General features: G+C 42.4%; 3 protein-coding genes across 4 annotated transcripts in view; all 3 read right to left on the reverse strand.

The window, feature by feature from the left end:
• Positions 1–6,785: 6,785 nt before the first annotated feature.
• Positions 6,786–115,170, reverse strand: IQGAP1 (IQ motif containing GTPase activating protein 1). The gene is made up of 38 exons (XM_052659380.1): positions 115,049–115,170; positions 112,947–113,046; positions 76,966–77,122; positions 75,138–75,215; positions 70,404–70,480; positions 60,986–61,053; positions 59,775–59,888; positions 58,810–58,988; positions 57,704–57,788; positions 52,551–52,714; positions 51,426–51,510; positions 50,483–50,646; positions 50,119–50,279; positions 48,640–48,764; positions 45,668–45,831; positions 36,665–36,755; positions 36,195–36,362; positions 35,359–35,501; positions 32,207–32,377; positions 31,088–31,171; positions 30,911–30,982; positions 30,746–30,815; positions 30,144–30,352; positions 28,927–29,082; positions 28,527–28,690; positions 27,188–27,412; positions 24,850–24,990; positions 24,674–24,758; positions 23,072–23,304; positions 22,130–22,262; positions 20,948–21,050; positions 20,153–20,288; positions 19,674–19,761; positions 17,463–17,675; positions 16,555–16,721; positions 14,473–14,595; positions 10,907–11,015; positions 6,786–9,118 (listed from the first exon to the last, which is right to left on the reverse strand). The coding sequence occupies exons 1-38, from the start codon at positions 115,101–115,103 to the stop codon at positions 9,005–9,007; spliced, it is 4,974 nt and encodes a 1,657-aa protein (XP_052515340.1). The 5' UTR covers positions 115,104–115,170; the 3' UTR covers positions 6,786–9,004.
• Positions 115,171–129,732: 14,562 nt separating this feature from the next.
• On the reverse strand, positions 129,733–130,212 carry LOC128066942 (protein FAM241B). The gene has a single exon (XM_052660068.1). The coding sequence runs from the start codon at positions 130,119–130,121 to the stop codon at positions 129,759–129,761; it is 363 nt and encodes a 120-aa protein (XP_052516028.1). The 5' UTR covers positions 130,122–130,212; the 3' UTR covers positions 129,733–129,758.
• A 4,739-nt stretch (positions 130,213–134,951) lies between these two features.
• ZNF774 (zinc finger protein 774) overlaps positions 134,952–144,179 on the reverse strand; it is a 10,111-nt gene continuing 883 nt past the window's right edge. The window contains exons 1-4 of one of the 2 annotated variants that reach the window (XM_052659797.1): positions 142,426–142,544; positions 141,130–141,385; positions 139,200–139,306; positions 134,952–138,119 (exon numbers count right to left, since the gene is read on the reverse strand). In XM_052659797.1, the coding sequence (XP_052515757.1) occupies positions 136,879–138,119; positions 139,200–139,306; positions 141,130–141,149 (1,368 nt within the window). In that variant the 5' untranslated portion in view covers positions 141,150–141,385; positions 142,426–142,544 and the 3' untranslated portion in view covers positions 134,952–136,878. Of the gene's footprint in view, positions 138,120–139,199; positions 139,307–141,129; positions 141,386–142,425; positions 142,549–144,179 lie in introns of those variants that run through there. The other variant, XM_052659796.1, reaches the window with a different exon arrangement.

The raw sequence follows: 144,179 nt of genomic DNA on the forward strand, positions 1-144,179 counted from the left end.
TTTTATTAGAAATCTAGCATTCTGTTCATACTAAGTCAAACAAGTAAAATCAAAATGTCATAAATGCTTTAGTTGGGCAAAAATTAATGTTTTCTAAAATCATCTCTCTTGATCTTAGAATACTTCCTGTAGAGCACCTGCTGACCCAGGTTCCACTCTTCCAACACCCAGTAAACCAACTCTGCTTCCTAAACATCTCTAGAATTTACCCACCCCTTTTCATCCTAACAACCACTATCCAGTTCAAGTAGCAAAGTCTCTCACTAACTGAGACCTTAATTGGTCCATTTGTGTATCAGTCAGGGTCCAGCAGGAAACAGATGGCTGCTGAAACTGGAGACTGGAAGAAAAGTTAATAAAGAAACAGGCAAGGCTTACAGATAATGGAGGACCCCCTGGGGCTAGTTACAGCAGGAATCATTAGCTCTCTGGGCCACAGGGGACCTGGGGAAGGATTGCTTACTGCAATAGGGAGAAGGTGGTTATCTGTAGAGAGGAACCTGAGAGGAACTCTGGCCTTTGGTAGGGAGAGAAGTTAATTCACAGTGACCTGGAAGAATAAGTCTTAACCTCTTCTTATTCTGGGCTCCCCTGGTGGCTTAGATGGTAAAGAGTCTGCCTGCACTGCAGGAGTCCTGGGTTTGATCCCTGGGTTGGGAAGATCCTCTGGAGAAGGGAATGGCATCCCACTCCAGTATTCTTGCCTGGAGAATTCCACAGACAGAGGAGCCTGGAGGGCTATAGTCCGTGGGGTCACAAAGCATCAGTCACGACTGAGCGACTAACACTTTCACTTCACTGTTTTTTCACCTTATTTTAGACCTCTGCTCTCCTGAGGTGCCTGTCATTGGCCAAACCCAAGCAGAAGCTGGAGGGAGACAGTGATGTAGTCTACACAGCCAGCTTCCTAGGGCCCAGAGCAGAGTAGAAGGTAGAGAGTGGATCTGAGGGACAAACAGGAAGTAGCGTAACCTGGAGTCTTGCCTCCGTATCCCCAACCATCCTCCACATTTCTAAGACCCAGATCTCATCATTTCTTGCTCTTTTTAAAACCCATCCATTGCTCCCTATTACTGTTGGAATAAAATCAGTAGTTTAGCACCAACTCACGAAAGCCAACTGTTAGCATCTTTTCCCAACTCTAGGGACTTCCCTGGAGGTCCAGTGGTTAAGACTCCATGCTTCTGCTGCACAGGGTGAGGGTTCAATGCCCGGTTGGGGAACTTAAGATTCCGCCTGCCATACGGTGTGGCCAAACAAGATGAAACAAAAACACTCCTACCCCTCAACTCTATGTTCAATGACCAATGGCATCAAGCCTGAAATCAGCTGTGGGAGGTGTTCACACTACGGAATTGGCAAATGCTACAACCATTATTTTTTTTCTTTCATAGAACTGCATATGTTAAGATAAAAGCATTTTATTAGAAGAAAAGAATGAACTCAGGAAATGTTCTTTAAAAAACTCTTTCTATTGAAAACAGAGACAATGACCAACCTAACAGTCATGAGTTCTCCTAGCACCCAGACTATATTCTCCAAGTACCCTTTCCCACTAAAAGTAAGCAGGGGTCCTTGGAGAAATAGCTGATTTGTTGAAGTCTGGGGGTGAGTAAAGTAGCAAGATGTGGCTGGAACATCTTAAGCCAGAAAGCAAGGAAGCTATCAAAGTCTACTGGGGTCATGATAAAAGGACAGTCACCACTGAAGGACTTCTACTGGTCCAAAAGAGGACAATTTGAGCATGTAAAAACATTAAAAAATTTTTAACATTTAAATTTAAAATTTACCATAAAATTCTTATATATTTCAAAAAATATGTATATCTACAGTGGACTGAAAGACATTGAATATTAATACATTAAAAAAACTAGGAGTCACAGGATTGAAAAAAACAAAACCTCACCGGTCACCTTTAGAAGATGTTAGGAGCCCGCCAGGCTCCTCTGTCCATGGGATTTCCCAGGCAAGAATACTGGAGTGGGTTGCCATTTCCTTCTCCAGGGGATCTTTCCCAACCCAGGGATAGAACCTGCATCCCCTGCGTGGCAGGTGGGATCATTGCCACTGAGCCTCCTGGGAAGATGAAGATGTTAGGGAACACGCTTTTTCTGAAAGCTGGCAAATAAAGGGAGAGAGACAGCATTCCATCTTTTCCTGTATCAATAGTCTTCAAGGTAACCAAATAGTTGGTGATAGGACATTCTTTTTAGAAAAATTCTGATAAATGAACAAGTAATGGCTGATTATCACCATTCTGCAACCCTCAATGAAGTAAGAAATCTAGTCAGTCATGTCAGTGGCTGCTGAACCCATGTGGTATGTGATGAAGAGGGGATAGGAAAATTTATAACAAATGAATCAAGCTGGAAATATTTGAACTTTGTGATCAGGCTTTACATCACAAAAAGATACATCCCTGAGATCACCCTGTAGATCAGGGTATAAGAAGAAACCTCAGAGAATAGAAATTCTATAGGATCAACACCAAATATTGTGTTGACCAAAAAGTTCATTTGCATTTTTCTGTAACATCTTGCAGAAAAACCTGATAGAAATTTTTGGCCAACCCAATATGTTGCAAGATTTGAAAAAACAGAGAGAGGTTTCCCTGGTGGCCCGTGGTTAAGAATCTGCCTTGCAATGCAAGGGACACTGGGTCAATCCTTGGTCCAGAAGATGCCACAGGGCAACTAAGCCTGTGCACAACTACTGAGCCTGCGTGCCCTAGGTCCTGTGCTCTGCTGTGAGAAGCCACCACGAGAAGGCTGCATGCCACACCTAGAGAGAAGCTCCTGCTCTCCGCATCTGGATACAGTCCCCACAGAGCAACAGAGAATCAGAGTACTCAAAAATATTAAAATTTTAAAAAGAGAGAGAATTCATAGATTAAGAGATTTAAGAAACCCATCAACTAAATGTAATGTGGGAATCTTGTTTGGCAGCTGATTCAAATACATGAAATGTTTAAGCCAATTATCAGATGTCTGGGGAAATGTAAACAGTGACCGCCTATTCAGTATTTCAAATTTTTTTTTTAGGTGTGATAATGGCTTGGAGTTTTTTTTTTTTTTTCCCCCAGTGTTAAGAGTGGGATTTCTCACCCTGGGTTCTACCGACATTTTGGACTAGCTCATTTTCTGTTGAGGGGTCTGTTCTCTGCATTAAGACGTGCATGAGCAGCAACCCTCACCTCCACCCACTAGATGCCAGCAGAGCTCTCTTAATAAAGACAGCAAAACCCATCTCCAGATATTGTCAAGTGTTTCATGGAGGGACAATTGCTCCCTGTTGAGAAACACTGTGGTGGAGATACATGCCCAAGGATTTGTGGTTGAAATGAAACTGTAGCTGGGATTTGTAAAAATAACCCAAGGGATGTGGGTGAAGGTAGAGATGAAAGTGTTGGTAACTGCTTAGGCTAGACAATGGACACATGGAAGTTCATTATACCATTCCTTCTGTTTAGATGTTAGACATTTTTTTCCATAAAATTTTGTTTAAAAAAATTGTCGTACCAAAGGAATATTAAAATATTTCTACTTTACCAAAGCATCACTAGCATATTAGTTTAAGTAAGTTATCTCTAAGTCAAAAGGAGAAGGGGGCAGAAGAGGATGAGATGGTTAGATAACATCAGTGACTCAATGGACATGAATCTGAGCAAACTCCAGGAGACGGTGAAGGAGAGGAGCCTGGCATGCTGCAGTCCATGGAGTCGCAATGAGTCAGACTCGACTTAGCAACTGAACAACCACAAGTCAAAGGTTATGAGTGTAACTCATAGTCATTCAATAAGTCTTAGTGAAGTCCCTCGCCTACTTCCCAAGCCTTGACACAGTGTATGATCTACAGACTGGATAATAAGCTCTTTTCCAAACTTTTTTTGCTTTCAGCAAAATTAGAGGGCCTAATCATATTTAATTTTTTAATTATAATTTCATTGAGATTTGGGAGATATGATTAGAGTCCTAAAAAATGGGTGACATCATTATCACAAAACACTTTCCATTCCATATATTAGTACTTACTACGGACTTCCTGGTGGCTCAGAGGGTAAAGCATCTGTCTATAATGCGTGAGACCCGGCTTCAATCCCTGGGTCAGGAAGGTCTCCTGGAGAAGGAAATAGCAACCCACTCCAGTATTCTTGCCTGGAAAATCCCATGGAAAGAAGAACCTGGTAGGCTACAGTCCATGGGGTCCCAACGAGTCAGACCCGACTGAGTGACTTATTTATGGTAGCAAAGGTTCTCAGAGCTCACATTTATAAAAGTGAAAATAGGAAGAGAATTGGTCAACAGCTCTCTTTTATTATGGCCAGCAGTAATATTTATCCACATATTTGGGAGGGGTGGTATTCCCAGGTGGCGCTAGTGGTGAAGAACCTGCCTGTCAATGCAGGACACAAAAGAGACAAGGGTTTGATCCCTGGGTGGGAAAAGATCCCCTGGAGGAGGGCATGGTGACCCACTTGAGTATTCTTGCCTGGAGAATCCCAAGGGCAGAAGAGCCTGGCAGGCTACAGTCCATAGGGCCGCAAAGTTATAGACACAACTGAAGTGACTTAACATGCACGCACTAAAGTTTTTTATTCTTTTTCATGTGGCTCATTTTAAAGTCTTTATTGAATTTGTTACAATATTACTTCTGTCTTGTGTTTTGTTTCTTTTGGCTGCTAGGTATGTGAGCTCCCCACCAGGGATTGAACCTGCGTCCCCTGCGCTAGGGAGAAGGCAATGGCACCCCACTCCAGTACTCTTGCCTGGAAAATCCCATGGACAGAGGAGCCAGGTAGGCTGCAGTCCCTGGGGTCGCAAAGAGTCGGACACGACTGAGCGACTTCCCTTTCACTTTTCACTTTCATGCACTGGGGAAGGAAATGGCAACCCACTCCAGTGTTTTTGCCTGGAGAATCCCAGGGACGGGGGAGCCTGGTGGGCTGCCGTCTATGGGGTCGCACAGAGTCGGACATGACTGAAGCGACTTAGTAGCAGCAGCAGCAGCCCCTGCAATAGAAGGCAAAGTCTTCGCCACTGACTGCCAGGGAGGTCCCTAGCCATAAGCTTTTAAACCTGCACTTTAAGAACTTTCATTTATTTCATTAAGAGATGCATTTCAAATATCTTTTAGAATTTTTTGTCAAGACAATACATTAGGGGATTTTGATTAAAGATGCACTAACAATACTTATGATGCAAAGTATTTTTCTGGATCATTAAGAGCCTTACGGTCACAGGCAGTAAAATATTTTAAATTTTTTCACAAATAACGATGACAGGATGGTCAAAAGTAAAGACTTATGCTTTAAAAGATTACATTACAATAAAATTCTAAGGGAATGGAATAGAAACACGAGTTTAAAGAGGAAAAAAAGATGTCAGCTTTCCAATCGACAAAGGGCTTTGTCCACATGCCTTTAATTTTTATTGGAGTGTAGTTGCTTTACAATGCTGTGTCAGTTTCTGCTGTACAGCAAAGTGAATCAGCCATACGTACACATATATCCCTCTTTTCTGGACTTCCTTCCCATTGAGGTCAGCACAGAGCACTCACGGAGTCGAGTTCCCAGTGCTATACAGTAGGTTCTCATTAGTTATCTACCTTATACATAGCAGTGTATATATGACAATCCCAGTCTCCCAATCCATCCTACCCCGCTTCATGTGCCTTTTAAAACAGTCAGTCCCATTGCAGTGCCCTACCAATGAGCTCTTCCTCTCATAAACAGCAGGGTGTTTCCTGCAATTAATAAAGCACAAGTATTAAAAAATAAAATTAGGGGTATCCATTGGGTTCCTTTAAGAGTGTGGTTATTTTTACCTGGAAATTCACAATATGTTGGCAAGTATACACTTCACAGTTTTTACAAGCGGGGCTCCTCTCTAGGCGTGGGCTTCTCACTGCGGTGCCTTCTCCAAGCTCCGGAGCATACACTCAGGAGTTGTGGCGCACGGGCTTAGATGCCCCACGGCAAGTGGGATCTTCCCAGACCAGGGGTTGAACCTTAGCCCCCTGCATTGGGACATGGATTCTTTACTACTGAGCCACCAGGGAAGACCCTTTATTTGTATTTTTAAGTACGGCTGCCCCTTGGGGTCTTATTAAAAAGGCAGCTATTTTCCCTCCCTTTTGCTGCTGTTTTCTTTTCCCATATCCAATGTCCCATAGTCTTTTCTGGTGATTTGTACGTAATGGATAAGTCCCCGGAGGGACATACTGTGACCTAGAGTGCTACTGCCATAAAACATTTAATGCTACGGTAATTTGAAATTTCCAGCCATTCGCTGATCAGAACTGACATTGAAATGTCCACCAATAATGATTAAAGAAAAACTGGATGATTTTTTAAAAAATATTTATTTAGGCTGTGTTGGGTCTTAGTTGCACTCACAGACCCTTAGTTGTGGCGCGTGGGATCTACCCAAGGATCTGAACCAGTGACCCCTGCATTGGGAGAGCAGAGTCTTCACCACTGGACCACCAGGAACTCCCTGGATGGTTTTTTCACTTTAGAAAAGAACTAAGTGACATTATGCTAGTTCTCCACCTTGCCACACCCCCCAATTCTTTTTATGCTGAGGCTACTTACAGCATTTTATATTTAAAAAGGCTCACGAGTTAAAAAAAATTGCTTTGAGATAGTTGATTTGTGTTTGTTCCTTCAAAAAGACTATGAAGGGGTTGTTTTCTGTTGTGGTTTTCAATTATTAAACTTCACTCTAGTTAGCACTGTTTTGCAGGAACTGCTAACAATGAGACTGAGGAAAATCAACACAAAAACAAACGAATGACCTTTTATTTCATACAGAGATACAGAAGCAATTGTGTGGGGCAACGATCTGATGGGCAGTCCAAATTCTTGAAGGAGGAAATTCATGGTAAATGTCATGATGGCTGGTTGAAGAGAAGGTCAAAGAAGGAGAGAATTGAGACAGAGACTGCGATGGCTAATAAATTAAAATTACAAAGAGCTACCAGGTTTTAATGCCATGACTTGACTTTGTCTGGGCATCCTCAATGCTGTGAACACCGTAATTTTGCAGTTACCATCAAAATTCTTGAGGGTAGTTTGTGCCATTTGTGGCAAGGGAACCATGCTCCTTACAGCCACTGACACATCATGCTTCATTAAAGAGTTGTGAACTTTGCTCACTGTCTGTCATCGACGTGGCCTTTGGGGCCCGACATGAATTTGGGTTGAATATCATCTTTTAAGCTAAAACAGTTGACAGTTTGGTTGGTCCCAGTTTTTGAGGCAATGCCACTTAGAGTGATTATCTTCTTTTAATCTGAGGAAAATATCTACTAAAAAAATTGTCTTGCTACTAAATTGTCTACTAAAAAATACAAGAAACGAGGTCAAGGTAGTGCAGACTCTTTCCGTGACACTCCACACCTCACCTCTTCACCTGTCTGTGGGCTGCATGGGGTGTGTAGACTCGTAATCTGCACCTGCGGACCTGACTCAGTAAACTGACTCAGTAAACAGTCTATCATGAAAAACACACTGCCAACACTTAACATCTGTAACTGGGACACGTCACATGATTTGTTATCAATGAAGACAGTTTATTGGCTTTAAATATACACCAGTAAACGTTTAACTGTTAGTTTATGTTTTACGATAAAAGAAGACTGAACCAAAACATCAGAGGAAATGAGGCTCAGTAGCATGATTTCAATATATTTTCCTGGATAAAAAGACTGTTTTAAAAAAAGTACATGACTTTTAATCTAAGAATGAAAGCTCCATGAGCTCAGTGTTTAGCACTGAATTGTTTGTGACTAAATTTAAAAAACAGAGTTCATAAAATAAAGGCATAGTGTGGGCAGCAAGAGAAAAGACAAAAAAAAGGGGGGGGGGCAGCTTTTAATATCACGTGTAACATCACTTGGCTGCTTTTGTCTGGTTTTGTTTCAGTCTGTTTAAGGCAGGATAATCTCTTTGCAACCCTGCAGATAAACCCTAGTGTTTTAGCTATAAGAAAGTTTTAAGAGTTCAGATATACAGATAAGCCAATTAAAAAAAAGAAAAACCCAAACCGTTTTCTTACAGTATTCTAAAGACTTTTGAAGCATTATATAAATCTTTAAAATCCCTATCACCCCCACTTTAAGAAATAAATCTATACTTTCATAAGGCACTCTTAAGACATAAAACAGCTTTGAAAATAGTTACATTCTACGCTAGGGATAACCCATTCCTTTGCCATAGGGATGGAGTGGATCGTTTGCCTCAAACTAGTCAATCTTTTGCACCAACAGAAACAAGCAGGTGTTCAGACCATTCTGAATTTACCTAAATAGCTTAATTTTAACAATGGGACTCTCCCATCCACTGATGAGAATTGCCCAAATTTAATGGTCAAATTTAAAAACAATATCCCTCTCTTTCTAGAAAATGCTTCCTTTGAACACAGAACAGTGACTTCTATTAGCTCCCACCATAAAGGAAGACAGAATGGAAGACAACCAAAGCCTCCCCATATCCTTCAATTTTACTGATGGAACAGTAATATAAAGGAACTTCACTTTTAAGTGACAACCTAATAACTATGGATAATCTAACATTTTAACTGTGTGTCTTCTAAGTATGCACGTTATTGGGCTAATGGCTTCCACTTCTAAACAGCAAGTATTAAAATCCCACTGTCCCTATTGCTAATAGAAACAAACACCAAAGCTTACAATATAGTAATGCAACCTCTAAGACTGTAACAACATGAGAGATTTTAGGACAGTTCCCACTCTTCCCTAATAGAAGAGAATGAAGGAACAAGATGGGTCAGACTGGGCCTGAAATACAATTTCACTATGAAGAAAGGACGACCAATGTCCCTGTTGAGCGGGAGGAGTTAAACTTGTGGAGCTGGGGGCGATATTAGACTGAGGCAATGGTGTGGGCTGGGTCTTTGTTTCCAAGAAGTACAGAAGGACCTTCAGAAAGGCTGCCACTGGGCACTTCTTTCTTCATCCTTCTGGGCTGGAAGCAAATGCTCTGTTACTTCTCGTAGAACTTCTTGTTGAGAAGGAAGATGAGGAGGTTGACGTTGACTTTAGCTCTGTCAAATAATTTCATGACAGCGACTCCTTCATACTGGAGCTGCAGCAGGTCCTGTTCAAAAAAACCATTCTGATGGTTAATCAAGTCAGTGGGACAAGAAAAGGAGGGATCCGGAAGGGACGAGGCCTGCCTTGTATGCCAGATGTGAGCTGGGGTGCGACACAAGTCCCCAGCTACGGAACTGCCTGCTGTGGCCCAGTCAGTCTAGGTGACATGTCGCCTGGAGAGGGTGACGGCGTTTCAATCCATGCTGAGACATAGTAACCCCTGAACACAAGATAAGGCCAGTAATGTCATCTCAACACTGTCTACTAGAGCCTCCATTCCCTTTTCAAATGACAGCTTTCCTATCCTTAACGCGACGGGGAAGAGAGGACTAAATGGTTTTCACATTCACTATATGCCCCTCAGTGTAGGAGCATGTTATACGACGTCTATTTAAGTCCTGTCAGAAATCCTACCAGGGGTGATTATCTCAGATTTGAAGATGAGAATACTGAGGCTGGAGGATGTTAAATGACCTGCCCAACAGAACAGAGCAGGACGTGGTAAATCTGGATCTGACAGCTAAGGCCTGTTTCTCTACTACCCTCCACCGTCCAGAACAAATCGAGGAAATCAGAGTGGTCTCACACCCAAACTCTGGAAGAGCGGTAGTGAAAAAGCAACCATCAAAGGGCCTGAAGGCAGGACTTCTCAGTGGTCCAGTGGCTAAAACTTCACCTTCCAAAGCAGGGGGTGTGGGTGCGATCCCTGGGTGGGGTGGGGGGACCAAGAGCCCACATGCCACAGGGCCAAAAATAAACAAAACGTAAAACAGAAACAATACTGTAACAAATTCAATAAAGACTGCAAAAAAAATCTTTAAAAAAGAGAGGGGCTGCAAGGGACCCCAAAAGTTCAACCAATTCATCTTTTGGAAAAATCTCAGGGGCTCCAGTTGGACAAGGACCCTAGTTCTGTGCTCACAGAACTAATGGAAGCTGGACGTTACCTAGGAGTCCTCTCACCGCCCTTACATTTTTTAATGCAAAAAAAAAGAGAGAGAGATGTTTTAAAATAAAAAGTAGGGATAGTTACGTTACAAAATGATTCACTGCAGAATTCTTAAATTTAGAAAGGGATTCAGAGGGGAATTCCCTGGTGGTCCAGTAGTTAGGACTTGGTGCTTTTATTGCTCAGGGCCTGGGTTCAATTCCTGGTGGGGGAACTAAGATCCCAAAGCAGTGTGGTGTGGTCAAAAAAGAGTCATATTGCATAACAGCTTCAGACTGGAAACCCAGGCCCATCATTTATTTTTTTCATTCTGATGTAATACACACTGTTTGTCTGCTATTTGTTCTGTGATCCCTATTTATTAACTTAGATTCAGTAAAAAAGTTGCTTTCTCTCCAAAAAAAAAAGAAAGTTCCCAAAATATAAATAAAGTGAGATTCAGTTCACAAAGATGCAATTTACACACATCTTGTCAGAAGTATACCTTTAAACCCCGTGTATCAAATCAAAATGAGAGGGGGGAAAAAAGATTTCAAGCTACTGAAAAAGTTCATGATTTTGTACTGTCGAGATCTGTACCTAAGCATTTTGTTCAAATCCAAGGTGTCGGTTAATTTAGTGGCAATCCTAAGTGGAAGCTTCAGGTATGCTCTCTGAAGATGTATACATCTGCAAAAGCTCACTAGCCCAAACAGACCAAATCAGACACACAGAAGTCCTCAGCTCACTGCCATGTGCGGGCAGCTCTCCTCACGTGGGTCTGCTTTTCTCCCCGTTCCTACCCTGACAAGAACACGACTATCTCACACGCAGAGCTGTCAGTTCCACCTGGTGCAGACCCACCTGATAATGTAACATAAACGTCTCCATTTGAACTCCCATGAACTTGGCCTTCACTTCGAAGTCTCCAACTTCTTCTGTTGGACTGATTTCAAAGATGACATTTTTAAACCTGTTTGAAACACAACATCATGAGGGTTTGATTTTTGTGTTCTCATATAAAAATATTCTGTGAAGTCTGGAAAGGAGATGAGCTCAGTGTTCAGCAGTGAAAAGGGGGACAAAATAAAGGTGCAAAGTGCTTTCACAGGGGGGGATGTGTGTGATATTGATGCTGTAATTACCATCTGCTTTGGGATCTGGAGAGAAGAGTGGCAACCTCTCCTGGGAGAACGTGCTTCCTACTGAGAGAGGCACCACTGAGGAAGGACACAGTGACCTCTGAAGGGATGACGTCAGGAGTCATCCTGGCCTTCCATGTGGCCACTCCTGAAACATGATAGTGAAAGGAGAATCAAGAGGAAATGGGGCCAGGAGGAGGAGGAAAAGACAGATGTCTGAAAACAAGCAAGTCTGAGGACTGGAAATGGTACATAAACAAAGCCGAGGTCAGAACCAAAAGAACCAAGACAGCGGGTGTTCTGGAAGGAGTAGGTGCTACAGATATAAATGGACTGAGTATTACCAAAGATAGACTGCTATTACTGAGAATACTTAAGGTGCCACTCACTCTCAACATGTTACATGCTCAGGAGCTTTATGGCACCAGACGTTGGGAGCAAGCTGTTCTCCAGGTGATCAAAGTGTGTCACCCCAGATTTCCAAAACTCAACTATGGAGCAAACTGCTCTATTATAAACAGAGCTGAGAATCATGGAGGATGCAAAAGAGGTCACTGAGAAGCTAGATGAGAGGTTACAGAGTCCACAGACTAAAACACACGCATTTTACTCAACAGGAGACTCTCATGGGTTTTATAAAGATATTATTTTACATAATAAGTAATTTTATTTTAACTGGTTTGGTTTGTCATCTGGTTTCTAATCTGTGGTAGCAAATTATTAAATAATGATAGGCACCTGAACAATAACAGGAAATAATGACAAAAAAGAAGGGAATAAATAACAAATTATGAAACAGGTCTGAAAAATGCATACAGTGCTAATCTAAAAAACAAATAAACCCAAAACACCAAGGTGCTCAATTGAAAAAATAATCAGAGAAAACATAGATAATAAGCCATGTTTAAATACACACACACACACACCCCCCCCCCAAAAACCTCAACTAGAATTCTAAAAAATGCAAAATTTAAAAGTGTTATCTTTTTTATCTATTAAGTCAAAAATATTAAAAATTGCTTTGCTATTCAATGATGGTAAAGAATTACTGAGGTAAGAGAGTGCTAGAAAAACATCTATTTCTGCTTTATTGACTATGCCAAAGCCTTTGACTGTGTGGACCACAATAAACTGTGGAAAATTCTGAAAGAGATGGGAATACCAGACTACCTGACCTGCCTCTTGAGAAACCTGTATGCAGGTCAGGAAGCAACAGTTAGAACTGGACATGGAACAACAGACTGGTTCCAAATAGGAAAAGGAGTACGGCAAGGCTGTATATTGTCACCCTGCTTATTTAACTTCTATGCAGAGTACATGATGAGAAACGCTGGGCTGGAAGAAGCACAAGCTGGAATCAAGATTGCCGGGAGAAATATCAATAACCTCACATATGCAGATGACACCACCCTTATGGCAGAAAGTGAAGAGGAGCTACAAAGCCTCTTGATGAAAATGAAAGAGGAGAGTGAAAAAGTTGGCTTAAAGCTCAACATTCAGAAAACTAAGATCCTGGCATCTGGTCCCATCAATTCATGGGAAATAGATGGGGAAACAGTAGAAACAGTGTCAGACTTTATTTTGGGGGGCTCCAAAATCACTGCAGATGGTGACTGCAGCCATGAAATTAAAAGACGCTTACTCCTTGGAAGGAAAGTTATGACCAACCTAGATAGTATATTCAAAAGCAGAGACATTACTTTGCCGACTAAGGTCCGTCTAGTTAAGGCTATGGTTTTTCCTGTGGTCATGGATGGATGTGAGAGTTGGACTGTGAAGAAGGCTGAGTGGGCTGGATGGCATCACCAACTCGATGGACATGAGTCTGAGTGAACTCTGGGAGTTGGTCATGGACAGGGAGGCCTGGCGTGCTGCAATTCATGGGGTCGCAAAGAATCGGACACTACTGAGCGACTGAAGTGAACTGAACTGAAGTACTTTCATACACATTTTGGACGCTGTTTGAAAATATTTTGTAATATTAATACATATGAGTTAAAAAATTTTTTTCAACTGCTATGGAAAATCGTATGGCAGTTCCTAAAAATATTAAAAATAGACTTTATCATATGATCCAGTAATTTCACTTCTAGGTATACATCAAAAAGAACTGAAAGCAGGGTCTCAAGAGATATTTGTACTTCCATGTTCAGTGTAACATTATTCACAACAGCAAAAAGATGGAAGCAACCCATTTTTCCATCAAGGGACAAATGGATGGCAAAATGTGGTTCACATATACAGTGAAAAGCGACTCAGGCTTAAAAAGGAAGAAAACCTGTCACAGGTTACAACCTGCATGAACCCTGAGGACATCATGCTAACTGAAGAAAGTCAGACACAAAAAACAAGTATATTACTCCCCTTGTATGAGGCAACTAGGAGTCAGACTCACAGAATCAGAGAGGAGAATGCTGGTTTTCCGGGGCTGGGGGAAACGGGAGCTGTAATTTAATGGGTGATTTCAGTTTTCTAAGATGAAAAGGTTCTGGAGATGGGCTGCACAACAACGTGAATGTACTTAACACTACTGAACTATACACCTAAAAGTAGTTAAAAAGGACTTTCCTGGCGGTCCAGTGGTTAAGACTCCAACTTCCAATGCACAGAGCATGAATTTGATTCCTGGTTGGGGAACTAAGATCGCACATGCCTCACAGTGTGGCCAAAAAACTAACTACTTAGAAAAAAATAGTTAAGATGGTAAATTCTATGTTTTGTGTTTTTCACAATAAAAAAAATTATACACTGACCAGAAATTGCATTTTTAGGCATCTATCATAAAATAAATAATCAGAGGTAGAACCAAAGATTACATTATAAAGGTGTTATTATATGTGTAATATTGTAAAAAGCAAAATCAACTTAAAATATTCTACAATAGGTAAATGGTTAAATTAAAACTACAGTATTAAAAATTACGTGGTCATTCAAACTATGTGAAAAATGCTCACAACATGTAATGAGGAAAAAAAACTGGATACGTGACTATAAACAGTATCATTCTAATTTATGTTAAAAAAAAAGTAGGAAAGTGAGTGAATAATCTTTATGTGAATAGAGGCCTATTAGGGAAAAGATACAAATACATTCCATTCTATGAAAGACAAATTAACTCTGGGTATTAGGCCAAATTCTGCATATAACTGATTAATTAGTCAATTACAAACACACATAAAATATAATAATGATTATCCAGATAAGAGAAAGTCAGTAAGATAAAGCTATGACAAACGCAGAAACAAAAATAATCAATATATAAAATAAAGTTAAAAAGTAAACACTCACTGATTCACTTGCAGGTCCTCAATTTCCAAAAGAACTCCTTTTTCATGTAGTCTAGCTGCCGTGTATTTTAGAGAGATCTTTTTGCTTTTCTTCCCTTTCATTTCCCTAGGCTTTTTGGAGACCCTGTAAAGACCACATTATGTTACTTTCTATAAGTTACTATCTACTGTGAATCTCTGTTGGTCACTCAAGCATATGAGGTTGGAAAACAAACTTCCCATACCCAGGCATAAGTACAAACCAATTCTAAAATGGCAAACGAATGCTAGGATTTCTACTTCAGGGAACTATACTGAAGGGAATCCCACAGGAGTCACTGTTAGCCCCCTTGGCTGTGAAGAGGAAAAAAAAAAAGACCTTAGAATGTGTCATTTTTAAAAGAGTTTAAGTCAGCATAGCAACACAGAGGAATGGGAACAAGGAAAAAGAAACAGATGTTAGCAGGCCACTGGGATAATCAAGGCAAGAAGCCGTAAGAAAAGTAAGCTAGGGAGGAACTGAGATGAATAAGAACAGGATCTGGGACTCTCAAGGGAGGGCTCTCAAGAAATGGGGCAGAAAAGCTGGTAGTTGTATAAAAGGTAACAATCCCTACAGCTGGCAACTGAAGTATCTATCAAAATCACAACTGCATAAAATTTTGAAGCTGGAAATTACATTTCTAGAAATTTATCTTAAAAAATATGCCTACATTTTCAAAATGACATATGTACAAGAGGCTATTTGTTACAGAATTTTTTATAATAAGTAACTGGAAACAATGTCAATGTCTATCAATGGAGAACTGACTCAGTGGTTAATTTACCTCAATAATGGAATACCATGCAGCCATTAAAAAGGAAATGAGAACCTAGCTGTGTCTGCTTAGAAGGCCTGAAACAATAATGGCTCTGGCAATAAGCATATCTAGTCCCTAGATTTCTGTTTCTAAATACCATTCTTCATTAAAAGGAACAAAGGATGTTTGGAATAGCTGATTCCAAGCCTGGGGAGGGGAGAATACAAACTGAACCAGAAACATCTTACGTCACAAAGTCAAGGGTTGCTCAGAGAATGATGGGGACATTTCAGAAGGATAGAGGCGCCAACTCCAGGGGCTCGGTTACGTGAATCTGATTCTTACCCCTTCACCGTCAGCCCTGCCTTACTTTGGGAAGTCTTCAGGGAGGGAGAGAAAAGGCACAGATGGGAAGAGTAAGCAGGCTAGGGAGAGGGGAAGCTGATGGGCTAAACACAGTCAATCTGTTGATAGCTGAAAGGTATATGGGTGCTTACTTTTCTGGGGTTTGAAAAGTCTCAAAATGAAAAGTTGGGAGTAAATAATAAACAGCCTTCTAGTAAGCAGAACCTGTGCTTAATCACTTCAACTCTCTGGATTTTCAATTTCCCTCCCTGCAAAATGGGCAGACTGATGGTTTGTAGCCAGCACCAAGGAGGCTGCATCAGTTCTTCCTTGGAAGCTGGGAAAAAATCATGGTCTGGGAGCCTGTGCTCAGGAAGTACAAGAATTTAACTGTTTATATTGTTTCTTAATTGAGTTTTGAGGCACATCCTGGTTTGGGGGCCACTAAATGACCCCTTTACAAGGTTCTTTAATTTCTAGGGCCGAGAAGATACTTTGGAACACAGGATGTTTAGAAATAAGCATCCCTGAAACCCTCCACACATTATTTATTTACACCATACCATAACAAATGGAGGGCTTCCCTGGTGGCTCAGCAGTAAAGAACCTGCGTGCCATGCAGGAGACCTAAGAGACTTGGGTTCGATCCCTGGGTCAGGAAAATCCCCTGGTGAAGGAAATGGCAACCCATTACGGTATTCTTGCCTGGGAAATCCCATGGAAAGAGGAACCTGGCAGGCTACAGTCCATGGGGTCACTAAAGTTGGACACAACTGAAGTGACTTAGCAAGCACGCACACATAACAAATGGAACTAGGAAATTACAAACAATTAGAAGCCAAACAAAGGACTAATGCAATAAACAGATCCAGTGTGTTGTCAGTAAAAAGCTCCAATGTCACTCACTTCAGTTGCCTCTGCTTCTTCCCCTGACATTGGTTCTCTATAAAAATACTCACTTGCCCTTGCTGGCTAAGTTATCCAGGCAGGTCTTGATGTAGCTTTTATAGTAGTCCACCTGCTCTCCATAAAAGGTGGCCTTAGAGTTCAGGGCAGCGTACGTCTGCTGCAGCTTCACCAGCTCAGCCTTCCTCCTCTGTCGGTATCTCCGCTGATTCCGAATATCCTGAGACATAATTATTAAAATCACAAAAATAATGATGTCATGTGCTTCTCGAACCATTAACACTAGAATCTGGCAATGTTTAACTCGGCCTTGCTTCACCACATGTTCGTCATAGGCAGCAGTTTTATGCTCAAAAATGAACAAGGAAATTCAGACCTCATCCATTTTTCCCCCCATTTCTATTTTCTAGAGGCAGGGGAAATGGATTCCTTTCACAGTCTCAGAATCAACTTGCAAAGCTTGTTTATACATCTTAAATATGTTATCAGGAGAGGGAGGAAAAAAATCATTTTACTATAACAAGTGCCAAGCTGCGAGGTGTGTGTGGTGTGCCCTTAGTGCAACGGCAGAGGACGCATAAATTCCTCGGCCTACACCAGAGCCTCTTACTTGAGAAGACTCACACAAACCTAGGATGTGATCATCGATCTGAAGCGAATTTCTATTGCACAGTTATCACTGAAAAGAGCCAGAGGGATTCTTTAAGGTCAAAAGACAAACTGAGACACAGGAAATTCTAATCAGGATGTTCTTCCTACTAATTTAAGCCAGGGAATACGCCATGGGAAGGCAGGCTAGGACCTCATGCTGGAAGGGTCAGAAGCGATTCCCGGGAGGAGAGGACCTGAATTGGCCTGTGAACTAAAGGTATGTTGTCACTGGAACAGCTACCATGCCCCCACAAGCCTCTGAGACAGCTTTCAGCACGGCCAGGCCACTGCTGTCCCCTAAATGCCATACCCTGGCGATGTCATTGATCAGTTCCTGGTATCTGTTCTTTGGGTCTACGGTGCCAAGCTCTGTGAGCTTCTTCAAGCCTGACTGGATCTTCTCCTTCTTCTCTTGAAGACTGAGGTTGCTGTCCTCCTTTATGGTTTTGGACTTCTTCATCTTGTCCGGGGTTTTGGCATCACGGATGGCGCGTCTCTGCATGGCCCTCTGATGCTCTGCTTCCTACAGCAAGAAAGAGGATTTCATGGGAGGCCTCCACCCTAACCCACACCGGAGCCTATCCAGCTCACACATTCTATTCTAGAAACAGAGGGTAACATATTTATATTCCCCCTGCCCCCCAGCCTAACACATGACAAACTGCATAAAGCAGAGGCCGCTCTCCTTTCATCTAGAAGAGAAACATCTATGAAGCTAGATCTTGGCATCTTTTTTTTTTTTAATGTTGACCATTTAAAAAATCTTTATTGAACCTGTCACAATATCGTTCCGGTTTCTGGCTGTGAGGCGTGCGGGATCTTAGCTCCCTGACCAGGGACTGAACCTGCACCCTCTGTATTGGAAGGCAAAGTCTTAACGACTGGGCTGTCAGGGAAGTCCTAAGATGCTGGCTTCTTTCCTGGACTCTGAGGTTTAATCAGGAGCTTGAACTCTACTGCATACAAAATCCCTCACTTTTTCCCTATCACATGTGGGATATGGAAACCATTTACTTTTGCTTGAAACCTGGCGTGACGAACGTTACAATCACACCAATGCAATGCCAGTGGCCGGTGGATGTTTTCTTCCCCCGACCTCGTCACAGCTGGATCACCTGCAAGCCTGCCCTCTGCTTTCAACGTGCTGCAAACGCCAGTGAAGAGACCCTTCTTGTATCTGGTATCTCTCTAGTCACCAACCAATGTCTGTCTGTTGTGTTCCCACCCAACAAACGAGCCTTCCCCTTCTTTCAGCACTTTCCTCAAAGTCTGGCTATCATCACCAGTTCTCATTACCATTCCTCTCACCCCAAATCCAGTGCCTTCTCTTAGCTGTTGCCTTGTTCATCTTCTCTGCACATCTTCCTTGTCCTAGCAAGGGCTGGTGCTGCCAAAGGACCCATGGTCCTTTCCTGATGACTGTTCTCTCTCAAACCATCAATGATCACCTCTATGCTGATAGATCCTAGCATGTGGCTAAGGTTCTGGGACCCTATTTTGAATTGTTTATACTATGGATGTTTATACTCAGAAAGGTTGTAATTTTTCCCAACCTGGAGCAATTCCTTTCCCAATATTCCTTTTTCTTCTAATATCAAAACTACTGCTTATCATGTGATATAAAGAGCATGAACTGGAAGTCAGACTGAACCAGACCCAAGTTTGGTTCTGCTACTGTAAGTGAATGATCGTGGGCAAGTTATTTAACCTCAAGGGGGTCTCAGTTTTATCATCTGTGAAATGAGGAACCTTGGTTCAAGCCCCATACCTTCCTGATGCTTTGCTCCTCACTGGCCCCTTTCTTAATTTTTATTATTTTTAGAGTCAAGACCACGGTGAATTTTCAGTGGTTTTCTAATTGTTTCAGTTTATATGTCACATATATCAAACTATATCATGAGTTCACAGAACTCAGGAGCCATATTCTACTCTTCTCTCCTACCTACCAAGGCATTTAACAGCATTCTAACTACAGGACTTCCCTGGCGGTCCAGTGGTTAAGAATCCACCTGCCAATGCAGCAGACATGAGTTCGATCCCTGGTCTGGGAAGACCCCACAGCCTCGGGACAGCTAAGCCCGTGCTCCAGAACTACTGAAGCCCTCAGGCCCTACCGCCTGTGCTCTGCAGCAAGAGAAGCCACTGCGATGTGAAGCCCATGCTCACCGCACACAGAGAAAGCCCTCATACAGCAACGAAGACCCAGCACAGCCAAAAAATAACGTCATGAAATTTTAAAAAACTTAGAAATACAATATTCAATAAATTGCTGGGCAGACTCACTGATTCTGTCTCAGGTTAAATTAAAGCGCACAGACAGACGGTATGCAAGTGCCAGTCTACCTCTGGATTTAGGGACCAACAGCTTTCTCCGGAAGCCCTGAACACTACCATCTGCCAGTCACATCCAGGCCCACCTCCCAGTGACCGCCTCTCACCATCTGTGTCAGCCCCGTCACATGCCCATCACAGGAGCACCTGTCCATCTAATTATGGTACACGCTAACCCCCAAAACTTTACCTGTTCACTGGTGGCTGGTGTCTCTAGGATTTCAGTCAAGGTCTCTCCCGGCTGGAACCGGATGACATCCACAATTAAGCGTTTTGTGCTGAAAGGAGATTCAGGAGGCATCCACACATTAGTACCTGTCCCGCTTCCTCTCGAAGGGACCTGGGCAGGAGCAGAACAAACAGCGCCTCCCAGAGTCCCACTGGGCAGCCCTAACACAGGTACCTGAAGCCCCAGGATCACTCATGCAGCTATGACAGAGTGGGCACTAAGGTCAGGATCTCAGAGATGCAAATTCGTTTCAGCATCTCATTAGCAAATAAGGCAGGTGAGTTCTGTGCCAACTATACTATGGGAGATGACCAAAACTGTATTGGGCTTAAATGGCCAAGGTCATTTTAGGTATGAACAAGTGGACTCGTTCAGCAAGACCAAGGGACAGGTGTGATCACTGGGTTAGTCACTCCACTCCTCCTCCTTTCAATCCTCACTTCAGTAAGATGGTCCGAGCATCCATTTCTGCATTCTCGTCTCCAGGCACATCGAACTTATTGGTCAGTGTGAGAGACACTTCCGTCTTAGCCAGTGCCTCCTTATTTGGGTCATTTAAATTGCCAGCACCTTCTCCTAAAGTTTTGGAAGGGTAGGAAAAAAAAAATCAATATTATAATAATACAGAGAAGAGACATTGGAGAGTAGATGATAATTCAAATAAAAGAGAATTCAAGTTTAAGAAGATAGCTGAATCAGCCAATAGGTACCGTGTGGCAAGGATACCCCTCAGTGAGAAAAAAAATTTTATGCCCAATGATTAAGACAAAGGACCCCTAATAAAATAATAAATGTTTGACAAATCAACACTGTAATATTTCTCTCTCAAAATACCCTGCTCATTTCCTTTATAGGACTCGTCATTTCTAGTCACACGAATATCCGTATTGCTCTTGCTGTTCAGTCGCTAAGTTGCGTCTGACTCGTGACTCCATGGACTGCAGCAGGCCAGGCCTCCCTGTCCTTCACCATCCCCCAGAGTTTGTCCAAGTCCATGTCCAATGAATTGGTGATGCCACCTAACCATCTCATCCTCAGATATGTGTTATATCTAAGCGTTTATAATATGCATTATTTGAGTCCACTTCAGTTCCTAACAGATGGGGATGGCACCTCATTTCTTCCCTGATGTGTATTTGGAGCGTGAACAGCGTGGAGACAGATGAGGAGACAATCACAGCACTCCTACCATGCTCCCTATCTCCAGCTTCCAGGCAGTTAAGTCGGAACCTTACCTATCAGGGACTCGATGGTGGGCACCTCGCCGAGGTCGTCCAGCAGCTCGTGGATCGGATCGTTGTGCTCCGGGGCAATGGCATCCTGGTGGTCTAACAGGAGCTGCACCCACACATCCAGGGGTCAATTCCATTCACACACTCAACCCACCATCCCCCAGCCCCACCCACAACATCTAACAGCACAAAAGATAGACAACAAAACTCCTGTTTTTAACAACTGACAAATTAATCCTCAACAGACTGACCCAAATAAACAACATGACACACAGAGCAGCATGCTGGCCTGTGATGCATGAAGAAAAAATACTGGTATTCTCCCAGTACCAGATAGAAAGGATTTAAATGCACCCTGCAGAAGAAAACTAGCTTCCCTGGCGGCTCAGACGGTCAAGCGTCTGCCTGCAATGCAGGAGACCCAGGTTTGATCCCTGGGTTGGGAAGATCCTCTGGAGAAGGAAATGGCAACCCACTCCAGGACTCTTGCTTGGAAAATCCCATGGACAAAGGAGCCTGGTAGGCTACAGTCCACGGGGTCGCAAAGAGTCAGACATGACTGAGCGACTTCAGTACAGAAGAAAGAACAAGGAAGCTCACAGACTTCAATACCCAAGTTATCAACGTACTCTACAACCAGTTCAAATGACTCACACTCATGCTTTTGCTAAAAGCTTCTGGTATATAATATCTTTTAATTTAGAGAAAAGTGCATCAGATCAACATTATTAATAATTCAGGTCCATTCACCAAATCCTGCATGGTGATATCCTCAAAAATGACAATCACTGAAATTTCATTTTACTTCCTCATTTCTTGTTCTATATGCCCTCAAAGGGGAAAAGGAATGAACTGTAAAAACAGTATTTTATCCAGTCATTATTATCAGAGGTCACAACAGAAATTCTGAAGCCCACGCACGGGGCTTCTGATTCAGCTGGCCTGAGGTGGGGTTCTTGGAAATTTTGTTCTTAATAGCCAGCCCAGATGATATTGACACAGGTGGCCTGGGGATCACTTCAAGAAAGTTAAGAAAAATAAGCAAAGGAAGATAAGAAACAAGGCAAATGTGACGTCAGTAAGATCAAAGGATGGGGAGGTATCTAGCATCCAGAGACAGTGGGCAGCGGCCAGAGAAGGCAATTAAGACAGAGCAATGGAATCACGTCATTGAAGAACACTCACCGTGTGGGTGTTGATGATCTCGCCGATGGAGATGTAGATCACTGGCTTGGTGAGGGTCACTAAATCGGAGTACTCGTCCACATTAAATTTATCCTGAAGCTCTGGGACATCACAAGCAGTTTGGAAAAACCGTCTGAAAATAAACACAGGAGCCGGGCCCCAACAAGTGCCACGCGTTTAAGAAGCTGATTAAGGAAGGACACCCCACAGACCCTTGGAATGGTGAGTTCAAACAGAAACCAGGCAAGACAGTTGACTTGAGAGAAACCGCGGCATATCCGTTGTGCTTCACAGCCCTGGGACGTTGGTGCTCTTTCCACTTTATTTTAGTTCTGCCCACAAGAACCGCTCAACCATAATTTAAGACGGTTCTCAAACACCAGTTGTCGTTAGTGGACCCAACTCTCGAAGACAACGCCCTGAACTCACGACTGAATGATTAACTTACAAATACTAAAACTGCTCTCCAATTCTTCTCTGATTGCAAAGTAACATGTGCCTGATGTAGACGTTATGTTTATGGTAAGCATTGTCTATTTCATAGGAACACATTTTACTTTTTAAAAATATTTTTAAGTATTATTTTTCATTTCTATTTTGCCTCTGTTGGGTCTTTGCTGCTGCTCACGGGCTTCCTCTCCCTGCAGGACAGGGGCTTAGTTGCTCCACGGCATGTGAAATCTTTCCGGACCAGGGATCCAACCCCTGTCCCCTGCATTGGCAGGCGGATTCTCAATCACTGGACCACCAGGGAAGTCCAGAACACATTTTAATAGCTCACACATGCTTCTCATCATCATCTGGAGCTCTGAGCACATCAGGCACGTATCCTACGATACTGTGGTCCAGGGAATTCTGGGTGTGGTATTTCATCTCGTCTTTACCCTTAAAAGTTAGAAGCACACCCACTGTCTTCTATGTACCTCATCCCTTTCCCCTTACCTGAATTTCTGGTAGGACTGGGAGAGGTATTCATTAATGATGCTCAAGTGAGCGTTATCTCCCAGGAACATCTTATTGGAAGCTGCGTGCTGGAGCATCTTGGCAATGGACCCAAGATTGCGGCGTTGGTCTGTGGTGAGCTGGCCTCCTGCCGACAGGTCAATGATGTCAAAGGCATCGGGAGCAACAATGGCTGGATTCATGTATCGGTAGTAAAGTAAGTTGCCAATAATCTGGGAACAGAGGAAAAAGAAATGGGTGTTAAAAGCCACTTCAACAAGAAAGCCACGAACGACTTTGCTAACAAAACCAGAAAATGTGGCCCTGTGAGGAAAAAAAAAAACCACTCTATACACACACATGCACACACATACACACACGCGCACACACACACACCTTTTCTCAAGGCCTGAAACTAAAATGACCAAACTTCCCTTGACTGGATGCAGAAAAAAAAAGAAAATGAGAACAGAATTGAAAATCACTACAATGAAAGAACAGATTCAAAAGGTAAAAATGGTAGACATAAAGTCTGTTATTGAGCACTTTAGGGCATTCTTTGTCCACATATCACGGCAGCAAATAAAGCCACGTCAGCCACATGTACTTTTCATTACCATGGAGGTGGGCACTCATTCTAAGAAGCTAAAACAAATCCTTGAACTTGACCTAGCGTCATCTGTCCAACCCCCACCATCCTCATGCTGCGGACGTCAAAGGCAGACAAGTCAATGCCTCTGAAATCAAAGCCACTCAACACATATCTCTTCTACAGAAGAATTCAAGGACAGTCAAAGCATTTCCCCTGGAGTTTCATTCAGAAAAAAAGAAAATGAATTCACCTGAACAGAAAGTCTAGAATCGAGGCCTCACTGTAGGAAAGCAGAGAGCTAGGAGAGAAGAAAAAAGCGTTCAGATTAAGGAAAAAAAAAAAGAGGGAGCATAGCTGAGTAAGAAAGAGTGATCAGCAACAGCCTTAGCACAAACAACTGTGCTTGCTAGCATTCACCTGGCCACCAGCAGGGGGAGCAAGTCTTCAGCAAAAAGACAGGACTCAAAGAAATGCTATCTCAAGACAGAAAAATCCATCTTCTCTACTTGGTTGATAGCTGTGTGCCATTCAAACAACATAGGAACCATACAGGAACTAAGAGAGGTATCATTTACTGTTTACCATCACTTTCAAAACCTCATGCTTAATGGCGAGCTACTGACAAAATCTATGCTAAGGTCCTTATTACTAAAGGTCTAAGGAAGGGAACAGCTACCCACTCCAGTATTCTGGCTTGGAGAATTCCATGGACTGTATAGTTCATGGGGTTGCAAAGAGTTGGACACGACTGAGAGACTTTCACCTTTACTTTTCATTTTCAAGGTCAGGCTTAGTCCTGGAGAAGGAAATGGCAACCCGCTCCAGTATTCTTGCCTGGAGAACCCCATGGACAGAGACCAGCAGGCCAGTCCATGGGTTCTCAAAGAGGCAGTCACAACCAAGCGACTGAAACAAACAAAACGAAGGTCTAAGGCCAGGTTTGGTCTAGGCACCTTTCCCTCCAAGGGCTACTATTGGAAGGGAAAGAACATGCCAGCTTTCGGTCTTACCTTCAGCAGCTCATCCTCACCAGCATCAGGGAACTTCTCGTGTAAGGAGTCCTTCAGCACTTTGGCAATGAAGCGCATCCCATAGCTGTGGGGTAGACAAAACTTGGTGAGAAGGACCGGGAGCTGGAGGCCACTAGTGCTGGGCTCTACCGGGGGCCACAGCGGGCGACACTCACGGGATTTTGTCCACGGAGCTGATGATGGCTGCCAGGAACTTGTCAGTCACAGCCCGCATGTTCCGGATGGAATTGTCTAGCCGAGTCCTGACTTCCTCGTGAGACAGGGCCTGTTCTGGGGTCACGTCGTAGGGCAGTTTGCTGGGAAAGCAAACATTACCCCCAAGTATGTTAGACCATCACTTCATGGCAAACGGAAGGGGAGAAAGTAGAAGCAGTGACAGATTTTCCTTTCTTGGACAAAGGTCCATCTAGTCAACACTATGGTTCTTCTAGTAGTCATGTATGGATGTGAGAGCTGGACCACAAAGAAGGCTGAGTGCCAAAAAACTGATGCTTTCTAACTGTGGTGTTGGAGAAGACTCTTGAGATTCCCTTGGACAGCAAGGAGATCCAACCAGATCCAACCTCCAGCAAGGAGATCCCAGATCCAACCTTGATGCTGGGAAAGATTGAGGGGAAGAGAAGAAGGGGGCAACAGAGGATGAGACAGTTGGATAGCATCACCAACTCAATGGACATGAGTTTGAGCACACTCAGGGAGTCAGTGGAGGACAGGAAAGGCTGGCGTGCTGCAGTCCATGGGGTCGCAAAGAGTTTTAGCAAATGAACACAACTTAGCAAATGAACAGCAACATGCTAGACCAGCAGCCTGAGGTGAGGCTGTGTCTTTCACAAGCAGAATGACACAGAGAGACCAGGTAATTCTGTTACACTCACAGAGCTGGTGAACGGTGGGGCTGGCGAACTGGGGCTCGGGTTTTCAGCTGTGAAGTTGGAGCCTAGATCTATGTGCCAGGCACTGTGATGGGCATTTGGGATCAAAGCGTTAAGAGACATGATAGCTCCCTGAGTTCCTCACGGTTTATATGTGTGGGAGAGACACACACGTAACGATCTGTAAACACATCGTGCAACAATAAGAAGCTGACCGGAAGTCTTACAATGCCACAGAGAAGAGGCTTCTACTCAGATTGGAGGAATTGAGAAGACATCCATAAGGAAGGAACGTATGAACTCAGAAATATGGGAGAAAAAAAAGTCTTCTAGGAAAGAAGATCAAACACAAGGAGGTAAGAGGAGGAGAGATGAGAACATTAAAATAAATAGAGGCCACGTCATGGAGGGCCCTGTGTGTATTGCTAAGTCTGGACTTTCCCAGAAGTCAGGGAGAGCCATTTAAGGGACAGGAGATCTGAATTTTGAAGATTACCCCCCGAGAACCTCACGTATGATCTAATCCTACTCTACACCAAATGAGAAACCCACTGCAGACCACATTGCTCACATCTCTAGCCCTCCCCCAAGCTAGATAAAATCAGAAACATTTTGGCTCTCTGAGCTATATTTCCCCAGCATTTCCCATATTGTGGTGACACATTCCTGCTCTGGATGTACTCATGTAGGTGGTAAACTATGGCCCAGGCACAGAAGTCTCCTGGATTATGGTAATTTAGTTGGCCTAACTTGCAGTGTTCCAGGGCAGCTCATCATTCGCCCACAGCATCTCCTGTTCCCTCTCACAGAACACAGAGATCTCACTCAGATCCAGGTGTCTCTTCACACCTAACCCCATTTCTGCGATGCCAGTGTCCTTCCAGTCTTAGGCTCTCTGAGCTCTTTTCACCTGCCAGCATTTGGACAGGAAGACTCTGCACTCGGCAGGGCCCACTGCACCCTCCGGCCTCCACCACATGATGCTCACCCACTCAGAGAGGCTCTCTCCAACCACTCTAAGGTAGCTCCCACTTGTATGCTTCATCACAGCTCCCTACAAAACTACAAAACTTCACAAAACTACTCTCAGCTTGCAACTTCATTTCTATGTACCTGTCTCATCTCTCCAAACTATGAACAGAGGGCAGGGAGTGTGTTGGTTTCAATCATTATTGTATGTCTCATCTGTTATTGTATTTTTTTTTTGGTTTGTTTAATGTAGACCATTTTTTAAAACTCTTTATTGAATTTGTTTCAATATTGCTTCTGTTTTATGTTTTGTTCTGGCTAAGAGGCATGTGAGATCTCAGCTCCCCAACAAGAGACTACCCGCACCCCATCCCACTTAGAAAGTGAAGTCTTAACCACTGAACCGCCAGGGAAGTCCCCAGCATCGTATTACTATATGTGCATTTAACCCACTGTCTGGCACTTGGGAAGTACTCTATAAATATTTGCTAAATAAGTGAAGAAATTACCAACTCAACTACTTAAAGAAGAGATTTCTATGGAAAAACTATCTGAACCATTACTAACTTTCAAATCAAAGAAATATTAACTGCCTAAAAAGAGAAAGAAAATACTAAAAGAATGAAAGAAAAAGGGGCTGTGATGATCATACCTCGCCTCTCCTGTCTGGGACTCCATCTGGTTAACCCAAGACTTGTAAATATCCACGGGGTCAGTTTTGATGTTGAGGGTCTTGTCGTCCATGATCTCCTTCACCACTGGAGCCAAGATCTGTCTGAGCGCGTTCTGGCCCCGGGCGCCGCGGTTGAAACTCACAACCATCTTAATAACTGTTGGATTTCCTGTCACAATCTCTTGAATCTGATCTACTTTCGACCTGTACAACACAAGAAACAGGTTCAATTCAAACTAATCACGAATCTACCAACTTTCGGATCCTTCCTACTTAAAGACCCCATCTCCTTAAAAACAGAAGTAGCTGGAAAGAGGTTGGGTACATGCTCTTTCTCTAGAAACTTTCCCAACTCTCATCTGAATACGGAACCTGCCTGCTGCTGCAAACTCTTATCATGGGGACATGATCGGGTCTCTTATTAGCTAAAGATGAGAAAGTTTCCTGTTTGGATCAGTTTCTTTAAAATTCTATCTTAATACAGAATGTTTCTAAAATTACTGGCAAATGTCTTACTCTATCATCTCCCCAGAAACAGCAACACTTTATATTAGTGTTTATATTAGTTCATCATTAGCATATTAGTTTATATTGTGTATATATGATTAGTTTATATTGGTGTGTAGTATACATAGTATGAAAAAGTGAAAGTGAAACTGTTAATTGCTCAGTCATGTCTAACTCTTGTGATCCCATGGTCTGTAGCCCACCAGGCTTCTCTGTCCACGGGATTTCCCAGGTAAGAATACTGGAGTGGGTTGCCATTCCTTTCTCCAGAGGATCTTCCCGACCCAGGGATCAAACCCAGGTCTCCCGCATTGCAGGCAGATTCTTTACCATCTGAGCCACCAGGGAAGGCCAATTACTTACATATATATGGTATATGTGTAGTTAATTTGTACTTTTAGTACAATTAGCTTGCATTAGTGTATAACATACATTGCTGTTGTGGTTTAGTCCCTAAGTCGTGTCCGACTCTTTGCAACCCTATCGACTGTAGCCCATCAGGCTCCTCCGTCCACGGGATTTCCCAGGCAAGAATAGTGGAGCGGACTGCCATTTCCTTCTGCAGGGGATCTTTCTGATCCAAGGATAGAACCCACATCTCCTGCATTGGCAGGTGGGTTCTTTATCGCTGAGCCACCAGGGAAGTTCTATACTATGTATTATTATGTTATAAAAAATAGATGCTTCTTTAGATTAAGTATTTCACACATATCACAGTGTGGAGAAAAGGCACAAACAGGCCTGAATCTCTAACTGGCAGCATCTGTGATGGAGGGGAGGGGTTCCCAGCTCTGCAGAAATCTGTCCCTACTTGATCTCCTCCTGCAGGGCTGTCTTGAAGAGCCGCAGGAGCAGGTACTCCTCGCGCTGGTTGGAGGCATAGTTGTAGAGAGTGAAGATCACAGAGTCCATGAACTTGGTGGACTTATTCTGGGGCATCTGAAAGATCAGCTTCGCCAGGTAGGTGGGGTTGGTCTGAAACATAAACCAAGGAATAAGTGACTTCCATGTAACGTGAAGGCTGGCACAAATATTCAAGACTTTTCAGCTTAAAGGATCAGGATGTACCTGAATAATAAAAGAAAAATAAGGCAAGCCCTTTGCTCACCCCTCGGTGGAAATCAGAAAGACTTCCACAGAGATCCATGCATAAGGTTTTCTTGAGAAAAAGTTAACTAACTTTTATAGTACTGATTCCAGGAGCCACTCACCTGCAGTAAATAAAATAAGTGTTGATACGCTTCCAATTTCTCTCTCTTCTCCTTGCTCAAAGCCTTCAGACCTCCCTTCTGTTTATTTAGCATCATCATATCAGACAACTGTTCCTTATTTTTTTTGGTAAGTTTTTTACTGTGGGAAACCACATCCTGTAAACAAACACATATATACATAAATCAAAACACTTTCAAAGATGCAACTCTGGGCATTATGGACAGGTTTTTACCACGTAAAAACTTTCATGAAGGTCTACTGCACTGGCAGATCCCATTATATATTTTAGAATTACTACCATCTGCTGTTGCTGTTTTAGTCACTCAGTCGTGTTTGACTCTTTGTGACCCCATGGGCTGTAGCCCACTAGGCTCGTCTGTCCATGGGATTCTCCAGGCAAGAATACTGGGCTGGGTTGACACGCCCTCCTCCAGGGGATCTTCCCAACCCAGGGATCGAACTGCTTGGCAGGTTGATTCTTTACCACTGAGACATCTGGGAAGCCCCTGGAATCATTGCATTAAATCCTATTTTCATTATGTCAATCAAATCTATTCCTAGTCAAGTCTACTTATAAAGAACCTAATCCTAAAAATGTCCATTGATTCAGGAAACCAGCTTCTAGGAGTCTATCTTACAAAGTCTTATATACAATAAAAGCTACATGTACATTGAAACATTAACTGCAGTATTATTCTGTAATAAAAAAAAGTTGAAAATGCCAAATACTCTGGAAAATGACGTGACTCAGATTACTTCCTGATCAATTATTACACTGCCATTGAAAACAATATTTGTGATGATATCACATAAAATGTATCTTATCCTCTATATTAAATAAAAATGTAGGATACAAAATGATTGTTAGAGTGGTAGAATTATGGGATGATTTTATCTATGCTTTTCTGTTTTTAAAAAATATTTATTTGGTTGCCCCAGGTCTTAGCTGTGGCAAGCAGATTCTAAGTTGTGTCACGTGGGATCTACTTCCCTGACCAGGGATGGAACCCAGGCCCCCTGCACTGGAAGCACAGTCTTAGCCACTGGATGGATAAGACTAAAGCTATATGGTCAAATAATTTCATTTCTTATATAACATGAAAGAAAACGTACAGCATTCACTGAGAAGAAGGCCAGCCCTGCAAGGCATAAAGGGGGGAGGCAGAGGTATCAGGGAGGACAGTGCCCCAAGGCCCTGGCTGGCACTGGACCATACCTGCAGTGTAATTTTATTTTTCACCAGCAGTCCGATTTTGATATCCATGAGATTGAGGTCATTCTCCAGCTGCTGGTTAGAACGGATAAGGGTAATAACCTCTTCCCGCATCTTCATAAGATCGAGCTCCTCCTGAAAATCCTGGTCACTTTGGTCAAGCAAGTGGACAAATTTCCGGACCACAATCATAGGCGGATCCTCAGCGTTGACTGACAGAGAGAAAGCATGTGTCAGATGAGGAATGGCATTCCCAGAAGAAGTTCTGTCTCTTGGAAAGCATCGGCACTGTCATATATTTACAAAGGAAAACAAAAGCAGCTCTATTCACACGTAAGATATTCGTTTATTTTTGAGATGTGCAGAGACAACCACCAAGTGCAATCTTCCTGGTCATGCTACTGCTGTGTTGTTATGTGGAAGGCAGATACGGCAAGCAGCAAGACACCAAGCCATGGGTTAGCAAAGGGGCTTCAGTCACAAGCAGCACCCTGCCCCCCAAGCCTTGCCTGCAGGACAAGAAAAGAGATCCGTGGAGAATACCCAGAACCCGATGGCTCTCAGCCACTGTCTCAACTCTTCTCTGCTGAGCCACAGTTACTCACTGAGAGTCTTGTAGTCATCACGAGCTTTGTTTGCCCGGATAAAAGCCTGGATTTTGATAATGTCATTTATCTAAGGGACACAAAAGAAGAAATTTCTCAATTCATATGTCCACCACAAACACAGCAAAATTGATTCTATTGGTACTTCTCTCCCGGGGTACTCACATGATCTCGGAAATACTGCAGGCGTTCTCTATAGCGCTTTCTAGCTTGGTGCATCCTTGCCAGAGACTGGATCTGTGGAGAAGGAGAGGGGGTCCCAGAAATGAGAAGAGCCCTTCATCTCTGCACATGTCACGCTCGCATGCCACGCTGACGAGAAACCCTGCCTGGGATACATACCTTTATAACTTCATCTTTGTGGGAGCGCAGGTAAGCCAAGCGGTCTTGGTACGCCTTCTTCTGCTTGTATCCTCTCCACTGAGACTGAAACCCAAATGTTACAGAAGACACGTCATTTCCCAAGGCTCAGAGGAGGTTAAAAAAGGTCCCCCAAGAGCAATTCGCGACACAGCTTTAAAAAGGACCACGCCCACTTGTGATGGAGGAAGGAGCAACTGGGCGGCACCTCCACCAGGAGAGCACCTGGCCAACTTCCACCTCCTGGAGGTGAGCACAGCGCTGCGCGCTTTTCAAAGGGCATCCACACAGATGCCGTCACTGGCTCCTCACAACCAATCGGCGAGGAATGTAAGATGAACATTAGCATCCACATTTACAGAGGAGGACACAATCTCAGAGAAGAGGCTCGCCGCCACCTGCCAGTGCTGGAGTCATAACTCCTAACCCAGAATTCTTTCCGAGCTTCCCTATCACTGAAGCAAAATCAAGAGTTGCTTCTCTCCATATTCAAACCTCACGTAAAGGAATAGTCTTAGGAGACCGCGAGGTGCCAAGAAGAACTGCCACTGAGCTGGACAACTTACCATTGAATACCATTAAGCACACGCTTGATTATGTGGCAGTAGAGAAAGGGATGGTCAGAAGGCAAAAACCCACTCAGACATTCGATCATAGGCACTGGACTGTTCACGCCCAGACACTCGGCTGTAGGCTCTGACTGTTCATCACACTCAGACACTTGACTGTAGGCACTGACTGTTCATCACACCCAGACACTCAACTGTAGGCGCTGGGTGTTCATCACACTCAGACACTCGACTCTAGGCACTGGGTGTTCATCACACTCACTTGACTGTAGGTGCTGACTGTTCATCACACTCAGACACTCGACCGTAGGTACTGACTGTTCACCACACTCAGACACTCAACTGTAGGCACTGGGTGTTCATCACACTCAGACACTCGACTCTAGGCGCTGAGTGTTCATCACACTCAGACACTCGACTGCAGGTGCTGACTGTTCATTACACTCAAGACACTCGACTATAGGCTCTGACTGTTCATCAGTCCTGCTCTGGAAGGCCCCTTGCTGTCTGCGCACAGGAGGCTCTGAAATACCTGAATGCAGGTGATGGCCGGAATCTGTTTCTTCAGGAAATTCATCCTGGATCGGAACTCCTGCCGGACTAAGTACCCCCGGCAGCAAGCCTGCAGCTTGGTGATCAAGCCTTCATTGGCCAGCCAAAGTTGTTCCCGGTTATACGCAGCCGTTACCCCAGAGATGGAACTCTGAAAACACAGCAGTCACGTGAGAAGACGTACACATACAGAGTTTTAACATGGTGTCATCTGCAGTGCACACACTAATGCTCACAGCTGGCCAAGGCTATAGTTGCGGTGCACAGGCTTACTGACCTCACAGCATGTGGGATCTTCCTGGACCAGGGATCAAAACCATGCCTCCCACATTGGCAGGTGGGTTCTTTACCACTGACCCACCAGGGAAGCCCCTATTCTAGACCTTTAGCCAAGAAACAGGAATGAAGACTTCAGGTCTATTTTTCAAGGCCAAGTTGTCCTCACATCCTTCTTTGACCTCATGTCATTTCCTTTACTCACTCACCTGCCTAATGCTGACCATCCCAGGAACTGTGCTTCCTGATCTGGGGTCATACTGACAAGAAGACAGAGAGACAGGTGCCACCAAGGCCTGGAGCCCCTGGAACGCCACAGAGGAGGGCCCTGTGGGGGAGTGGACAGACTACAAATGGTCTGGAGAAGCAGCCTAGCGTGTTTGGACTGTTACTACCAGCTCCGGAGAACCAGCAAACCTTCAAAGAGGAATAAAACCGTCAGATATGTTTTTAGAAAAGCAGCATGGTTAGCTGAGTAGCTGGCAGATTAGCGTGAGCGGGTGAATTAGAATCCTGGTAGCGTATGATCCCAGTGAGAGCAACCCTGGATCACCCTGGGTGAGGGCAGGAGTGCTGAGAATGGTTCCTGAGAACACCTGCAGACCCACCTGATAGCCATGGTCCCTTCTTGTCTTGGATGTCAGAGCTGTTCCCCTGCTACCCCCAGGCCGCAATGTGTACAGTTAAAAGACTACATGAGGACCTCCCTGGTAGTCCAATGGTTAGGATTCTGTGCTTCCACTGCAGGGGGGATGGGTTTGGTCCCTGGTCAGGGAATTAAGATCCCACATGACATGCAGTGCAGCCAAAAAAAACCCCAAATAAACAGAAACAAAAAGACTATATGACCTAGGGACAGTCCATGGGATGCAAGCAGAAGCAGCTTGGTAAGATCTTTGGGAAGGAAAACTCTTTAAGAGAGACAGACAGCTGGCATCAGGCCTGTCTGTTCTCCTCCCCGTCTTCCTACTTCCTGCCTGCCTTCCTTCTGGAGGACAAGGTGACCTTGAGAATGGCAGAGCAGGAAGACAGAAGAACCCTGGGACAGACCAGATGGTGGAGCCACCACACCTTCCCTGGATGCTCAACTCCAGAATTACTTTATGTGAGGAAAAAAAAAATACACCCTCATGAACCACTCCAGGCCCAATTTTCCTGCCAACCTGTGCTGAGGTGTCTGCTGGACTCCTGAACTGCAGATGCAAAGGCACACCTGGTGGTGAGGAGAAGGACTCAGGTGGCAGGTGGCGAGTCTGAAGGAATAAGACTTAGGTTTGCAGGCACACAGGCCAAAGTGGGGGCTACTGGCTTGAAAGAGATGACTGAGGAAGCCTACAGAGGAAGAGAAAGGGGCTGATGGAACCCAGATATAACACAAGTGGAGTCAGAGGAAACGAAAGGAGAGAAAAATTAAGAAGGGACACTCGGAAGTAGAACCAGAAGAGAACAGCGCTGGAAAAGCCAAAAGAGTTGAGGGTTTAAGGAAGCAAACACACTGAGAGGCCGCCTATGATGAGAGCACACCTCCTCGCTGAACTTGGCCATTAAAAGGCCACTGATGCATTCGGAAGCAGGAGTTTTACTAAAGTAAGAGCTGGAGAGCCATGAGCTAAGACGTGAATGGTAATGGAAAATGAATTCACGAAGGACAGACGAACTTAAAGGCATTTAGTAAGAACAGAGTATGAACTTACAGGCAAGACTGAATCAGGAGAGCTCTAGAGGATTAAAATTTTTCTCTTTTTTGTTTTTCAAAGACAGGGAGACATGAGTATGTATGTAGGTGGTATTTAAAACTATATGCTTGAACCAGCAGCACCAGTATCACCGGGGAGCTGGTCAGAAATGTAGAATTTCAGGCCTCATGTCAGACCCACAGAGTCAGTCTTCACGTCACCAGGATCCCCAGGTGATTCACACACACATGTTAAGTTCTGGAGAGCATTGATCTATGTTACACAGAGGAGGTAACACTTGAGATGGGTATGCCTGGACAGCCAGAATTTTGACAGATGTAGATGGCAGGGGAGGGACATCTCACATTAGCAGGGACTTTGTTTTGTTTATGACTACACATCTGATGCGCAGAAGAATATCTGGTACATGTAGGAAGATAGGAGGTGTTCAGAAAGTGTCAAATGAATGAAGAAATTCTAAAAAGAATGAACATCAGCATCAGCAAAGACATAGGGGATGGTAAAGATGTGCTTTGAAAGCTGAGATAAAAATATGCTAACTTTATGTGAAAGTGCAGGCTATAGCCTAATAAAGTTTGGAGTTTGTGGGATAGTCAGAAAAGAGATTAAGCATGTAAATTGGGAAAGATTAAGAGTAGTTGTATTTAATGAGGTGTCAGAACAACTTTTCATTTTTCTTTTTTGCTGGACCATCCAAGTTTTCTTAAAAAAAAAAAAAAAAAAGCACACAATTTATCTGACCTAATTCTATAATCCAGATGTTCTACTAATTTAGATCTGAGGTACTCGTACTAAAAAAAATTATTCCAAATTAGTTATATAGCCTTAATTTTATTTTTTAAATGTATTATTTATTTTTAAACCTTTTTATTTTATACTGGACTATAGCCAATTAATAACGTTGTGACAGTTTCAGGTGAACAGCGAAGTGACTCAGCGATACAGAGTCACGTATCCATTCCCCCCGAACTCCCCTCCCATTCAGGCTGCCGCATCACACTGAGCAGAGTTCCCCGCGCTGCACAGCAGGATCTTTCCTGTAGCCTTACTGTTAGTCTAGGGCTTCTGACCACACACCCTTGTTCTTCCTAAGTAGTATAACCTCTAAACTACAGGTACTGTCTCTCAGCTTCTTCTTTTGTGAATAAATGTGACCTACCTGGATCTCCTCCCGAGAAAGTTGCATGGAATTCTGCACAAAGTCTGAGGGTTCGTCCCATCCTCCTTCCTGGGTCTCCAGATTGTGGTAATAATAATATCCACCTTTCACCCAGTGCTTCACCCACTTGCTGTTGTTATCTCCTGACATAAAATAAAGATCAGAGACACTCAGAGCCACACTCCCCACAGCCACATGTCTAATCCTATAGGATCATTCTGATTAGGCTGAGCAACCGAAATGAAGACCATTCCCAAAACCTGCCCCTTGGGTCTGTGAGAGTAAACAGGGATCCTCAGTGCCTCTTAAATTATGGCTCTGTAATGTCTCATTTAGCTCATTCATGTCCACACTATAAAAAGAAAGTCCCTATGAAGTCCACATGGGGAAACTGACCTCGTCTACCTCTGTCCCTTTCAAAGCCTACACCAAAGTAAAACCACCTGTATCAGAAAACTATTCTCATAAAAGACTTGCAAACACTCAGTCTCTCTAGTTAACTTTCAAAAAAAGGGGGGGGGCATAAAATGGGATAAAATATCTTATCTCTATTCCCCCCTTTCTGCAGATGAACTACTTTTAAGTATCTTATAGGCTTAGGTAATCAGAACTATATCCTATGAAAGAAACATTTTCAGAAAATTGACCTTCTTAACAGTAGCTGTACTCAAGGGGCAGAAACAGTTATTTTTAAACACGGGAGTATTATCTCCTTGTGCAATGAGCCCCGTACTGTATACAGTGCCTTTCCCTATAGCTTGGCCCTTTCTTCTTCTTTTGTTCCATGACATTTCTAAGCTCTTACCTCCTGACACACTGATTTACCCATAACTCACCTGCTGCCAGTTTTTTCTTCTTGGCTTCAGCAAGGTCACTCTGGTAAGTTTCACCACATTCGGGGATGACACCATACAAGCCGACGTCAGGGGAACGAAGGGCACTGAGTGTTTTGCCAACATCGCCTTTCTCCACCGCTTCATTGATGGCAAAGATTCCTAAGGCAACTACCCCAGGAGAGAACGGTTACTGGAATAGTTTAGAAAGCATCTAGATTTGCTTACTAGCACACTGTCCCCCCTACAACTATCTTTTCTTTTTTTTTTAATTTTGGCCACATCACCTGGCCGGTGGGATGGTTCCCCATTCAGGGATAGAGCCCGGGCCTCCACGGTGAAAGCGCCAAATCCTAACCACTAGGCAATCAGAGAATCTCCAGCCCTCTATCTTGGTCAAGCTGAGTACTGAGCTATGGAACACCTTGCCACTCCCCACTTTCCATCAGAACAGAAATAAAACAGATACATACACCTCTGTGCCTCTTGAGTGTCTTTGTTGGACTGCCTGATTCCACCTTGAATTTCATCCAACCATAACACAGCTGACTCATCCTGGGTTTCCTATAAACCATTAAGAGCAAAATGGTATTAGAGGCATGAAATCAGGGTACATGCCATGATGGTGGCTTCTGAGACTCAATGAGAAACAGAGGAAGAGGTTTCAAATATACAAGACATGTGCAATAATCAACTGGAAGAAGCCAGCATCAAAAACTAGTAAAAGGGCTACATGAGAAACATCTCAAATGTAAGTGACGGATATAGGAAGACGAATTCCAGTCATTCAGGAGAACAAGAGTGGCTAGAAGGGACGAAAGGTCCAAACGGGGAAGAGACCCAGGGACCTAACGCTGACAAGGACCACAGCACGCACATGAATACACAGTACATTCTTTTTAAAGCCTTCTTTGCCAGCAATATTCAGAGGGAGTAAATATTCTCTGCATATTTTGGGGGGTTCCCTGGTGGCTCAGTGGTAAAGAATCCACCTGCCAGTTCAGGAAACACAGGTTCGATCCCTGATCTGGGAATATCCCCTGGAGAAAGAAATGGCACCCCACTCCAGTATTCTTGCCTAGGAAATCCCACGGACAGAGGAGCCTGGTGGGCTACAGTCCATGTGGTCGCAAAGAGTCAGACACAACTTACCGACTAAGCAACAACAAAAATACATTCTCTATGACCACTATTTTTAAGACTATCAAGACTTTATCACATGTAAAGCTAGGAGTCACTAGGGGAATTTAAGCTTATCATCAACTTATATTCTAAAACTTGGAAGTTAAATCAGTTGTTGGAAACTTAGAGACTCATCTTCACAAAGAAACATAATAAATGGTGATTAGTTTACTCAGCGTGGCCAACAAGAGTTTCTCCAGCCCACAGTGTAGTTTGAGTTGAATACTAAGAACAAGAGTGAGGCAGAAATGGAGTCTTTTTCTCCTTTTAGGCAAGGCACCTCGGGTTTCAAAGTGACCAGGCTGGGAGAGTTGTGTTTGAGACAACCTTGGCAGACCTAGCAAGAGTAACTACTCCTGAGTCTTGAGCTAATAGCAGTTGGGATAAATTGTAGCTCAAAAAATCCTTTGAGACTGCTTGATATAAATATAATTTGCCAAGGCACCAAGGAGACAGCTGGGCTCAGTTACTTTAACTGTGTTGTCAGATGAAGCAGGGTCTTGGCTTTGGGAAAAAATGGAAAGTTTCACTGTCTTCAGCACGCCCAGTAGTTGAAGAAACTACAAAATCTTAGAGGAGGCTTGGCTTTCCTCCTCTGTTATTGGGGAGAGACACACTATTTCATTCAGCCAAGCCAAGAAGTCACAAATCCCTGCAGTTTACAAAGCGCCTTGGTGACAGGGTAAGGCCAAAGGAAGGCACCTGAAATCCAAAGTAAAGATTTCGCTCAAATGTAGAGTTTTAGAAAGAAAGACCACTTTAAAATATGTTAAGTGCTGGGCTTACAATCATAGGCACTGTCCCAATGTAAGAAGCTCACAGTCTCGGTAAAGGAAAAGAGGACTCCAATAAACAAACGCAAGAACAAGTCACCCAACAGCTGCAGAACTTAGCCGTTCTCTACCACTGGTCAGTTTCTGTTACTCAAAATAGAAAATGGCCACACACAACTCTCAAGAGTCCTATGAATAAACACTGGCAGTGCTAAGTAATAGTTTCAACATGAGATAATACACTGAGTCAGTGACAACTTAAACTGAGAAGCCATGAGCGAGACAGCTGAAGGTGTAGTCTCTGAGAGAAGTGGCGTAAACGTCCTTGCACCCTAAAAATGGGTACTTCCACAGAATCGCGTCGTTTGGAGGTTCACTTTTAGGCTAATCGTACACGAGCGATCTCTGCACAGAATCTCCTGTAAGCAAAGCTGGGAGGTTTGGCTCAGCCTTCCTTGCATCTGGAGAAAGGTGGAGCTTAACAAGAACTCTGACCATCCAGGGGATTTCCCTGCTGGTCGAGGGGCTAAGATTCCGTGCTCCCAATGCAGGGGGCCCACGTTCAATCAGCTCCTGGTCAGGGAACTAGATCTCACATGCTGCGACTAAGATGAAAGACGAAGATCGAAGATCCCTTGTGCTGCAGCAAAGACCTGGTGCAGCTGAATAAACAAGTAAATATCAAGAAAAAGAAATTCTGACCATCCAGAGTTCTGTCATCTTTGTCCCATGCAGACTAGAGCAGGAGGAACAAAACATGGCCTTTCACACACACATTTCATACGTTCCTCAGAAACGAGTGACAGAGCTGCGGTGTGAAAGGGAAAAAAAACAGACTCGATCTGTGTCTCAGGGGGGTCAGGGGGAAATGAGATCGAAACATCCTTCCTTTGACTGAAGGAGGCAAGACAGATGACACACACCATCATCCCAGTATAAGGCAAGAAGAGGACCTCACTGCTCCAATTAGATCAAATCAGATGACAAAACCCAACATCCTCCTGTGAGAGTTTGCTCTAAGGATTAACTCAAACCACTCTAGAGAGTTAAAAACCTGACGAGATACTGTAGAGGATATTAAGACGAAATAGACTTAATGTGAAAATGCCATGTAAAATATACCGAAATAACATCCCCTGACATCTCTGACTACACTTTGAAGCACACTGCATTTTAGAAGAGGTAAAGAGCCAGGGACCAGAAACAAGAATCCAAGTAGTGGGCAGTGATTGGAAGTAAAAGAGGTAGAGATGCCACAAGATACAGGGAAAGGAAAGGGAAGACAGGTGAAAGAAAGAACAGTTACCATTTTACGTATATATATGGAAAGCACACAGACATTTGCAAAGGGCACTGTGAGAGTGCAAGTCGCTCAGTTGTGACCGACTCTGCGACACCATGCCTGCCAGGCTTCTCTGTCCATGGGATTCTCCAGGCAAAGATACTGGAGTGGGTAGAGTCCCTTCTCCAGGGGATCTTTCCAACCCAGGGAGTGAACCCAGGTCTCCCACACTGCAGGTGGATTCTTTACTGTCTGAGCCTCCAGGGAAGCCCAGAATACTGGAGTGGGTAGCCTATTATCTTCCTGCTCCGGATTCCTTGCCAGTTGAGCTACCAGGGAAGCCCACAAAGGGCACTTCTCACCCCTTAAAACCTCCTTAGAAGTCTCTCTTGTTTTATGTGGCATGGATGCACATGTCATGATTTCTAAAATATTCATAAATGTGTAGACACATATATGTGTAATATAAATGTAATATCTTAGCACTCATCACATACATTAACCATGCTATATATACACATAGATATACATTAAAGCATCATACCTACCATATACACATGAAACACACATACATGAATCTATAAACCATTTATTAGCACAAGTGCTGAGCAATCAAAATGGATCCTTGACGGTTTAGGTATCGATCTTCTAGTTGCTCACAGTAAACGTTCAGGGAAAGAGCTAGAACTGGGGGTGCCACACATTTGGGAGGTTTGGGACAAGAGCAGTGTACCAAACAAAAGTCTCCGATATTCTAACAGCTGGGCCAGCTGTGTCAGTGCACACCCGCTGGGTTTTAGCTACGTGCACGCATGCATGCCTGTGTACACACAGACTGCGGTGGGTGAGGAGAAGCAAGACTTAACATCATTCATATTTACAGTTATGAGTTCCTGGAGAACCCCTGATGATACTGAGGCAGGGCCCTGTGGGGTTCCAGGGCACAGAGTCTTTCTGTCTCCCGTTTCTTTGATTACAGGAAACAGCTTTCATTCAGCCTCTGTGACCTTCCCTGAGTTTGGTATTCTGCCCACAAGCATGTAGACCCCAGACTAGTTGGACCTAAAGGTTGATGACGCTGACTCTTCCTTACCTCACTACCCACCCATCAGTCTATAAAACTTCTTACTGTCTTCTCCAAGTGGGGACATGCAGCTTTTCAAGGCAGGAGTTTGCTGTGTCCCACTTTGCCTAGCAAAGTAATAAAGCTATTCTTTTCTGCTTCACTCAAAACTCTGTCTCTGAGATTCGATTCGGCACTGCTGCACGCAGAAGCTGAGCTTTAGGCATCACTAATACCATGCCTTGGCATTCAAACAATACTAACCAGTGACCAGTAATCTACTTTTAGCAAGGATTCCCAAGGCACTACATTTAAATGAAGAGAAGTGACTTGGTGAGAACAGTAGAGGCAGAACCTCCGAATATCCCTTCTACAGAAAAGCAACAAAAACACTGGCAAAAATCATCAGAATTAACTTTTTCAAAACTCCAGAAATTAACCAAAGGCTTCCAGCAGTCAGAGAGTTTATCAAGAACAGCTGACTCTCTGTAAGAAGAGTGAGGTTTGTGGCGCTTTAAATGGCTTTATTCCCTTTTCGTGCTCTGCCCACCCACTCGGCTCCCACCCCGCACACACCTTCCTCCTTCAAATCTACCTATTCCCAGAGAACTGTCATTAGTTGACACATTAGGGGGTTCCCTGGAAGACCACAGCTAGGTTCTCTTTATTTGACCTGACTCAGAGCATGCCCAGTGCAAACAGCCTTTCTGGAGTATCTGTCCAAAACAGTAAGGGGTAACTGCTTCACATCAGAGATGTCTGAGGCAGTGGATACACACTTAGGCAAAAAAAAGGCTAACAGAAGAGCTTAAAAGGATGGACTTCCTCAACGGTCCAGTGGGAAGACTCCATGCTCTGACTGCCAAGGGAGAGTTCAACTCCTGGAGTTCAATCCCTGATCGGGGAACTAAGATCCCACAGGCTGCAGTGCACAAAAAGATAAAACCAACTCCAGAGGAAAAGCTAGAGAATGAGATGTCCACAGACAGCTCTGAAAAGCGCTGACAAGTTCCTGGGACGGGGATCTAGACGACAGTGCATGTGTAGGCTCTGCACACGCTCAGAAAAGATCTGGTAAGACTGTAAGCTCTGGCCACTGGCTGAGCCTGAGGCTCTGGGCAAGCATGAAGTGAAGGTTAAAGCAAAACTGTGAACGGCCTCGCTGAGTGTTGAAGGCAGGCCCCAACACACAAAGCCCCTCAGCAAAGGCTGGAAGCTTTGCTGGTTCTAGGCATTCAGGGAAATTTCTGTCTGATCATTAGCTGACCACTAGCTAACCAAGCAGAGACTTCAGCGGACACACATGACAAAGAACACAGACTTGGAAGAACTGAAAGTCACTAGCAAGCAACGACAGAAGTGAACCGGCACAGCAATAAACCCCAAGGCGGGGCAGAAGCTGATTCCCAACCCTTCTCTATTACATTATTAAAGTGTCTAGCTTTCAGCCAAAAGTTACAAGGTATGTGAAAAAACAAGACAGCACAGTCCAGAGAGGAAAAGAATAAAGCAGACAACCAGGAGACAAAACAGTCAGTCAGCAATCCAAAGTATGCTCAGATAACTAAGGGAAATGAGAACGATGCCTCACCAGATAGAGAAAATCACACGCACGCACACACACATTAAAGAAACAGATTAAATTATGGAGTTGAAAAACACAATAACTGAAATAGTCGAGGGATTCAGCAGATTTGAGTAAAGGGAAGATATATGCATAACGGAATTCCCTGAAGGCAAAGTGAAAGAAAAAGAGGCATTTTACTTGAAGAAAATCTGAACAGATCTATACCAAATATAGAGATAAAAATCAGTTTAAAAAAAAAAAATCAAAACATAGCCTACAAAAAGAAAACCAAACCAAAAATTCAGGACCATATGACTTCACTGGTGAATTCTACCAAATGTTTAAAGAAGTAACATTGATCCTTTACAAACTTTTCTAAAACGTAAAAGAGGATGGAACACTACTCAGCTCATTCTATGAGGCCTTTATTACTCTGGTACCAAAACCAGACACAGAGGTAATACAAGAAAAACAGACCAAATTTAAATTAAGCTCTTTCACTTTCTAAATTTGGAACTCAGATGGCTATTTTTAAAACTACTCCCAAGAGGAACTTAAAAGCTGAGCTGAAGCTTAAAAAGAAGACAATTATACAGAAACAATAGTGCACCCAACTGAGCCTGGCAGTGTAAGTAAATTTTCCTCTAATTCTCCCTATTCCCCTGCCTTTGATGGACTCTGGAAAGTTATTCCACACCAAAAGGAAATACTTCAAACTCCAGTCACATCCTCTAAAAGTTTAACTCCCACGACCCAAACAAAAGGAGCAGTGAGGCCCATCACATGATGAGAGCAGGTGCAACTTATATCCTCAATCTTCTTTCCTTTTTTAGACATGGACCCAGACTTAGCTCATTCTTTCAAAAGTCCACTCCTTCTGGACTAATAAGGCAGCAAAAGACAACATGACCACCACTGGCCTGTGCAGAATCATAGCAGCCAGGCCCCACACCAGAGATTCTGGATTAGTAGAAACAGCGTTAACGCTTAGGAATCTGCATTTTAAAAATGACCTTTCAAGGTTTCTAGTGATCAGTCGAGTTTGGGAAGCTCTAATCCAACAAACTGGTCTCACAGACAGACCTCCATTTATGGCTTCCTATGGCCAACTGTTTCTCACTAGAGGTAACTAAAACCAGCTAATGCCTCTGTCTCAATTTCCTGGCTACAAAATTTCCTGGGAGTTGTGATTCAGCCGGCAGCACAGGACCAACTGACATGCATAATAACGACCCTCTTAAAAGGAGCCTGGTACTTGCTACATGTGTACATTCAGGACACATTAATGTCAAGTACCCTCATGACAACGGAACCAAAGATCTATCCACATTATACTATGGGGCTTCCCTGGTGGTCCAGCAGTTGGGAATCTGCCTGCCAATGCAGGGACACCAGTTCAATTCCTGGTCCGGGAAGATCCTACATGCCAAGGGGCACCAAAAGCCTATGTGCCACAACTACTGAAGCCCACACACCCTACAGCCCATGCTCCACAAGAAGAGAAATTACTGCAATAAGACGCCACACTGCAACTAGAGTAGGCCCCATTCTACCACTAGGGAAAGCCCATGCACAACAACAAAGACCAATGCAGCCTAAATAGATACACACATTTTAAAAATAAAATCTAGGCCCTGGACTAATTCCACAGTTGATTTTTGCCTCTTAAAAAAAAAAATTGTACTATCTACAACTCCCGCCCCACAGCCCAAACTTACAGAACCCACGAGGGTGTCAGTGTACAAAAGCTCCAGTCATACAAAAGCACTGGTCTCTTTTACTACTTTTCACTTTCCAGAAAGAATCTGACCTCCTGAATAAAGAAATTCTTTTAGCTCTTCTGCCTGCTGCAAGAACCTCATGGCAGGGATCTTCAAAGTTGCAGGTCCTCAGCACAACTGTTGAGGAGGTCCTTATTCAACTGTTGTTGGAAGAATTTAAAAGGAGATGAACCACAATTCAGATAAACAGATGGTCATTACATTTTAATCACAGAACAAACAACTGAGGGCCTACTAAACGCGTGGCAAATTCCTACTCACCAAGAGGACTAAAACAGGTGTAAATCTCATCCATCTCCTCAACAAACTGGCTAAGAGGCAAAACAAACTTTCTAAAACTGTCTGTGTGACAGTTACTTTGGAAAACATATTCATATCGGCATTATCCCCAACAGCCACAAAGTGGAATCATGATCATCAGCTCATGAACAGATAAATAAAATGTGGTGCAGCCATACAACGGAATATTGTTCAACAACAGAAAGAAAATACTAATGCATGCTACAGTTTGGATAAACCAAGCTAAGTGAAAGAAGCCAGTCACAAAGGACCACACCCTGTACTGATGATTTCATTTATATGGAATGTCCAGAACTGACAGATCCACAGACGGCAAGTAGACTGATGGGTACCTAGAGCTGAAGAGATGGCAGGGAAGCAACTTGGTACTGACGGGTACCAAGTTTCTTTCTTTGTTAAAACAATACTTGTTTATTTATTTGGCTTTGCTGGGTCTCAGTTGCGGCACATAGGATCTTTTAGTCACAGCAGGTGGGACCTAGTTCCCTGAACAGGGGTTGAACCTGGGCCCCCTGCACTGGGAGTTTAAGAGTTTCAGTCACTGGGCCACCAGGGAAGTCCCCTAGGTTTCTTTTTGGGGTGATGAAAGTGCTGCAAAATTGATTTTGGTTATGCTGTAAAACTGATTGTCTATGAACAACGAAAAACCACTGGACTGTACATTTTTAAGCAGTGAGGTATATGGCATGTGAACTGTATCTCAATAAAGCCATTATTTAAAAAAAAACTTTATGGCATTATTTACTAAAGCTTAACATATGTATTCCCTATGACCTACAAATTCCACTGCTAAATGCATACTTGACGGAAATGCATATATACATTCACCAAAAGACATGCACTAGAATATTCACAGGAGCACTGATTGCAATAGCAAGTCAGAAACAACCAAAAATTCACCAATAACAGAATATGGAACCACAAGACAGAACAGTACACAACAACAAGAATGAACCAACTACTGCTACATGCAACCCCATGGATGAATTTCACTAACATTATGTGGAGCAAAAGAAGCCAGACTCGGGAGTAAATAATGTGTGATCTCATTTAAATACAGTTCAAAACCAGACAAAAATCAACTGGGGTGTTGGAAATCAGGACGCTGGTTACCAGCACATTGCAGGGAATGAATAAGTTTGTAAGGGAATACAAGGGGGTTTCTCTTAATGCTTTTTATAATCCGAGCACCAGTTACATAGGTATGCTCACTTGAACATTTATACAAATATATACTTAAATAACTGACACATTTTCCTGGATCTTTTGTTTCAACAGATAATTTATGTAAAGAGACATAAGAGGTGTGTCTACAACCATAACAACAAACACCAACAAACGAACCAAAAGCGTAAAATAGCACAAGTTCTGGAAGGCAGAGTCTATGACTCTTACACTGTGTACGTCACTGCTCCGAATCTAAGGGTGCCCAAGGAAAAGAGTCATTGAGCGAATGCCTGTCCCTCTGTCTCTGTTCTAGGATGGATGGCATTCTCTGAACAGAAAGGAACAATTCAGGGAAACTCACCTGGGCCTTCTCTCTCTTTGCTCTGATCAGTGTGTCCTGATAATGCTGGGCCACTTCTGCGAGGACCCCCTCGAGTTTAGCTGCAGGAATTTGCAAGGCCTGCAGGGTCTTCTGGGCATCACCTTCATCCAGGGCTTCGTTAATCAGACCAATGGCTAAAATCCCTACACAGGGATGGACAGAAGGTTATTTTTTTTAATTAAGAAACTGTATAAATAAATCAGTCTCTAAACAAGCTAAGTGACCATCAATCCTCTACCCAAGTGCTGCTGCTGCTAAGCTGCTTCAGTCGTGTCCGACTCTGTGTGACCCCATAGACGGCAGCCCACCAGGCTCCCCCGTAAGTGCTACCATGAGTTAAACTACAATTTGCCATCCAAAATGCTAAGCAGCATTTAAATTTTTTCCTTTAAATGTAGTGGGGATTTTTCATCTAAGTAAACTCCCTTATATCTATTTTCCTACTGAAATCTCAAGTCTTTTTGTTTTATTTTTAATTGGTCTAACTGAAGAGTGATGAAGACTGTGACGAAACTAGCTTTACAGGATAGCTTTCAAGTATACTCCAATGTGTGATCAAAGCTATTCTTGATTCACAAAAAGTCAGGGTTCAAAGGAATCTTTTTTTTTTAAACTTTTTACTTTGGATTAGGGTATAGCTGATTAACAATGCTGTGATAGCTTCAGGTGAACAGCGAAGAGACTCTGCCATACATATACACGTGTCCATTCGAGAAGGCAATGGCACCCCACTCCAGTACTCTTGCCTGGAAAATCCCATGGATGGAGGAGCCTGGTAGGCTGCAGTCCATGGCGTTGCTAAGAGTCAGACACGACTGAGCGACTTCCCTTTCACTTTTCACTTTCATGCACTGGAGAAGGAAATGGCAACCCACTCCAGTATTCTTGCCTGGAGAATCCCAGGGACAGAGGAGCCTGGCAGGCTGCTGTCTATGGAGTTGCACAGAGTCGGACACAACTGAAGCGACTTAGCAGTAGCAGCATTCTTCCCTCTAATCCAGGCTGCCCCATAACATTGAACAGAGTTCCCTGTGCTATACAGTAGGTCCTTGTTGGTTATCCATTTTAAACATAGCGGTCTGCACATATGAATCCCAAACTCAAGCATTCAAGGGAATCTTAAACATCACCTAGTTCAACATTTTTATAGAAAAAAATAAAAGGATGAGGTTTAGGTATCTCTTTAAGATCACACAGCAAACAAGTGGCAGATGGAAAGTCAAAGTTCAGGGCCTCCTTCTCCAAGGCAAGGCTCTTCCCACTAAATCACTGATTATTTCTCATAGGAAACACTAAATAAAACTAGGAATGTTCACTCCTTAAGTACCTCAGCCAGCTGGACTACTCTTCTTTAATCTTTATTTTCTGGCACACCACATGGCATATGGGACCTTCGTTTCCCGCCAGGGATCGAACGCACCCCCCGGCAGTGGAAGCGCACAGTCTCGACCACCGGGCCGCCAGCGAAGGCCCTGCGCTGCCTCTGCAATGACTCCGCTGTGTGATAAAGAATTTGGCTGGTCTTTGTCTCTGGCTTCTGGAAAGTGAAAGTTGCTCAGTCGTGTGTTGACTCCATGCGACCCCCTGGGGGGCGGCCCACCAGGCTCCTCTGTCCATGGGATTTTCCTGGCAAGAATACTGCAGTGGGAAGCCACTCCTTTCTCCGGGGGATCTTTCCGACCCAGGGACCAAACCTGGGTCTCCTGCACTGCAGGCAGATTCTTTACCATTTTTCCCAAGTGATAGGAGTATCTTTGTTGTTCATGGTAGGCTCCTAGGATCACACCTGAGTTTATGCCAAACAGGTGACTCCTGCTGGGTCCCTAGAAACTTCTGGGGTAGGGGCTGGTCATGCTGGAAAGACCAACCATGTGATCAGAAGGTTGGGGTTTTGAGTCTTACGATCTCAGAACATCAGCTTGGCTATTTCAGACACAAAAGGTAGACTGGAAACTGAGCTCAATCACTTGGCCACTACTTTGCCACGTAATTCAATCAATCAGAAGTAATGAAGCCCCGGTAAAGCCTCTGGATAGCCAAAGCTCAGGTGACCTTCCGGGGATACGACACACATCGGTGGGCTGGAAAGGGCAACGTATCCTGAGGACACAGAAGCTTTGAATTTGGGGCCCTTCCAGACACCACCCCATTGGTTTCTTTCGAGTGGTCCTGATTTGTACTCTACACAAAACTCTTTTTGTACTCTTGTACAATAAAACTCAATTTGTACTCTTTACAATACTTTGGCCACCTGATGCAACAAGCTGGCTCATTAGAAAAGTCCCTGATGCTGGCAAAGATTGAAGTCAGGAGGAAAAGGGGACGATAGAGGACAAGACGGCCGGATGGCATCACTGACTCAATGGACGTGAGTTTCAGCAAACTCCGGGAGGTGGTGAAGGACAGGGAAGGCCGGCATGCTGCAGTCCATGGGGTTGCAGAGTCGGACACGACTGAGTGACTGAACAACAACAATGATAAAACTATAACCACAAGTATAGTGCCTTCCTGGGTGTAGTAACTCAGTCTAGTCAATTACCGAAACTGAGGGGGTGCAGGGGACCCCTGAATATATTTTTGGAAGTGTGGTGACCTGGGAACACCAGGTTCAAAGCTGGTGTCTGAAGTGAGAGACCTCTTAGGCAGGACAGTTAGTGCAGTATGATCTAGCTCCAGGCAGCGTCAGAACCTGTTGTAACAGCATTTAAAAGTAACAGATCACACTCAATTCACCTCCTGAAAAACCTTAGTTCTCTTTACATTCTTCTCCACTTATAGCAGTGGCCTGGTGTTTTTAAAATGGACAACCATAGCTTTTTGAGATAGCTAAATGGACAGGCTTTTTTGTTTTTTGCAGTTCCCAGAAATCCCCTGGGGCAGCGTCCCCGGGAGGGTGGGGTCACACATGCGTGGCTGGGGCACGGCCTGGGGAGCGGAAGCAGCTCACTCACTCTCATGCTCCTCCTGCACCACCCGGTTCACGTGGTCCACAGAAGCCTGGATGTCATTCCACGTAATGAATTCATTGTTCTCTGCATGGGCCTGAGCTTTCAGTTTCATCAGCTCATCCAGATACCTGCCCCATTCCCCCAACAAAAGACAGAAGGGCAACATTAGAAAAGGGACCTGCAGGGTTATTTCTGTGGATGGGAATAAGAAGACGTGGGGGCACAGGATCCAAGAGATGGCTGAGGAACCCCAACAGTTTGATGTATTCTAGGTCAGCTTTGGCACCCAGGCGTTAACCTGAACAAAGGGTAAAAATACAAAGATACCACTAATTCTTAATATCTATATGAAAAATATTTATATTACTTGTTCTAAATTTCAGGTAAGACTAACTCTGGAATCAGAGGCAGCAGCTCTGATCCCTCTGAGGGATCAGAAAACAAGGTCATGCGCCAGCTAATAAATGTAGAAGGGATGACAGGTCAACAAGTCACCATTCAGCAACTCTCACCGAAAGTCTGGGTTTACACAAGGATTATCAGCTGGAGTTAAAAACATTAGACGAATGGTTAATGGGAAACTGGACATTGTGATGGTGTAAAAGGTACAAAAAAAAAAAAGATTATGTTCTGGAGATAAGGAAGAAAAATAAATACACAACGAAGGGACTAGCAGACTGCCTAATCCAAGGATCAGTCTCGGCATCTCTGATGGTGGGGACAAGCAGGTATTACACGCCTCTTAATATGAGAAAATACGAAACACACGTCACCAGAACTACTTCACTGAATCTTAACAAGCCTTTAGACCTGATTTCCAATTTACAGGAATAAAACAAATATTAAGAAGCAACCAAAGCTGAAGATGGGACATTTTAGAGTTCCAAGTCTTTAACAAGTCAGCACTATAAAGAAGGGACAATGCTAGATTAAAAAAATATCAAAGTGTGGGGGGGTGAGGTGGAAGGAGGTTCAAGAGGAAGGGGACGTGTGTACTTATGGCTGATTCATGTTAATGTATGCCAAAAACTAACACAATAAAGCAATTATCCTTTAATTAAAAATAATTAAATTTTTTAAATAAAATTAATAAAAGCTACCAAAAGGACACAATATGGATTGCATCCTGGTTTGAACAACCAGCTGAAAAGAACAAACAGTTTGGGAACAAGAGAAGAAGTAAGAAAACAGACTAGTTTAGAAAATAGTCAAGAAGTATTATTGACTTGACAAGGTATAAGAGTGTTATTTTGACTACATGACAAATATCCTCATTGTTTTAAATAAGCATATTTATAATAAATTAAGGAGTGGAATGCTATAGTATCGTAATTTACTACAAATCCTTGAGCATAATAAAATGAATTGGAATACGGGGGTGGGTGGGGAACCAAAAGACGATTACAAGGAAGTCCCGATTCCTACAGAGAAAATAAGAGTGTTGGCTCACAGAAGACAGAGGTTAGGGTCAGGGGCACCCACCTCTGGCAGTTCTCCTCTTCGATGTTTGTAAGGCCTGTCACTGAACTGCTCAGCTGTTTCCACACTGTGTTCATGTCTCCAGATTCTAGTGCCCTGTTGATTAGGGCCACTGATGACAGCATCTCCACTGCAACAGAGAGCTCAGGGTGGGTGAGGCTATGCTGCAGAGAAAGGGAGACGCGGGGAAAGAGTAAGAAAGGACATCTTGGAAGACCCAGGGAGGTCAGACATTTAATAAAAGCACAGGGAGCCTAAGATTCTGTTTAAAAAATAAGAGGTTCTGCCTAACTACACCCAGAAGTGGGTATTAAATTCATGTCCACTCTTGTTTTGCTCACAAACAGCACGGGTTTGGTGAACTCACCTCGGGACTCTGTTGCTGCAGGGTGGCCAGCTCCTTCTGATAAAGATCGGCGGCAAACGGGTACACCTGGGGCAGCTGGGCTTCGGGGTTCATCAGTTCCAGGACAGTCTTCTCGGCCACACCCTTCTGGATTGCGGCATTGATGGCTGCCACTGCCGCCAACCCTGGGTAGAGAACTCGAGGTCAGAAAAGCCACTGGCTCCCAGAGCCCCAAGGGGGCGCAGACACCAGTCTTCACAGAAGAAAATCATATTCTGCAGCTAAACTATTAGTTGTGACGTTTGAAGTGGAACTTCTACCTTCAGACAGTGGTCTTCTTAGTCTGAGGATGAACTCAATGGTATGTGAGCCGCATCTCAGTAAATATGTTTTCTTTCCTCTTCTCTTCTCCTCACCCGTTTCCTTTCTGCTCCAACTCCTCCTGCCTGCCACCACTACACTCTACCTAAAACATCCCTCCTCTACATCAAGGAGAGCCTGGCAAAGTCGTTGTCGTCATCATCGTTCAGACACTACGTTGTTTCTGACTCTTTGTGACCCTATGGACTGAAGCCCACCAGGCTCCTCTGTGCACGGGATTCTCCAGGCAAGAATGCTGGAGTGTGTTGCCATTTCTTTCTCCAGGAGCTCTTCCTGACCCAGGGATCAAACCCACATCTCCTACATTAACAGGCAGATTCTCTCCCACCGAGCCACCAGGGAGTCCTAACCAGCCACGTAAGCACGTGCTTAGAGCCAGAGTGAGCCTATACAGACTCTGGTTCTACTTTTAAAACTGGAGAACTCCTACTGCCACCAAAGGTACCTGGTAGTTGACTGTGGCTAATAGGCTTGGGGTGGGTTGAGGAGTGACAGAATCTACTCTTAGGCCCCTCCATGATACAAAGGCACTCTCCTCCCCTACTCAGCACCTCAGGGGACACACAGTTGAGGGGACTCTTACTTCTCTGATATTCCTGGGCGGCAGTGTTTGCGGCATCCACTCCAGACTGTAGCTCCTCCTTCTGCAGGAGCTCAGCCTGACCACACTGAGAAAAGCAGAGAACATTCAGGTAAAGATGACTCTAGCCTGCATGTCCAGACCTCACAGTTCTCGAATCTCAACAACAGTCGTCAGGGACACTGAGACACAGACCTAAGAGACAGCTCAGGCTACAAGCAGCTGGAGCAGCAGCCCAAACTGAAGGCAAAACCCTTGTCAAATCTGGGGAAGAATGACTTTCCAGATACCAGCACACTTAAAACAATATTTTGCAAAGAACGTCGAAATGTTCCAAGATAAAATCTTTACAGAAGCATTAGCACATTAATGTTGCTTTCTCTGGCCAAAAATGAGAATTTATAAAATGTATACTAGTCCTTATTTAGCAAAAAAAAAAAAAAAAGCCCCTTGTATTTATTCTAAAAAGTAAAAGCCCACAGAGTACAATCCCACACAGTCTACTCTTACCGCAATGTTAAATGCTTTCCCAGTGTTAGTGAGAGGAAGCTCATGAGGTGTGGTTTTTTTTTTTTAAAGTAGAAATTTCTGAAGAACATAAAATTTCAGGTTCTCCGCAGTGGCTTTTGTTGTTCAGTCACTGAGTCGTGTCCGACTCTTTTGCAGCCCCATGGACTGTAGCCCACCAGGCTCCTCTGTCCATGGGATTTCCCAGGCAAGAATACTGGGGTGGGTTGCCATTTCCTTCTCCAGGGGATCTTCCCAACCCAGGGATTGAACCTGCATCTTCTGAATTGGCAGGTGGACAGTTCACCACTGAGCCACCTGGGAAGTCCTCTGCCCAACAGTTTCAAGTTGGGGATTTAACAGACTTCAAGTGAAGGGGTGGTGAGATTCAGAGGGTGGGCAAAGCTGTTTAAGAGGGGATTTACAACTCTACAAGGAAAAGAGAGCTGAAGACAATGTGCACTTTACCTGAGGATATTAAACAGCTTAATTCAGATGTAGGAGAAACAGTTATACTAGTGGGGGGGGGTGGGGGGGAAGGCCCCACAGATATCTTTACACAACAGCATGAGATTGAAATGGATGGAAGTCAAGCCTTACAGGTGCCACTCAAGAGGTTACCTGTCTCTTCTGCTCTCTGTCACTCAGGAGCTGCTTGAGGTACCAGTCACTATTCTGCTGCTGCAGCCCTCGCAGGCCCAGTGCAGGTGACTGCAGGATCTTGAACAAGGCTGGTGCAGATCCCTGCTCCAAAGCCAGGTCTATATTTGTTAATGCAGCAAGCACTGAGGAGGAAAAAAAGGCAAATGCTTAAGACAAAACTATGTTAACATCATAGCCGGAAATATTTTTCCTTCACAAAAACCAGTCTCAGTTCGGACTGGGGAAATAAAATTAGATAGCCTTTCACATGAAACAGACACGTGTATCCCAATGTTCATCGCAGCACTGTTTATAATAGCCAGGACATGGAAGCAACCTAGATGTCCATCAGCGGACGAATGGATAAGAAAGCTGTGGTACATATACACAATGGAGCATTACTCAGCCATTAAAAAGAATACATTTGAATCAGTTCTAATGAGGTGGATGAAACTGGAGCCGATTATATAGAGTGAAGTAAGCCAGAAAGAAAAACACCAATACAGTATACTAACACATATATATGGAATTTAGAAAGATGGTAATGATAACTCTGTATGCGAGACAGCAAAAGAGACACAGACGTATAGAACCCGTCTTTTGGACTCTGTGGGAGAGGGAGAGGGTGGGATGATTTGGGAGAATGGCATTGAAATATGTATAATATCGTGTAAGAAATGAATCGCCAGTCTAGGTTCAATGCAGGATACAGGATGCTTGGGGCTGGTGCACTGGGATGACCCAGAGAGATGGTATGGGGAGGGAGGTGGGAGTGGGGTTCAGGATTGGGAACACGTGTACACCCGTGGCAGATTCATGTTGATGTATGGCAAACCAATACAGTAATGTAAAGTAAAATAAAGTAAAATTTAAAAAAAAAAAAAAAAAAAAAAGATAGCCTTTCCTGTGGAGCATCACAGAAGCATTAGGCTTTGAGGGTGGAAGAGAACCTTAAAGTCTCCAAGTTCAGAGGTTCCCAGGGTGTTCAGAATTAATGGATTCCTAGACCACACCCTAGGCCTACTTACAAACTTCTAGATGTAGACAGCTTGGCACCAATAAGGGCAGCAATTTAAGAGGCACCAATGATACATGCCTGCATTCCCACTAAAATGCCGAGTCTTTATCCAGACTAAACTACTATACAGAAGAAAGTGTCTCCCACTGCACATCTCTAGATGATTCTGTTTAAAAAAAAAAATGTTTAAGTTTACACACTAGAGTTGATACTTGAGTACCTCCAATCCCTCTTCCCTGTGACAGTCTACTCCCGACTAAAGAGCCTTAGTTCCTTCAAATATTCCTTATACAGCATCATTCTGAATCCCTCCATCATCCTGGCATCTCCTGCCCCTAAGCAGTGCTGAGACATCAAGGCTGGTCTGACCGTGTGGAGCAGAAGGGGCTCTCAGCGCTGCCTCAACATTCTGTACTTCTAGTCATAGAACCTGACATCACACAAGTCATTAACACATTATCGACAGTAAAAATGCAGATTTCCCTTAATCTGAAAATGATAATAAAGGTATGTTCCTCCTAAGATTCCTCATGAGATTAAATGAAATCATACATGTGAAAGTACTTTGCATATTATAAAATAAGTAAGGTATTAAGTTGAAAGTCAAAATAATACATTTTCTGATTTCAGAAATGACAACCCCTGGAAAATCGTAATTATTATTTTCAGCTTCCCTATTTTTAGAAGAAAAAATAGGGTTCTCCTTCCCGTGCCCCACCCAGGAATGAACATCTAATCTTATCACCAAAGTAGCAAAACAAATCAATAATAAAATACTAAAAATCAAAATACTGGGGGCATAGCAGTAGTTATCAGTTTAAACTGTTTTCATTTGTAAAAAAACAAAACAAAAGAAAACAACAAAAAAGAAAATTAACGTAAGATATCATAAAGAAAACAGTCCAAGAAAAAACAGTTTCAAACCAGAACTAATAAATAACACCAAGAGGTAAAAGAGCGAAAGGCTAGATTCCTAAGACTGTTCCCCTCTTCCCAACCTTCTCCCCTACGATTTGGTTCACAGGTCACCGCAAAGAGGAGGTGAGCAGCTCTCTGAATCATGGCTGCAGGTTTACGTGGCCACTAGCCAACTAACCAAGCATTTTCCCACCACAAGGACCAGGCTGTAAACATGCTGTAAACATAGTCAGGAACAAAACAAATAGGTTGTCTCCATCCTCAGGGAGCTTCTGTAGTAGTGGGGGACTGAAAATACAAGCAACACAGGCTGGTAACAACCAGGCTTCCTCTCTGTAACACAGAGTTTCAGATGATCCATCTGCAAAGGCATCTAGTCATTTATGCTTTTACTGGAAAGGTAAACTTACTATGTACATAAATATGTAAATATTTAAGTGGATATTTAGAACAGGGGTTCCCAACCTCCAGGATCTAATGCCTGATGATCTGAGGTAAAGCTGATGTAATAACAACAGAAACAAAGTGCACAAGAAATATAAAGCACTTGAATCATCCTGAAGCCATTTCCCACCCCCACCCCCATCACCCTGGTTCATGGAAAATTTACCTTCCATAAAACTGGTCCTTGGTGCCAAAAAGGTTGGGGACCACTGATCCGGAACATTATTCACATACTTTCTCCCACTATGCTTTAATTATCTAATTTTTCTTATCCTACTTAACAAAAAAATAAGAACTCTTTCTCATTTATAACTATTTGGCCTGCAGTTTTCTTCTGGGGCAGCATAATGGCTTCACTGCTTCTCAAGCCCTAGGGAAAGAATCTTATCTATAATTACATTAAGATAATTCTTGGGACCTAAAGTCCCTCTGTCTTCCAACGTTCCCTTGTCTCTGACTTTCCCTACTGTTAGGAAAAGACTGTCCCTCTATTGAGAATTCTGCCTTATCCTCACCTCCTTATCTACCCTAAGAACCCCAGTGAAGGGTCATGTACAAACCTTGAGGAAAAGTCATCATTCTTTTCTTTACTCTATGACTGTATTTCACACGTCTCTGGTTCCCTTTAAATTACTCACTGAATTGTTCTAGCCAAGTTGCCCTGAAATTATGCATTTGCCTACCCTCCTCACTGAAACATATCTGAGGGAAGTTTTACTATTTTGTTCCTTTGACCATGTAAGAACAATATGCATGGAACACTTTCAAAATATACACATACGTTTCTTTCCTTATGAGTTTATAACTAACTCTAACATAATCAGCCAGGTATAGCAACAAAGGCCCCAAATAACATAGTAGAGAAAAATCCCTTAGTAAATAAAAGAGTATTTTATGCAGTGTGTACAGCAGAAAATGTGCTAGACTTTCTTCTACAGAGAGAACTGAGTGCAAGGACATTCTGGTTTATACTTGCTGACTAAAGCAGTATTCATACAGACACAGCACAACCAATCACCCACACGTGAATGGAACTACAGCTCTATTCAGAAAGCTATTATCCTAAAGGAACCAGAATGGAACAAAACACACAGACTCCTGGTCAGGATTTAGAACTCTCTACCATAAGGAGTTGGCAAAATCTATAAATTCTCACCAGTTATTCAGAGCATTAGTACAAGTGAGAAATTACGATCTCCAAAGAACAGAGAGGACCCTGATGACTATTACTACTATTATTATCATCTTGATCAAAATAAGATAAGGTCAAGTCTGGTTGAATTAAACAAGGTTTTTTTTACTTCTTTCGGTGACTCTAACTCTATGCTAGGAATTATGAGGATTTAAAAAGAAGCAGAATTCATAAGTAAATTCAAGTTTAAGTCTGCTAAGCTGCTGCTAAGTCGCTTCAGTCGTGTCTGACTCTGTACAACCCCAGAGATGGCAGCCCACCAGGCTCCCCCTCCCTGGGATTCTCCAGGCAAGAACACTGGAGTCGGTTGCCATTTCCTTCTCCAGTGCATGAAAGTGAAAAGTGAAAGTGAAGTTGCTCAGTTGTGTCCAACTCTTAGCAACCCCATGAACTGCAGCCCACCAGGCTCCTCCGTCCATGGGATTTCCCAGGCAAGAGTACTGGAGTGGGGTGCCATTGTCTTCTCCCAAGTTTAAGTCTATATAGATGTAAAAAACAAAACAAAAAAAGACAACAGAGAATTAAATACAAAATCGTGTGGTTAAGCATACAGATACTGTAGGAGATGTGAAAGGCAAGTATATTGTGAGCTAGGATACAAGCTGAGGTGAGAACTGAGCTGAATCTTGAATGATGGGTTTAATTTGGATGAGGTAAGAGATGAGGCGTGAGGGCATTACAGTGGGGCAGTTACATAATTAACAACAGTAATGATAATGTTATTGAGTGTTTACTAAATACGAGCCAATTAACATATATTATCTCATCACGCATATAATGATTCTATGCCACAGGTGCCCAGTTCCCACAGTGATTAATACAAGGGCAAGAGATCAAATCCCAGGTCTGAACAACTCCAGAGTCACTCTTCATGAGTCATAAAATGAACACAATGAACGTGGGAGATGAGTAGGCACATGAGAGGTCTACGGAGAGTTGTATGCATGAAACAGTGCATAAAGAGCTCGAGGCCAGGGAACAGCGTTTTGACTGGCAAGTAATAAGAAACTGATGCAGGTTCTTTTGCAAAAGAGAGACTAAATTAATTCAAGGAATTAAATTTTTCAAATTAATTTTTGTGTAACACATACACAAAAATCAAGATGAACAGGACAACCTCATTTCTGTTTAAATATGTTTTGAAGGATTTGTTAAAAATACCAAGCATGGTCATTCTTAGGAGTTTAATTTTTTATTTGTGGCTCATTTCTGGATAACTTGTATTACTCTTTAAAAGAAAAACAAAACTAGTATTACCTTAAAAATAGAAAAATAAAATCCCTCTTCAGATTTAAGTGTCTAACACAGGGTGAAAAGAGTGAAACTGCAGCCAAAAACTCCAGTCTGTGAGTTACAACAGAAGAGCAGGGGGGCGGGGGGCATGCTGCCTGAGGACCATGGTAACCCAAAGAGAAGACACAGGAACACAAAAGACAGTAAATAGGCAATAGTTCCTAGGCAAACCCACAAATGCCTGATATAAACTTAAACCATGAACAGATCCACAGGCCCATTATTCAGTGACATTCCTTTAGAGGCTTGACAGGGGCACATACTTACAGTTGACCTTATTTATGTTGCCTTGAATTTCAGCTTGAGTGAGCAGTTCCTCATAAACGTCCCTTTCTCTCTCAGAGCTTTCTGTCTGAAGATGAATAAAAGGTGTAGCTAAATTAGCTGAGGTCTCTAAGAAGACCACAGAAATACACATATGTTCCTCCGCCACCACGACAGAGTCAAGAGCAAGAAAGGGTGTGGCTTAAAATCCTTAATAAAGAACAAAGCAGAGTGCTACCTGATTGTGACCAAAAACATAGAAAGCAGATCCACTCGTACATAACAAGCTCAAGGGGTTCTTCCAGAATCCAGCAGAAGGAGACACTGGTGAACCCTGCCCTGCTCATCTGGGAGCCTGAATCCTTGTCTCAGACTAGATCTCAGAGCCTCTCACAGGTTTGCCCACAATTCAAGAAGAAAGTAGATGTCAAAATAGAATCTAACACTGAAAGACTACATATTGGTAACTCCATTTCATTTATATAAAATTCCAAAAAAGATAAGCTAAAGTGATAAAACATAGACCTGGAGTTGCCGGGGTCAGGGGTGGACAGAGGGAGGCAATAGAGGTTGACTCTGAAAGGGAGATATGGGCACTTTGTGGGTGGTGGTCACATATCTGTATACACTGGTGAAAACTCATCAAACTGTACACTTTACATGGTTGGGTTTTATTATACATCAATTAGTATCTCAATAAAACTGATCTTTAAAATGGAGTCATATTAAATAATGAAAGACTGTAAATCAGTTGTGAAAAGTGAAAGTCGCTCAGTTGTATTTGACTCTTTGTGACCCCCATGGACTATACAGTCCATGGAATTCTCCAGGCCAGGATACTGGAGTGGGTAGCCCTTCCCTTCTCCAGGGGATCTTCCCAACCCAGTGATCGAGCCCAGGTCTCCCACGTTGCAGGCGGATTCTTTACCAGCTGGGCCACCAGGGAAGCCTGAGAATACTGGAGTGGGTAGCCTATCCCTGCTCCAGCAGATCTTTCCAATGCAGGAATTGAACTGGGGTCTCCTGCATTGCAGGCAGATTCTTTACCAGCTGAGCTACCACGGAAGCCTCTACAGATCAATTAAAAAGAGCAAATGTTCCATTTTTACCCTGTTTTTAGCATTTGCCATTTTGTCCTGTTTGGCCTGGTAAAGTATGTCCTGGTAGGTAGAGGCCAAGCATTCTTCAAGATTCACAAGCATGGCATTGGGATTTTTCAAAGCTGTGAAGGTGTCAGCTGGAATTCTGTGGTCAATAGCTTCATTAATGGCAATAACAGCCGCATGTACTGAAAAAAAAAGAATTCAAAACACAGAACACTGAGGTTATATAAAGTAAAGGATGTACATTACACATTCAAACACGGCAATCCCCCAGCACAAACAGAGGCTGCTTTTTCATAGACAGAGGGGTTAGAGGAATCCCCAGATCTTGTAAGCCCTGTCTTTTCCCTAACACAAAAAGTCACAGCTCTGCCTATAATCCATATCTGAAATGCTCAACCTGGAATCTTATGGGGAAAACATTCAGTAAGGGACTTTGCAGGGAGCATGTGAGCATTTGTCATGGAAATGTTCACCCTTAATTATCATGTAAACTCCATTAGAAGATAAGAAACTAAAAAAGGCATTGAAATGTAAAATTTGCTTTCTAGTGCTTTTATTTTAATCAAACTTATTTGATTTTTTCTCACTTATTTCCAAATAACAGCATAGACAACTGTATAGCAGTGTTTGAAACTATATCTACTGACCTAAAGAAAGAAGTGTTAGTTGCTCAGTCATGTCTGACTCTTTGCAACTCCATGGACAGTAGCCCACCAGGCTCTTCTGTCCATGGGGATTCTCCAGGCAAGAATACTGGAGAGGGTTGCCATTCCCTTCTCCAAGGGATCTTCCCGACCCAGGGATCAAACTGGGACCTCCTGCATTGCAAGCAGACTCTCTCTTTACTGTCTGAGCCACTAGACACCTGCTGGCAAAATGCCTCATGTCCAAGACCACCATTATAGTATTAATCATTGAAAGCAAAAGCAACAACTCCACTTGAACCCATGAAATCACTCTCTTCTTACATGCGGCTTCATCCACTGACAGCTCATTAGCCAGAATACCCCCAATCTTGCTAAAGGCAGGCATCTGAATCCCATACTTCTCCAGTTCAATCTTCATGTTGTTGATTTCTTCTTCTACAGGAAAGAATTAAGACCCAAAGGTAAGCACCCTTTCAGGCCTTAGAAGGAAACAGATTCCTTAACCACAAAATGTACTGGATAAAAAATGATATCTAACTCTTAGGGTTGTCATAAGGATTTAAATAAGATAATATATGCAAAGCACTTAACCTGATATCTGGTATATAACATGCATTCAATAGACACAGGAACTATTACTAGTACTATCAAGAGCATCAGAAATAACCATAACATGAGAATGGCTCTATACAGAATAGTTTTCCCAAACTGCTACTAATGGCATTTCCTCTAATGAACTTATGAATGGAGTAGTTTTAAAGGGACCTCGAACAAGAAGTGAATCACAAGCCAGTTATCTTAGTCTTTATAATCCAAGTCACTAGCTACCACTAAACAATTTTGTGTCTAAGGCCAGAAGCCAAATAATAAAGGAAACATTTTAAGGTTTGGCCCTTGCCCCGAGTCTGGGGAACAACTTCCCTGGAAGAAAAAACATCATAGATAAAAGCTGTATTACCAATTTTTAAAACTTCAAGGCCTATAAAATAATCACTAGTTCAAAAAGATTTGAGTCTATTTTACCCTTTGCCAATATTCCCCCTGTTCTTTTTCTTCGCAAGCCCCCATCTCTTTAAGGATTTGACTATAGCAAATATACACAGAAACACCCACCCAAATAAACTAAAGTTTTAAAATTAGTAAAATTGTCATCTTTGTATCATCTCACCACCATCACACCACTTTGTTTGCCTACAAATGGTGCTCACCGGAAGGGAAAGGGAAAGACTGGCATGAAGTTTTTCTCACTGTACGTGAACATTTAATATTAGATGTTAATATTCTTTCTAATTTAGATATAAGACAATGGAGACTTCTCAACCACACCATGTCATAACTGAGAGAACAGAGCCTGAAACCCCAAGTCCTGTGTTCCTTCCCCCACACCAGGGAAGCAGGTTCCTCGTGTTTTTTTTAAAGTCTCTGCTGGCACAGTGTTTTTAAAGCCCCGCATCTTTAAGATTGGTACAGTTGACTCTCCAGGCTATTTCCACATAAATCAAGCACTTCCCGCCAGGTCTGGAACTTCTTACCTGTGAAGTCAACCTTTCCGTACAGATCTTGAATCTGAGGAGCCAGGCCTAGTTTGAACAGGTACAAACTAGAAGACATAAAATGCAAAAGAGTCAGGACTCCCAGCCAGATGTTCTGCTGCTGTAAAGTCAAAGGGGAAAACCAGCATAAAGGACAGAAGCATTCTGAACATGGAGACTCCCAGGACTCTGCCATATTACACTCAGCAGCTATGATACTTTATCTCAGAGGCTTCTTTTAGTTTTATATAACAAGGAGGTCCTTAAAAGTCACATAATGTAATGCAAAAAGCACTGGGCTGGGACTCAGGAGGCACAAGTTTAAGTCCTAGCTCCAGGACAAATCCAATAAGCAATCAGACATTAACATAAATGTTAATATAACAAATATAAATGAAGTCTCTTCCCTTCTGTTTAACTTCCTGTGATCGGTAAGTTTTAACTGAAAAGACGTTTTAGAAAAGTCTCATGAAAATGACTCAGCAAATCTTGCTTAAGCTGAATTCGTATCACTGGTGGAAAAGTTTAATTCAGGTACTTTAAGAGTTTTACACAAAGTATATATCATAAATCTTTACTCTTTAAATAAAAATCTCCTAGACTCTAAGCCCCATGAAGTCAGGGTCAATAAAAGTCTTGTTTACCAGTGGCCTACCCAGAGCCTGACATATATTAATAAATAATAATCAATATTTCACAGATGGATGAATGTCTATAAATATGAATCAGATTAACCAGAGACTAAGGCTCTACCAGCTCAGAATAAATTAGATCAGAAAACCACTCCACAGGGATTAACATGAGCAAGACATTGACAGCCTAGTAATAAGAGAGGAAATAAAAAATATCTAAGAAACAAACCACATAAACTCAACAAAGTAGCCTACAGCATTTGCAGATACTCTCTACATCTAAATGTTAAATACAAACATGTACCATGTACACTGCATTCACAAAACTGATCAGCATCCAAACTGTATAAGATAAACCCAAATGCATACTCTTAAAAAAATCAAGTATTCTGAAAACACATTAGAATATATACATCCACAGTAACCAATCATTTTCTCAGGTAAGTACAAATACAAATGATACATATACAATTATGGGCTTTTCTTTTCAATAAAATGCTCGAGATGGAAATAAAGTTCCTCTCTCCAAAGATTTTACATTATTCAACACAGTTTCCAAAGTCAAAGAGCTAATAACTTTCTGGACATGTAATATGCTTCTTCATGTACTTTCCCTGTACGGTATGTTCCATCTGCATTCTAAATTAGTAAAAATGTTTTTCTCCAAAAACTTCTTCCTCTTTTATTTCTACTATAGAACAAGAAAGTGGTTGCCACACTTCAACAAAAGCTTGAGCATGTTACTTTCACAGCCCCAACAAGAGTGAGTTCCTAATGTCTTCAATGATAATCAAAGGCATCACAATGCTATCACTAGTTGCTGTAAAAAGCAGAGAAGGGAAGCTTAAAGCAGATGGGCATCATCTTGCTTTTATCTCATTTTAATTACTAGGAATATTTTAAGGACATGCTGGAACTATAAATGGAATCATAATGGCCACTTGGGTCCTCTTATTCAGTCTTGAAAGCGCTTAGTTCAGTTCAGTTCAATTTATTGCTCAGTTGTGTCCGACTCTTTGTGACCCCATGAATCGCAGCATGCCAGGCCTCCCTGTTCATCACCAACTCCCGGAGTTCACTCAAACACACGTCCATCGAGTCGGTGATGCCATCCAGCCATCTCATCCTCTGTTGTCCCCTTTTCCTCCTGCCCCCAATCCCACCCAGCATCAGAGTCTTTTCCAATGAGTCAACTCTTCTCATGAGGTGGCCAAAGTACTGGAGTTTCAGCTTTAGCATCATTCCCTCCAAAGAACACCCAGGCTGATCTCCTTCAGAATGGACTGGTTGGATCTCTTTGCAGTCCAAGGGACTCTCAGGAGTCTTCTCCAACACCACAGTTCCAAAGCATCAATTCTTCAGCGCTCAGTTTTCTTCACAGTCGAACTCTCACATCCATACATGACCACTGGAAAAACCATACCCTTGACTAGATGGACCTTTGCTGGCAAAGTAATGTCTCTGTTTTTGAATATGCTATCTAGGTTGGTCATAACTTTCCTCCCAAGGAGTAAGGGTCTTTTAATTTCATGGCTGCAGTCACCACCTGCAGTGATTCTGGAGCCCCCCAAAATAAACTCTGACACTGTTTCCCATGTTTCCCCATCTATTTCCCATGAAGTGATGGGACCGGATGCCATGATCTTAGTTTTCTGAATGTTGAGCTTTAACTCAACTTTTTCACTCTCCTCTTTCACTTTCATCAAGAGGCTCTTTAGTTCCTCTTCACTTTCTGCCATAAAGGTGGTATCATCTGCATATCTGAGGTTATTGATATTTCTCCTGGCAATCTTGATTCCAGCTTGTGTTTCTTCCAGTCCAGCATTTCTCATGATGTACTCTGCATAGAAGTTAAATAAGCAGGGTGACAATATACAACCAGTCTGTTGTTCCATGTCCACTTCTAACTGTTGCTTCCTGACCTTCGTACAGATTTTCAAGAGGCAGGTTAGGTGGTCTGGTACTCCCATCTCTTTCAGAATTTTCCACAGTTTATTGTGATCCACACAGTCAGAGGCTTTGGCATAGTCAATAAAGCAGAAATAGATGTTTTTCTGGAACTCTCTTACTTTTTCCATGATCCAGCGGATGTTGGCAATTTGATCGCTGGTTCCTCTGCCTTTTCTAAAACCAGCTTAGGTGAGGTTATTGATATTTCTTCCAGCACTCTTGATTCCAGCTTGTGCTTCTTCCAGCCCAGCGTTTCTCACGATGTACTCTGCATATGAGTTAAACAAGCAGGGTGACAGTATCCAGCCTGACGCACTCCTTTTCCTATTTGGAGCCAGTCTGTTGTGTTCCATGTTGCTCCATGTTAGAAAGCACTTAAACTCACAGCTAAAACTTAAAAATCCTAACAATAAACATCACTTTCAGTTTTTGTTCCTGGCCTCCTATGCTTGCTTTCACAAATAAGCTATCAGCTACCTATCACAATCAGCCTGTAATTGAGTTCAGATTTCTTTCCTTTTTTTTTCCTAATTAAGTTATACTCTATAACAATGAGAAGCTTGTGTCAGCCTATCTGGATTCTGATTATCATCAATGACTGTGAAAGTGAAAGAAAGTGAAAGTGAAGTCACTCGATCGTGTCCACTCTTTGCAACCCCTATGGACTATATAGCCCACCATGCTCCTCCATCCATGGAATTTTCTAGGCAAGAGTACTGGAATGGGTTGCCATTTCCTTCTCCAGGGGATCTTCCCAACCCAGGGATCAAACCCGGGTCTCCTGCATTGCAGGCAGATGCTTTACCGTCTGAGCCACCAGGGAATACAAATCAGTGACTGTACAGTAATCTATGAAAGAAATCACTATGCTAATCTCAAAGATCACTAACAAATGCTCTAGAAGGTGATGAGGAAACAGAATCTAGTACAGGCCCACATCCTTTACCTAAATTCTCTGGGCCAAATACTAATTTAGGATTTCTCAGAAAAGTTGTACAGTGTATGCAGCATTATAAAACACCCCCAACAAGTCTTGGGGAAGCACCCCTAATCAAATACATTACCTTTTCGGCAGAAAAACATCTGAATAATCACATTAAGTAGATATACATTCTATGTAATCTCAATTAATACTGATCAGATCTTGCCAACAAATGAGTTTGAACTGAACCAAAATTCAGAGTTTTTAGCATGTTTTTTTGAATTTAAGATAAAGGATTATGGGCCAATTTAACCCCAAAGTGAATTCTTAAAAAGATAAAGCATGTGGGTAGGGAATGGAAAGAAAGTATACATATACATCTGGAATAATGGAGAAGTAGGGTCTTATCTGAGAGTGGAGTGTAACCTATAAGAGTAATTTAGTCTGACTTAAGAACAGTGAGTACCTCAGGAATAATGCCAGTCAAGACTTGGGGCGGTGGGGGGCGGGGGGGGGGGGGTGCGGTGAGGACAGATGGCAGGAAGGGGGAAAACAAGGAGATAATGCTTCTTTATCACTATTGATCCAAAAGGGAAACAGTGCCTCACCCAAAACAGGTTAAGTGGAGTGAGGGAGCAGCCTTGAACACGGTCCTGTGAGGGTAAACAAGAGCCTCAAGCACTTAGAAATACTTCCTACATATTATCAAGAGTGGCCAACCCACCCCTCAGGAAAAACAGGGAGGAAAGAAATTGTAAATCACCAACCGGAACACACTGCTGTGTATATACTTTCTAAGCACGAACTGCCTATTGAAGAGAAATGGAGAACAATAGCAGGCTTCCTCCCTTTCTCATTCTGATTCCATCATGAGAAAGGCACCGTTAGTTCTTCAGTCTCTCTTCAGGGGAAGTGAGGGCCTGGGACCCAGGTTACATGGCAGAGAGTCGTAGCTACAGGCCTAGCAGAGAGGAACTCTGCCAGCTTAGCTTCTCTGCCTGCCAACTTCAGATACCATGGTGGGTACTGCCTTCACAAGATTAGCAACATTGACAGGCCTCACGGAATCCTGAGCCAACCACAGCACTCAGAATTAATCTGATTTAGCTCAGACATATACATCGGAAATGGCTACATTCTGAAAATTCTCTGACTTATCACCTATTCCTAAACAAGGTTTTTAAATCCTCATTTTACCATTGTCTGTACAACATTATGCCATGTACCTTTGAGAGAAAAAAAGAAATAATGCATGACTTCTGTCACTAAGATGCTAATAAATATAGGAAGAAAAGATATGAAAGAAGGAACATATAACTAAACACACACACAAAACAAACAAACAAACAAAAATCCAGAGGCTTAGAAAAAGATAAAAGCTGTCATTGGAGAAACTTCACCAAGAAAGTGAGAACTGAACTGCACCGTGACTGGATAAGCAGAGACAAACATGAAGAGCCCTTTGATAAAGACAAAGTACCATTTCCTTTTTCACTGACAGGGCACAAATTATCCCCTTGGGCTGGAGAAAGGGAGGGAGATTTGTTATAATGTATAAGTTGGACACACACATTTATTGTGGTTATATACCAGGCATCTAAGTACTAACAACACAAAGATAAAGAACAAAGGAAATACTTCTTGCCCCAAAGGAGTCCACAAGATAGCCAAGCAGAAACAGTAACCAGAGGACAGTGTAAAAAGTAAGATAAGTGGAGTGAGAGGTATGTTCAGTTTAGTTCAGTAGCTCAGTCGTGTCCGACTCTTTGCGACCCCATGAATCGCAGCACGCCAGGCCTCCCTGTTCATCACCATCTCCCGGAGTTCACTCAGACTCACATCCATCGAGTGCATGATGCCATCCAGCCATCTCATCCTCGGCCGTCCCCTTCTCCTCCTGCCCCCAATCCCTCCCAGCATCAGAGATTTTTCCAATGAGTCAACTCTTCACATGAGGTGGCCAAAGTACTGGAGTTTCAGCTTTAGCATCATTCCTTCCAAAGAAATCCCAGGGTTGATCTCCTTCAGAATGGACTGGTTGGATCTCCTTGCAGTCCAAGGGACTCTCAAGAGTCTTCTCCAACACCACAGTTCAAAAGCATCAATTCTTCGGCGCTCAGCCTTCTTCACAGTCCAACTCTCACATCCATATATGACCACAGGAAAAACCATAGCCTTGACTAGACGGACCTTAGTCAGCAAAGTAATGTCTCTGCTTTTGAATATGCTATCTAGGTTGGTCATAACTTTCCTTCCAAGGAGTAAGTGTCTTTTAATTTCATGGTTGCAGTCACCACCTGCAGTGATTCTGGAGCCCAAAAAAATAACGTCTGACACTGTTTCCACTGTTTCCCCATCTACTTCCCATGAAGTGATGGGACCAGATGCCATGATCTTCGTTTTCTGGATGTTGAGCTTTAGGCCAACTTTTTTGCTCTCCTCTTTCACTTTCATCAAGAGGCTTTTTAGTTCCTCTTCACTTTCTGCCATAAGGGTGGTGTCATCTGCGTATCTGAGGTTATTGATATTTCTCCCGGAAATCTTGATTCCAGCTTGTGCTTCTTCCAGCCCAGCGTTTCTCATGATGTACTCTGCATAGAAGTTAAATAAGCAGGGTGACAATATACAGCCTTGACACACTCCTTTTCCTATTTGGAACCAGTCTGTTGTTCCATGTCCACTTCTAACTGTTGCTTCCTGACCTGCATACAGATTTCTCAAGAGGCAGGTTAGGTGGTCTGGTATTCCCATCTCTTTCAGAATTTTCCACAGTTGATTGTGATCCACACAGTCAAAGGCTTTGGCATAGTCAATAAAGCAGAAATAGATGTTTTTCTGGAACTCTCTTGCTTTTTCCATGATCCAGCGGATGTTGGCAATTTGATCTCTGGGATCTCTGGTTCCTCTGTCTTTTCTAAAACCAGCTTGAACGTCAGGGAGTTCACGGTTCACGTATTGCTAAAGCCTGGCTTGGAGAATTTTGAGCATTACTTCATTTATTTTATTTTATTTTATTTTTTTTGAGCATTACTCTACTAGCATGTGAGATGAGTGCAATTGTGCGGTAGTTTGAGCATTCTTTGGCATTGCCTTTCTTTGGAATTGGAATGAAAACTGACCTATTCCAGTCCTGTGGCCACTGCTGAGTTTTCCAAATTTGCTGGCATATTGAGTGCAGCACTTTCACAGCATCATCTTTCAGGATTTGAAACAGCTCAATTGGAATTCCATCACCTCCACTAGCTTTGTTCATAGTGATGCTTCCTAAGGCCCACTTGACTTCACATTCCAAGATGTCTGGCTCTAGATTAGTGATCACATCATCATGACTATCTGGGTTGTGTAGATCTTTTTTCTACAGTTCTTCTGTGTATTCTTGCCACCTCTTCTTAATATCTTCTGCTTCTGTTAGGTCCATACCATTTCTGTCCTTTATCAAGCCCATCTTTGCATGAAATGTTCCCTTGGTATCTCTAATGTTCTTCAAGAGATCTCTAGTCTTTCCCAATCTGTTGTTTCCCCCTATTTCTTTGCATTGATCGCTGAAGAAGGCTTTCTTATCTCTTCTTGCAATTCTTTGGAACTCTGCAATTAGATGCTTATATCTTTCCTTTTCTCCTTTGCTTTTCGCCTCTCTTCTCTTCACAGCTATTTGTAAGGCCTCCCCAGACAGCCATTTTGCTTTTTTGCATTTCTTTTCCATGGGGATGGTCTTGATCCCTGTCTCCTGTACAATGTCACAAACCTCATTCCATAGTTCATCAGGCACTCTATCTATCAGATCTAGGCCCTTAAATCTATTTCTCACTTCCACTGTATAATCATAAGGGATTTGATTTAGGTCATACCTGAATGGTCTAGTGGTTTTCCCTACTTTCTTCAATTTAAGTCTGAATTTGGTAATATGGAGTTCATGATCTGAGCCACAGTCAGCTCCTGGTCTTGTTTTTATCAACTGTATAGAGCTTCTCCATCTTTGGCTGCATAGAATATAATCAATCTGATTTCGGTGTTGACCATCTGGTGATGTTCACGTGTAGAGTCTTCTCTTGTGTTGTTGGAAGAGGGTGTTTGCTATGACCAGTGCGTTCTCTTGGCAATGCTAAAGGAGCACAAAGATGGTAAGTAGCTAATTTTGCTTCAGAAGGAAAAAGCAAGAGAAGATACTTATAGCAGCATCCTGAGGTGGCACCCGGGGAAGAGCACAGGTTAAACCAGGGAGAAAAGGGCATTTTAGGCAGAGGAAACAGCAGAACCAAAGGCATGAGATACTAGAGCACAGATACACGGGAGGGAATGACTAGAGGTGACACTACAAAGGAATCATCAAAGCATTTTACGAAGTGTCTGGTAAGATGAAGGCTGTTCTGGAAAGACAGGTCTCAATGCAGCCTAACAGATGGACCAGAAGGTAGAGTGCCTAGGGAGGGAACCTCTGAGGGGGTTAATGCATCCATCAGTCCACACAAGAGGTCTACCAGCCCTCAGTTACATTCTCTCTTTCAAGGGTTTCATGCTGATTTCAGTGATACCCAGGGTCTGGCACACATTTGATCAAGAAACTGGAGACAGCAGGCTTCTTGTACAACAACAACAACATTATACATACATTTATATATACAATTAACATTTATTAGGTGCATACACCGGATGCTATATAAAAAGAACAGCCCAAGCAAAAAGAAATCTCATAGTCCATGTTCCTTCTTTTACTCACCCACTTGTATTGCCTTCTGGTTTAGTCCTATGGCCATCCAGTAAATCTAAGCCACTCTGAAATACCAGACTACCAGCACCTGCTCCCCTCCCATCCTACCCCGTCCCCTCCAGACAGATCACCTCCTCCCACCAATTTAGTACTGTGTTCCTTCTAAGGGCTGAGGATCTGAAATTAAGTCATCTTCCAAATTTACTATGAAACTGAGAAAAAAATTATACCTTGTTTCAATTCCTATTTATTATATTTACATTGTCATAAAAATTATTTAAGGAACAAATGACTTGTCAAGGTCCTAGATAACTAAACAAATTATCAATCAACCATTTGATAATTGCTGGTACTATGTTACCAATCAGTATCAAGACATAGAATATTATGTTCAGAAAGACTCACAAACTTAAGAGAATGAACTTATGGTTGCTGAGGTGGAAAGAGGCGGGGAAGGTATAGTTCGGGAGCTTGGGATGGACATGTACACAAACTGCTATATTTAAAATGGGTAACCGACAAAGACCTACTATATATATAGCACACGGAACTCTGCTCAGTGTTATGTGGTGGCTTGGATGGGACGAAGCTTTGAGGGAGAACGGATACATGTATATGTATGGCTGAGACCCTTCATGTTCACCTAAACTATGACAACATTGTTAATTGGCTATACTCCACTATTGAATAAAGAGTTAAAAAAAAAGACACAGTGTATTTTGTAATTCAGTTTATCAGGTTGAAACAAAATGGTAAACAATAAGTTTTCAAATATTTATAGTTTTTTATAATTTTAAGAGATTTTAATTTAAAAGAAAGGGGCTATATCTCAAATGAAATGCATAGTTCAGAGAGATATGGCTGACATAATAATGTAACATTAATTTCAGGTGTATTGCATAATATGATCACCATAGTAAGTCCAGTTAACTTCCATCACCACACATAATTACAATTTTTTTTCTTGTAATGAGAACTTTTAAGATCTACTCTCTTAGCCACTTTCAAATATATAATACAGTATTATTAACTATAGTCACCATGGTGTACCTTACATTCCCGGGACCTGTTTACTTTATAACAGGGAGTCTGTACCTTTTGACCACCTTCACTCATTTCACCCACTCCCAAATCCCCACCTCTGGCAACTACCAATCTGTGTTCTATATCTATATACTGCTTATTCAACCAAGAAAACCCTATTACCTCAGTGCATGAATACAGTAGATACATCTGGGCATGTTCTTTCGATCATAGATGTCTGTAGTTTCTGGATAAAAAATCTAAGGAGAAATAAAAGAAGCAGAGTCAGGTATGCATCCATCTGGTTTCATTTAATCATTCACCAGCCATCACTAATACAAGTAAAACTTTGGACAATTAGCAAAGATCATCAGTGTTCCGCAAATAACTTCATTAGGGTGAACAGACAATTCATCATAAGCAATGTAAGGAATCAACCTTACTAATGTAGGAATCAACCCTGAATATTCATTGGAAGGAATTCATTGGAAGCTGAAGCTCTAATACTTTGGCTACCTGACGCTAAGAGCTGACTCACTAGAAAAGACCCTGAGGCTGAGAAAGACTGAAGGCAAAAGGAGAAGGGGGCGGTAGCAGAGGACGAGATGGTTAGATAGCATCACTGACTCAACAGACATGAATCTGAGCAAACTCCAGGAGACAGTGAGACAGGGAAGCCTGGCGTGCTGCAGCCATGGGGTCGCAGAGTTGGACACGACCGAGCACTACCACCACTCCCACAATACCTGTGGCTCCCAATAAGAGCTGTGCACCAAAAGAGAGACAAGATGTACCAGAATCACCTCTTTCGATAATTTTCAAATTATATGCTCATTTCCTAAGACTAACATGTCTTCCCCTGAACAGTGAAAATCATGGTCAAAGTCAGTTATCCTTCCCCCGAAATATTACAGAATCCATTTTAGAAAGTAATAGAAAAAAAAGGTTGGTTAGATAGGACAGAGACAGATTATGAGGACTCTGGCAGTCAGACCAGTTTGAACTTGATATGCAGGCCTCAGAGAAGTCCTAGCTTCGAAGCCAAAGCTAAAAACAGAGCCTCAGGAAGATCTGACTGAAGACAAGACACAAAATACAGTGAATAGTGAAGAGATTGAAGCTGGAGAAACCAGGCTGGGAGGTGGTTTCAACAGAAAAAACAGACACTGCAAACAACTGAGGAAGGCTTGGGGAAAGACTGTTTAGGAGTCCAAGGAAATGCCAAGGCTTTGAGCCTGGATGACTGGGAAAATGATGACACGGTGCCACTTACTCAGAGAAGTTCACTTGGGAGAAAAGGCAGATTTAGTTTTAGATACGAGAAAGTCCAAGAGATAGAAAGCTATCCACAGAGAAACGTCCAGTAGCCAATTGAAGACGCTGTGTTTATCGTAAAGCAAAGAGTCTTCAAAACAACTGAAACCATGAGAATTAGAGAATGTGGCTAAAAACAGAACTGCATCTTACGGAATGCCCACTAGGATACAGAAGGTAGAAAAGCTGAAGAAAACAGAGGACTATCAGGCAGATTAAAAACAATGGTGTGGCGGGGGGGAGGGGGGAGGGGGGTTCGGGATTGGGAACACGTGTACACCCGTGGCCGATCCATGTTGATGTGTGGCAAAACCAATACAATATCGTAAAGTAAAAATAATAATGGTAATAAAATAAATAAAAAAGCAAAAACAATAACATGCTTCATGGAGGAGCTGGCCAACAGCACCAATTATAATGAAGAGTCAAGTGGATAAAAATCAAAAAATTATGTTAAGTCTCTATAGTTTGTGTATGTACCACATAAAAAGATTAGGAAAGACATCTCAACAAAACTATATATGTGTTGATATACGGCAGAAACCAACACAATATTGTAAATCAATCATCATCCAACTAAAAATAAATAAATTTTTTAAAATACTATATAGGTATTGTCAATTATTGATCACACATTATATTATGGGCAAAAACACATTTTTTAGGCTAAGCATCTTTCGTCTACATTACTCAGAAATCTTCTGGACTTAAATCCTACAGAGCAAGGCTAATAGCCATGGGCTCAGTCACTTCAGCTGTGTCCGACTCTTTGCGACCTCATGGACTCTGGCCTGCCAGGCTCCTCTGCCCATGGGAATTCTCCAGGCAAGAATAGTGGAGTGGGTTGCCATGCCCTTCTACAATTGTTCTGACAGCCTTTGGGGAATTCTGTTTGTCAAGACTGTGGTTCAGGACAATGCACTACTGTTAGTAAACAAAAAAGGCAATAAAATTAAATTATTAAAAAAGCATTTTTACAGTAAAAATACTATTAGCAAGAGCAATTATTAACAAAACTCTTAGTATCATTCAAAAAGGTTAAACTGTCATTGCCCATTGGGCATACTATATAAAAAACAGGAACAGGAAGTTACAGGTGCGCAGAAAGGCCTAGTGGCTGTAAGAGCATGACGTATTGCACTTCCTGACATGTGTGGGGCTTAATTCTCAAATGTACCAGTGCAGGGAAGAGAGCTTCAGCACTTTGCTCTGAACAAAAGAGGACACAAGCTAGTCTTCAGCCAAGACGTAGCTCTGAGTTAAACTCAATTCAACAGGCATGTGTGCAACAGTGAGCTGAGCACTCTGCAAAATGCCAAACGCTAATTTCCCAGTGGCTTCAGCCACCTTCTGATACTCTACATTTCTTCTGAATCTTTCTTTGGTTACAAAAACTTAGACTCCACAGGAAAGTATAAATAGAATGAAAACCACCCCTTAACTCCATCACACAGAAATGAAAACTATTTCTGTCTGCAGATTTTTCCCAAGAACACTCTATTTTTAGACAAAAATCCTGACCTCATCTAAGCCAGAACTCAAAGTTGTATAATCTTAGCCTGATTTTATTTTTCACTTAACACATCACAGTTAGGTATACAGATTGACATCATCCTTTTTCAATGGCAGCAGTAGTATTTGACGGGCTGTAACATGGTTAATACCTGGAGTGAAGGAACATGTGGTTTGCTATCAATTTTTTATATCATAAGCAATGCTGGAAAGCCTTACATAATATTTTTTTGTACTTGTCTAATTTTTTTCCCTTTTTTTTATTTTGAGCTGGTAGGATGTGGGTGGGGATAAATTCCTAGAAGGAGAATTCTTAAGTCAAAGGATGGTGGGGGTAGGGGGAATAAAAGCTGTCCTTGCCTCTAACAGTTATACTACATCATGGCCTCTCTGGCTATTCAAGGTAGGACTGGGTAGCTAGTTGTATGATCACCACCCAGGTCAGTGATTCTCTTGCTTTCTGTACATCACCTGCTCAACCAAACCCTGATTCACCTATACCCTATTCATATGACTGACACTCCCTCTTAACTGTACAGCCTGATCAGTAAATGCTAGTGACTGTTCTAATCTTTAGATCAGAATGGCTCCACGATGCTACTTTATCAAAGGGAAGACTTCTGCTCGAGGGGCCAAGAGGGACGTGCTCCGCTGCTGCTTTCCCTGGGCCAAAGTAAGTGGTAAACAACCCCCCATCTGCACCACCAACAGCAAAGCCTGCTGCCATGTTCTGTCTGCTGTCTGCGACCCACGGCAGGGTGTTACTCCAGAGCTTGCTCCAGACACGGAAGATCCCCTATCCAATAAACCAAGGATGTCTCTGTTGCTGTCTCTGGGCTCTTCCTTCAGTCTCAAAGCTGGGCAACTACAAGGCTTGCCAGCCTGTGAAGTGCAGACCAACATTTGAGATAGCAATTTCACTAAAAGCAGCACTAAACAAACTCAGGAGCAAAAATGCTCAAAGATGCCTACTCCCATATCAAAAGCACAGCCCTGGACTTCCCTGGTGGCACAGCAGATAAGAATCTGCTTGCCAATGTATTGGACTCTGGTTTGATCTCTGGTCCGGGAAGATTCCACCTGTCATGGAGCAACTAAGCCCACGTGCCAAAACTACTGAGCCTGTGCTCTAGAGCCCGGGAGCTCCACCTACTGAGCCCACATGCCGCAACTATTGCAGCCCCCATTCCTAGAGCCTGCGCTCTGCAACAAGAGAAGCCACCACAGTGAGAAACCGCACACTGCAACTAGAGAGTAGTCCCTGCTCTCTGCAACTAGAGAAAGCCCGAGAGCAACCACAAAGACTCAGTGCAGCCAAAAAAGAGCTACAGCCATCATTCCAAACTCAAGACGTAAAAGTTAAATATGTGTCACTTTTCTGCCATCAATATACCTCAGTAAAGCCGTCATAAAAACAAACTACAGCCGTCACCAAGACCAGATATAGGAAGTCAACATCATTATATGGCCTACACAGTCTGAAATATAAAATAAGCCCTTCATACTCCCCACAGATTTAGTTATTCAAAAGCTGGAAAATGATGTTTCTAAAATATTTCCTTATGTTTCCCAAAGTCAGACCTGAATGTAGCAATTCTGTGAACAAACAAAATCCACTGAATTGTGTACTTTAAAATGGTAAATTTCATGGCACGTTGATTCCCACCCCCCACCCCCCCTTCCCTGGCTACACCTCAAGGCTTGTAGGATCTTAGTTCCCCAAAAAGGGATTGAACCTGAATGTCCAGAGTCCTAACCCACTGGACCACCAAGGAATTCCCTCATGGTATGAGAATTTTAACATTTATAATTTGGTGTAGTAAAAGTAAAGGACATCATAGGGAACTTCTCTAGGGTAAGGTGAAGCAGGCATGAGAAATATAAAAGAAAAAGAACAAAGCTAATTCCTAAAACAAACTGGAGAGATCCTTTAACATTTAAAAAAGAAAAACAAATTACACACACACACACACACACACACACGCACATATATATAAAACACCAACTGAAGATAATTTTATATGTTGAATGAGAACTGTTCCGCCAAAACAGCCAGAACTAAGCCAGAACTATGACTATCACATAAATTACCTTAGGCAATCCAATCTCGCCCATGGCATTCAACCACTGAATCACGTTATCAGTATGTCTGAAGTGAAGGCCAGTTGCCTAGAACAAATGAAAGACCATTAGACATTGTTTGGCAATACTGAAGCAAATCCTAAATAAAAACTCTCCTTGTAAAAGCTTCTCTGTGAGACTTCGCATGTCCCCTTACACTTCAGGTCTATCTCTAGCATACATTCACATTTAATCCCTAGAAGCCAAAACCACATCTCAGCTCTTCTCAATGAAGTACCATCTGGAGAATCTTCTGAATATGGTGTGCTCAACAGAACATGGTCTTTGGAATTCAATTATTCTGGATTCTGTTCCTTACATGGCCATCTATTGGTGACACTGGGCAAGTCACTTCACCCTTTTGAGTCTGAGTTTCCCCATCTTTCATGGAGAAGGAAATGGCGACCCACTCCAGTATTCTTGCCTGGGAAATCCCATGGACAGAGGAGCCTGGCGGGCTACAGTCCATACAGTCATAAAGAGTTGGGCATGACTTACTGACTGACACTGTTACCCATCTTTAACATCTACTTTATGTCTGTCAGAAAGATTAACTGAGAAAATGTACATAAAACACTCAATGTGGTGTCTGGCAGGCAGAAGATACTCCCCAAATGAGGTTTTCTCATCCTACACATACAAACGTCCCCCTCTAAACCTCTGCACCTGTTGTTTTTTAGGAAGGCTCACTCTCAAGACAGGTAGAGGAGCAGGCTAATTGCTTTTACTGCTGCTGCAGTCTCCAGGCCTCTCATGTCTATCTGTTCTGCACACATTTTGTAAGCTCTTGACAGAACAACTCAGGACGTATCTTTAGAATAACTACTTAGTTAACACTCCACACATAAACCTTTGCTTTTAAAAAAAATTTTAAATGAGGTAGCATAATTCTTTCTTTATTTTTGATTGCATTGTGCAGCATGTGGGATCTTAGTTCGCCGACCAGGGATTGGACCCACACCCCCTGCATGGAAGCATGGAGTCTCAACTCGTGGATCAGCAGAGAAGTCCCAAGTCTTTGCTTTTTGATGACGGAAAGTTTCTATTTGGGATGTTAATTCTGGCTTAAGATCTATCATTCCCTTGTTTTCCTTCGAAGTTAAACATAAAGCAAAAATCTTTCTTGACTCTGTCTTCATTGTTAATTCTCAGCTCTGACCCAGTTCTGACAGTTGACCCCTCATACATTTGCTCTTGGTTTTGTAATCTTCCACTATCTTCTACACTCATCCTTTTCTAGATAAGAGCTCTTAGGAAAGCTCCCCACAAAAACTCTGTAGGCAATGGAATTTGGTCCTAGTAAACATCCCAACTTACTTAAAGTAGTCCTCTTTTTGAGGGTCCCAGGCCGCAAGAATCAAACACTCATCTCAATTTCTTAAAATCAGATCACTTTCCTACTTATCTTAAACTTTAATATCACGAGGTGATTTTCTCCCCTCCAAAGTTGCTAATGCTTTTAATCTGTCAACAAATCTCAGAATTTGGTTAAAATTAAAGTAGTTATTCCCCTAGTTATCTCCTCTGCCTTCTAAGAAATAAAAAATTCATTAAGGACCATGAAAATTTCTCTATACAAATTACTGATTAGAATTGCACCAGGAATACAGTCAGCTCAAGTTCTTTTACGACTATATCTTGACTTTGCACTGAACTTTCTCCACTCTGCCAGGCATTTTATTTTGTTGGAACAAAGACATTTCCACATATTTCTCAGTAACTCTTTCATGGGATAAGGGATGCTAAACTTCTCTCTCTGATTTATGGAAACTGAAGCACCAAGCAGGGAAGGACTCACCTTGTATCTGGTCTGCTCTCGGTCATAGATCTTCTTCAGGGACACCACTTTAGGGGAGAAGAAGTTTCCCAGTTTGGCAAGGTAGACCCCATTCCTAAGCCCCTCTTCCAGTTCCGTGGTGGGAGGCAGATCTTCCCCAAGGCATGCTTCCATCCACCTGCACAGGAGAAAGGACTTGAGAAAAGCGAGGGAAGGTCCGAACACTTTCCTCAGAGATCTCAAGCTTAATTTCCACTCTCTTTGGACAAGTTTATATCGAACCTAGGCAACACTCTTTAAAGATTCAACTTCAGAGGCTTCCCTGGTGGCTAAGAGAATCCACCTGCCAATGCAGGAGACACGGGTTTGATCCCTGATCTGGGAAGATTTCACACGACTCTGAGTATCTGAGCCTGTGCCCCACAACTACTGAGCCTGTGCTCTAGAGCCCGGGAGCCACAATTACTGAGGTCTGAGCACCCTAGAGCCCACGTTCTGCAACAAGAAAAGTCACTGCAATGAGAGAAACCCGTGCAGCAATTAGAGAGTAGCCCCCCCCGCCCCGCCCCGACTTGCTGCAACTAAGAAAAGCCCGAGCAGCAGCGAAGACCCAACACAGACAAACATAAATAAATAAATAATTTAAAAAAAAAAGATTAAGTTTCACATACATCCTTGTCCTGGCCCAGTCACACCTCAGAAGCCGGGAGCTGAGGAAAATTCCTGAGTCTAAACACCGCCCACTTCTCTGCCCTCCTTTCCTCTCCTGCAACAAGACGCCAGCTGGACCGGGTCCTCACTGCCCACGAAGCTCAACCCTGACCCTCTCCCTCACTCCTTCAGTTGCTCCTGAAGAACTCCTAAGAATAATCCTTTGTAACTGAAGCCACCATCTCTCAGCTGCTCAGAAACTTAAATTTGTAGATGAAGTTCTCTTCTGGTTTGAGAATTCAGCATTGACAGTGAATTTCTAGATTCAGATTTTAAAGCCGTTTGGGGGTTAACCAAAACAGTCAATCATCTCACCTAAAATACGTTAGGAAACTCCAATGGAACCAGTACAAATGAATTAAGTGTTTTTTTAAGAGGGGAGAGGAAGTTGGAAAGGAAAAGAAAACTCTACTGTCCACCTCAGATTCCTCTTATAAGATTTTAGGGAAGCCCAAGATAAAACCCTAGTGGCTCAGATGGTAAAGCATCTACCTGCAGTGCAGGAGACCTGGGTTCAATCCCTAGGTCAGAAAGATCCCCTGGAGAAGGGAATGGCAACCCACTCTAGTATTCCTGTCTGGCGAATTCCATGGACAGAGGAGCCTGGTGGGCTACAGCCCACGGGCTCACAGTCACTGGACAGAGCGACTAACACTTTCACTTTCAAGACAAAACAAAGCAAAATATACTTGCATACATTTTCTACCAACAGAAATGTAGGTAACTAAAATACCATTCAGGGCAACGCTTTTAAACTTTTTTTTTGAGTCACAGAATCCTTGGAATATGTAAGGAAAGCTATATGCCTCCCCTCAAAAATGTACACATACCTAAGTTTATAATTTCAGAGATTTCACTGACTCCATATTGAAAACCCTTAATTTAAAATTATGCTACTCAAACTTTACAAGGCTATTCTTATCCCCATGTTTTTCACCACACCAGGGCAGTGGGTGGGGTGGGAAGAGGACCCCTATATGATGCCTGGTCTATTTCGCTAGTGCTAAATATTTGAAAAGCCAAATGAAAAACACAAAAGAAAAAAGATACAGCAGACTGAAGTAAAAATTAGATTTACTGACAAATGAGACAACAGAAAAATTAAGCATTTATAATGTCAATTGATACATAAAGTTTAAATTAAAAGATAATAAAATTCCTTGTATTCCATCTTTTCAAACTTAGATTACCACTCAGAATCTTTAAAAAAAATAATAAAGGAAAGCAACAGTGGCCCCGCTTTTCTCAAGTTCTACAAAATAGTTATTCAACCTCACTTTCAAAACTATCCTGTTTCTAACTCAGCATAACATCTGACACTAAGTCGGTACTCAAATAAATATTAGTTGGATAGATGAATGGGCAAGAGAATTTTCTGGTTATTTCCTATATCCAATGATATTATGTTTTCTCCTCTGGATTTTCTTTTACATAGTAGAACTGAAATGTCACTAGAGGAAAAAGAAGAAACAAATTAATTTCCCAAGAGAGTTGCCACAGCAACTAGATACCAATTAGTAACAACTATAAAATCCAAACTATGCTTCTCCAACAGCCTAAAGACCAGGAGGGCAATGTGGGGAAGAACGTAGGTCCATGGTATGAAAAAGAGCTGTAGTCATCGGAAATAATCGTCCCTCCAATGTTTTACTGCTGAAAAGGATACAGCAAACAGCTCCTGGCAACCCTGCTCTCAGGAGGCAGTCTAACTTGTGTTCTCGTTAACAGGGACAAATCTGGAATAACTCGAAGCGAAACACAGTCCTTTACCACATAAGGGTGTAAAGAAAAAGTAATGTTTTCCTCTCAAAATGGAGAAGACTGGATAAACAGCTCACTAGTTCTTTTGCCTTGCATCAGAGCCAGCGACCAGGGCTCTGCAGGCTCTCCTCTCCTCTGAGACCACTAGATTACAATCACATTAAAAGGAGGGACCACAGCCACACCCCCTACAATCCTTCTCTGCCTCCTCTTGTCTGACTACTCTAAAACAGACTGAGGACAAGACTCGCAAGCTTTCTGGTGGAGCTGAATGCCCTGCGTACCACACAACTGTCAGGCCGAAAGAAAAGTCACCTGTGACCTGGTCAAAAAAGATAAAGCAGAGAGCAGGAGCTAGAATAAACAAGCAAAGCATATGAGGGTCTCTAAACAAGCCCCTAACTGCACTCCAGTTCCCTGCATGGCTCATCCTTCATTCTAAACTCTGCTCCACAGCAAAAGTATCATCTGGTTTGTTTATAAGCATAAAGTTAGTTAAATGAGGACAAAATTATTTTGGAAAATTAAGAATATTAAATGACGTGCTATATTACTATCATTTTTAATCATAGCAGCAGTTTGAGTTCTACTATAATTCTGAGGAGATAACAACAAACCCACCCGTCCTCTCCAGCCCATCTGAGATTCCCCCTCTGCCACTAATTCAAAGAACCACAAAATGCGAGAGCAAGGAGCTGTTAGGACAAATCCCTTTGGGGTCTTCCCCCCAATATAACACACATCCATTATAGAAAACTACAAGAACTTTCTCATTATTTTATGAATATTTTCCATGTTATTATACAGTCTCTGAACACCCTGAGTCACATTAAAATTCTACTAAGTGCTTAATCAGTCACCTATCTTGGATATTTATAACATTTCTAAATGTTTTCAATTGTTAAATAATTCTCCAAGGAATATCTTTGTACACAATATTCTTCTGTATTTATAATTAACTGCTGAGGAAAGATCTTAGAAGTCTAACTCCAAAACAAAAGACGTTATTGACCAAAAGCTCACCCAAAGATTGTACCAATTTGCACAACCCTCTTGTTTTACAAATAAGAATTAAGGTCTATCCAAGGCTACCTGCTAGTTAGTGACAAAGGTGGGATAAGAGGACCCTAATTCCTAGTTTAGAATCCTTCTCACTAAACCACTATTGCTCTTACCACATCACCCCAGAAGCCTAACACGGCTGAGCTCCACAGAGCTGTCTAAACAGGACAGAGCTGTAACTCTCCCATGCAGGAAAAAGACTGGTATCTCTGCACATTTTGTCCACTTAATAGGGTTTTAAATATTTCAGCTTAACTGTAAGTCCACCAGTATTTCTCAGCTCAGATACAAAGCTTCCTTATAACAGTTAAGCATTTAACTGTATAAGTTCACTTTAGAATAAATCTACGCATTGATACCTATCTTATGCCAGACACGAAAAAAATCAACTCAAAATGGGTTAAAGACTTGAACACTGTAAATCTGAAACTGTAGAACCCCTTTAAGAAAACATAGAGGGTAAGCTCCTTGGCATCAGTCTTGGGGACAATTTTTCTGGAGGGTTTGACATCAAAAGCAAAAATAAACAAGAAGGATCATATAAAATTAAAAAGCTTCTGCACAGCAAAGAAAACCATCAACAAAATGAAAAGGCAACCTACAGAATGGAAGAAAGTATTTGCAAATCATATATCTGTTAAGGGGTCAATCTCCAAAATATTTGAAGAACTCAACAGCAAAAAAAAAACCAAACACACACACACACACAAAAACCAACACTCCAATTTTTAAATGGACAGAGGTACAGAATAGTTTTCCAAACGCATACAAACAACGAACAGGTAACTGAAAGGATGCTCAGCATCATTAAATCATTAGTTCTGTTCAGTCGCTCAGTCGTGTCCAGCTCTTTGCAATCGCATGAATCGCAGCATGCCAGGCCTCCCTGTCCATCATTAACTCCCGGAGTTTACCCAAACCCGTGTCCATCGAGTCGATGATGCCATCCAACCATCTCATTCTCTGTCGTCCACTTCTCCCGCTGTCAATCTTTCCCAGCATCAGGGTCTTTTCAAATGAGTCAGCACTTCACATCAGGTGGCCAAAGTATTGGAGTTTCAGCTTCAACATCAGTCCTTCCAATGAACACCCAGGACTGATCTCCTTTAGGATAGACAGGTTGGATCTCCTTGCAATCCAAGGGACTCTCAAGAGTCTTCTCCAACACCACAGTTCAAAACCATCAATTCTTCAGTGCTCATCTTTCTTTATAGTCCAACTCTCACATCCATACATGACCACTGGAAAAACCATAGCCTTGACTAGACAGACCTTTGTTGGCAAAGAAATGTCTCTGCTTTTGAATATGCTATCTAGGTTGGTCATAACTTTCCTTCCAAGGAGTGAGCGTCTTTTAATTTCATGGCTGCAATCACCATCTGCAGTGATTTTGGAACCCCAAAAAATAAAGTAAGCCACTGTTTCCACTGTTTCCCCATCTATCTGCCATGAAGTGATGGGACCAGATGCCATGATCTTAGTTTTCTGAATGCTGAGACAACTTTTTCACCCTCCTCCTTCACTTTCATCAAAAGGCTCTTTCGTTCATCTTCACTTTCTGCCATAAGGGTGGTGTCATCTGCATATCTGAGGTTATTGATATTTCTCCCGGCAATCTTGATTCCAGCTTGTGCTTCCTCCAGCCCAGCGTTTCTCATGATGTATTTGGCATATAAGTTACATAAGCAGGGTGACAATATACAGCCTTGACACACTCCTTTTCCTATCTGGAACCAGTCTGTTGTTCCATGTCCACTTCTAACTGTTGCTTCCTGACCTGCATACAGATTTCTCAAGAGGCAGGTCAGGTGGTCTGGTATCCCCATCTCTCTCAGAATTTTCCACAGTTTATTCTGATCCACACAGTCAAAGGCTTTGGCATAGTCAATAAAGCAGAAATAGATGTTTTTCTGGAACTCTCTTGCTTCTTCCATGATCCAACGGATGTTGGCAATTTGATCTCTGGTTCCCCTGCCTTTTCTAAAACCAGCTTGAACATCTGGAAGTTCATGGTTTAAGTATTGCTGAAGCCTGGCTTGGAGAATTTTAAACATAACTTTACTAGCATGTGAGATGAGTGCAATTGTGCGGTAGTTTGAGCATTCTTTGGATCGCCTTTCTTTGGGATTGGAATGAAAACTGCCCTTTTCCAGTCCTGTGGTCACTGCTGAGTTTTCCATATTTGCTGGCATATTGAGTGCAGCACTTTCACAGCATCATCTTTCAGGATTTGAAATAGCTCACCTCCACTAGCTTTATTCATAGTGATGCTTCCTAAGGCCCACTTGACTTCACATTCCAGGATGTCTGGCTATAGGTGAGTGATCACACCATTGTGATTATCTGGGTCATGAAGATCTTTGTGTACAGTTCTTCTGTGTATTCTTGCCACCTCTTCTTAATATCTTCTGCTTCTGTTAGGTCCCTATCATTTGTCCTCTATTGAGCCCATCTTTGCATGAAATGTTCCCTTGGTATCTCTAATTTTTTTTGAAGAGATCTCTAGTCTTTCCCATCCTATTGTTTTCCTCTATTTCTTTGCATTGATCGCTGAAGAAGGCTTTCTTGTCTCTTCTTGCTATTCTTTGGAACTCTGCATTCAGATGCTTATATCTTTCCTTTTCTCCTTTGCTTTTTGCTTCTCTTCTTTTCAAAGCTATTTGTAAGGCCTCTTCAGAAAGCCATTTTGCTTTTTCGCATTTCTTTTTCTTGGGGATGGTCTTGATTCCTGTCTCCTGTACAATGTCACGAACCTCCATCCATAGTTCATCAGGCACACTGTCTATCAGATCTAGTCCCTTAAATCTATTTCTCACTTCCACTGTATAGTCATAAGGGATTTCATTTAGGTCATACCTGAATGGTCTAGTGGTTTTCTCCACTTTCTTCAATTTCAGTCTGAATTTGGCAATAAGGAGTTCATGATGTGAGCCACAGTCAGCTCCCAGTCTTGTTTTTGCTGACTGTATAGAGCTTCTCCATCTTTGGCTGCAAAGAATATAATCAATCTGATTTCGGTGTCGACCATCTGGTGATGTCCACGTGTATAGTCTTCTCTTGTGTTGTTGGAAGAGGGTGTTTGCTATGACCAGTGCGTTCTCTTAGCAAAACTCTATTAGCCTTTGCCTTGCTTCATTCTGTACTCCAAGGCCAAATTTGCCTGTTACCCCAGGTGTTTCCTGACTTCCTACTTTTGCATTCCAGTCCCCTATAATGAAAAGGACAGCTTTTGGGGGTGTTAGTTCTAGAAGGTCTTGTAGGTCTTCATAGAACCATTCAACTTCAGCTTCTTCAGCATTACTGGTTGGAGCATAGGCTTGGATTACCGTGACATTGAACGGTTTGCCTTGGAAACGAACAGAGATCATTCTGTCGTTTTTGAGGTTGCATCCAAATACTGCATTTTGGACTCTTTTGTTGACTATGATGGCTACTCCATTTCTTCTGAGGGATTCCTGCCCACAGTAGTAGATATAATGGTCATCTGAGTTAAATTCACCCATTCCAGTCCATTTTAGTTCACTGATTCCTAGAATGTCGACGTTCACTCTTGTCATCTCCTGTTTGACTACTTCCAATTTGCCTTGATTCGTGGACCTGACATTCCAGGTTCCTATGCAATATTGCTGTTTATAGCATCAAATCTTGCTTCTATCACCAGTCATATCGACAACTGGGTGTTGTTTTTGCTTTGGCTCCATCTCTTCATTCTTTCTGGAGTTATTTCTCCACTGATCTCCAGTAGCATATTGGGCACCTACTGACCTGGGGAGTTCCTCTTTCAGTATCCTATCTTTTTGCCTTTTTATACTGTTCATGGGGTTCTCAAGGCAAGAATACTGAAGTGGTTTGCCATTCCCTTCTCCAGTGGACCACATTCTGTCAGATCTCTCCACTATGACCCATCCGTCTTGGGTGGCCCCATATGGCATGGCTTAGTTTCATTGAGTTAGACAAGGCTGTGATTCCAATGCAGGGACCACAGGTTCGATTCGGTTGGGGAACTAAGATCCCACAAGGTGCACAGTGTACCACCAAAAAAAAAAAAAGTAATAATTTCAATAAGCTCAGACTCCTGCATCTTCCCATATGTAGAAAAACACTAAATTTGTTAACCTGAGATGTCTGGGTGGTGGTGGTGGTGTTGATAGCAGTAATCTTATGATGTTCTGACTACCTGAGCATTTTGGGCTTTTTTTTCCAAAAAACTCTCATTTTTTCCTGGCTCCTCCCTTACCTCTTTGAAACAGTCCTTCTGAGCTATCTGAGAGGCTGTCTCTTGGGTTTAAGTCAGCCTAATAAAACATAATTCTCAACTTTCAGATTGCACTTTTTTTTTCTAGTCAACAGTGGGAATATAAATTGGTGTGGCCACTATGGAGGCAATATGGACGTTCCTCAAAAAACTAAGAACAGAACTGCCTTCCATCCAGCAGTGCCTCTGCTGGGTATACAGACGTCCCTCGGTATTAACAGGGCGGTTTCAGGACCGAAACCTTGGACTCAGGTAAGACCCCAAATCCAAGGATGCTCAACTCCTGTATATAAAATGGCGTAGTATTTGCATACAACCTAAGCACACCACCCCCCCCCCATATACTTTACATCATCTGTAGATTACTCATGATACCTGATACATTGTGAATGCTATGTGAATTATTGTGAATACAACGTAAATGCTATGTAAATAACTGCTGCCAAGCAGCAAATTCAAATTTTGCTTTTTGAAACTTTTCAGAATTATTTTTTCTCTGGATATTTTCAACCCACAGTTGACTGAATCCATAGATGCTGAACCTGCGGATACAGAGGAATGACTGTATGTCCAAAGGAAATGAAGACAGAATATCAAAAATATATTTGCACTCTCACAATCATCACAACACTATTCACAACAGCCAAGATAGGGAAACAACCCAAGGACCCACAAATGCATGAATGGATAAAGAGGTTGTGATACATGTACTGTTGCTGTTGCTTTCAGTCACTTGTGTCTGACTCGTTGTGACCCCCATGGACTGCAGCACACCAGGCTTCCCTGTCCTTCACCATCTCCCAAAGTGTGCTCAAACTCATATCCATTGAGTTGGTGATGCTATCCAACCATCTCGTCCTCAGTCGTCCCCTTCTCCTCCTGCCTTCAATCTTTCCCAGCATCAGGTATGCATATACATACAAAGAAATATTATTCAGCCATGAAAATGAAGGAAATCCAGCCACTTGTGACAACATGGACAGACCTTGAGGGCAGTATGCTAAGTAAAATAAACCAAAGGGTATAAAAAAAAATACTGTATGGTATCAATCACATGTGGAATCTGATAAAATACATAAGTCTAACTTTTAGTGCTTGCCAGGAGGTAGGGCCTGGAGAAAATAGGGAGAGATTGGTAAAAGGATGCAAACATACACCTGTAAGATGAATAGGGTCTGAGGCTCTAACATAAAACACAGTAACTATACTTGATAACACTGTATTGTATAAGTGAAAGAGAGCAGAACCGTAAATGTTCTCACCAGAAAAACAAAGAAAAAGATAAACATGTGAGGTGATGGATATGTTAACTAGACAGAGGAAATCCTTTCACAATGTATACATACATCACATCACCACAATGTACTTGCTTTCAAAGTCCTACAATTTCATATGCTACTTGTACCGAAATAAAGCTGAAATCTAAATAAAATGAAATAAATTTGGGACTTCCTTCGCAGTCCAGCAGTTAAGACTACATGCTTTCAATGCAAGGGGCACAGGGTGGATTCCTGCTGGGAAACTATGATCCCACAAGCCGTGCAGTGAGGCCAATAAAACAAAAACTAACTGAATGAATAAACAAATAAAATCTATGCACAAAAGAAAAGTCACTGGCCAACACAATTCTCATGTTACCAACTCTCATGTTGAAAACTATCTTACTATTCATAGAATTTCACGGTTGGAAGGCTCATTAAAACCCTTCCAGTCTACCTAACTCCTCCACTCCCCTCTCACCTCCCACTCCCTCCCTCACTTTAACGCCTGAATACTCCCAAAACATCTTGGTCAAATCATGCTGTAAACTGACTCTGTGGTGGCTCAGTGGTAAACAATCCACCTGCAAGTTAGGGGGCACAAGAGAGGCAGGTTCAATCCCTGGGTTGGGAAGATCTCCTGGATTAGAAAATCCTACTCCAGTATTCTTCCCTGGGGAATCCCACGGATAAAGAAGCTTTGCGGGATACAGTCCACGGGGTCGCAAAGAGTTGGACAGGACTGAGTGAGCTCAAGTATATGAGCATCCAGGCTGACCTCTGATCACTGATGCTGACGTGGAATCACACATTCAAGTTATTAACCCATTTCATCTCAGGATTCTAGTAGCCAAAAAGCTTTTTATTAAGCCAGCATCAGCTCCCCATGAGCACCCTAAGATGCCTCATGGAGCAAGACAACATATGGAATTAAAATATAATGTGTCCAGAAATGGCCGAGGACTTTTAAAGACCTGAATTTATATCTTGTCTCTGTTACTTATCAAGACCGCAAGTCACTTACCCAATTTCTTCATTTGTTAAAAGGGAATAACAATACTTTCCGGATAGGTCTATTGTTGAGGCTTAAATAAGATTACATATGAAATGCAGGGCTTAAGCACAGGGCTTGGCCAGTATTTTAAAAACATATGTGCTTTTCCTCCTTTCTTCTCATATGATGAGTCACATGCTGACACTTCTGTCAGTAAGATGATTCCAGTTCCTTCAAGTGTGCCTCGAGAAAAGAGAACAGCATCTACCTCATAGGACGACCGTGAGGGTTAAGAGATTACCACACAGAGTTAAGAACAGTGCCTGGCATGAAGTTACCACTCAGGGCATCAGCTGGTGCTACCAGGAGTCTGAGATGTGACTCCGTGTCCCTCGAATCTTCCTCATTCATCTCTGAACACTTATGTTCCAGGTGTGGTCTGACTGGCCTGAAATGGAGCTGGAACATCACTTCTTCATTCTGAACAGACCAAAACCACAGACAAAGCCTTGATTTTATTACTGTATAACACTTTGCTAATCAACAGAGTTTCTTAGTATGTTTTCCCCCGAATACACAGCTGCTAAACCTGATCTCTGCAGTTCCGTGTATTAGATTCTTATTTGCACTCATCTCTAGCACATTTCTTTCTGCTGATTCAGCCCATCGTCCCGAATGTCAACATATTTGCAGATCCTAATTCTGTGGCCCAAAATACTAACTTCTCTCCCAGCTTCACATTATCCATAAATACTAGTGGAGTTTGAAGAATGGTGAGGAGTCAACCAAATGGGCAAAGCAGAGAAGGCCTCCAGGCAGAATGCATATCATGTACAAAGGAAGGGAGGGCTGAGAAAACACAGTGGGTTACAGAACAGCTAGGCACTGACATTGCTGTAAAAAGCAGCTTGGATGGTGCAAGGCCTGCTTATCAGCTAAGAAACCTTTCACAAGGGACACTGGAGGATTTTAAGTCAGAAGTGACCTGATCAGATCTGTGTTTTAGAAAATCTCTTTGGCAACAAACAGGATTTTTAAGTTTTTCTTTAAGTACAAATATTTTAACAAATAAGTCACTTAAAAACAAAAAGTTCTGAGAATATTATACCAACTGGTGATACCACCACACTCTTATCTGTGATGAGGTGTCTCCACCAGGGCCACACACAGACCTCGGTGACAAAACTCCTAACATTAAGGAAACTGAGAACAGAGTTGTTAGTCCTTCCTCCCACAAAAAGGGATATAAACTTTGAACATGTTCTCCTCAAGTTTAACCCTACAACAGCTTTAACAAATCTAACTCAAATGAAAATTACTAAAAAAAAAAATTAAGTGACATCTTACCTGAAACACAACTATTAAACAGGAAAAGTAAGTTTTAAATGGTTCATTTTCTAGAAATAATGCTAAAAAAAAAAACCTCTAACACCGTGTTTTAATTTTGGCAGACAGACATTAAGCTGACTACTTCACATGCAGTATCTCAGTTGATCCCTCCAAAACCCCTTAAGGTAAACAGTATTATTATTCCTACTTTACTGATTAAAAAAAAAAAAAAGCAAAACATGGACTCCTCAAAGTAAAGTAACTTATCCAAGATTACTTGTCTAGTAAGTGTCTGAGCTCACAATTAAACCCAAGTTGGTGTGATTCTAAAGCTCAGACTCAATTGCTGCAATATATTGCTTCCTTTGAAATAATAATAGTTATCATCTACTTAATACTCAAGTTCTTAATGCTCAAGTTCTGATTCTTGTGAAAGCATCCTAAACTACAGGGCATGGCCCTCATTAACAACCCTTATTCTATCAAGTACCAAAAAGGAGACCTATTAAACACTGAAGTTGACACCCTTAGTGTGAAAAATACGTGCTTTTACAAAAGCCCATCTTTACTATAATGGTAAATAATTCTTATAAATAGTCCTGATATAATTTCATATTTAGCCTATTTTGATAAAACTTTGATTTATACATATTTTAAAAATGTACTCTGACAGTTATGTACCCATTTAGGAAACATTTCTAATGGATCACTCTGTGCAACCTTACAGTGGCATAAAAAAGTGCTGAATACCTGGAGATCACCCCTCGGAGAAGAGAGATGCTTAAACTACTGGCTACAATAGGAGATGATATTTGAACTAGGCTTTGTAAGGTAAATTGCATGTAGAGAGGTGAAAACGGGAAAAAAAGACACTGAGGATAAAGGAGACAGCACAAAAAAAGAGCAAAAAGGACTGAAAACAAATGGCATATTTAAGGAATGACAAATCCTCGTGGTAGAGGAGTACGTGGAGATGTGTCTGGAACATTAGGATTTTAATCTGCAGGCAATGGAAATCACAAAACTTTCTGAGCAGAAGAGTAGCTTGGTCAGATCTGACATTTAGCACGGTAACTAGGACAACAGCACAGAAGACAGGTCAACAGAGAAATATTAGGCAACTACCTCAAGGATCCAGGTGAGAGGTAATAAGCTCTTCAATTAGGGCACGGTGGAAACAGAAAGAAAAGTGATGAGCAATTTCAGAGAAAGAATTGACCCCACTTGAGGATCTGTTATATGGCTGGGAGTAGGGGTTAGAAGGACACTGAGAAAGATGAAGGTTTAACAGACAAATGGGGGGAAAAAAAAAGCTCCTGACCTTACATTAAATATCCAGTGGATTAGACATTTTAAAACATTAAAAAATTAATGTTAAAATTTTTTAATTTTTAAAATTAACATTAAAAATTTTAAACATTTAAAAATAAATAAATGAATGGTCATATAACCTTGAAATGAGAAAGGCCTTTCCAAACGAGACTGTGGACACAGAAATCATTTTTTAAAAGGGAGAAATAAACTGGCTACATCATTAAACTTCTACAAGGCAATTAAAAAAAATTAAAATCTGAAAGAAGCTGGAGGAGAAATTTGCAACTCATAACAAGGAGCTAATAATCTCCCATAATCTTTATTTTTATTTTTTGGCCACATGCCATGTGGGATCTTAGTTCGCTGACGAGGGACTGAACCTGAGTCCCACCCTCCACCGTGGAAGCATGGAGTCCTAACCATGGGACCGCCCGGGAAGTCCCCTCACATAATTTCTAGATACGCACGCACACGCACACACACACACACACATATATATGCTTTAAATAAATAAAACGACAAATATCTCCCTAGGAAAATGCTCTAGAAACACAGACAATTCAGAAAAGAATACAAATAACCAGCAATTATGGGGAAAAAAATCTTAACCTCACTACTGATCAAAGGAATTCAAATTAAAGTAACAATAAAACCATTTTCAGTTATCAGAATGGCAAAGATAAAAAAGGATAGTAACTTATTATTGCCCAGTATGTAGGGAAACTTCACATTCTCACACTGTCCCACTGGCAACATGTATCATCTACAGCAAACTTGCAAAAACTTCCATAAAAGGAACAAGGTTGTTTTATTTTTAAGAGATGATTTGGTGACTCGTGGAATGGATGGCTAAATAAAAGACAATGCCATTAAACAAGGCTGGGGACCCCTGAGGAAGCAGGCCAGAATGAAAAGCTCATGTCTGAAACGTGTTCAACTGGAGAGGCCCATGAGACACCCAGGCAGAGACGTGTTGGAAGTACAAGTCTGAAAAACTCAAGAGAAAAACCAGGTTGGAGACCTAGATTTGAAAAGTGGCACCCCGGAAGTGGATGAGCTCCCTAAAGAAAGACCGTAGCGAAAAATTTTCAAGTTCCAGGACTGTGCCTTGGAAAACGAGAACACTTAAGAGGCAAATATTACAGAGAAAGAACAGTTCCTATGGTAAAATGAGAACTATGAGAGAATCACATGATGGCAGGCAAGGAAGAAAACATTTTAGGAAACTGGGGAGGTCACCACCTTCAAATGCTGCAGAGATGGGTGGCAAGAAGAAAAGAACCTGGCAAATAAGAAAGAAGGTCATCTGGGACCCCAACAGGGGGTGTCTCAGTGGAGTGGTGAGACAGGATCAGATACTATCACCAGAAATGTCAGTAGAGGTGGAAAACCAGAGACAGCAAGTGTAGAGTTCTTTCTCAAGAAATCTAAAAAGGGAAGAAAAACCAGAGGAATAAAGAAAGGGTTAGGACTTCCCTGGTGGTCCAGTGGTTAAGAATCTACCTGCCAATGCAGGGGACACGGGTCCGATCCCTGGTCCAGGAAGATCTCACACGCTGTGGAGCAACTAAGCCCGTGTGCCACAACCACTGAAACCTGCTAGAGCCCCAGAGCCCATGCTCAACCACAAGAGAAGACACTGAGAGGAGAAGCCTGAGCACTGCAACCAAGAGCAGCCCCCAAGAGCAGCAACGAAGACCAGCCCAGCCAGAAATAAAGAAAGAAGAGAGAAAAGAAACAGCTGGGGTCGCAAAGAGTCGGACGTGACTGAGCGACGGAACCGACCGAGTCTGCAGTGGTGGCACAGCCAGGGAAGGCATGTATTTCCCTCTCTCTTTTTTTAAATAATTGAAGAAGAGGCACTTACTTGCACCTTGCAAGGAAAGCGGGACTAAAGACACAAGAAACAAAGAGTAAAGAAGAAGATTCTGAAGAACACGGGGGGCAGTTATCTATGGAAAGGAACATACCCGATTCTTCCTTGAGAAAAGAGGGAAGAAAATAATGAGCAAGAATGACCTAACTATACCTCTGAGCTTACTTCCTGTCTGTAAAGCAGGATTAGGAATGGCACCTATTCTCATAAGACTGCTGTGAGGATTAACTGAGGTAACGCATATAAGCGCTAAGGCTCTAAATTCTGGTAGCTACGTGTTTGTGCATGTGTAGAGGACAGCCAAATCCCAGAAATAAACCAGCTTCTAGAGTCTGACACCCAGTAACATGTGGGCTCCCTGATAACATTTGTCAAAGGGAGCATCTACGTGGCCCTACCATCCCACCGCTCGGCAAGACAAAGAAATGACTATTTGGAGGACTCTCGTGTGGTAAGCCTTGAAACAAGCCCAGACCGAGAGCATATGGAGGGAAGAATCAAGGTGGGAATCTGAATTAGGGGTCTGTGAAGAGGAAACCAGTTGAACAAGTTCCACCCAGCACATGACTTCAGCGGTTGCCCAGCTCTGTGCAATACAGAAGCGGAACACACCAATGCCGGAACTGACTACTCCAAACCACTGAGATTCGGTTCCTCCAGGAGCGCCTCGGCGGGTACACACCCAGCCTGCAGAGCAAACGGCCCCCAAATGTCTGCATGACTCACTGAGGAAAAACCTCCCGAATAGGCCGTCTTTCCTCATAAACAGGATAAGTACTGAGCCACTAACACATTGAGCACCATCTCAGCCTTGGAAACAGCCTCATAATTTCAACATTGTGTGGCAAAAACCCAGTCCTGAGAGAAAGGAGTGTAGATTACTCAAAAAGGCATTCCTCACCATATGAAGAGGGAGGGGAATTAGGGCTGGGTTCCCAGAGAAAATGGCAGATGTGTTAATGGGTTTGTGTGTGTCTGTGTGTCTTGATGCGGGGGAACATGTCAAGCCAAAGGAAGAAACTGTACAGAAACTTTGAAGGATTTGAAACAGGGAAGGAAGTGATTAGGTCTGGTTTACAAGATCACTCCAAACACAGTGGATTAGGAAGAGGGGCTATTAATGGGTGCAGAACTACTGAAGAACGGCAGGCTAGTTTTCCAAGCCATACACGCAAAATGAGAAATCTTGATAGTATCTGTTTTAAAAGAAACTTCTGAATATGAATTAAACCAATCTGAACAGCTATAGGGATAAGTGAGAAGTAGAAGGGAATTTTTTTTTCTTCATCTTAAGTAACTTAGTTTAACCTCTGTGTTCCTTGATACCTAATATAGACCCATCCCTGAACTAATCATTTCATTCTGCTGAACTGGACATGAGGTATGCCGGGTTCATTTGCCAAAAGTAAATGTCTGAATTTCAAAACGGTCCCTCGTCTTAACTAGGGTGGTAGAAACTAGACTATGATGATGATGGTTGCACCATTTGGTAAATTTACTAAAAATCACTGAGTTATACACTGAAAATGAGAGAATTTTATGGTATTTAAACTATACTTCAGTGAAAAGTTCTGGGCAAACAGGATTAACTCACTTTCGGACCAAATATTCAGAAGCTCAGCCTGGTGAAACATTACTGTGTTCAACCTATCCACCCATCCACCTCGACTTTACCACATATCATAAAGCATGAAAGACCTTTTAACCCTAAAGGAAAAAAAAAAAAAAACTTCAAAGTAAGCTAAAGCCTCAGCCTAGTCACTGCTGATTGCAATCAGCTCTTGAGAAAAAAAAAAAAAAAAAAAAAACAGGTGAGACTCCTCTACTAGGTGGAAGACAGGCACATATTTCTTTGCAAAAAAACCAGTTCTCTGAGTCACTGCCAACTGCAGCAGCTGCTAGAGCCCAGGGGAGCAAGGAGGGCCTGCAGAGCAAGAAGACACCAAAAAAGTGAATGGTCAGATCTAATCGTTTGTGAGAATATACCAAGAGGCGGGGTTAACTGTGATAATCATGAAAGACATAGCCCCTGGTCTCTAAAGTGAAAAAAAAAGTCACTCAGTCATGTCTGACTTTTTGTGACCCCATGGACTGTAGTCCACCAGGCTCCTCTGTCCATGGGATTCTCCAGGCAAGAATACTGGAGTGGGTAACCATTTCCTTCTCCATAGGCTCTTCCTGACACAGGGATCAAATCCAGGGTTCCCGCACTGCAGGCAGACTCTTCACCATCTGAGCCACTAGGGAAGCCCCTAAGGCTCACAGTAAATTAGCTAAGACGTAAGTATAAAGCACCATGCTGTGAGAACTACAGTAAAGACACCTGGGGGCAGGAGCTAAAAAGACACAAGAGTGTGTGTGTGCTCAGTCACACCCAACTTTTTGTGACCCCATGGACTGCAGCCTGCCAGGCTCCTCTGTCGATGGGATTTTTCAGGCAAGAATACTGGAACAGGTTGTTATGCCCTACCCCCAGGGGATCTTCCAGACCCAGGGATCGAACCCGCATCTCCTGCACTGGCAGGTGGATTCTTTACCACTGAGACACTTGGCAAGTCCATAGAGACACAAGAGAGGGGCATCTAACTCAGACCCGGAGTAAAGGTGAGTGTCCAAGTAAGCTTCTTGGAGGAGGCACTGCCTAAATTTATTTTCTTGGATACGCAATATATTTTTACACAGGTCAAAATTTTAAAGCATAAAAAGACACCCAGTTAAAACGAAGAAAAATCTCATGAAGTGAAAAGACAAAGAGTGTCATATGCTGCAGAGATTAAGTAAAATAAGTCATGAAAATTTTCCAGCGGGCACAGCAATTAGGTCACTGGTGACTCAAGGAAGAGAAATCACAGTGGGTGGAAAGGAGGGCACACGATTATACCCACCTGAGTTAAGACACACCAAAAAAGTGGACATAGGGAATAAAGACAAGCTTTCCTTGAAGGAGAAAAGAAGAGACAATAATCCTAGACAGGGTCTCAGATTGAGGGGGTCTATCTAAAATGGGTGAGGACATTTATGTGCTAAAGAAAAAGAACTGGGGAAAAAAAAAAAGTCAAGTTATGAGCCCAAGTTAAGAAAAAAAAACACTGGATAAGAACCCTAGAAGACAAGAAGGCACAGGATCCAGACCACAGAGAGAAGATTGAATCTTAAGAAGAAAAACAGTTCTCCCATTGCTACAGGGAAGGAAGTCAAGATGGCATGATAAAAGAGATGCCGTAAATTTGTTAGGGCCAGAAAAAATGAGGGAGTTGGCAGAGAAAGTAGAGTTCATCAAGTTGTGACATGGGAAGCCAGGGATGGAGATGTGTACTAAGAATAAAGGTTGATAAAACTTCTGATCGGCACAGCCAATCTCTGACAATTCAAGTGGTACTTTCAAAAGGCACCTCCATCCATGAACTCTCCCACCATCTACCACTGGAAATAATCTCTTCTTCCTCCAAACTTCCTCTAGACTTTTTTACTCAGTATCTCTTTACCTCTTAACATTATTTAAGAAGGTAAGGGTGGAATCCTTTTCTGATTTCTATTTGAAGCATGGTGCTCAGTAAATAACTGCTGAATGTCAAACTGTTTTCTCTCTCGCTTGAGGACCACAGTCCTGGTCTCAATGATTAATACAGCCAAATAATGAAACAAAAAAGAAATAACGCTGAACTCTCAGCATCATCAACAATGGAATTCTCTTAACCACCAGAGCCCCCCTATTCCACACAACTTTTCACCAATTCAATGGAATGATATTCTGAGCATCTACTCTGTGAAAAACACTGTGGCAACATCTGTGGCCAGATGCTGTTGGACACCAAGAAGTGGAAAAAGACTCACCCCTAAAGGAGCACAAGAGAGTCTAAGACGAACACACACACACACAGTTATGCTGTCCATTCCCTCCCATACTATTTCAGACTATATTGCAAAACTCAGCCATAAAAGAATTTCTTCCTTAGCTAAACTTTCACACAGTAACTTTCTGCATCATTTCCAGGGCAATCTATATTGCCTTTTGACATCAGTTAGATCTTTCATCCTTTGATGTTGAGTAATTTTTGAATAACTCTTCCCTTGTAGCTCAGTCAGTCAAGAATCCACCTGCAATACAGGAGACCCAGGTTCAATTCCTGGGTCTGGAAGATCCCCTGGAGAAGGAAATGGCAGCTGATTTCAGTGTGCTTGCCTGAAAAATCCCATGGACAGAGGAGCCTGGTGGGCTACAGTCCATGGGGTCGCAAAGAGTGAGACACAACTGAAGCGACTAAGCACGCAACATAACCATCCCAACATTTTTAGCCATGTCAGAAAAAAATATACAATGAGCAATGGAATATTATCAAGTCATTCAAAATAAAAGTACCTTTTAATAATAGGAAATGGAAATAAAAACTATTTTTAAGTAACTTGAGAAAGCCCTTAGGTTAGAACATAAATCTTCCACTAATCGTTATACAATCTGTACATAAAAATCTGCAACATGTGTTTTCTCAAAGCAAGTTTTGGGAAATCTCTTCTTGTTACAAAGTTCTTCCTCAATTAAGCAGATTTTCATTGACAAGTTCCATTCCTCTGGTACTGCACATGATAAATTGAAACTCTCATTTTTCAGGGATTTTTAAATAATGGCAGGCAAAACATTAACGGGTGAATAAATTCCTACACTGGAGGAGAGGTTGATCTTCTGCGATTCTATGATTCTGTGTTCCCTCTAAATTTTGTTTCCATATTAAGTGATCTGTCCTTCAGTTACTCCCCAAGCATTATAATCTCCGTACTGTGCTGTGCTCAGTCACTCAGTTGTGTCCGACTCTTTGGGACACCATGGACTGTACCCCACCAGGCTCCTCTGTCCACGTCCCTCTTAAAGTATGGCCTCCAGAACATAAAACCAGCTTCAGGTAGCCTCTGATTCTTACAGAGGACAGTAGAACCACCTCTTCCTTTGCTGCACAGGTCACATTCCTACTAGTGAGTTAATAAACATCTCATATGTATACCTGTGGCTGATCCATGCTGATGTATGGCAGAAACCAATACAATATTGTAAAGCAATCATCCTCCAATTAAAAAAATAAAGAAAGAAAGTCAGCAGCTGCATTGCTGCTACTGCTAAGTCACTTCAGTCGTGTCCGACTCTGTGTGACCCCATAGATGGCAGCCCACCAGGCTTCCCCGTCCCTGGGATTCTCCAGGCAAGAACACTGGAGTGGGCTGCCATATCCTTCTCCAATGCATGAAAGTGAAAAGTGAAAGTGAAGTCGCTCAGTCGTGTCTGACTCTTCGCGACCCCATGGACTGCAGCCTACCCGGCTCCTCTGTCCATGGGATTTTCCAGGCAAGAGTACTGGAGTGGGATGCCATTGCCTTAGCTCCTAAAATAAAACAGAAATCTCAGGTTTGGTTCATTTTGTTTTTATTCTCACTAATCCTCTCCCTACTAATGCTACTTCTCTATCCTGTGTTGCAGACACTCCATTTTTTGAACCCGAGTGCAGGACGTCACAGTTATCATTATTAAATTCCATCATTACATTCAAGGTATTTTGAAAGCAAAATCTGTCATGTATTAACTATGTGCAGCATAGTAACCATTCCAGCAACTGAAGTTTGATCAATATACCACTAATGCATTCACAAGTCCAAACACAAATGTTTTCCATGTAACATGCCCTAACAAGTTATCTTTGAATTAAAAACCTAGCAGCTCCTTTTTTGAGCTACAATGTATATTAGATAGATTCACCATTTTTTAACCATTTTACAGAATGGAGTTCAGTGGTTTTTAGTATATTCACAATGATGTGCAACCACCATGACTATCTAATTCCAGAAAATTTCCACCCAGAAGGAACCCTACACCCATGAAGCAGTCACTCCCCATCGAGCAGCTCTTCTGGAATGATTTATTCAACTGGTTACAAATCTTAATCACATTACAGTCTAGTCCACATGTATCCAATCTGCAGAAGCATCACAAGACAAACTCTCAAATGCCTTACTGAAATCTAGACATTACTCGGCTTCTCTGATTCACTAATCTGGGGACCCTGTCCAAAAGGCAATGATGTCATGGTGACAGGGCCTTTCTCAGGAAGTCCTGGTTGACTTCTAAGGATCCCTTCATTTCTTCCCATAAGCCATATATACATGCTTAGTCTCTCAGTCGTGTCTGACTCTTTGCAACCCCATAGACTGTAGCCCGCCAAGCACCTCTGTTCATGGGATTTCCCAGGCAAGAATACTAGAGTGAATAGTCATTCCCTTCGCCGGGGGATCTTCCGACCCAGGGAGCGAACCCGGGGCTCCTGCACTGCAGTCAGACTCTCCACTGTCTGAGCCACCAGGGGAGCCCTCTTTAACACACGACAGGGCGTATGCTACGGACTTCTGCCAGAGACTAGCTCACTAGACTAGATTTGTGGTATCTTCTCCTTTTTAGTAACTAGTACATTTGCAGTCCCCCATTTTCAAAACTCACACTCCTGTTCTTCACACTGTCTTGAAGATCGCTGGCGACAGTTCAGTAATTGTGCCTACCCAATTTGTACCTTAATGGCTTTAGTTTAAGCTCCATAAATCAAGAACATGAGAACTCAATGAAGGAAGTAATGAAACTACAGATAAAACATAACACAGTTAAGAAGTGACCATCAAGAGGTCTTGAATTCTTAATTGAAATAGTCCCTGGAATCCATTATTCTGATAGAGAACACTGTTTCCCAAACAACTAGTCCTAAGAAAGACAATCTGTGAAGAAAACATCTGATAATAAACTAGGTTGGAGGAATAATGCCTACATGATCTTCGCCCTTGAAGACTCAGAATTTACAGCCCATGACAGTCTAACAGTCCACTAGTTACATAATCTGTTTAACTTGCTTTATTACAGTATTTCTGAAACATATCTGACCACTAAACCCTTTTTCCTCCTTAACGTCACATTAACAGAATACACCTCAAAATAGTGATACAGAGGTTAACTACACAGTCTTCAAAAGTTCCTCAAAACTGTACTCTCCTTTAACACAAAGAATAAATTGTGAGTTTGACAAGTTGACTCATACCTTCACAGTATACATGTCAAAACTGTCCATCCAAAACCTGTTTTCTCAAGACCAATTTCATTACACTATTAACCTTTTTAACATAATACAACTTGCTTGAAAACTCTCTGGAAACTTCTAGCTAATTTTTCCAAGAGGATATTTAAGCCATATGTTGCAAAATTCTCAAAAGTTGAAATGCTTTATTCGGGAAAAAAAAAAAAAGAAAGAAAGTTAAATCTCAATTCATAGACTAAAGAGTTTGGCAAATTCTGGAGCACATTTCACGAGAGAGCCATTCCTGGTGCTCAACATCTAAGACTGGGGTCCCCAGCCCTGGGACCACGGACTGGTACTAGTCTGTAGCCTGTTAGGAGATGAACAGCTGGCAAGCGAATGAAGCTTCATCTGTATTTACAGCCACTCCCCATTGCTTGTATCACCATCTAGGTTCCACCTCCTATCAGATTAGCATCAGCAGTAGATTCTCATCAGAGTGCCAACGCTGCTGTGCTTGAATCAGCCCAAACCACCTCCTCTAACCCCCATCCGTGGGACCGATCCAGGGGCCGGTGCCAAAAAGGCTGGGGACAGCTGATTTAAGATACTATCCAAATACCATCTAGAGAAGAAGTTTTACCTCACTCTTTACACCAAAATAAATTCTAAAAGGATCAAAGGGTCAAATGTTAAAATTCTTTACATCCTAAAAATACTTGAAGAAAGCCTGGGGGAATATTTGTGTATGGAGACGGACTAAAGAGTCCCTTTAAAAATGATACAAAGCCATAAAGCTAAAAAACAAAAGCTTAGTAAAACCAAACATGTTTTTAAAATTCTACATTATTTTAAACACCTTAAAATTGAAAGTTAAAAGACAGCATCCAAAGGGTCGACCTCCTCAATATAAAAAGAGCTCGCTTTACATCAATAAGAGCAATAACACGCTAGAAAAATGAGCAGGACTTCCCTGGTTGTCCAGTGGGTGAGAATCTGCCTGCCACTACAGGGGGCACAGGTTCAATCCCTCGCCCAGGAAGATTCCACAAGCCTCGGAGCCCTGACGTCGGTGCACCTTCCCTCTAGGGCCCTCGAGCCACAACTACCGAAGCCCAAGCGTCTAGAGCCTGTGCTCCACAGCAAGAGAAGTCACCGAAGTGAGAAGCCCAGGCACAACCAGAGAGCAGCCCCTGCTCTCCACAACTAGAGGATGCTTGCAGTGAAGGCCCAGTGCAGCCAAAATAAACAAACAAAAACTTCAAAGGTTTAAAAGAAGAAAGAAAAACGAGCACAGAACTCCCAAACAGTTCACAGAAAAGGACACAGTAAGGCTCTTAAACACATGTGAAGATGCTCAGCTTCACTCGGAGTAAGGCAATCTGAAAAACAAACTGCAATTACAAAACCACGTTCAACTACGAAATTCGTAACTATGAAAACATACCGAAGAAAACGTACTCTAGGTTAGTGACATCATAGGGAAAGCAGTCTTCTCATTTATCACTGATGTACATATAGTCTGGTACAACCTCCAGAGAGAGCAGACTGACAATATTTGTCTGTATAGTCAAAACTATGGTTTTTTCCAGTAGTCATTTACAGATGTTAGTTGGATCATAAAGAAGGCTGAGCGCCAAAGAATTAATGCTTTCAAACTGTGGTGTTGGAGAAGACTCTTGAGAGTCCCTTGGACTGCAAGGAGATCAAAACAGTCAAACCTAAAGGAAATCAACCCTGAATATTCATTGAAAGGACTGATGCTGAAGCTGAAGCTCCAATACTGTGCCCACCTAATTCCAAGAACTGATTCACTGAAAAAGACCCTGATGTTGGAAAAGATTGAAGGCAGGAGGAGAAGGGGATGACAGAGGATAAGATGGTTGGATGGCATCACTGACTCAGTGGACATGAGTTTGGGGAAACCCTGGGAGATGGTGAAAGACAGGGAAGCCTGGCATGCTGCAGTCCATGGGGTCACAGAGTCGGACACGACTGAGCAGCTGAACAACAACAAAATGTGGGTATTCCCGCTGACTTAGAAATGCTACTTTTAGTATAATATAACTAATGCAGTACTTCAGCTAATGTGTTGGGGCATCCCTGGTGGCTAAGTGGTAAAGAATCTACTTCCTAAGAAGGAGCCTCAAGTTCGATCCCTGGGTCAGGAAGATCCCCTGGACGAGGTAATGGCAACCCACTCCAGTATTCCTGCCTGGGAAATTCCATGGACAGAAGAGCCCAGCGGGCTACAGTCCATGGGGTCACAAAAGAGACAGGGCTTAGTGACCAAAAACAGAAAAACAAACTAATTTGGTTTAGATCATAGATTTGGGCCTAGAGTCAAACTCCACCAGCACCTTGCAGGTGTGTTGTTTCCTATCTTAACTGTTTCCTCAGGAGAGAGGAAATTAAATAGTATGGGATAGCACTGGGCTGGGGCGGGGGGGGGCGGGGGGGGGGGGGGCGGCGGGATTATTTGCCTGTAAATGATCATTGTCTTTAAAGATAAAGAATCACTTGCAAGAGATCAAAAGTGGATATGTGCATGCTCATCATGTCTGACTCTTTGCAACACCACGCACTATAGCCCTCCAGGCTCCTCTGTCCGTGGAATTCTCCAGGCTCTAATACTGGAGTGGGCTGCCATTTCCTCCTCCAGGGGATCTTCCCAACCCAGGGATCAAACCCTCATCTCCTGCACTGCAGGCAGATTCTTTACTGCTGAGCCATCAGTAAAGCCCAGGCAACAGGAGACCAAATGAAGGGTTATCTTTGTAAATCAGTTAGGCGCTGAGAGTAGCTTGAATATGGGAAGTGGCAGTGAGGATGGGGCGAACTGACAGAAATAGATGGGGTGTGGGTGTGTGTGCACTCATGTCTGCACATGCACGTATTAAAACAACACTAAAAAACTGCATCAATTAGACCTGAAAGGTGACAGGAAAAAAAAAAAAAAGTAATTTCTAGGTTTGCCTAACTGAATGTCTAGTAGAGCTGGCAAGTGAGGTTGAGAAAGAAGATAAACTGGAAGAGGGATGATTATAAATTCATCTTTGTAAATTCTTGGTTTGGATTTTTTTCTTTATAATATTCATGGAGAGGTGTGGGTCCACAATCCCTTATTCCAATATTTAAAATTCAAGGTTCCTTGAAAATCAAATGATTTGTTCTCATAAATCTATAGCAACTTGTTTGGCAATAAAGTGATCTAAAACAAAACCAAAAAATAAAGAAATTCCACTTTTAGAAACTCATCCTACATCACTCATAAATGCAACAAGACGGCAGCCATACAAAGTTGCTAACTACACCACTACTGATAAGCGTAAAAGCTGGGAGGGATACGTCCACTGATAGGTTAAATCTGTATACTGAAAAACCAAGCAACTGTGAAGGGGGAAAAAAAAATGAAGCACTATAATGTATTCACACAGAATATGTTACAAGATGCAAAGAAGAAAGTATAGTGTTATCACTTCTACACAAGGAAACAAAAGTGATTTGTATATACAGAGAAGATCTGGGTGCCTGGCAAACAAGACTAGGCAGGCAGACTCTTTTTTTTCTTTACTGGATAGCCTAGCAGAGCTTCTGAATTAAGTATCATGTCTCTATATTACCTGTTTTTTAAATAATTAATAATAAAAGCTTAATTTTAAAAAGTTAAAGACCAAATCTGCCAACACCTTTGTGGGTATTCTTGAGTTTTTAAAGGAAAACCCCCAAAGTCAAGCCACTGTCTAGAACAAGCTCGTCAAATTAGCAGTGACTAAGTCTTCGAGGCAGGAAAACATTGTGCTGTGATGGCCATGAAGTGATAAGTAACTTTTGTCTCCTTTTAGCTGTTTTAAACTTTATCTAAGATGTATGTTATTTGTAATAAAATGATCTGCTACATCATGAGATTTTTTTCAATTTATTTTTTTGGCTGCTTCACTCGGCTTACCAGATCTTACCAGGGATTGGACCCTCACTCTTCGGAGTGAAAGCATGAAGTCCCAACCACTGTACCACCAGGGAATTCCCTTAAATTTTATTTTTATACCATTTTTCTATTTTTAATATCATAGGTTTTTTTCCCTTTCAGGTCTTCTAAATGTGCCCCATTCCCTCTTTTTATACTTCAGTTCCTCTGCTTCAATTTTTAGGAACACTAATTAAGCCATTTCAAGGAAATAGTTTTTTATGTTGCTGATTAATGATCCCTAGCAAAAGGCTGATGCTTTCTACCTTACGGATAAACACCTGTCACAACAATAGTATTCCCTTCTACTGCAAAAGGCTCACAATTTTTCTTAAAGCCAGCGTCCTCTGAGTCCCCAGACTTCTAGCCCGACAGAAGCCAAGTCCTGGGCTGGCAGCCGCCTCTCTGACGCTCCTTCTGCTTCTCGTTAGGATTTCCAGTGAGTCAACAGGAAGGTATTCAGAGTAAGGAAGAAATAGAGGCCTGGAGACGGGCCTTTCCTCCACCCACACCACCAAAAAGTACAATTCTTGTCAAACTGTCGAAGGCAATTTCCAATGCCACTCCTGTCTGCATGAGGTCACTACTGAAAAAATAAGCAACTGGGAAGGAGGGAAAGCCTTTCTGAGTTGAACTGAGAAGACGTGCCAGGTTAGGAAGAAGAAAACTAACCAGGCCCTCTCTCTAGTCTCCCCAGAGTTGCTATATGTAACCATGGGACCTCTACTGTGTCCATTTCCAATCCCGGGAGGCCATCTTAGTGAGTAGGCATTAGGCCAAAAAAGTTAAACAGACGCAAATTTATCACAGACCAGTTATGTCTTTTTGTTGTTTAGTCACTCAGTGGTGTCTGACTCTTTGCAACCCCATGGATGGTAGCCCACCAGGCTCCTCTGTCCATGGGATTCTCCGCAATACTAGAGTGGGTTGCCATTTCCTCCTCCAGGGCATTTTCCTCACTCATGGATCAAACCTGAGTCTCCTGAATTGGCAGGCAGATATTCTTCACCACTGAGCCTCCAGGGAAGTCCCAAGTTATGTTTCTAGACCCCTGTAAAAAATCACTTAACTCAATGTTTACTGCCTTCCTTATAAGCATGCAGGCACAAATTTCTCCTCAATCAATAGTCAGCAGTTACTCATGTATGCCTATCACTATCTTTAGCTTTGCAGTGAATAAGAAAAAGTATATTAGGCAGAGTCCGACAATTTGTTAGATGCAAGAATACATGAGACAAATACAGAGTCCACCTATATGAAGCAGGTAAAAGAGACTCTGCAATGAGAAGCAAGAAATAGCTCACATTCCCTCACCCACCTGACACCAAGGAAGCTGTTTAATGTCTGGGAACTAGCTGACTGAACTGTGGACTTAAACATTGCCCTTTCAGTAGAGGCTGGCAGCAGTAGTGACAGTGTCACACAGAAGTGGGCTGGAGTTCCACAGATAGTTACGTGACCTTGAAATATGTGATACCAACTCATTTTTGTCACTCTTTAAAATAAAAACAATGCCTATCTCACTGTAATGTTGTATGCTAGGAGATCAAACCAATCAATCCTAAAGGAAATCAACCCTGTATATTCATTGAAAGGACTGATGCTAAAGCTCCAATACTTTGGCCACCTGATGCAAAGAGTCAACTCACTGGAAAAGACCCTGATGCTGGGGAAGATTGAAGGCAAAAGGAAAAGAAGGTGGCAGAAGATGAGATGGTTAGATGGCATCACTGACTCAATGGACATGAATTTGAGCAAACTCTGGGAGACAGTGAAACACAGGGAGCTGGCAGGCTGTAGTCCACGGGGTCACAGAGAGTTGGAGATGACTTGTCATCTGAACACACAACACACCATCATTCTGCTTAATTACTGGTAACTACTGTTGCTGGCATTAGATTTTGAAGCATAAATGGTACGGAAGTGAGAGACTGGACCAGGGAAGAGCAAAGGCTTTGGAGTCCTCGCCAAGCCTGGAATCTGGATCTATCACTTAAAGAGATCGTGAGTCAAGTTTTGCTTTCTTTTCTGTTAAACGTAGATAAGAATAAGCACCTCACGTGACTTCAAGCACAGCTAATTAGACAACACATATGAAGTGCTTAGCACAGTACCCAGTACATGATTAAGTGCTCAATAAATGGTACTGATGATGATGATGAGGGGGTGGGGAGACACTGACCTCAGGGCAAACAGGAGTCCTGCATACCATGCTGTCCATGCAAACTGCAGGGCTGGGTTTTGGCTAGGGGGTGTGGGGGTTGTTTTGCTACCTCTTAGCTGGTGTAAAGGTATCGGAAGTATTAAAGTTTCTATAATAAAACACTGAAAAAAATTAATTCTTCCTATCGCACAATTAAAAGAAAAAAATTTTAAACATTTAGATTTAAGCAAGTAGACTTCCCTTCAACATAAACCCTTTAACCAGATTTTTTCATTTATATGTTTAAGATTTTTTGATTCACACACAGTCAAGGTACGGGGATCAATGAGATTATAAAAAGGTCTTTCAGAAGAAAAATCAAATGGCAGGGTCCTTTCTCGATCAGGTAGGCAGTGAGACCTCTGCATTCATGTGGCACTTCACTCAGCTTGCACAGATACGGTCTCTAGGCAACCAAGTCCCAACTTAAACAAACAACCCCAGTCGCATGAATCACTTCCGGATGGTCTCACTTTGCCTACCAGCACTTTCTTACACAAATACTTCCTGTGAAAAGGTTTACTTAGCAGCCCCAGATAGAAACAGCCATGCAACCATCAAATACCTCACGGTTTAAAAATGTTCGAAACAGGTCTTTCTACCATCAGGTATCCCCAAATTGCTAAACTGAGAAACGGAAGGAATCATGCAGAAATTAGAGACAGAGAATCGTGCAAAACCAGAAAATCACATTCCTAGAACATGCCAACTTCAGCCTTCAAGTATATTTTTACTGTTTCTTAAATTGGGAACATCAAGACATATGAACAATTGCTGCTTTGACATCTAAGGCCAGAAGAAATATGTCAGATGAGGTCAAACTAATGGCCCAAGACTTAGCCCAATCAGACTTTCCTAACCTTGACTGGCAGACAAACCGGTTAACACCAATTTCCTGTGGTCAGATCCACTCCAACACTTACTGAAAATAAGGGAAACTGGTAAAGTAACCAATTCTCTTGACTACAAACTCCTTTTTTCCACCTGAAAAGAATCCTAAATCACAGTATTTAGTGATACATACAGGATCCTTTTCAGGTGGAAAGAAGGATTTTGTAGCCAAATCAGAGACCTTTCGACCTATTAACAACAGTAGAGAGGGAAAAGGAGTTAACAGGCCCAAATGAACACTCCAACACGACAAAGTAACCACCATTAACAGACTCAAAGAGGAAAAATCAAGATGGCAGAAAACCAAGTTAGTGAAACAGAAAATTTAAACAAACAAGATCAGCCATAAGACACTGAGATATCTAACCTACCACCAGGCACCCCCAAGAAAGACTACTAAATCAGAACCAATTATTAAAGGTATAATGATTTCCAAGGGCAAAAATAAACAAAAAAGATATGAAGATATAAATCGAGAAGAGTTTCCACATTTACAGGCAAAATTACTAAGCCGGTATCAACTGTAATATGTAACATGAGGACACTTTATAAGAAACAAGAACTTTACAAGTTTCAAATTGTGAAAAAGTATTTTTAAAATGTTACTTGTCTTGGAGCTAAAAATCAAGCTAGCTTCAAATGTTGTTTCTAAATAACAAATACAAAAAATGAAGTTATACATTTCTCTAAGAAAAATGAAATACAGTTCACCATAACAGAATAATAAGCCTAGAAAGAGAACTATACGTAATTCAATATCTGACATAGTAGATATCAATCACTAATACAGAGTAGAAAGATTATTTTTAAATAATATTGGAATGATTTAGAAACAGGAAATTTAAAGACTTAGATGCTTAAAAAATTAAATTACTAAATCATAGAAAAGCTAACAGAAAACTTCAGATTTTAGCAAAGCCTTACAGAAATTAAACTAGATAGAAGAAATTGCAAAAAGATTAACACTTAAACTACATAAAATCTAAAAATTCTATACAGTAAAAGAATAAAATGGAAAATCAAGAGAAAATATAGCAATACAACAGGCTGATGCCCATAAGAAAGCTTCCAAAAATCAACAATATAACTCTAGAAAACAAACACCATTGATAATTTGCATAATAAAATAAACAGTAAACAAATATATGGGAAAACATTTAATCTTTTCAGAAATCAAGGCAATATAACTTTGGAATAAATCTAAGTAAACTACAGACATCATGTACCCAATGAAAATCATCATTAAGATGACAATTACAAATTCTAAATTTCTTTACTGTCTGAGCCACCAAGGAAGCCCAAAATTTGTGATTACCACTACCTAAAAATTATATACTTGTACGCTTTTTCCTTTTTCTTTCTTCTTTTTTCAGTGAAGAGATTGAACCTGGGCCCTCCACAGTAAAAGTGCAGAGTCCTAACCACTGGACCACCAGGGAATTCCCAGTTTTTCCTTGTTCTTAATCCATTCCTTTTTCATTATAAAATTCATGATCATTGTAGAAAGCAATTTGCTGCTGCTGCTGCTGCTAACTCGCTTCAGTCATGTTCGACCCTGTGCGACCCCACAGACGGCAGCCCACCAGGCTCCTCTGTCCCTGGGATTCTCAAGGCAAGAACTCTGGAGTGGGCTGCCATTTCCTTCTCCAATGCACAAAAGTGAAAAGTGAAAGTGAAGTCGTTCAGCCGTGTCTGACTCTTTGAGACCCCATGGATTGCAGCCGGTTACCAGGCTCCTCTACCCACAGGATTTTCCAGGCAAGAGTATTGGAGTGGGTTGCCATTGCCTTCAAAAAGTATTTTAAGTACATGGAAAAGCATTATGTAAAAAGGAAAAGTCTTCTCACACCCTCCAATACCTAGAGGTATCCTCTTGTTCTTTCAGACAACAGCTTAAGAATGAAGCAAAAAAACTAGAGCTACCAACCTTGAGAATCTTGAAAGAACCCAGAAAATTCCCCAGAAAAGTTTATGAATGCCTCTTCATCTCCACATTAAATCTGCTTTTCCCCAAGGACCAGGATAAAGAATACGTTTATTGAGTGCCTACTGTACTTCAGACACTGTGCCAGGCACTTAACACTCACCTCAACTCCCTAAAATGCACAGCATTCTGCAAAGTACAAACTTGGGCTCTTCCCCCTAAGGTTAAGAAACTGGCAAGACCAGAATCAGACTCACACCTGCCAAAACTGAAAGTCCTCATTCTTTACACTTGGAGTATTTCAACAGTCAAGATTTTCAAAGATGTTCTATTCAGGCTTTTAAAATTTGTTTTACTTAATTATAAGTATTATGAGACTATGGTCATATGACTTTTCTTAGTAATCACAACAGCTAATAACTAGTAGACTGCCTAATTTATACCAGATTACTGTCTACCTTTCTCAAATTGTAAATTTACTAAATGGCTCAGCTACCCTGTAGGCAAGGTTTAAGTGCCCACGCTGGGAACATTATCTGCCGATTTGTAACATTGTAATAATAAGAAAAAGCACTCATAGTTTGAATCAGTTTTATCACTTTTAAATAGCAACCCACTTCTTACCATGGAGTCTTTCCAAGGCAGTTGCACTAGGTAAATTTCAGAAAAAAATGAGACTTTCATCTATGTCACCATTTTAAGAATAAATCCCGCCCCATACTTCTTGATAATCACAAACACATGAATGCATCCAGCTTGTACTCTGAAAGTACCACTACAAAGCTACATTTACAGTGGCCCCTTAGTCACACTGGGCCTCATCAAACAATTACATTTGTTTTCTCACCTGTGAAAGGAGAGCTTGGGTCAATCTAAAAATGACCCTCCCCAATCTTTAAGTGATATTCCTCCCTAAGGGAATTCTCCAAGCTGGTGGGCAAGCTTCTAGTTAAACGTCTTTAATTTCTCTTTTCATGATCGCAGTATACTAGCCTAGATACATACAGATGTAACTGGAATTCTGATTCCACTTACAGGAAAGGAGATCTGGAAAATACTCAATGCCAGAAACAAAGACATACATTCGTACAAAAGAGAATTTGTTCTCAAGGACCAATTTCTTTGCAAGATACGTTTTCAACGCCCCTAAATTACAGACGGTAAAGTGCTTCTATTTAGTGTTACACTCTTGTTAACATCACATGGTTTTTGACAGTCTCCAACCAGCCACAGCCTTCGCTTTCCGCAATTTGGGGGAGCAGGGGGAGGAGTTGCTCTGCTCCCTGACTTGAGCAAGAGGAAGGAGACCCATGGCAGGCTCAGAAGGCGTACAGGCAAGCCTCTGAAAGAAGGAATCCTGAACTGTCAAACCTGTGGAAATGCTGGAATTAACCTTCTTTCTGTGACCTTAAACCTAACTGGATCTCCTCCCATTTTTTAGTCCTACTCACTCGTTCTCCTGCCCTGCAGTCTGTTATATTCCCTTCTCAGCTGTTTTCACCTGAACCTTCTGTTCTTTCTATTACTGAACACTTATCATATCTCATATATTTAAACCTCACCTCCTTCAACTGAGTGAAAAATGCTCTTCATCTCTACTGTACAACTGCTGCTTAGCCAAAACAAATGTAAAGCCCAATCAGAACAGGCAATAGGATAAAAATGAGCCCATATGTAAGCATAAATACAGAATGTAAGAAGTCTCGCTTAATAAAAGCTCTTGGTCTGCTCTGTAGCCCTCAGCATAAAACTTGATGACACTGCATTAGGACAATAACTTAATTTCTGTATCGAAACTAGAGTAAAGCAGAATCTGTAGTTTCTATTTCCCAACCACTCCCAGAATGTACACTTTTAGAGAATCACTCCTAAATTTTCCCACTTACCCTTTCAGGTTAAACTCACGACACGCTCTCACTATTCTCTACACACACTCTCACTTACACTCCCTGCCTGCACTCCCTGTTTATATGCTCTCTCCCTCCACACGCCCTCCTCTCTTCCCACAACAGAGCTGTGGCAGGTACAGGAGAAAGCACAGCGCCCTGGGATACACAATGGGGCCACTGTGCAAAAGGTGGGGCTACTAGTGGGAGGAGCAGCAGTGTTATAAATAGAATTAAAGAGGGGGCCTTTTCTCCCCTGGATCTCTCTGATCTTTCTTCCTGGCCTTGGGATGGGTGTAAATTCCAGACCTTGGGACTCCTCCAAACTGGGAGGGGTAGAGGTTATGAAGGAAACAGGATGGGGCCAATCCAAAGAGGCAAAAAGGACCAGAGGAGCCTGGGCAGCACATAAGACAGATACGCCCCAGCTCACCAGGGCAGGAGACACAACTGGTGGCTGAAGCCGCAGCTAATGAGCAAGAGCATGTGATCTGTCTGTGCTACACCTCGGACACTCCAGGGGCGGCAGCAGCCTCGACGGGTGGCCAGGAGGTATCCCAGTCTCCTTTTCTCAGCACGACATCCCCAAGCCTCTTGTCCTAGCCCTCTCTAGGTGTAAAGTCTAAAGAGGTGCTTCTGAAGTTGATAATCTAATCAAAGCTTTAAACAAACAACAAAAGCTACTGCATCCAGATCTTCTGTAACTGCCTCCATAAAATAAACCAGGCACATTTCCTCAATGTGGGGCCAAAGTGCAGAGCATACAAGGATAAAAAGCCACTATTATGCTCTCCCCTATAGCCAAAAGCATGAAAAATCAAGACTGTCTCAACTGTCTCACCGCCTTAGTCACTCCCTAAGTATGCAGAAGCACCCAACCAAAAAACGTCCCAGGGGATCATGGCCCCTGGATGGATTTTAAAGGAAATGGGTTCCTTTTTTATTCTAGGAAAAGAAAAAAAAAAAAAAAAAACACACCTGCCAGAAAAGAACATGCTCTGGAGTAGAGGGAAATTAAATGCCTTCCTAGTGGAGCACTTGAAGAAGGAAATGTGATAAAGAACACCATCCTAGCCTTTTACCTCGTTGCAGCCGAGAAAGCAACATGGGTCACCAGCAGCTCTACTGGAGCCATCCGAGAAAATTCGGCCAGGGTTCTCGCTCTTGCCGAGTCTGCTCAAACCGGCACGGTCTCATCCAGAAATACGGCCTCAATATGTGCCGCCAGTGTTTCCACCAGTATGCGAAGGACATCGGCTTCATTAAGTTGGACTAACCGAACCTCCTCAGATGGCTCATCCAGCCCATCAACCTTAGGCGGAAATAATACTAGCTCTTTGTATATAAAATAAAAGTTTTCAAAACTTCAAAAAAAAAAAAGAACACCATCCTAGTCAGGCTATTGTAATCTAGTGTAAGGGAGAGGTCTCAAATGTGATTTTCAATCTCATTTCTCTACTAGGGGGGACCATGAGAACCATCCTGCTGTTGTTGATAGTCACCAGGTCATGTCCACCTCTTTGCGATCACATGGACTGTAGCCCGCCAGGCTCCTCTGTCCATGGGATTCTCCAGGCAAGAATACTGGAGTGTGTTGCCATTTCCTTCTCCAGAGGGATCTTCCCAAGCCAGGGATCGAACCTGCATCTCCTGCATTGGGAAGCCCAATCAAAACCATCAGGAGTTTTTAAAATATATAGGTATCTGGACCTTTTAGCCCAGATCTACTGAACCAGAATCTCTGTGGTAAAGTTCAAATAGCCACATTTTTAAAGCTCCCCTGACAGTTCTAATGTACACAGCTGGTTAGAAACCACTGTTTAAAACGATGGAAACTATTCTTCAATACAGAAAACTACATGTGACCATGGACATTCAGACCTCAGTTTCCTTGCTGAAATGAGACGGCTGAACCAGATAAGCTGAACTGAGGACTTCCCTGGGCAGTTCAGTGGTTAGGACTCCAAGCTTTCACGGCCAAGGGTGCAATTTTGATCCCTCGTTGGGGAACCAAGATCACACAAGCCACAAGCATGGGCAAATTAAAAAATAATAACAGAACTGGATTAGTGGTCGCAAGGGAATGTTAACTAAAATATCCTTTTTTAAAAAGGGAATTTTACTGTGCAAAGCCAATATTAAAAGCAGAAATGTTTTAGACGGGGGAAGGAAGATAGGTTGGGGCCCTTCTCTCACCCACAGGTCACCTCAACAAAGACACCAACCAAGTCTTCACAGAGCACAAGGTGGTCTTTCATATCAGCTACAGCTTTTAAATTCTTTACCTTCCAAAACTAGATCTAGTCCATAACATGAGTAACAGAGGACTTAATGTTTTTGTTCCTTACAAACTTTGCATGAGAAACATCCCCCTTCCTAATAACATATTCACCTCCTTCCATTTAACCTTCCATTTAGAAAAATAAGTGTTATTACCATTCTCTCCACCTAAATCATCACTAATCCCCTCTCCCCTTCCCCAGTCTCATGCAAGGGCTTTAAGCTCAGAAAAGAAGCCCAGATTCAAGAAGATGCATCAAATGCATATTAGAGGTAACCCCAGGAATAGAAAGGAGGAGAATGGGACCAGGGAGGAACACAAAGGGGACTCCAACTGTGCCTTTTTAGAGCAAAGGGAAAAATCTGAAGGACTGACATTTGCTAGTTTGGGAATACATGATGTCTGGTGTATTGTTCTCTGGACTTTCTGGTAGTGTTTTAAGATTTTCAAAATTAAAAAGACAAAACAAGACAAAAAACTCTTGTTTATTAGCACCCTTTGAAACATCCTAGATTTTCATTAGACTTTAACCACAAAACCTCTCATTTTCCCTTGCTGGCCTTTTCCACCAAAGCTCACTTATAGGATACATGATCTGTAATTACATCTATCTACCCGGCAATCTTGCAAAAAACAAAAACAAAAAACAAGCACCAGAACAAAAGAAATGAACCACTGATAGTAAATCGACACCCTAAGACCACAAGGTCTTGGAGCATCTGAAAATGGAAAACAGCAGTTGCACATTAACTTCACGAAGAATGCAGATGACACTGCCTTTGGTAAACAGTCTTTGAATATTGCCAAATGGATGGAGCTACACCCAGAGCACTACCAAGGGGAAAACGGACCCAATTCACATATAAAGCAAAATTAGTAAAGAACCAGCGAAACATTAAGGCCCCAAACTTGAAACCTTAAAAATGCTTTTCTCCCGTATAGCTGGTAGTGCCCAAAACATGCACCATAAGCATAAAACCGAACAACACAAACCAGGAAAATTTTCAGTATACGTAAGCACCCACTGGACATGACTTAGAAACTGAACAAAAGTGCCCATCAGACTGTTTCATGATAAAACTACCATCAAGGCTACTTGCTCCTATGAAAAAAATATCCTAGCTATACTTACTTATTCCTTCAAACAACCTGCCTCCCATAGTCTCATCTACATACTCAACGAGATCTTTATCTTTGTTCACACAGTATCAGCTCCTTTCTCCCAGTCTTCTCTCCAGCTAATCTTTACCTCTTTGCTTCTTCCAAATGACAAAGGTATTCGTAGGCCACATTCTGACGTCTCCTCTCATCCATCTCCTCTGCAGTAAGTCTCTCATTATCCAGGACAGCTAAAACATGAAAGAAAGAATGTAAGCGCAAGAATCTGTAACCCTTCCTGAGCTATCAAAGAATGCCACAGCATCAAATTCCTGCTGGTCACCTGGAGAGTTAGGGTAACATGTGGATAGCCAGGTGGACTATAATGACTTTCCTTAGATAGGAACCATTTTTCAACTGTTATATATTCATCTTAGTATCTATTTAAAAGTACAATATTATTTTACTTTTAAATACAATAACATATTGTACAGTTGTTACAGTTGTTCAGTTGCTAAGTTGTCCCTCTTGTCCCTCTTTCAACCTCAGGGACTGTAGCCCACCAGCCTCCTCTGTCCATGGGATTCTCCAGGCAATAATACTGAAATAGGTTGCCATTTCCTTCTCCAGGGGATCTTCCTGACCCAGGGACCGAACCCATGTCTCCTACATTGGCAGGTGGACTCTTTACCGATGAGCAACCTGGGAAGCCCCCAATATTATGAACATGTACTATATGTACTATATGACTTGAGATTTTGGTCCAAATTTGCGCTAATCTATCTGCCAGACTCTCAATCCAGAGCACTTTGTGCTTTTTCACTTTTTTATTAATCACTAAAGCCAGCAGTCACTGAGACCTAAGTGGCAGTAACTGTACTGTGCGTTTTACATGCATTCTCCCATGGAAGCCCCACAACAATCCTGTGATTATCAAATGTTTTACAACTGAGGAAACTGAGGCTGGGTGATCTTTGCTCCAAGGCTAATAAATGATGGAGCCTATATTCAAACCCAGGTGGTCTGTCTCAAAAGCCCCTAAGATTAACTTCAAAGCAACCTGCTTTATCGGCATCCAGGAAACAGAAAAAATGCCTAAGTGCTGGGGTTGGCATTCAATGCCTTTCCCAATTTAGCCGCAACTACTTTTGGTAACTCTTCCCCCCACACTACTGTGTACTCCACACAACCCAGGAGCCAACACACACAGCGCTCTTCTCTTCTATAACTTAGTTCACTCTCTTCCGCTTTACCTTCATGCCTTGCCCCACCCTGCCCTGTCAAACTGCACAGCATCCTGCAAGGCTCTGTTCAAATGTTCCAACTGTGTTCCTACTGCCTTCCCTAAACCCCTCTTCTTCATCCACATTACCTTTTAAGCCTGGTTGGTTCACATGACACCTTTATCTCTATCCCTCCTTATTATCATTAAATAGTTACACCTGTCTGCCTCCCTAATTAAAACGTTCTTTGAAAGCAGGGTCTGGTCTTACTCAGCTTTAATGTCACAAATTTGACGTAATACCTGGCACAGAACTGTCGAGTGAAATTAGCCTAAAACACTATTCTCAGAATATCAAATAAAATCGGGAGCCTCAAGACTCCAAAAGGCTCTCCTTTGGCCAGCGGTAACTATTCCACCTGCAGTTCAGTGATGTCCCAGGACAGGGACAGAAAATGAGATTCGGAAAATGAGGAAGTCAGAGGTATGTTTCTTTTTTTCTTTTTTGTGCCTTCACTTTTGAAATCCTGTCGAGGGAACTAAGCCCGAGAAAGCTGAAGTGACTTGCCCAGGGCCGCACCTCTCAGCTAGCCTGGGGCCGGGCAGGTCTGGACCCTGGATGTACCCGCAGGCAGCGCTCGGGCAGCGCCTTCCCGCGAAGCCCGAGCAGAGCCCGCGTCTCGGGGCTCCGGTTCCCGGGACACGCCCTGCACCGTCCTCCTGCCACCTCACCCTAGGCCGTCTCCCCAATCTCGGTCGAGCTGGGCGGCGGGAGGCGCTGGGTGGGGCCCTCCGGCCGCAGCGCCCGGGACCAGGCGTGGGGGTTGGCCGGGGTCCTCCCCGCCGTCTCGGACACCGAGGGGGCGCGGGCTGGGAGCCTCGCCACCCGCCACCCCGTCGCATCGGCTCTTCCGGGTCCGCACGGCCCACAGCCGCCCTGTCCCACCCGCCAGGCCAGCCCCCCGGGAAAACGGCGCCGGGGGGACAGCGAGCCCGCCCCGGGACCCCCGCGCCGCGGAGCCCACACTCACAGCCATAGTGCGGCCGAGCCACGCCCAGTCCGTCAACCTCGTCCGTGGAGGACATGGCGGCCGAGCCCGGGTCTCTGCTCAGGAAGCGGCGAGACCTTGGAGGCGCGGGCGGCAGCGGCGGCAGCTACTGCACAGTGCGCGGGCTGCCCTGGTCCCCGAGGCTCCGCCCCGCGCCGCCGGCCCCACCCGCGGGCCCCGCCCCAGCGTCCCCGCCCCAGCGTCCCCGCCCTGCCGCGCCGACGGGAGAGGGCGGAAGGAGGCAGGGCCTGCGCCTCCCGGCTCCGCCCCCGGCCCCCTCCCTGCACCCAAAAAGCCCTCTGGAGGCGGAAGGAAGAAGGAGGAGCCTGCCCGCCAACCGTTCTCGCTGGCAGCTCTTCTGGACGGAGAAGACCCGCCCCGGCCCTGGATCTTTGCCCTCCCCGGCCGCCGCCCGATCCGCTCCACCTATCAAAATGCCGCCAGTGTCTGTAGCCTGACATAAAATACGTGGGCATCTTCCGTTCCCCTTCCCGCCTAACCAAACTCTTCTGCACCAAAGGGCTCAAGGAAGGCCTCCTTTGAAGTGGCCCAGTGTGTTCCTGTGGACACATGCAGGACCCAGACTGCCCTAAGGGGCCGCACAGGCTGGCAGTCGAGACAAGTCTCCCAGCTTCGCCAGCTATCGCCGGAGTTGAACTGCTTAACCCCTCTAGTATCTGAGAAGTGGATGCTAAAGCAGGAGAGTTGTGTTTGTCCAGATTTCCTTCCCGCTAGATTCATTGCCACTGTTTTTTGCAAGTTCTTCTTTTTAGGGGACTCTTTACCTTTTTAGGAGTGCCTCCTCTCCTTGCAACTTGTGGCCTGCCCTTGAAATATTGGTATGCAACGGAATTCTGGCCTCAGCACTCTTCCGTTTTTTCCCTTGCCCACTTTTTTCTGAATAACTTTATGCACGTTCACCTTAAATTGCTGACGAGTCGTAAATATGTATCTCAGACCAGACTTCCTAGAAGCCCCAGTTCAGTATTTTCGGCTGTGTAATGTGGCTCAGACGGTAAAGCGTCTGTCTGCAATGCAGGAGATCCAGGTTAGATCCCTGGGTTGGGAAGATCCCCTGGAGAAGGAAATGGCAGCCTACTCCAGTATTCTTGCCTGGAAAATCCCATGGACCACGGAGCCTGGTAGGTTACCGTCCATGGGGTCACAAAGAGGCGGACACGACTGAGTGACTTCACTTCAATGGACATTTTAACCTATGAATCCCGCAGAAACTTTAACGGGCCGAACCCTGACCCTGCTCCTGTTATAATCCCTATTGTGTATGCCCAGTCGCTCAGTCTTGTCCGACTCTTTGTGACCCTATGGAGTGTAGCCTACCAGGTTCCTCTGTCCATGGAATTCTCCAGGCAAAAATACTGGAGTGAGTTTCCATTTCCTACTCCAGGGGATCTTCCCCACCCAGGATCCTAGGGGGCATCTCCTACATTGGCAGAATTAGGCACCGTTAATTGACAAAAAGTCTAATATAGGATAACTATAAGATTAAGATTATCTGGATTTATGAAATATAATTTAAAAATCCAGTCCCAAGGACTCAACCTCTCTTTTTTGAAGACTTATTGAAAATATTAACTATTTGGGTACCTGATTTAAAAGATAAATCTAGTATAAAGGCTAGTCCACAGATAGTGGGGCTCCTGCTTGAAATCCAGCCAGCAGCTCTGGGCACTATCACAAGCTCTGGTAGCCGTTGTGACCTTCCATTAAGAGAACTCATGCTCTGAACACAGGTATGCTTTAGTTTAAATAAACATTACGATTTAGTTCTGAAATTTGAGGACACAATCCACAAAATAAAATCACGATAGTTTTTTCTTCTCTTACAACGATCCAGTATATAACTCCTCCGTATTAAACTACCTTTCCAGACAGATAGGAATTATATTTGCAGAAACACAGAACAAAATTGCTCAGGGTGTTGAAAACTCATATTTGAAAAGAGTTCACAATATTACATCTAAGTTTTACAGAAGATCCCAGTGATCACTGGGAAATCTACTACAGTCCAGTTTTTCCAACCCTAGCAAATCCAAACTTCAGGGAATAACCGCTGTTAGTAGTGCTCAGTTCACAGTTAGGGACATACCAGGCTCCTTGTCTCATGTCTTATGTGCAGTTGGTATTATTTCTGAAGTATCTTGCTTTTGTCTCTGTCTTCACTGTGATTACATCATCTCTGTTCTCCACTCTGGCAGCAAAGTCCCTGCAGTGACTTGCTTATTCTTTCTAAACTATAAATGCGGTCCTATTCTTCCTTATTATGGTCTTTTCCTAATACTTTCTTCAGGATGTGGCCCAAGTTCCTTAGCATGCCAAATAAACCACTTCACAACCTGACCCAGGCTTTTTGCTGTAGCAACTTTTGTTTTACCCATTCTTCCTTTAAAATATTAAAGCGAGATACTTGTTAACCTATAAGTATAGAACACCTCCATTAAAAAAAAAATGGCCAAAGGTTTAATTTGTTACAAATTCAGAAATTAGTTCTTTCTCAAGCTTTTCAAAACAAAATCACTTTTTTAAAAGATGTTTTTGATGTGGACCATTTTTAAAGTCTTTATTGAATTTGTTACAATATTGCTTCTGTTTAATGTTTTGTATTTTTTTTTGGCCCTGAGGCATACAGGATCGTAGCTCCCCCATAAGGGATGGAGCCCATACCCTCTGCATTGGAAGGAGAAGTCTCAATCACTGGACCACCAGGGAAGTTTTGAACCATACAGTTCCAACAGGTATTAAATATTTAAGCTCATATCTCACTGAGTGTCAAATATCTAAAATAGCTTTATCTAATTGTCACAAATTGTCATTCTTAAGTATAATAAATGAAATGTACTGAGGCTTTACTGGACTTTGTATTTTATATTTATTTTCTCATCTGAACCTTATAATAATCCTAACAAAGAAATATTATCTCAACAATTTAAAGATGAGAAAATGGAGAACTAAGTAATTCAACTGAAGCCACACAGCAACAGGCATAACTGGAACTCAAGTTCAGGTCTGTTTAATGACAGAATCCACATGCCTGCTCAATGAAAACAAGTTCAAAGAAATGCACATTATGGTCATAACTGACATCAGAGTACCAACCTTTTCCTTTTTTTAAATTTATATTAATTGGAGGATAATTGCTTTACAGTGTTGTGTTTGTTTCTGCCATAAAACAGCGTGAGCCAGCCATAAGTATACATATGTCCCCTCCCCCCTGAACCTCCGTCCCACCTGTTCTCCTATCACACCCCTGTAAGTTGTCACATAGCACCAGGTTGAGCTCCCTGTGTTATACAACTTCCCACCAGCTGTCTATTTTACACATGGTTATATGTTTCAATGCCACTCTCTCAATTCGTGCCACCATCTTCTTCCTCTGCTGTGCCCACAAGTCTGCATCTCTTTTCCTGCCCTGCAAATAGGTTCATCAGTACCTAATTGATCCTACTGGCAAGAGGGTGAAAAAGCAACCTTTCTCATGCACTGCTGATTGGGCTGTACATTGATACAATATTTCTGAAGTCCAACTTTGTGGTTACACAGCCATCCTTCAAACAAGGAATTTCACTTCTTGGAATATATTGTAGCAAAGTTATTTTTTAACCTGAAAAAATTTGATGATGAAGATGCTTATTGGAAACATCTTAAATGCCCATCACTAGGTTGTTTTTGTTTGCTTGGTTTTTACTCAGTAATGGCAGCTCCACACAATGGAATGCTATACAGCCATAAGTAGTGGTTTATGGTTCTGGTCAGACTTGAAGAAATAGATACCCATTGTTTTTTTCTTTGTTTCTTGTTTTGGCCTTGCCTCATGTCACATGGGATTTTAGTACCCACCCACCCCCTACCAAGGGATTGAATCCATGCCACTTGCCATGGAAGCACTGAGTCCTAACCAGTGGACCACCAGGGAACTCGGAAAACCCACTTTGTTATCTTTAGAGGAAAGAAGACTGAAAGGGAAGTATTTATAATAAACATGTATAGACTAGAACACTAGAGCAAAAAAAAAAAAAAAAAAAAAATAGGACTAACAGAAGCCTGATGGCACGGCTCTGTCCTCCTGGGCATCTCGGTTTTTGCCACAGGTCTGTTCTACCCTCCTCTCTCTGACAACCAGCTTCCTCCATTCTAATTTTTTCTGCTCCCTCACAACTCTAGCCTCTATCTGATGCAAGGCCATGGCATCCTTACACCATCAGCTCCACTGAGGATGTCAGTTTCCCAATTCTATGATCCAGGGACATCTGATTGGCCCAGCTCATCTTTTCACCCCATGAGCATGTCTCTGACCATCTAGAGGTGGGGTGTCCTTGGATCAGATCCCAAGCCTTTAGTTCAATCAGCTGGGGTCATGAGATCAAGTCAATTAAGAGTAGAAAACTATGAGTTGACATTATTTCCTTTAATGGGTAGGCAAATAGTGATCAACTATTTTTAATATGATGGTTAAGTAAAAATAACATTATGAACTAATAAACATACCACTTTTGCTTTAAAAGTATAGGTAGATAGATATAGATGTACACATGAATTTTTTTAAAAGGCCTGAAGCAATATAGTAACAGTGGTTTCTCCAAATGGGGAATTACAGCAGATTTGTGCAGGATTTATTTGCCTCTCTGTACTTAACCAAAGGTTCTACAACAAGCTACTCATAACATTTTTTCAGTAAGAATATATATGAATAAAGTTAGTAAATATGAAAAGAATAAGTAAACAATAATTAAATGTCCCCCCCAAAAATGAGCTAATGGGCTGTTTTGGAGACAGAATTGGTTCATGACCTCAAGGCATTTATAGACTCATGGAAGTGAAGCAATATTAACAGAATAGGTTCAGATAAACACCATAATAAAGATTTCTCTTGGCCTCGGATAGCTTTTAGCCTCTTATCTGCCTGGGAAACTCCTGCTCAACTTCCCAGACTCACCTCAAATGTCACCTCTTCCCCAAGCAAAATTAATCACTTCCTTGTTTATTTCCCATGTAGCACTTAAAAACTACATGTCTTAAAAAAAAAAAAAAGAAGTCCCAATTTTTTTTCACATTTTAATACTTCTGAAATCAGATAGCCTTACAATCAGCATAAAAGAAACTAGCCAGCTGCCAGGTAGAGAAGTCAATGGGAAAGTACCATAATTGTTATTGCAGATGTGTTAATTTAGCTAATTTCTCAGAAAAGGACAGAGAACTTTCAGAGCTGGAACTGATGACAGATTCATGCTTGCTGAATGACTAAAGTGAAAGTGAAAGTCGCTCAGTCATGTCTGACTCTTTGTAACCTGTCATGTCTAACAGGAGTCCTGGCAGACTCCTCTGTCCGTGGAATTCACCAGGCAAGAATACTGAAGCAGATAACCGTTCCCTTCTCCAGGGGGTCTTCCCAACCCAGAGATGGAACCCAGGTCTCCTGCATTGCAGGCAGACTCTTTACCATCTGAGCCACAGTTGTTGACTTAGGAATGGTTAAGTGGATCCAAATAAAGTTAGACTTTTCACAAAAAGTTTGACTCTAACTTTGATTTAGAGAAGAGTTACTAAGTAATCCTGGTGATGAAGTGAAAAGTGAAGTCACTCAGTCATGTCCAACTCTTTGTAACCCCATGGACTGTAACATACCAGGCTCCTCCATCCGTGGGATTTTCCAGGCAAAGCTACTGGAGTGGGCTGCCATTTCCTTCTCCAGGGGATCTTCCCGACCCAGGGATAAAACCCAGGTCTCCTGCATTGAGGGCAGGCGCTGTACTGTCTGAGCCACTAGGGAAGCCTAAATCCCAGTGATAAATATACTCTATTGTCAATCAATGTACATTTGATAAGATATTCTCAATGTCCCAAAAAGCTGCTGGAAGACAATCAAAACTGTCTTCAGTTCCAGTGAATGAGGTACAAGGCCCTAGATATTGAAAAACTAACTCCTATTCTTTAAAAATATAAGTTGAAAACTAAATATTAGTTATATGAATAGCCTTTGCTACCAGAAATTTTATTCCTGCAAAAATCTCTTTAATGAAATGGATGGTCTTCGAGATATTCCAAACTGTGATAGAAATAATGCATTGAATTTGAGTAGGCCCCTTCTTCAGTCATCATTCACAGACCCCACCACTTATCAGACAAACTTCATGATTCTAAAGAACCAATCCAAATAGAACGTTTTTCCCAAATGTTCTATATGTATAGGCATAATGTATGTATATATAGGCATAATAGAGGCTTTTTTCCTTTTTTATTTAAATTTAATTTAAATTTATTTCTATTTTATATTAATGAGTATATTATTTTAAATAATACTTTCATCATTTGACACTATATCCTATATAATATGCTATGATGAAGGAAATCTGACTTTATTGTCTTTTTAATGTTTAATCAAAATAATTCTTAAGTTATAAAAAAATGTCTTCAGTTCCAAGAAGTGTGTACTTTTACATGGCTCTATTATAGCACTTAACTCATAGATCACAATTAGTTATTTATCTGTCGATCTTCCGAGGCAGATCATTAACTTCTCAAAGACAGAAATTTGGGTAAATAAACTCAGTGTCAACAAATTGTCAACAAATGCAGCATACTTACAGTTGGAATTTTAAGATTTGCTTTTTACATAGTTCATATAGAAAATTTGCAAGATGGATTCCTTAGGTTAGATAGCAACACTTTTGACTGCTTTGGTTCTTTTTCTTGTATGAATACATATAGGGCTTGGATGCATATTGCTTCTTTTACAAGAGGCTGGAAAATCTGAGGCTATAGCTTTTCAATACTCTTAAAGGTCAAAGGTTCAGAAATTTGACATATAGTTTTTCAGGGGGCCGTGGCTATGCTCTGGTAAGCAGAATTCTAAGATCAATGCCTAAGATTCTGCCCTTGGTTATCCATTCAAACACTAATCTAGGTACTGTTTTGAAGGGCTCTTGCTGACGTAATGAAGGGTTACTAATCAGTTGATCTTAAGGTAGGGAGAGTATCCAGGTAATCACATGAGCTCTTTAAAAATAGAGTTTCTTTAGCTGGTAGCAGAAGTCAAAGAGATTCAAAGCACAGAAAGGCTCTCATGGGCCATTGCCAGTTTTAAAGATGGTTGGGGCCACTTGGCAAGGACCTGAAAAAAGCCTTGAGGCGCTGAGAGTGACCTCAGACTAACAGTCAGCAAAGGAAACAGGGACTTCAGATCTATAAACTCAAGAATTTTGATTCTCTCAACAACTTAAAGAGCTTGGAAATAGTTTCTTCCCCAGACGCTCAAAGTAAGAGCCCAGTCCAGGGAACATTCTTACTTTGGTCTTATAAGTCCTGAGCAAAATATCCAGTCAAGCTTGCTCAGAATTCAATAGAAAACTAATACATATGCCCTAGGACACTTGAGTGTATGGCAAGGGGAATAAAGTGGTTCACAAGTTGTATTGCCAAATATACTGATGGTAAAATTTTGCATTAAAAGAACGATGAGCTAGTTGGGCACCCTGTTGCTCTCTTACAATATGCTCTCCATAATGAGTCTTTTGAGCAGCTGTAACCAATAACAAAAGTGAGTATTCCATTTGATCTATGAAATCTCTGATCTCATTTCTCTGTCTTCCTATAGACTGAACAACTTGGGTAAGTAAGCTAAGACTAGAGTAGAACAAAGGGGTCAACGCAGCAAATTACAGAATACCATGAACTGGGTCTCTATTAAAAGTCAGTTTTCATCTTCATTGAACCTTAAGTTTAAGGCTTAAGTTAAGGACTTCCCTGATGGTCCAGTGGCTGAGACGGTGCTCCCAGTGCAGGGGGCCTGGGCCTTGGTCAGGGAACTAGATCCCATATGCTGCAACTAAAGATCGTGCATGCCTCAGTCACAACCTGGTGCAGCCAAATAAATGAATAAATATTTTTTTTAATCATAAGTGTTATCTATCACTATTTAACTCTCCTTTACTTCTTCATTGAAGAAAACCTAGCTTGCCTTGCACTTCAAGTATTTAGATATTCCAGACCTTGTGTCTGGGCATATCTTCTGCCAGGTATTTTGACTTTTGATACATCTTCAACCTCACGGTTTTTCGGAAAGGAGCAAAATTTTTTAAACTATCTGTTTGAAAGAATCTGCCTGCGATGTGGGAGGTCTGGGTTCGATCCCTGGGTGGGGAAGATCCCCTGAAGAAGGGAACAGCTACCCACTCCAGTATTCTTGCCTGGAGAATCCCAAGGACGGAGGAGACTGGCGGGCTATAGTCCGTGGGGTCACAGAGTCAGACACAACTTAGAGACTAACACTTTCACTTCACTCACCAACTATTTACCATGTTCCAAAACACGCCAGGTGCTTTACTGTCTCATTTAATCCTCACATTAACCCTATAAAAAGATATAATTATTCTCATTTTTATAACTGAGAAACAGGCACAAAGAGGTTAGGTATTTTGCTGAAGGTCATAAGAATCAGGATGAGGAATCAAGCCTAAGTCTTTGTGATTCTAAAATCTCTGACAAATCACCATTCAACACCAGCTTACAGATAATAGACAGCATGTCAATGAGAACATGTTCATTCAATTCTTGTGCATGCCTAATTGCCTCTGGAAACCTTCCAGCAAACATTTCTGAACATCCATGTTCTGGTCTAGGGACAGCTGACCACAACAGGCTCAGAAATTGCATTAGGAAAGCCAGGAAGTCAGCCCAGCAAGGAGCTGGAACATTGACTTCCTGGCTGGGCTTAAAATAAGCCACAAGGCATTACTGCAGTCTCCAGGCTATAGAAAAAGGACAATACAAGGACTATCAAGAGACATACTAGAATCCATCTGTTCAGGAGGTAACCAGACCAGACTATGAGAGAAGAGAGGTAAACGGGGCAAAGAACACCGGACTCCCTCATGGGACTGGATGCTGAGACAAGCCTGCATGAGCTGGTTTCACTCATGGCAAGCTTCTTAAACATCTACAAGGATAACAGTGCATTACTAGTAACAATAGCTACCTTGTGATGAACGTCCCCCAGGTCCACTTCTAAATGTTTTGTGCACTGTCTTTTTCATCTTTGCAACAGGCCTATGAGGCAAGAACTACAACTGATCCTTGAACAGCATGGGTTTAAACTGCACAGATTCACTAAGATGCAAGTATTTTTCAACAGTAAATACTACAGGACTACACAGTTGGTGGTTGATGGAATCCTCAGATGCCAAGGAACTGTGAATATGTGTGTGTGTGTGTGTGTGTGTGTGTGTGTGTGTGTGTGTGTGTGTACATGCACGTGTATGCTCACTCAGTTGTGTCGGACTCCTTTCTGCCTCATGAGCTGTAGCCCACCAGGCTCCTCTGTCCATGAAATTCTCCAAGCAAGGATACTGAAGCAAGTTGCCATTTTTTCTCTAGGGGATCTTCCTGACCCAGGGATCAAACCCACGTCTCTTATGTCTCCTGCATTGACAGGTGAGTTTTTTTTACCAGCTGAGCTACCAGGTAAGCCCCATGAGTTGTTTAAGGGTCAACTATAGAAGAATTCTCCAATTTAAGGATGAGGAGGGATTTCTCCAGCAGTCCAGTGGTTAAGACTTTACCACTGAGTCACTAGGGAAGCTCAGCAGAATTAATACAGGAAACTTAAAGAATTTAATTTCAAGACCATGCCTTGTAGTCATCTACTTATTCATATATCAATTGCTCTAAGTGACACTTCCTCCAAGGAGTCTTTCTTGACTCTCAACATAACCCTTTCAGACTTCCCTGGTGGCTCACTGGTAAAGAATCAGCCCACCAATGCAGGGGACACAGATTCAATCCCTGCTCCAGGAGAATTCCACATGCTGCTGGGCAACTAAGCCTATGCACCACAACTGCTGAGACCGTGCACTCTAGAGCCCATGCTCCGCAACAGGAGAAGCCACCGCCGTGAGAAGCCCAGACACTGCACCTAAGGAGTAGCCCCCATTTGCCACACTAGAGAAAATCCACATGCAGCAGCGAAGACCCAGCACAGTCAAAAAAAGAGATACCATGTGGACAACTTAAGACCCAGTGCAGTCAAATAATAAATTAAAATTTAAAAAAATAGACAGCCCTTCTGTGGCTCCCATATTCTTCCTTGTATTGAAAATGTGTGTCTGTATGTTGGTCTCCTTCAACTACCTACTGTGCTCCTTGAGAGAACTGTTGTGTCTGTATCTATATCCCTAGCACCTCGGACTGGGCCTGGATGTCATAGGGGTATAATAAGTATTTGCTGAATTAAATTGAATCAGTTGCGGAGATACGATGTGGATTAGGCATGTTTTCATATATTCTGTTTGTGATATGCCTCTGACTCTGAAGAGGTAGGGCAGGCTGTGTCCAGGCTTAGACTCTAGGCTAAGGTGATAAAGTTAAGTGCTTTGAGTTTTCTTCAGTTGAGCCTAAATCACCAGGATAAGGAAATGTATATACACATAGTACACAAATGACAGATTCAGGGCAAAATTCCTGCTCATCAGGAAAAGCAAGCTGCTAACTTTAGGATCCTTAAATTTTTCTGTTACGTAATCTGATGTGCAGCTAAAACAGATGGGATCAATGTGGCATCCTGACTGCAAGGAGAGAAGCCAGACATTTGAGTACTGGGACCTCATTGTGGATGAAGAATCCAGAATCTGGGAGAGAAAGCATGGTCTCCCAAGAGGAGAGTCAGGAAGGAAAGTTGCTTTCAGAGCCCATGTAAGGGTCTTACATGCTCCACTAAGGAGATTCAACTCTCTCCTGTAGACAATAGGCAACTAAGATTTTATAAGCAGGGAAGGAAAGATTTGATTCAATAAAGATTTATGAAATGTTGTACTAGGTACTAATGAGGTCATAAAATTGAGTTAAACATAGGCTCTGCCCTTTAGACAGGTACACAAAACAAAGTACAAGGTAAAATTAAAAAGTGAGTGAAACCCAAGACATATAATAGAAAGGGTTATGGAGATTCCACCTGCTTGATGGAGGAGATGTGGAAATATTTCCTGGAGAGGGAGTGTTTTAAAGGGAATTTAAGGAATAGATACTTTATGAACACAGAATTCACTGAACAGCCAATAAACTCATAGAAGTTGTTCAACTTCAAGACTAATCAGGAAAGTGCATATTAAAACCACAGTGAGATGTTATTTCACATCTATCAGACTTGAAAAATTCAAGTCTCTAAAACTCAAGGCCAACAAGAAAATATAGTAAAGGTAATATTTAGATCCTGGTGGTGATGGTGGAAATTAGTACAGTCACTTTGGAGAATAATTTGGCAACATCCAGGTAAAGATGCGCTCACCCTGTGACCTCAGGATTTCACTTCCAGGTGTGTATACCCAGAGAAACTCCTACATATTGCAAAATACACAAGAAGATGTACCCAAAATAGGCAGAAATACCTGTGCCAGCAAAAACCATAAATGACCTAATAGCTATCGTCAGGAAAACAGGTGAATTGTGGTATATATACTGAATGTTAAAGTAAGGAAATTAATTAAATTCAACATGGAAAACCTCACAAACATAATATTGGGGGAGGCGGGGTACAGAATTCTTAACCTTGCTACTCATTTATATGCAACATAAACAAGTTTATACAAACCAGTAGTATACATTGCTTAGGGATGTATATCAGTATCTCCTTATCAATATATCTAGAGAGACAGAGGGCATCAATAAATACAAAGGCACAGGAGTGAGAAATACCAAATTCAGGACATAGAATATGGGTTGGAGAAAGGCTGTAACTGGGGAGGAAGTCACAGGAATATTTAAATGTATTGGTAAAATCTTCTTTCCTTTTTTTTTTTTTTTTTTAGTTTCTTAAGCTGAATGGCAGGTACACAGTTGTTCTTTCCTCTCCTCTTTGTAACTTTTGTATACCTTTTTTTTTTTTTTTTTGCTATGCCACCACACGAGCATGGAACCCCAGTCCATGGAATGAAAGGGCTGAGTCCTAACCACTGGACAACCAGGGAATTTCCCCTTTTGTATATCTTCCATACTGAATTAAAAAAAAAAAAAGAATAAGTGGGGCTTCCCTAGTGGCTCAGTGGTAAAGAATCTACCTTCCAGTATGGGACACCCATGTTCAATCCCTGGCCTGGGAGGATCCCACACGCCATGGAGCAACTAAGCCTGTGGGCCACAACTATTGAGCCTGTGCTCTAGAGCTCGGGAGCCCCAGCTACTGAGCCCACGTGCAGGAACTACTGAGCCCGCCAGCCCTAGAGCCTGTGCTTCGCAACAAGAAAACTCACCGCACAGAGAAGCCTTCACACTGCAACTAGAGAGAGCATGAGCACAGCAACGAAGACCCAGAGCAGCCAAAAATAAATAAATAAAATTATTATTTTTTTAAGTGGATGCTTGTTTATTCAGAAAAATTGAGCAGAAAGTCATCCTAGAGAGAAGAATGTTCTGGATGTATCCAGGGAACAAAGTGCCACCTTTCTGTTTAGCACGGTAAAGGGTGTTTTATATAATAAGCACAGCAACTTGCAATTATAAAACATCCTGTACCTTATAAATCACTTTCACCTACACCAATTCATTTAATTATCAACTTTAAAGACAAGTATTCTCATTTTATAAGTGGGGGGAAATGCTCAGAAAGTTTAGGTTGTTAGAGAAGAGGTTTAAAAGGATGTACAATTAACAGTAGTGGTTATCCCTGGTAGGTGGAATAATAGGTGATTTTACCTTTCTTGTTTGCTGAATTCTATTTTATATTTCTAAAATGAACATTTGAAAAATAATAAAGCAGGGAGGGGAAGGGAACAGGAAAAAAGTAACTTCCTGAAAGTTAAATAGTGGAGTTCTTTGATTCTGACCCTATATCCTAAGTACACAAATGACAACAGATGAAATAAAGAAGCTGACACTGGAAAAAATGTTTAATTTCACTGATAAAGAAATGCAAATTAAAACAGTATGTAAGGATCATGTCTATTATATTAGCAACAGTGTTTTTCGAGGATGAGGGTGTGGTGAAACTAGCCATCATTTATGACTGGTAGCATTGTAAATTGGTACAATGCACTCAAAAAATGATTTGGCAACCAGCAGCGAGAGCTGTAAAAGTGTTCACACCCTGTGGAAATAATCCAAAATGTGGAATTTTTTTTTTTCCTGAGAGGAAAAAATAAGGATGTTCTCAAGAGCATTATTAATACAGCAGGTCATCCTCCATTCAAACAGAGGGTCTGAGTTTGGCTCTTTATAGGAGGGTGAGCCTGTAATCTTCTGAATGTTCGTTTGCACTAACTGATCTACATAAAGGGAGGGTTTCTTTCTTAGCTGAAGGAAAAGTGACAAAGTGTGAGTGTGTGATTTAGAATAAATGGAGGAGATTGACCTGGTTGGTGTCTGTTCGGACTCAGGCATTCTGAACTGTCTTTTTTTTTCTCTTCTTAGTGTAACTCATCTCTATGAGGTTTAAGTGGAAAAGATTCATTTGTGGAAGAGTATTGTTTTCCTATTTGCTTTTTATTCTCTTGTGAAATATAAATTAAAAGTCAAGAGTATATAAACAATACATATTAATTGATTTTTAAAAGTTTTTTTTTAACGTGAACCATTTTTTTTAAGTCTTTATTGAAATTGTTACAATATTGCTTTTGTTTTATGTTTTGGTTTTTCAGCCATTAGGCATGTGGGATCTTAGCACCCCGACCAGAGATAGAACCCAACCCCCTGCTTTGGAAGGTGAAGTTTTAACCATTGGACCACTAGGAAGTTAAAGAATTATAATTCTATGATCAAAAGAATATTTGTGCTTAGCATCCAGCTTAAGAAATAGAAAAGAGACTGAGCCTCCCTCCTCCCCATTCCAATTAACCTCTACTTAGAATTTTATATTAATAAATCCTTTGCTTTTCATGACAGTTTGTGCTTATTGTTTAAGCAATATAGTATTTGGTTTTGTCTGTTTTAATCTGTATTGTCTTTTGACCCTTACTATATGTATTTCCTGCATCTTGTTTTTCACTCTCAATATTGACTTATTGAGGCCTATCTGTGTTAATACATACAACTAGGTTTATTCATTTGTCCTGATGTATTCAAGAATTCCACTGTGTGAATTTACTGTATTTGCTGGAGGTGGGACCACTAAATCTGAGTTTTAAACAAGCACTTCAGGAGGAGGAATGCAGGTGGTTTTTTTTTTTTTTTTTTTTTTACTTAAATTTCTTTATTGAAAATGCCACCACAATAAGAATACCAGTACCACGTGTCATAAATAAAAGGTAGCCAATAAAAATATACCATTAAAATGGAACAGAGCTATAAAAGTCTGGAAACTTTTCCCACTAAGCCCCAGGCCTGCTCCCTAGTAATGGGGAAGCCAGCCCGTGTTCTGGGCACGAGAACACATTGGCACCTAGCAGAGACTTTCTTCTTGGCATAAAAGGATTGGAAGAGAATTGGAAAGAGAATCCCTCTTTTGCTGTGACTTTGTGCTTAATGTCTGACACTAGCTAAACACGTCTCAAGGGAGTGAAGTGGGGATCACCCGATCCTTTGGGAATGTTGGGCTAGAGGCTCCCTCTGCCTCTTGCTTAACACAATGTACACACAGGCTCTCTGAGCATACCCTCAAGGCACCGGTGTGGAACTCCTCCCCACGTGCCTGCTCTCACACCGAGGCCCCAAAGCTCCCCCTCCCACACACCTGCCCCCCAGCAGCCCCTGGAGGTCACCGCTGACTCAGGTGGGACACCAGGTAGACGAGGCCCACCAGCAGGAGCCCGCGCACGCCGAGCATCATGAGCAGGAAGAGCAGCAGGATGGAGGTCACCGGCTCCACGGCGTGGTTGCCCAGATGCCACTGTGGGAAGCCCATATTCACCAGCTGCCGGTTGAGGTCATTGAAGGGGGACTGGGCGGCACCCAGCCTGGCGCCTGCCTGCTGCTGGCGGGGGCCGGGACCCCCCAGGGAGGCACCGTGGCCCCTATTGAGAAAGCTCTGTCGAGGAGTGCTACTGCGCGGCTGGGTAGTATTCCTCACGCGGGGGTCATCATCCTGCACAATTTCCCCATTGGCCAAGATCCGAACCATCCTTCCAGGCTGCACCTTTCACCAGGCCTCAAAACACCTGCGGGCGCGGCTCCCGGGCCCGGGTGGCGTCCACTCGCCGCGGCTCCCAGGCCGCTTCCTCTGCAGGTGGTTTTTGACTCATGCTTTGAGAAATACTCTTAGAGGTTGAAGCCAAGCTATTACTTTTTAGTCTCCCAGTTCTCTACCTCTAACCTTTTAATTTCATTTCAACTGCTTGTCTCCCACTTTCCAACAATATTTTTCTTCTTCTTTTTTCTTTGGCTGTGCTGGTCCTCACATGTAGACTCTGTAGTTTCGGTTGCAGGCTTGGTTGCCCTGTGGCATGTGGAATCTTAGTTCCCTGACCAAGGATCGAAACTGCAACCCCTGCATTGGAAGGTGAATTCTTTATCACTGGACCAACCAGGGAAGCCCCTGTTCACCTGAATAATTCTTATTCTTTGAATTTCCTCATTAAACTATAAACTCTTCCAAGGCAAAGATGAGATCATTATCATTGTTGTTATCGAGATTTATAGAACACACACAACATACCAGGTACTGTGCATAGAATTTTCTATGTATCATCTCATTAATCCTCATCGACCCCATCAAGAAGGCTTATCCCCATTTTACAGGTAAAGAAGTGAGGATCAGAGAGAGTAACTTCCCCAAATGTAACAGCTTTTTAAATGTGGAATTATTTCACTGTTTTCTTTATACCTCTAGTATCTGGTGTAGGACTTGGTGTATCAGTTCAGTTCAGTTGCTCAGCCAGTCATGGATTGCAGCACGCCAGGCCTCCCTGTCCATTGCCAACTCCTGGAGTCTACTCAAACTCATGTCCATTGAGTCGGTGATGCCATCCAGCCATCTCATCCTCTGTCATCCCTTCTCCTCCCACCTTCAATCTTTCCCAGCATACAGGTCTTTTCAAATGAGTCAGCTCTTCTCATCAGGTGGCCAAAGTATTGGAGTTTCAGCTTCAACATCAGTCCTTCCAATGAATACTCAGGACTGATCTCCTTTAGAATGAACTGGTTGGATTTCCTTGCAGTCCAAGAGACTCTCAAGAGTCTTCCCCAACACCACAGTTCAAAAGCATCAATTTTTTGGCACTCAGCTTTCTTTATAGGCCAACTCTCCTATCCATACATGACTACTGGTAAAACAATATTCTTGACTAGACAGACCTTTGCTGGCAAAGTAACATCTCTGCTTTTTAATATGCTCTAGGTTGGTCATAACTTTCCTTCCAAGGAGTAAGTGTCTTAATTTCATGGCTGCAGTCACCATCTGCAGTGATTTTGGACCCCCCAAAAATAAAGTCTGCCACTGTTTCCATTGTTTCCCTATCTATTTGCCATGAAGTGATGGGACCAGATGCCATGATCTTAGTTTTCTGAATGTTGAGCTTTAAGCCAACTTTTTCACTCTCTTCTTTCACTTTCATCAAGAGGCTCTTTAGTTCTTCACTTTCTGCCATAAGGGTGGTATCATCTGCATATCTGAGGTTATTGATACTTGCTGTATAGCACTCAATAAATGTTTGTGTTTTTTTTTTTCTTTTTAGTTGAACTGAAGGGAAAATAATTGAGAACAGATGAAAAACCATCTCTTTAGAAGCTGGAGTGCAGATGGAAAACAGGAGCTAGGAACAAGATTTGGGATGCCAGATGATTACAGGGGTGAATTCTGGGGAGTGAGGTTGTGGGAAGGAAAAAGGAAAAGTCGAGGCATTTTCTTTTCTTATTTATTTATTTTACTGTGAGCGCTTCTGTACTGTTTGGAGAATTTTACAAAAAGCACATGGTGCTGTTACAATTTAAAAGGTGAAGGGCAGTGTGGAGACAAGTTCTGTGACTCAGCACCAGCAAAATACAGGAAAGAAGGGGAAAGAGAAATCTAAGCCAAAGGTATCGTGGAGGTGAGAAACTCAATTAAAAGAGCCTGGACATGATAGCCCTGAGAATATGATACATATTAATGGAAGTTTGACAAAAAGGAGAGTGGTCCAGTGGGTAAGAATCCACCTTGCAAGGCAGGTAACACAGGTGTGATCCCTGGTTGGGGAACTAAGATCCCACGTGCTGATGAGCTACTGAGCCCCTGCACCACAACTAGAGAGAATCTGTGCACCAGATCAAAAGATTCCCATGACCCAGTGAAGATTCCTTGTGCTGCAACTATTTATTTGGTTTCAACACAGCCAAATAAATAAAACATTTTTTAAAAATATAGTGAGTCTTCACAGGCATAGAGAACAAAATTTTTAAAAAAGGTTGGGGAGGAAAGGAATGTGACAGTAGGGTTTAGGAAGAATTCTTTTGAGGTAGAAAGAAGGTTTAATGGTCTTGCCTTTTTGTTCTGTTTCTCCCAATGCCTGCCACGGTGCTTGGTGATTAACAGTCATTTATTGGAGAGCTACTATGGGCCAGACACTAAGCCCTTGATGTCATGCATTGAAGCAATGCCTTTCATTTTTCCCTCTGGAATGTGATTTACACATGGCTGCCCAATCAAACTTCCTCAAACACTGACCATGCCTTTCCTCTATTGGAAAACCATCATTGAGGACAGACACTCCTTCCCCCCAGAGAATAATATCCACACCCAGTTTGGCAACTAAGAGCCTCCCTGGTGTAACTCTCACTCACCCGTCCCTCTTCATCTCACACTGCTATTTTTCCAGCACGAGTCCCTTGCCTATGAGCACGCCTCCATGAATTCATCCAGTGAATGCTTACTGAGCACCTAGTACATGCCAGGCACTGTTTTAGGTGTGAGGGAAAGAATGGCATGTAGGAGAAATGGCTCCCTCCTACCATGATGTTTACCAAAACAAGTAAAGGCAGGTTTAAGGACTTTTATGAAAATAAAATAGGATACGGGACTTCCCTGGTTATTTAACATACTGATTGTATCTGACTTAGAACAATGCTTGGACAGATAAGATAAACAAAGATGATGTGCTCTTATAGTACCATGAAAGGGCTATAAAACCATTCCCAGCTAATGGGAATGTAATTTCCTCTCCTGTTTTCAGGCCTGGATCAAGAAATACTGAGTTGTCCAAAATTTCCCTTCAGGTTTTACTGTAACATCTTACAGAAAAACCTGAACGAACTCTTTGGCCAACCCAGTATTAATTGGCAACTTAGCAAGTCCATCCCTAAGGAATCACTCAGGTGTTTGCTGAGCTCTTTAGCGCATGGCTTTCTGGAGAACCCAGTCAAACCGGAGGGGTGTAAGCAGGAGAAAAACATCAGAGGCCATTAGAAAAAATTTATTCTGAGATTCACGCATTTATAAATGTCCTGTCAGAGCAGAGTCTCTCACTGAAAGGCATTTAAAATATAAGGCATGGAGGCCAACATTTATATAATGATATTAAGAAGAAATCAAAGGGGTTCTAATCAAGCAACTCTTGTTCCTATACAAGCTGTACCTCAGGGAAACAAAATAGTTGACTGGGGGAGTTCTCTTTACAGAAGTATTTCAGCTTATAGATGAAGAAGGATGACAGATATAAAAGCATTTGGCAAACCCAAGTGAAATAATAGCTTATCAATGGTTGCCAACTTCATGAGACTAAACGAGGTACCAGGTGCCTCCTGACAGAAGTGCATAAGATCACTATGGAGTATTATTGCCCATATTATTGTTGTTTATTCACTTAGTCATGTTCTACTCTTTGCAACCCCATAGACTAGAGCCCGCCAGATTCCTCTGTTCTCCATTATCTCCCAATATTTGCTCAAATTCATGTCCATTGAGTTGGTGATGATATCCAACCATCTCATCCTCTGCCTCCCCCTTCTCCTTTTGCCTTCAATCTTTCCCAGCATCATGATCTTTTTATTTCCCAGGCAACAATACTGGAGAGGGTTGCCATTTCCTTCTCCAGGGGATCTTAACAACCTGGGGATTGATCTTGAATCTCCTGCATTGGCAGGCAGATTGTTTACCACTGAGCTGCTGGGGAAGCCCATTCTTGCCCTCCCCTTCCCTAAATCTGAATCCGATCATGTTTACAGATCCAGCTACCAACATTAGGAGAGCAGAGGATGAGGAGCATATTAAAGGACCCCATAGGTTGGAATTAGCAAAATATACAACTGTAGACACTTAAAGGACAAGTCTGTTTGTTTGTTTTTCCCCAACAAATGAAATACAAGGAAAGGACAGAGAGAAGAGGGAGGGCTTATGTAAGGAACATATCAACTAACTGAAGGCAAAGATCTTATCTGGATTTTGATTCAAACAAACTGAAAAATAAAAACAGGTACTTCCCTGCCAGTCCAGGGGTTAGGACTCTGCCCGGGTTCAATCCCTGGTCAGGAAACTAAGATCCTGAAAACCATGCAGCACGACCAAAAGGCATGTAAATTAAAAATAGAAAAACATAAGATAATTAGGGAAATGTGAACACTGACTGCAGTATTTGAGTTAGTATTTGGAGTATTACAAAATCCTGTTAAATTTTTGTAGGAACAATAATAGTACTGTGGCTGCATTTAGTAGAAGAGCCATCTTTTAAAGCTGTGGTTCTCAAACTTGGGCTTGCATAATAATCACCTGGAGGGCTTATTAAAACACATATTGTAGGACTTTCTTTGTAGTCCAGTGGTTAAGACTTTGCCTTCCAATGCAGGAAACACAGGTTGGATCCGTGGTCAGGGAGCAAAGATCCCACTGGCCTTGGGACAAGAAAACCAGAATTTAAAAAAAAAGAAAAAAACAGAAGCAACATTGTAACAAATCCAATAAAGACTTTAAAAAAAAAATGGTCCACATTTTTAAAATCTTTGAAAAATTTTTAAAAAATAAAACACATATTATTAGGTCCCATCACTAGCTTCCAGTTCAGTAAGTCTGGGATGGGGACTTGCATTTCTGACAAGTTCCCAGATGATGATAATGCTGCTGGTCAAGGATCACATTTTAGGAACTTACAGCACTGAATTAACCAGATTTTTTTTCCCATTCAATTATCTATTTTTTAATACTTCCATTTCAGTTTAGTCACTCAGTCGTGTCTGATTCTTTGCAACGCCATGAACTGCAGCACACCAGGCTTCCCCATCCACCACCAACTCCCAGAGTTTGCTCAAACTCATGTCCATTGAGTCGGTGATGCCATCCAACTGTCTTATCCTCTGTTGTCCACTTCTCCTCCTGTCTTCAATCTTTCCCAGCATCGGGGTCTTTTCCAATGAGTCAGTTCTTCGCATCAGGTGGCCAGATTGGAGTTTTAGCTTCAGCATCAGTCCTTCCAAAGAATATTCAAGACTGATTTCCCTGAGGATTGACTGGTTTTCTGCAGAGTTCCAAAGAATAGCATGGAGAGATAAGAAAGCCTTCCTCCGTGATCAATACAAAGAAATAGAGGAAAACAAAAGAATGGGAAAGACTAGAGATCTCTTCAAGAAAATTGGAGATACCAAGGGAACATTTCATGCAAGATGGGCACAATAAAGGACAGAAATTTTTAAATACTTTTTATTTATTTGGCTGCACCAGCTCTTCATTGAGACATGCAGAATCTTTAGTTGTGGCATTTGAATGCTTAGTTTCTGCAGGTGGGATCTAGTTCCCTGACCAAGGACAAAACCTGGGCCCCCTGCACTGGAAGCACAGAGTCTCAGCCACTGCACCACCAGGGAAGTCCCTCTGATCAATTATCTATTAAAGAAAGCATATACGTTGTCAGCTGAGTTCTATCCCCTGTTACAGCACTCAGATGGCACTCCATATAATGGAAGAGGACTAGTGTTCCAAGGCTGATGTATTAGTCTGTATTGACATAGGAAAGCTTGGAAGAAAAACCTTCAGTCTCCCACCTTTCTCTCCAAAGTGTTCAACACCCAACTCCCTCCTTACCCACTTACATATGCCATGAGGATCAAGGAGCCCAGCATGGGACCCTGTAAAGCTGTTGGGAACTTAGCCTACCTCCCTGAATCATCTCCAATTTCAGACTGGTTTGATGGACATAATATGGTTCCTTCAGTCCTGTGGTGCCTCGGAGATGCTCTAACAAATCCCAGAGCTGGTCTGTTCCATGTTGTGGAAGAGACCTGCAGACAGATTCTGGCTTTTCTGTGAGTTAATACATGACCCACAATGAGTCATTTAGGGCTTCCCTGGTGGCTCAGCGGTAAAGAATCTGCCGGCAATGCAAGCAACCTGCGATGGATCCCTGGGTCAGAAAGATCCCCTGGAGGAGGAAGTGGCAACCCACTCCAGTATTCTTGCCTGGAGAATCCCATGGACAGAGGAGCCTGGTGGCCTACGGCACTGAAGGAATGCGTTTTGTGTTTAGAACACTGTTTGGACCCTCTAGGTTTAACCTGGCCATGAAAAAACAGAAAAAGAGAACAGATTAGGGCCTGACATGAGCTACCAATGCTCAGCTTTTCTCTGTTTGGAGCACTTTGAGATCATAGCGGTGGGACTTCCCTGGTGGTCCAGTCGTTGAAACTCCGAACTTCTAATATAAGGTTTGACCCCTGGTCTCCATCCCTGGGTCGGGAAGATCCTCTGGAGAAGGAAATGGCAGTCCATTCCAATATTCTTGCCTGGAAAATCCCATGGACAGAGGAGCTGGCAGGCTACAGTCCATGGAGTTGCAAAGAGCTGGACATGACTGAGCGACTGAGCATGCACAGAGGGATTTAAGGCTCCACATGCCTTGCAGCACAGCCAAGACAAAACAGAAACAAAGATAAGAGCGATGGAAATTTGGAAGGGAGAAAAAGAAGCATGAAAGACTTTCCTACATCAGGTGAGTGTTCTGATGGCACAAAAGGTGTGCTTTCTGCCGGAAGCTCTTGTCACATTCACTGCAGTGAAAGGGTTTCTCTCCTGTGTGTGTTCTCTGGTGTGTGAGGAAATGGGAACGCTGATTGAAGGTTTTGCCACACTCGGGGCAGCGATAGGGTCTATCTCCCAAGTGGATCCGCTGGTGGGTGATGAAGTGGGAGCTCTGGTTGAAGCTCCTGCCGCACTCGCCACATTTATAGGGTCTTTCTCCGGTGTGGATCCGCTGGTGCTTGACCAGGGCAGAGCTGTCGGCAAAGCCCTTCCCACAGCCGTCACACTTAAAAGGCCTCTCGCCCGTGTGTGTCCTCTGGTGCGTGACCAGGTGCGAGCTCTGACTGAAACTCTTGTGGCAGTAAGGACAGCTGAAGGGCCTTTCTCCCGAGTGAGTGCTCATGTGGGCCACAAAATGAGAGCTATCTCGGAAGCCCTTCCCGCACTCGGGGCACTTGAAGGGCCGCTCTCCCGTGTGGGTGCGCTGGTGCTTAATCAGATCCGAGCTCTGGCCGAAACGCTCCCCGCAGTCGCGACACCCGTAGGGCTTCACTCCCGTGTGGGTCCTCTGGTGGGTGATGAGATTGGAGCTGCGACTGAAGCTCTTGTGACACTGGAGGCACTTGTAGGGCCTCTCCCCGGTGTGGGTTCTTTGGTGCACCGTGAGGTGCGGTTTCCGTGCAAAAGTCTTCCCACACTCAGGGCACTGGTGGGGTCTCTCGCCCGTGTGGGTTCTCTGATGTTTGATGAGGGTCGAGCTGTCGCTGAATTTCTTCTCACACCTGTGGCACTGGTAGGGTTTCTCTCCTGTGTGTGTTCTGCGGTGGGTGACGAGGTCTGAACTCTGTTTGAAGCCTTTCCCGCACTCCATGCACTTGTAGGGCCTCTCGCCAGTATGGGTTCTTCGGTGCCTTATGAGATAGGAGGCCTGGTTAAAGCTTTTCCCGCATTCCGCACACACCAGCTTCTTTCCTATATATCCTTCCAGGAGCTTGTTTAATTCCTTCTCCTGTGAAAAGGGCCCCTGCTGGCCCTCTCCCAGGAGGGTTCCACGCTGCCCTGCTAACTCAAGACCCCTCTCCCAGTTCCCTCCCCAACTAGGAGGAGGAGAAATATCTTTATTGGCCCCTTCTGAGGATGTTCCACATGGTTCTGCCGTTTCGGAAACGTCCTGATCGAGTTGTACCACCTGATGCTTAAATTCTGAAAAGTTAACAGAGGTAACACAGGATGAAGTTATTACTTATCAGGAAAGATCATCAGAAAGCAGCAAGAAAGAGTAAAATTAGTATTTTTGCTACAGACCACATTTAATCCGACTACTCTCATTCTGATTCCTGAAGAGTATATCCCTGGTGCCTCAGTGGTAAAGAATCCACCTGTCAATTCAGGAGATTCAGGATCAATCCCTGGGTCGGGAAGATCCCCTAGAGGAGGATACAGCAACCCATTCCAGTTTTCTTGCCTAGAGAATTCCATGGACAGAGGAGCCTGGCAGGCTGTAGTCCGTGGGGTCACAAAAGAGTCAGACACAATTTAGCGACTAAACATCAATCAGAAAAGATCAGCAGAAAGCAGCAAGAAGATTAAAATGAGTGTTTTTGCAACAGACCACATTTAGTCTGACTACTCTCATTTTGATTCCTGAAGAGTTTACTGAAGATCACTAAGGTTCCCATTCATGACAGAAGGAATTCCCAAGCCCTTTTTATTTTAAGATGGTCCAGTGAACCTTGAGGTGACCTTGATATCAAGAGTAAAGCACATATTGTCAGAACTGGGCAACTTTTTTCAATGACGTTAGAGTCTAGACAAAAGTTAAATGTTTAATTTAAATGAAGACTTTATTTGGTCAATGACTGATGGTCCAGGAAGTCAAAGTTAAACTTCTAATAGCAAGAACAAAGCCTAGGGCAGGGTTTCCCTGCTGGCTCAGTGGTGAAGAATCCACCTGCCAATGCAGGGGATGCAGGTTCAATCCCTGGTCAGGGAAGATCCCACATTCCGCAGGACAACGAAGCCTGTGAACCACAACTACTGAGCCCAGGAGCTCTAAAGGCTGTACATTGTAACAAGAGAAGCCACTGCAATGAGAAGCATGCACCGCAAGTAGAGAGTACCCCCTGCTCGCCACAACTAGAAAAAGCCCGCATGAAGCAATGAAGACCCAGCATAGCCAAAAATAAATTTAAATTTTTAAAAAGTCTAGGGCAGCATTCCAAATTCCTTAACTAAACAAGGGCTGAAATGTTAGACTTCCACCCACCAGGTAACACACCTCACCTGTGTGACTTTCCCTCAGGATCTTCCTTGCCTCAAAATTTTGCAGTGGTAGGACCCATGCCTCTTCTTTCTGCTCCAGCTGGGAGGTTACACTTGGTTTTGAAATCCTATAAGGAAGGTGAACACAGGATGTTAATTTGAACCATCACATAAGGCTTGAGAAGATGCAAACCCCTCTTCTTCCCCAGCTACAGGAGACCACCCCAGGAAATTCTAATGTATGTTCGGTGGTCCAGTGGTTACAAATCTACCTGCCAATACAGGGGACACAGATTAGATCCCTGGTCTGTTTGGGGAACATTCCACATGCTGTGGGACAACTAAGCCAATGCACCAGAACCACCAAGCCCTGGCTCTAGAGCCTGTGCTCTGCAGTGAGAAGCCACTGTAATGAGGAAACTGCGCTGAACTACAGGAAGCCTGTGTGCAGCAACAGAGACCCAGTGCAGCCAAAAATAAATAAATAAAAGTGAAAAGGGATAAAGCAGGATCATCTCCCCGAGAGGCTGAGGAAAAAAAGCTCTTTGCTTCCCATTAAAAAAAAAAAAAATCAGACTTGGGTGATAGAAACTCTAGAATAAGCACAATAACTCATCCCTCAAGGCACAAGGCTAAACTCATGTGGAGAGATAACTTTATCAAAACAAAGCCGCCATGACCTCACCCTTAGAAAGAATCAAGGAAGTTAACTATAATGTTTGGTTTTTAAATTTTCCCAGAAGGGGAGCAGTCAATATAACCATGAGAAAAAGACAAACACTTGTAGGGGGAAAAAAAAGGGACAAAGGACATGAATGGGCAATTCACAAAAGAAAATAAAGCAGCCTATAAATATGTGAAAAACTTTTAACTCATCATTAGCCAAAGAAATTCAAATTAAAACAATGACACACAGGGAATACAGTATATAGGTAAAGAGATGTAAACTCAAGAGTCTTATTGTCTGAATTTGAATCCTAACTATGTCTCTGACTAGATGTGTGACCTTAGGAAAGTTACTTAAACTCCCTGTGTCTCTGTGTCTTCGTCTATAAATTAGGGATAATGATAAAACCCACCTTAGGGCTTCCCTGGTGCCTCAGTGGTAAAGAATCCGACTGTCAATGCAGGAGACATGGGGATGAATCCCCGGTCTGGGAGGATCCCACATGCCATGGAACGACTATGTCCCTAAAGTCACTAATACAGGGAACACAGGTTCAATTCCTGGTTTGGGGGAAGATCTCACATGCCGAGGGGCAACTAAGCCCACAACTACTGAGCGTGTACTCTAGGGCCCGGGAGTACTCTAGAGTCCATGTGCCATAATTACTGAAGCCCGAGCGCCCAACAGCTTGTGCTCTGCAACAAGAGAAGCCACCGCAATGAGAAGCCCTTGCACTGCAACTAGAAAATAGTCTGTGCAGCAACAAAGACCCAGCACAGCCAAAAATAAATAAATAAATTTAATTAAAAAGACCTACCTTACAGAGTTGTCATGAGGATTAAATGATTAAGTCCTCAATAAATATTAGCTACCACTAGTATTTTACCTACACTCTTAGATGTCGATACCCCCCCATGATAGATAGAATATGAAGAAATAGATACTTCATATAATGCTAACAGGAATAAATAAATTGATTCAGTCTTTTTGGAAGACACTTGGCAAAAATACCAAATATCTTAGAAATGTATCTATTCTCAAACCCAGAAATTTCTAGAGAGTCTAAAGAAGTGAACAAAAGCAAACAAACAAAAAAAGGACATTGTGCAAAAAATACATATATTAGCTAACTGTTAACTAATTATTTCAATAAACAAGACTTTTAAAAAGACAATTAGTTAAGACAGCATCATCACAATACTGGTGAAAATTTAAAATGACCCAAATAGCTCCAAACAAAGAAATCATTTCATTTGAGGAGGCAGTGGCAACCCACTCCAGTACTTTTGCTTGGAAAATCCCATGGATGGAGGAGCCTGGTGGGCTGCAGTCCATGACGGAGTCGCGAAGAGTCGGACATGACTGAGCGACTTCACTTTCACTTTTCACTTTCATGCATTGGAGAAGGAAATGGCAACCCACTCCAGTGTTCTTGCCTGGAGAATCCCAGGGACGGCACAGCCTGGCGGGCTGCCGTCTATGAGGTTGCACAGAGTCGGACATGACTGAAGCGACTTAGCAGCAGCAGCAGGAGAGCCATCTGAAATTGCCGGTTTATAGGTTAAAGGTAGTCCAAAAATGGTCACATGTATGGTTCAATTTAATGTAATTACTGTATTCCATACAATAAAATACTAAGTAGTTACTTTAAGTAATATACAGATATTTATTATTGTCAAAATATATTCACAGTACATTGTGTAAGAAAGTAAGATATACCACTGAATATTCAGTATGATCCCAATTATTTTTCTTTTTTTTTTAAATTGTATATATGCTTAGGAAAATGGCTGGAAGGATCATAACTCTTCATAGATGACTTTTGTTTTCATTTTGCTTATCTCTTCCTTTAGTGAATATGTAGTACTTGTGTAATAGATATGAAATAAACCAGAAAGAAGAAGAGACATCCCAGAAAGAAGGTGATCCAGTGGTTAAGAATCCGTGCTTCCACTACAAGGGACATGAATTCAATTCCTGGTCAGGGATTTAAGATCCTGTGTGCCTCATGGTACAGCCAAAAAAAAAAAAAAAAAGGCAGAGTTGCCATGGTATTTTAGAAAGAGCACTGGAGGGGTCAGTTTGTTTGTTTAAGTGACAGGAAAAACTCTGGGGAGAGCACCTTCCCTTTTCCACAAAGACCTGGGTTGGGCTCACTTTTGCCACTTAACTTTAAGTCTCAGGGTCCTCAGCTGGAAAAGGGGAATGAAAATACATATATCAAAGGGCTATGGTAAGATAACAATCAGACAGAAAAATATCAAAGAAATCTGAAAACCACTAAGTGCCATAAAAATAGAAGTCATTCTTTTTCTGCCAGGGAGGTGATTACTCTCACAGAGAGCTGGAGCTCTAAGAGACCAACATCCCCAGAGACCACTCAGATCTGGGCCCTTTCAAAGTGTCTAAGATAAAGGGACTTCCCTGGTGGTCCTGCGGTTAGGACTCCAAGATCCATTGTATGCGGGTATGGGTTCAATTGCTGGTCAGGGAACTAAAATCCCACAAGCCACTTGGCACAAACCAAAAATTTAAAAATTATATTAATAAAGCTAAGATGAAGGAAAATTGCATCCTTACCCTTTGAGAGCCCATTCTTGTATCTGTGCTGTGCGGTATCCCTGAAGAGGACTCTCTAAACAGTGTCCAGGTAACCCACTTGTCCCTGAAGTCCCCAGCCACATCACTGAGGGTCATCAGTTCCTAAAGCAAGAGATCTCAGTATGCATCAAGAGTTCTCTAGACATTCTCACCATTATCTCAAAACCAAAAGACAGCCACCACCACACCCAAACAAAACCCCCTCAACCAGAATAGCTCTGAGGTAAATGCTGAAAAAAGTCCGTAAAGTCAAAGCTGTGGTTTTTCCAATAGTCACGTACGGATGTGAGAGTTGGACCATAAGGGGGCTGAGTGCTGAAAAATTGATGATTTCAAATTATGGTGCTGGAAAAGACTCTTGAGAGTCCTTTGGACTGCAAGGAGATCAGACCAGTCAATCCTAAAGGAAATCAACCCTGAATATTCACTGGAAGGACTGATGTTGAAGCTAAAGCTCCAATATTTTGACCACCTGATGCAAAGAGCCGACTCATTGGAAAAGAATCTGATGCTGGGAAAGATTGAAGGCAGGAGGGCAAGGGGCCAGCGGAGCATGAGATGGTTAGATAGCGTCAACAACTCAATGGACATGAATCTGAGCAAATTCAGGGAGATACTGGAGGTCAGGGAAGCCTGGCATGCTACAGTCCGTGGGGTTGCAAAGAGCTGGACACGACCTAGAGACTGAACAACAACAATAACGCTGTCAACAACAGATGCTCTTCTTTTCTGTTTTTACATAATCATTCCTTTGGCCAAATTTCTCATCACAGAGTGAGGACTGGGCCTCCAAACACATCTGTAGAACCCTCACTCTTTTGAAGCCATGACTGTTTTGAGGAAGAAATTGTCCACAATGGACAAGAAAAACAGAGGAGAGTGTGTGGGTATAACTTGATTTCTGGAAAGCACTGGATTCTCTCCAACAACATTTTCCTCAGCTAGGTAGGAGATTTTGGACTTAATAAGACTCAGATTAGTTATGAGAAAGGCTGACTTTTCTTGTCTTATAGATTTAGTGTTAATTTCAAGGGCTAAACTGTGCAGAAGCCCAAAGGGAACTGTCCTAGGTATCATTCTATTTCAAGGTTTAATGCAGTTGGAAATGGGACTCAAAAGACATGGACTGAAAAAACCAACATGGATAAACTGTAAAATTGGGTGAAATTTAATGGGGATAAGCATAAAAAAAATTGGGGGGACTGAAAACAATCATTAAGACATTAATAAAATCAACATCAGTATCATGAAGAAATTATTTGGGGGGAGATGGTCAGGTTACTAGATGAATCATTAAGTCATTCAGTAATCAATATGCTGTAAGGCAGTAGGAGTCACAAAAAATATATAAGATAATGTTGGTTTTTTTGTTCATTTTTCCACTTAAAGAGTTTCCAATAGAAACAAATACAAGTTAGCAAGCTGAATCTGCTACAAAGAATTCTGTATTTCAGTGGAGAATGGATTAGACTGGGGTGAGGAAGTTTGACTCTTTTTCATCTTTTGTCTTACCTGTCGAAGCACCTGGTACTACTAGAATATACAAACACTTTTCCTGGGAACACTGATGCATTTACAGACATTGCTATTGGCCACTTAGAATGCACTGGGAATACATATCATCTCTCTGGTTTAAAACCTTAATAAAAAAATGTCATTAGGATGCGAACACTGTAATGAGTCTGAGCAAACATTTTATTTCTACATCCATTACAAACCCACAGCAGGGCCCC

Source organism: Budorcas taxicolor, chromosome 21, assembly GCF_023091745.1.
Source record: "Budorcas taxicolor isolate Tak-1 chromosome 21, Takin1.1, whole genome shotgun sequence".
NCBI classification, from domain to species: Eukaryota; Metazoa; Chordata; class Mammalia; order Artiodactyla; family Bovidae; genus Budorcas; species Budorcas taxicolor.

Excerpts from the sequence above, each read along its gene's own strand:
- IQGAP1 (XM_052659380.1), bottom strand. The coding sequence starts at position 115,103 with ATGTCCTCCACGGACGAGGTTGACGGACTGGGCGTGGCTCGGCCGCAC. Across the intron at positions 48,765-50,118 it reads GAAGAGGAGAACTGCCAGAG|GTATCTGGATGAGCTGATGA; the intron begins GTGGGTGCCCCT and ends GGAATGGGGCAG. Across the intron at positions 36,756-45,667 it reads CAAAGAGAGAGAAGGCCCAG|GAAACCCAGGATGAGTCAGC; the intron begins GTGAGTTTCCCT and ends AATGGTTTATAG.
- LOC128066942 (XM_052660068.1), bottom strand. The coding sequence starts at position 130,121 with ATGGTTCGGATCTTGGCCAATGGGGAAATTGTGCAGGATGATGACCCC.